A 143,463-nucleotide genomic window follows, 5' to 3' on the forward strand; every position below is an offset into this window, starting at 1 on the left:
TGGGGATGAAACCCAGGTCGGCCGCGTGCAAAACAAACGCCCTACCCGCTGTGCTACGGCTCCAGCCCAATTCTCTTGATTCTGTTTAAAGCTCCCGGGAGATCGAGGGTAAAAGGGCAAGGCTGGGACCAGAAGGTTTCTACTTAAGTCTTGCAAAAAAATAAATAAATAAATAAATAAGACGGGTCGGCTCCCAAGCGCGCTCTCCCTGCTCGAACTACAACTCCCGAGCTGCCCCGCGGCCGGGGCGGGCGTGCGCACGCGCGTCGGCGGCGCAGGGGAACTCCGGCGCCCAGACTGCCCGGTGGAGTTGGGGGAGCTGCGAGCGGGCGGAGCGGGCAACTCCCTGGCCAGGCGGGCAGGCGCGCGGGTGCCGGGACGCGAACGCAGGTCACCCCCGCAGCTCTGCCGAGGAGCTCGGCGGCCCCGGGAGGCGCCCGGCAGGTGAGTCCCAGGCGGCGCTTTCCAGGAAGTCGGTGTGCGGGCGCGGACGGGGAGTCCCACGGGCCCTGGCGGCTGATGGAAAGAGGTCGCGGGCTCCCGGCCGGGGCGGCTCGGCTCTGCTTTCCGCCCCCCTCCCCTGGTCCTGGTCCCGGAGCGGGGAGACCCCATCCATCCCCTCCGCGGGAGCCTCCTCCGGGGAGCCCCGAGCCCGGTGGGCGCGCTCTGGGCGTGGCCCGCGGCGGAGGCGCGCGAGCCCCCGAGTGGCTGGTGAATCACCAGGGGAGGGGGGGCCCCCTCGGCCTCCCCGGGGTCGGGACCCTTCCCCGGCCGCGGGGATGCCCACTCGCGCCCGGCCCTGCACCCCCGGCGAGGCGTCACTCGGGGTGGGGTGGTGGTGGGGACACTCTGCAGGACTCTCTCAAAGGGGCTGAGAAGTTGCAGGGGTCCGGTGGTGGAACCCTCTGGGGAAACACCCTTGCAAAAATAAATAAGTAAATAGAAGCGATCTGGCTTGCCTGGTTTGCTTGCATTCGCCCTTTTGATCTATCGCTTCTTAGAATAAATTTCTGGCTCCCGTGCCGCACAGCTGGACACGGCTGTGTGTGTGTGTGTGTGTGTGTGTGTGTGTGTCTGTCTGTCTGTGTCTGTCTGTGTGTCTGGGGGTGGGTGTTGGTTTTTGAGGACGTGACTGCGTCTTGGGATGTTTGCTTAGCGAAGTTGCATGCAGGGTTTCCTCTGCAGGCCTGCCTTCTGATGACCAGCAAATGGGAAACAGCCGGCAGAGTTCTTTCTTTTCAACGTTAGTTAGCTAAGTCGCATTTCCTACTTGCCCTTGGCTTCTCTTAAAACCAAAAGTCATCTGGTAATGAAAGGCTGCAGTAAAACTTCTCCCAGGAGGTCAGACTTGAACAGGAAACAGTCCGTGGAGGTTTGTGAGTTCCCTGTGGTCTCCCGAGGTTTGGGACATTTCTTGCAGCTCATGTTTCTTTGAGAATCCTTCAGATGAGTTTTCCCCAAGCGTTTATGAATTATTGATTAATCAGCTTGTCAAAAAATATATTAGGTTTAGCAAACTGGCTTTGCCCGGTCTTACTCTTGCTACTGCCAGCATCGTATTTAACCATCTCTTAAGAGTATGTAATCATTTGCTCTAATATTTAGAATCCTATTTCCAATACATTTCCCACGAGGGAAGCAAAGAATGAAAAAGTGAGATGTTGTGTATTAATCTCAGCTTGTTTGCTGTTTAACCGTTGGACTTCTAGTTTTCTTATCTTTAAAAGGAGACTGTAGGGCCTGATAATTCCAAGTTAACTTAAGTTCCAATTATCTACTTTTTTTTTAATTGTATTTTATTCATTCAGGAGATGTTGGTCTCGGGCATCATGCCACATTTTGTGGTTGGGAATGGAGGAACAACAGTGGATACTTAGGGATTTTATTCATCAATTTCCTTTAATATTATTATGGCTGCTTTTATGACATTTTTGTGGTACACTCCTCAAGCCAGATTATTTTGTGATTAGTAATTTCACCTAAGTACAGGCTTCACCCCTTAACAGTGATTGGTTTCATTCTCATCAATGATTGCCCTGGTTTCAGCCAGGCCTGTTTAGATAAGACAGTCTCAGTACAGCTGGGAGGAGTTGAGTGGTGTAGGGTGGGGCTTCTCAAACTGATCATGCAGAAATCACGCAGGATTTCCCTGGCTTGAAATATGGCCCTAGAAACCGCATCCCTGATTTGTAATTGTTGGGAGGCCAGATTTTATTTTTATTATTTAAAAAATCTGGATATTGAGATATATGTAATAGATATACGTGAACCTATATATAGGTTTATACTACTGTTGATGATAATTTCATGCATACGTTATTCCAGTGCAGGCCATTTTTTTTTAAAGACCAAGGTATTAGGTGTTCAGAGTACTTTGAGGGGAAGGGAAGGCTCGAGGACTGTCCCTGGCTCTGTGCCAGGGAGTCACTCCTGGCATTGCTCAGGGAGACCATCAGTATGTAGTGGCCAGGACTGAACCAGGGTCAGATGAATCCAAGCTGAGCAAGTAACCCCCATACTGTTGCCCTGGTTTTTTGTTTTTTGTTTTTCTTTTTGGGTCACACCTGGCAATGCACAGGGGTTGCTCCTGGCTCTGTGCTCATGAATTACGTCTGGCGGTGGTCAGGGGACCATATGGGATGCTGGGAATCGAACCTGGCTGTGCTATCGCTCCAGCCCCATCAGGTGTTCTTAATGATAGAGTTTTGTTTGTTTGGGGGCCACACCTGATGATGCTCAGGGGTTACTCCTGGTTCTGCACTCAGAACTCACTCCTGGCGGGGCTCAGGGGACCATCTAGAATGTCGGGAGTAGGCCATGTGCAAGGCAAACGCCCTGCCAGCTGTGCTATCTATGGCTCCAGCCCCTCTTTTTTTCTTTTCTCCTCTTTTTGTTGTATTTTGCAGCCTCCCCCCTTCCACTGTCAACTACTGCTGTTTGTAGTTGTTACCTTACTTTGAGAAATAAGGAGTAGAAGTGCCAGTAACAAAGTGACAATTGAAAGTGCCTCTGAATTTCTTTCCAAGCAAAGTCTTCAAGGAGTAATATATATATATATATATATATATATATATGTATATATATATATATATATTTTTTTTTGACCTGGGTACAGTGAGATTCAAAGAAATACACCTATGCCCATATCTTGGCTACTTTGAATTCTGGTAACTTTATCCATTGTAACTCGTACTATAATTAGATCCTTTATTTGGTGGGAAATTCCCTCAAAGCCCCTTTCTGTTCTTTATAGCATCCATCCTTTTCCAAAAGTATTCACTTCTGATTCTTAATCTGTGGTTTTCTTCTCTCCTCTCTCTCTTCCCTCCCTCTTGTCTCTCTTCTCTCCTTTCTCTCTCCCTCCCTCCCTCTCTCTTGGAATGCTCAGGGCTTACTTCTGGCTCTAAGCTCAGGGCTCACTACTGGCAGGACTTGGGGACCATGTACAGGGGATTGAACTTGGGTTGGCTGCATGCAAGGCAAGCACCTTACCTATTGGACTCGACTCTCTCCAACTCTTGTTTTTGTTTATTTTGGAGCCACACAGCCCCGGTGGAGCTCAGGAAACTATTGTAGTGCCAGAGGGTGGGGGTGAGGGTCTGGTGAAAGCAAGGCAAATACTTTACCTGCTGTACTAGCTCTCTGCCCTCACTTGGCTTTTGTGAAGCCAGAGATTTATTTTGGACTTCTGTAGACTGAGGGAGGTGTAGCATGTGCTTTTTATGTGTCAGGTTTATTTCACGTAATGTTTTTGGGATTCACCAGTGGTTTTTCTATACTAGTGGTTTGATTTTTTTAATTATTATTATTGCTGGGACTGGAGCGATAGCACAGCGGGTAGGGCGTTTGCCTTGCATGTGACTGACCCGGGTTCGATTCCTCTGTCCCTCTTAGAGAGCCCGGCAAACTACTGAGAGTTTGCCGAGTGACAGCCTGGCAAGCTCCCCATGGCGTATTCGATATGCCAAAAACAGTAGCAACAAGTCTCACAATGGAGATATTACTGGTGCCCACTCGAGCAAATCAAACAACAGGACGACAAGTGGTACAGTGCTACTATTATTATTACTGAATAGTATTCAGTTGTGTAAATATACATATAACTTCAGTTTATTTCTTTTCCTCTTGATAGATATTTGAGTTTTTTCCAGGTTTGGGCTAATATGAATAAGAATGTTGTGAGCAGCATTCTTTTATAAATCTCTTGTGAATTTGTGTTTTCATTTCCTTTGATAAATACCTAGGAGTGGAATTACTGAGTCATTTGGTAGATACATGTTTGTTTTTATTTAAAAACTGCTAAACAGTTTTCTTAAGTGGATTATATATGAATTTTATTCTTGTTTTTTGGTGCGTGGGATCAAACTCGGGGCCTCTTTGTGTGAGTATTGTGCTGTGCCCCAGAACTGCATCTCTAGCCCCTACTCTTTTTTTTTTCCGGGGAAAAGTGGGGGTCACACTGAGCAGTGCTCTGTGGCTAGTCCTGGTTCTTTATTCAGGAGTGACCCCTGGCAGTGCTTGGGGACCCATATATGGTGCCAAGTTACTAACCCAGGTCAGTCATGTGCAAAGCAAGTGCCTTAACCCTTCTACTGTCTCTCCGGCCCCATTTTTAGAAGTTTAGTCATATTTTAGCCCCATTAGAGGATGTAAAATGATACCACGTTGTGGTTTGTTTTGTTTTGTTTTGGAGGGCCACGCCCAGTGGTGCTAAGGGCTCCCCACTCAGGGATCACTCTTGGTGGACATCTGGGATGCCAGGGATTGAACCCTGGACAGGATTTGTGCAAGGCAGACCCCTACCTGTTTACTATCGCTCTGCCCGCTCCCCCCCATTATGGTTTTATGTTGCATTTTTCTCTTTTATGTTTTGTTACGTTTTTGACCATACTCATCAGTCTTGGGAACATATGTGGGACCAGGGATTGAACAGGGTTGGCTGCATACAAGGCATTCTCCCTAACCTAATGTCTTCTGAAGTTTATCAGTGTATTATTTCCTGGGTTCCAGGAAAGGAATCAGTCTCAGGGTTGAAAAGATACTCTATTTTCTTCTAGAATCTTTCATGTTCTAGGTTTTAAATTTAGGTTTGTGATCTACCCCAAATATTTGAATAATGCTGGAAAGTCAGATTGGGTTCCTTCTATCTAGTTGGTCCAGCAGCATAGGTTAAAAAGAAAGCTTCCGGTTTTCCATTAGATTGATGTAATGGAATACCAGCCCACTGATTTGATTTCATAAACTGAGCTGTCTTTTGTAATGTAGTTGTACTTACAATGTCAAAGTCTTAATTAGACCTCAAAAAAGGCATACTGTTATGCACCCATTTTCAGATTTTACATAGACTGAGATTGATCCAGGATGGGTTCCCATGAGGATGTTCCCTGTTGGAAGCATGCTAACAATAAATTTGAATTTATTGTTTGGCCTTACCATTGAGTTACATCCCTCACCCCTTTTATTTGCATTTTAAATAGGAGTCAGTTGGGGGTTGCCCTCATTTCAGTAACAGCTTCACCCTGCCCATGGTCTGGGCGATGTTAGTGGGGGAGACAGAAGGAGACTCAAGCCCAGAGAGATCGATCATCTTGGACTGGAACTTTCCCTGAGCCGGCGATAGAGAGCTTAATCATTCCAATTTATTGGTTGCTCCCCCCAAAACATGTGTCTGGGCCAGAGAGATAAGGCAGGCTGGAGTGAGTGCAGGCTCTCAGGGAGGTCCTGAACCCAGCACCACCAGGAGTGACCCCATATAGCTCCTGAGCACTTCAAGGCTTGGCCAAAACAAAAAATGAGAGAGTGTGAGTGAGTGAGTGAGTGAGTGAGTGTTGTCCCATATGTTCCCATATTGAAGTTTCTTGCTCTAGTTGGTTTCCATCTTTCTACTCTGCTACTCCATGTCTATCTTTCTTTACACCTGGAGGTACTCGGGGACCACTCCCCCCCTTGCTCTGGCCCCAGGCAGTATGGAGCACATGCCCCAATCCCCTGGGCACCTCCCTGTCTTTTGTGCTACACAGTTCCTGAATTTGTCTTGGAACAGGTGTATATACTCGAGCTGGTTATTTTTTTCCTTCCGGGTTTTATTAACCGAATAAAATGATGCCTTTTTTTTTTTTCTCAGAGGACATCATTTTATCCTCAAGATTCAACTGTGATGATTTTCCCTCACTTCCTTCCTGGCTTTGTTCACTACATACATATTTTTACGTTGTGGTGGGCAGGAAAGTATGTGCTCATTTCTCTTTAGACATTGGTGACCGGTGAACTTTGCCACCTGTTAAAAGACAAGATCGCAGCAGAGACCACCAGGGAACAGACCAGTGTGAAGTCTCAAATCCCAAAGCTTAATTAAAATAGAAAAAAATAAGAATTTTTCAGTGGCAGATTTATTTGTGGCAGTGAGGAAGACTGGTTTCTTTCTAAAATTATTTTTTGCAGGAGGGGGTTTGGGTCATACCCAACTGTGCTTGGAGCTTACTCCTGGGTCAGCTCTCAGAGATCACTCCTGGTGGACTGGGACCACCTAGGGTGCCAGGGATGGAGCCCGGTCGGCCTGCGATACTCACCGCCCACTGCGATACGGCCCACTGTACTCACACAGCCGCTCTCTCTCCTTTTTAATATACAGTGCTTTTGGGGAGCCTGGGGGGCACACCCGGCGGTGCTCAGGGCCTACTCCTTGCTCTGCATTCAAGGATCACTCCTGGCAGTACATAGTGGTGCTGGCGATTGAACCCAGGTCAGCTGAGTTCAAGGTAAACACCTTACCAGCTATATTATTTCTCTGGCCCATTGACAGCACTTACTACTATTTTACATTTCCATTTATAAAACTTGTATTGAAAAACAGTTCACCTTTTAAAGCGAATGATCCAGTGACAACCATCATATTAGAATATGTTCTCACCAGAAGGCAGTCCCTCCTCATCCCAATTTCACCCCGCCCCAGCCTTCCTGCCCAGACAGCGGTCCATCTGCTTTCTCTCTATGGATTTGCCCTGTCCAGGCAGTTTACATAAATGGAACAATAAACAGTACCTAGTCTTTAGGTATTTATCATGGATTTGCCTTGTCCGGGCAGTTTGCATAAATGAAACAATACCTGGTCTTTAGGTATTTATTGTGGCTTTGCCCTATCCAGGCAGTTTGCATAAATGGAACAATACCTGGTCTTTAGGTATCTACGCTCTTACCAGTTTATTTTGAGATTTGCTGGAAGACGGTCGGGTTCCTCCACCTGCTCCTTCTTTCCTGACCTGTAAAGATATACACTCCCTCCGGGACACGCTTCACTGCAACACCTACTCCCACAGGAACACAAACATGCAGACTTACAAATGGAGGAGGCAGCTGATACACCGAGATAACCCTTGACACATTCCCAGCTTCCTATCTCGGCATACCTGAGCGGGAGCGCAGCTGCAAGTGCAGATGTACCATGCATCCCTGTGGCGTGAGAGAACCTGGGAGGGCAAGCTGGCTTCGGGCAGGCAAGTTTCTGAGTCCGGGGGCCTGAGACGCACCCTGGAGCTTTCAGTTACGCTTTTTAAGCCAGTGTCCCAGGTGGGCTCTGTCTGCATTTAGTCCAGGTGTGTTTAGACTCGCAGGTGGGGTTGTCAGAGTTCCTTAGCCTTTGGGGCAGGATTGGTTGTTTCATTTTGCTTTGTTTCTGTCTCCGTGTCCTCTGCAGCAGGTTGGGGAGCTGCTCCGCCTGCAGTGCTGGGAGGGAACCTGGGGTGCCCGTATGCAAAGCATGTCCTGCAGCCCTGGAGCCAGCTCCCTGCTGGCCCCATCTCACTAATCACAAAGCTAAAACCGCTAAACCGCAATGTCCCTGTGGAAAATTAGAACTTGCAAATGGGTAGCTCCCCTGGGTGTGGGGTTATTGCTACTTCACACTGCCAGTGGGCTCTGGAGGTCTGGAACGTCTCCACGGCCTGACCCAGCATCGCCCCTGCCCACCCCCCCCCCAGCCAGAATCAGTAAAACCCAGGATTCACTTCAGTTCATAGTGGGCAGTTACTAACCCAAATTGAGAGCGGGGAGGTTGTTAAAAAGTGCCTGCCTGTGTGTTTCCCTCCAGTGTGGGCCCAGGTGCTGGACTTGGCTTGGTTTGGTGAGTGCCCAGGGCTGGGGGAAGCTGGGTGAAAGCCCCCTCCCCACTCTGTGTGCCGTTGGCCCCAAGCTGCCAGCCTGAGTTGCAACCAGCAGAGCTGGAGCTGAGTGCTGAGTGCGCCCTTAGGGCAGCCCAGGCTGCTGATTCCCCACTCCCCCTCCACACCCTCCCTCCACACCCTCCTGCCTCGCCTCGCCCTCATTCTTGTGTTTTAGGTGCAGGGAGGAAGGAGGTGGGGGTGGGGGCCACACCTGGCAGTGCTCAGGGATTGAACCAAGCAGACCGTGTGTGTGTGTGTGTGTGTGTGTGTGGGGAGGGGGGGGGCCACACCTGGCAGTGCTCAGGGATTGAACCAAGCAGACCGTGTGTGTGTGTGTGTGTGTAGGTGGGGGCCACACCTGGCAGTGCTCAGGGATTGAACCAAGCAGACCCTGTGTGTGTGTGTAGGGGGGGAGGGGGCGGCCTCCCCTAGTACCATCTCTCCTCCCTCTGCTTCTACTCCCACCCACCTCACTTGCTGCTCTGCTACAACGTGGGGGCCAGGGAGGAGGTGCCTGGGTCAGCGCCTGGCTCAGCTCTTGGCATGGAGGCTCCGAGGCCGTCCCTCCCACAGCTGCCCGCTTGGGAGCTGGAGCGGATGCTTTGCATGCGGGATCTCTGGTTTCATTCCCCAGCACCACATGCTCGCCAGAGCACCTAGCCCAGAGCATTGCTGCTTATAAATCCTCTGCTTCCTTTCATCCCTCCCTCCTGACCCCCCCCAAAAGAAAAAAATCAGCCCTAAAAATCTCCTTTTGAGTAGGACAGCAGGGAAACCTCAAAAAATTTGTTTTTGTTTGTTTGTGTGTATGGGGGGGGGGCGGATCCCACACCTGGAAGTGCTCAGGACTTACTCTGGGTTCACTCCTAGTGGGGCTCAGGGGACCCTGCGGAGTGCCCAGTATGGAACCCCAGGTTGGTCCCATGCCTATGCCCCATTCATGTACTCTCTCTGGCCCCTAAAAAAATGGTGTAGTGATGACTCCTGAAGGCTGTGAAAGGACGTGTGCATGGGGGAGGGACTTGGGGAGGGTTGAGTGTCAGGGGCCCTGTGAGGTGAGTTGTGCTTGTTCCTTTGTTGTGGCTGTGAAGATTCTCTGTTCCCCTGCCTGGCTTCCTCTCCATCTCTTTTACCAAAGTCTGTGCTTTGATCTCTTTGCTTACTGTATTCTTTTCCTTCCCCCTCTATCTGGCTAAATCTCCCCCTCCCTGACCACCCACCGTGATCTCTCAGAACTTCTGTCACACTAATTGCCTGCCCCATTCTTTTCTCAGTTAATTATACATCACTTTGATTAAAATAAAAAACAAAACAACACTTGCCCTGCATGTCTCTTTTCCCCAAATAAGTGCAGGGAGGCCCTACTGCCTCTGGGGCACAACCCACTGTACTAGCCCACTGGAGGGGCTGATAGTCTGGCGGATGGATCTGAAGGGGACCAGGTGCTCCCTACGACAGGCAGCTGGGGCGGGCGAGGGGGCACTGGGAAAGGCCCTGGCTCCACCCTCAGCCACTAGCCCCCAGGGTCTTCCTTCTCTTTGTGATCCGATTTGAATTTATTTATTTTGGTTTTTTTGAGGTCACAGGCGATGCTCAGGGGTTACTCCTGGTGATGCCCAAGGAACCATATGGGATGCCAGGGATCAAACCATCTTCAGCCACATGCAAGGCAGGCACTCTACCAGCTGCACCATCTCTCTGGTCCGATTTGCATTGCTTTTAAATCCGGTGCATTACAGTATGTGTGCTGAGCCCGCCCTGGGTGCGCCTTCCTCCCCGCTGTAGCCAGCGGCTGCTCCTTGTGATAGTTTGCCCCTCTAGGTCGAGACTGAATGATAACCTGATCTCTGCACTGAGGTTCTGGGAGAAGTGTTGGAGTCCCTCTGTGCGGGGCACTGAGCCCTGGGCCAAACCTCTGTGCGGGAAGGAGTGTTACTGTAACTGTGACAGAAGATTGTATCTCTACTGGTCTGGGATATGGTGGGCCCAGACCAGGGGGCCTTTCCCAGTGGGCTGACTGTGGAGTCAGAGGAAAGTGACCAGGCTTTGTCTCTCTCCATCCTGCACCACATCTAGCAGAGTGACCTCTCAAAGGAGGTGTGGCTTATATTTGGTATTGATTTATACTATGACATGCTGATATTTGCCTTTTCAGATGGATTTTTTTGGTGCCTAAGCAGCTAGACAGCAATGTTTTTTAAACAGCTAAGAGGAAATTCCTGGTAGCAACATAGCCCAGTACTACAACACTTGCCTCGAATATTCGAAGCCCCAGATTTAATGCCCTGCACCACACAAAAATACGTCAGTAAGATTACGAGGATTTTTTGTTTTGTAGTAACAGCTGGTAGCCCGCAGGGCTTACTCCTGACTCAGTGCTCAGGGATCTCACCTGGTGTACTCGCTCTCTGGCTCCTCTCTCCATTTTTTGATAGTTAGAACTTTTCTGGTATTGGAGCCAATTAAATTTATTGGTTTTTAAATTTATTGATTTAAAGATTGTTTTGGAACTTCTGAGTTCAGAAAGAACAGGGGCCTGGGGCCTGGGTGATAGTGTAAAGGGCAGAAAGCCACAGTTCGAGTCCAGTCGGGTCTGAGTAAAGCCAGCTGTTCTTACCACGGAGCCCAACGCTTACAGGCATGTCCTCTTACTATGTTTTTTTTTTTTTTTTTTTTCAATACGTTTTTGTTCTAGGGGCCACAGCCAGTGGTGCTCAGGGCTTACTCCTGGCAGGCTCGAGTCCATCTGGGGTGCCAGGGTCAATGTGAGCAAGGCAGGCACCCGGCCCACTGTGCTGTTGGCCCCCCCTTACTATTTTATTACACATTTAGTGCCTGCCGACCCTCCGATTGTGTGTAGCCAGTGGAGAGTATCGATGTTTGCACACTTGATTATAACACGAGAAAGGAATGTTGATGGAAGGTGGGAAAGCTGCCCCCTGCTTCCTCCTTGGCCATTGCTGTGGCTCCAGTCCTGCCCTGACCCCTTGTCTCGCTCGCCCACTCACTGCGTTTGCCTCTATTGCAGCTGGGGAAGCAGTGAAACGTTTCTTAAAGATGAGTTTTGAAGGCTGGGGAGATAACTCAGAGCACCCAGACATGCTTTTCACATGGGAAGTTCAGTTCCTTCGTCACCTGGTTCCCCCAATCTCTGCCAGGGAGCCAGCAGTTACGAAACCTGTGTTCTATGTCAAGAAGTTTTATTAATGATGAATCGATATATCGACTCCATGAGATTGGCGATATTGTTAGTCTCGTTTTACAGGCAAGAAAAGAGCAGGACAAATGGTTGTTCACAGGGACCGGAGTGATAGCACAGTGGGTAGGGCATTTGCCTTGCACGTGGCTGACCCAGGTTTGAACCCCGGCATCCCACATAGTCCCCAAGCACCACCAGGAGTAATTCTGAGTGGAGAGCAGGAGTAACCCCTGAACACCACTGAGTATTAAAAAAAAGAAAAGAAAGAAAGAAAGAAAGAAAGAAAGAAAGAAAGAAAGAAAGAAAGAAAGAAAGAAAGAAAGAAACCAACCACACACAAAAAGTTTTCACTAATTTGCCCCAGGTTACAGATTGAATTTTTGCAAGAAGATTTATCTCTTTATTTTTATCCCCTCTGCATATGGGGGGAGTGTTGGCAGGGAGGATGGTAACACCCACATCTGCTCAGGGGCTGCTCCCAACTCCGTTCTGGGGAATCACTTGTTGGCAGTGCTCATGGGAGCATGTGGTGCTGGAAATAGATCCTGTACGGCAAGTGCCTTCCACACTGTACTGTCTCTGTCAGACCCATTTAACATGCTTTTAAAGGAAAACTGACGTCCATTCTTTAATTTTACTGTTTCCTGGGCCATACCTGGTGGTGCTCTGAGCATACTTAATGGCTCTGGGCTTAGGGGTCACTCCTGGTGGTGTTCTGGGGGCCAGGTTTGGTGTTGTGGGTCGAACCAGAGCCAGCTGCATGCAAGGCAAGTACCTTACCCCATCACCCTCCACGTGCCCCTCACCTTCCCCCACTGTCTCTCCAGCTCCTCAAAAAGAACTTTGCCTTGGGGCTGGAGCACTTATGTTGCATGTGGGGGCTGACCCATCCTGATTCCTTTTGGTCCCTGAGCTCACCAGAAGTGATTCTTGAGCACAGAGCCAGGAGTAACCCCTGAACATCACTGGGTATTGTTAAAAAAAAAAAAAAAAACAACCAAAAAATGGGGGCTGGAGCAATAGCACAGCGGGTAGGGCATTTGCCTTGCACGCGGCCGACCCGGGTTCGATTCCAGCATCCCATATGGTCCCCTGAACACCACCAGGAGTAATTCCTGAATGCAGAGCCAGGAGTAACCCCTGTGCATCACTGGGTGTGACCCAAAAAGCAAAAAAAAAAAAAAAAAAAGAAGAAAGAAAAAAACCTAAAAAGAGTTGTAATTAAATTGAAAAAAAAAAATTAAAAACAAAAGAACCTTGCCTAGGCAGAGCTTAGGGCTGTCCTGCTGTAGTTAAACCAAGCTTCTTGGCCAATTGCATTGATTTCTAAGACTTACCTTCTTTCATCATTTCTGCTTTTTTTTTTTGGTGGGGAAGGGCACACCCAGCCATGCTCAGGACTTCCTCCTGGCTCCGTGTTCAGGGGCTCTCCTGGCAATTGGGGTTGGGGCACCATGTGGGGTGCCGGGGATGGAACCTGGGGTGGCCCGTGTGAGGAAGCCCCCTGCCCACTGTGCTACACTCCAGCCTTGGTCTGCTTGTCTCGGTTGTCACCACTTTAGTGTTTATTTTCTTTCCAGCATCTCCCACCCTGTTTCCTCCCGTTCTTCCTTTCTCAGAAACGATTCCCGCCAGCCGTGTGGTTTTTATTATTTCAATAGTGTTATCTGGCCTGGGTGTTGTCATTGTGTATTTCTCAGAAGTCTTATTTTAACCATTTTGGTTACTTTACGGAGAATGTTTCTGTTTGAATATCATGAAAGATTTTAGGTTTTGTACAAAAGATTTTTGTCCCTTCTGTCCTGTAAAAAACTTTCTGAAACCCTGTCCCTACTGGACTGTCGGCGACTTGGTCACTTGCAAAAGCTCAATATTGCTTTTTCATTTTTAACAGTTTTATTGAGGCATAATTTGCATGCCACGAGAGCCACCCATTTCAAGTTCAGTAATGTCATGCCAGATGACTTCCTGTCGCCTCTGCCGCACTCCTGGTCTGTGGGAGAAGCCGCAGTGCCCTTTCCCCTGTTGGCTCTCTTCACCCACTTACGTGGGTCGGCGGTTGCTTCTAGTTCCTGTATGATTACTTACTGGTTCCTTTTTTTTTTTTTCCCAGAAATTGCTGTAGCACCTTATCAAGGGCAGGTTCTGGTCCGGAGAGATGACTTGAGACCTGGGGTTCTGGGTTCAGTCGCTGGCACCACATAGTTCCCTGAGCACGGCGCTAGCTACCCCGCACTGAGGGTTGTGGCCCCCAAATTAAGGAAAATTAAGGGGTGGGGAATGGAACTCGGTTCTCTGCAGCAGGCGCACAATGAGGGAGCAACGCATTCCTTGAAGAACTGTTTTGACGACCCATCTGTCCCCTCTCCTGACCCAAGGAAGCAGTTCTCAGCAGTTCACAGACAGATTTCTGAGGACCCTGACCCCTAGTCCACCTATAGCTCTTTGCCTCTGTAGTCGCCACCCACGCCTTGAGACCTCTCCTGAGACCTTTGGCTGGATGGCTGGTTATAGGGCTGTGGCTCTTTAAACACTGGAACTGTCCCTCCATTGTTATTTTCAAGATTCATTGCTGGAGAGAAGCTTGGTTTGGCCCCAGGGCCCTGAAACTGATTAGTTTAGTTCACCTGTAGCCCAGTAGGGCTGAGGTCCGCTGAGGGTACACCTAGTGCCAGGTGTTGGGGCTAAGTGTCCTGGGACTACTGAGCTTTGGTGAGTGTCCTGGGAGAAAGGGGGCAAGCTTTGGAAGGGATGGACTTAAAGCTTGTCTCTGAAGTGGGGCTAGGAGGGGGGGGGAGGGAGAGAGAGGGGATAAGGGGAGAGAGGAGGAGGGGAAGAGGGAGAGGGAGGGAGACTAAAGAAGTGTGTGATTTGGGCCAATGGAGAACTGAAATTGGGACATAGGTAAGGAGGCTTGCATCCCATTGTGGGGCGCAAATAAAGCACAGTGTGTGTGTGGGGAGCTTTGCCTTGCACGCAGCTGACCTGGGTTCAATTCCCAGCATCCCATATGGTCCCCTGAGCACCACCGGAAGTAATTCCTGAGTGCAGAGCCAGGAATAACCTCTGTGCATCTGTGTATCACCGGGTGTGACCCAAAAAGCAAACAAAACAAAAAAAGCACAGTGGGTGCAGTCGGAGATAGGGGATTTGTGAGGGAGAAACGGTTAGAGCAGAGGATGACTGGTTATCCTGAGCTGAAGTAGGTAGGGGAGTTCTGTCCAGAAACGGCACAGGAGAAGCTGTCAGATTATTACACCTGGCAAATGAGACATCTACACGAGGCATGAAATCCTTGGAGCGTGATTTTAAACAATATCATCAGGTGACTGTCGAGCGAGATCGTTCAAGCAGCAAAGGTGTTTGCTGAGAACCTGGGCCGAGCCCTGTCTTCACTCCCTCGCTTTCCGAGGCACTGGAGCCCTCCCAAGGGAGTGGGCAGGGTCCAGGGTCAGGGCTTTCAGGGCCAGCAGAGAACTTCCACAAGGTCTCTTGTTTCTCTGGCTCGAAAGGGAAAAGGAAAAATAACACCCTCCAAACCGTTCCCAGTTCCCCAGAGGTGGTGGGATTGTGGGATTGTGTTTTCCCATTCTTGGGCCACACCTGGCAGTGTCCAGGGCTTATTCCTGACTTTGTGCTCAGGGATCACTCCTGGAGGGGTACAGGGGAGTATGTGCAGTGCCGGGGGTTGAGCCTGAGTCAAGGCTGCGAGCAAGGCAAGTGCCCTACCCACCCTATTACCACTCCAGCCCCCAAAAGTTAAGTGAATTTAGATTTTGAGATTTGGAAGGATTTTAGGAGTCATTTGGTAACTATTTCAGTTTCTCATGCTGGTAGAGGAAAATGAGCCAGGTTCAAGGAGTGGACTTCTGTGCTTAATAGCATCGGGAGGGAACGCCTGAAATTCCGTGGAATAGGACTGATGAATGGAACCTGCTTCCCAAAAGCCTAAATTTCAAATCCATTTTCCTGACTTGTGCTCCTTATTCTGAAGTCTTTTCTGCTATCCTGCTCCCGAGTAAATTTTATTTTTTTAATTTATTATTATTATTATTATTATTTGCTTTTTGGGTCACACCCAGCGATGCTCAGGGTTACTCCTGGCTTTGCACTCAGGAATTACTCCTGGCGGTGCCTGGGGGACCATATGGGATGCCGGGGATCGAACCTGGGTTGGCCGCATGCAAGGCAAACGCGCTACCCGCTGTGCTATCACTCCGGCCCCCCAAGTAAATTTTAGTTATAAAATTTTAATAAAAATAGATACAATAGATACTGTAAAAAAATTTTAAGGCTTGAGACAATATTACAGATGTTAAGGTTTTCTTGCATGTGACTGACCCTAGCTTGATCTCCAGCACCACATAGATGATCCCCTGAGTACTGCCCTGTGTGATCCTTCCATCTCCCAGTAAAGAACAAACAACATTTAAGGGCCAGGGATGTGGCTTAGCACCAGGATACATGCCTTTCACTCTGGGACCTGAGCTTGATTACTGGGCACCACAAGTAAAAATATATGCATATATATTTTAAAGAGAAAATGACAGAAGGATCATGATAAATGAATATGCTGTTCTAATACTTTGTACTATAGGATAGGATGTTTAATTTTGTGATTAAAACTTCTGCATTCGTTCTTATGATTTATGATGTGTTGGGAATTTGTGTTTTCCTAGAAAAGACCTGTAGAAATTTGTTTTATTTGGTCACTTCCCAGAAACGCATTTATTAATATAGTCATTTCACTTTGACTTTTTTTTTTTCCTCCCTGGTTCTTACCAACACTGGCCCATGTTTGACTTTGTTATTTACTCTTTCCCCTTGTTTAATCTCTCCGTTCTGGTTTTTCAAGTCACTTTCCAAACGTATTTCACTTTATTATTTTTAGTGTGTGTTCTTATCTAGCATGATTCAGCTTTAATATTTTTCCTTTCTACTTACACATTGTTCATCTTGGCAGCCATAAAGGCAAGTCGCTGTTTTTTCCCAAGGTTGGGTTCAGTGTTGTTTCCTTAGGACCATGGATGGGTGGAACAGGAAGGAGCAGGTTCATGGACCCCAGCGTAGGGAAGAGGCTTTGGGCTCTGAGGAGGGGCTGCCGCCTGCCCAGTGCTGAGTGGTCTGGGAGGGAGGCTGACCCTGAGCCTTGTGGGCAAGTCCTCAGCCTGCCCAGGAAACAGAAGTGAAGCCTAGTACATCTTAGCCCCTTAAGTCTTGTTCATACCTAGTTTGCTGCCGGGAGCTAAGTGCTGTCAGTTTTCTCCCAAAAAGTTCTTTTCCGGGGAGGAGGGGGGCGGGGTACCTCCCAGGCAGTGATGGGGGCTGGGGAGCTCACAGCTGTTCTTAACCAACCAGGCCAGTGGCTTCTTGTGAGGGCTCAGGGATACAGCGCTACTCAGGGCCTCCAGGGCTGCCTGGCATTGCGGGACAGGGCCCGGTGGCAGGGATCAAATTGGGTAAGGCAAAGGCCTTAGGGTTTTGCCCCCAGCATGTGGTGTGGGAGATCTTACGTGGGCCTCGGGGTTCGAATTCTTAGCTCTAGCCCATACAGCTGTCACTCTGCCCCTCCCAAAGAATTCTCATGGTCCTTCTGGTTGAACTGGAACCATAGCACAGTGGGTAGAGCTAGGGCGTTTGCCTTGCATGCAGCCGACCCGGGTTCGATTCCTCCATCCCTCTCAGAGAGCCTGGCAAGCTACCGAGAGTATCCCACCCACACGGCAGAGCCTGGCAAGCTCACCATGGCATATTCGATATGACAAAAACAGTAACAAGTCTCACAATGGAGACGTTACTGGTGCCTGCTTGAGCAAATCGATGAACAACAGATGACAGTGCAGTGCTACAACAGTGCTACACCTGGTGATGCTCGGGGCTGACTCCATGCTCTATGTTCATGGATCACTCCTGGTGGGGCTCCTGGGACCATATGGGTTGCCTGGGATCAAACAGAGGTAGGGCGCTTGCTCCCCACTGTACTCTCATCCCCCCCTCCTTCTGGGTTTTGTTGTTTTTCCTCTTTTTTTTTTTTTTCTTTTTGGGTCACACCCGGCAATGCATAGGGGTTACTCCTGACTCTGTGCTCAGGAATTACTCCTGGCGGTGCTCAGGGGACAGTATGGGATGCTGGGAATCGAACCCAGGTCGGCCACATGCAAGGCAAATGCCCTACCCGCTGTGCTATTGCTCCAGCCCGGTCTTTCCGTCTTTCCTCGTTGAGTGGGAGAAAATCCTATCAGGGTTCAGTCCGCAGTTTGTGTTGTAAATTCAGAAAGGAGGGGCTTGAGGCAATCAGTCTGGCCAAACTTGAAAGCTTTCTTTTTCATTTAATTTTAGAAATGAAGATTTTGCCATTAAGATGTAAAAACTTGCTACTGTCTTTATCTCTGTTACAATCCAGCCAGCTTATTCTCCCATATAAACAAAGAGAAAAGGAATTTTTTTAAAACAATGAATTTTACTAGAAAGAAAAGAGAGAGATTGTTGATTCAAATCAGTCTGCTCTAGAAGGCTTCAGATACTAGTAGGAAGCTGCGACAAGAGATACTGGAAGAACTCTATTTTAGACCGTTCATGAAACATACACCATGATAAAAATGTTACCTCAATTAAAGAAAAGTAATTTTTAGTCAGTTAAGACAGGTCATGGGCTGGAGCAATAACCCAACGGGTAGGGCGTTTCCCTTGTACAGCCAGCTTGGGTTCAATTCCTCCGTCCCTCTCGGAGAGCACAGTATCGCGCCCGAACGGCAGGGCCTGACAAGTTCCCTGTGGCGTATTCAATATGCCAAAAACAGTAATAACAAGTCTCACAATGGAGACGTTACTGGTGCCGCTCGAGCAAATCGATGAGCAACGGGACGACAGTGACAGTGAAGACAGGTCATAAACACAAAAGCAAAGTGACACCAGGACACGGGAGGGAGCCCAGCTCGGCCCTCCCAGAGGATGGAGATTCCTTGTATCAGTCTACATTTATCTGTTTTCAGAGGGTTTTGTGCATCTCTTAAGTGTTTGTGGGCCTTTGAGGTCCACATCTGTCCGCCGCCAGCCCCTGTCCGTTTCCATCCTTTCAGGTGGAAGAGTTTCTCATGTAAACTAAAACTCCCTTGTTAATGGGGAAAGTACCTTTCATTTTAGACTACTACTATCTGCACTGCTTGGCATGCTGGCAAAGATGGTGCTTTATTTTGCTGTTACAAGTAGCACCAAACAGTTCCAAATACAACAGTAGCTGTGTACTACATGTTTAGTATGTTAGTTTTTATTTTATGATGATTAACTTGGAAGACCTTCACATAAAAACAATCTGACATTCCCCCCCACCTTCTGGGCTCACTTAGGGGATTACACTAGTTCTTCCTGAACCCACTCTCCCGGGCTGGGGTGCGTGTTTTGGACACAGGAGGTGCTGGCTGGAACAGCCTCTAATAAAGACATTTCCCTTCAACCCCACCCCCCCCATTACTGTTTGACGTCTCTCACCTGATTGTGGGGCTCACCAGGGATCAGACACTTGAGGGCCACTGGCAGCCCCATGCAGATGCGGCCTGTGGTGGGCCTTGAATGCACAGCCCCGTGCCTGCAGAGTGGCCCCATACCCTTGAAGCCGCATTCCCGGGTCCCTGTAGAACATGCTTTCAGCCGGACAGACGCACTGCTGTGCCCGCATTGTGGCACACTCGGTCCTAGGTAGCATCGCTAGCGAGAGGGTTCCATGCACCCCAGGTGCCAAAGGAGAGGAGGAAAGAGACACCCCCGTGAGGTGTCTTTTCACTTAGCCCGTCTTTTCTCCTCCACCCTTTGCTCCTCTTTCCAGGGGCCGTCTCCATTGTGACGGGAGCAGGGAGCAGGCTTGGGACCTCATGAATCGTCACGTATGTGATCTGTCAGGCTCTGCTCAAACGCGGAGGCAGTCTGAGGAGAATAAGGTTTCTTTTTGCTGTATCACCAGTCTTGCAGGTTGAGAGCTAGCAACAGTGGGGCAAAACAGAAGTGTACTAAGTGCATCAACGCACGAGAGCAAAATTATCAAAACAGTGTGTCGTGTCAGTAAGTATTTTGTTGGGGGCCACACCAAGCCTAATGCTTGGGAGTCCTTCCTGGCGAGACTTGGGAGGACAATGCCAGGGACTGAACCCCTTCTGATGCACTCAGTCTGCTGAGCTCTCTAGCCCTCAAAAGAAAAATTCCAAGCGTCATTTACACTTTCATTTAACACAGAATCTGCAAATTGCACTGTTACAGGTTTCAAGCTGTTTGTCATACCATTGTGGGTTTGTTTGGGGTATATTTTTGGGGGGAGTCACACCCTGCAGTGCTTAGGGCTTATTCCTGGCTCTGTGCTCAGGAATTGCTCCTGGTGGTGCTTGGGGAACCAAATGGGGTGCCAGGGATCGAGCCTGGGTAGGCTGCATGCAAGGCAAATGCCCTGCCCCTTGTCTGCATGTGTGTACAAACATTGATTTGCAAATGAGGACATTGGTAAAGTTGAAAAAGACTTCCCTCTCTTTTTAAAGGAAAAAATATTAGTAGTTGGAGTCCATTTTTCTCTCAGAATTTCTTTCAGAAGGGGCCTGGTTTATTTTTAAGATTTTGCATATAGTCAGTGCTTACTAACTTGTTGGATTAAGAAAGTTCTTGCGAGAAGAATGAGTCATAGCGACACTTCCTTTGGGAAAGAAAAAGAAACCCCTCAGATTTGGAGTGGAGCCAGCAGTGTGACTGAGGGACTGAGTGCTGATAAGTTGGCTTTAAAGCCCCCCTTCTTTCTCTGTGTTTTTTGTCCAGTGTGACTCCCTGTGACTCTCTTTCTGTTAGCTAGCAGACATAAAGAGCTCAAGAACCATATTACCCCCCAGAAACTTGTTCCGATGATGTCATTTCTATTTTGGGATCTTTTGATTTTTGCAACAACTTCAAGAATAGCTTCAGTATTTCCTAGTCTATTCGTAAGTAGAGAAACAAAACAAAACAACAAAAAGGCCGAAAGATCTTCTGTCCCGAGATGCTGGGTCTGATTAGGGTGCGGCTGTGTGACTTTCATCTTGGTTTTGCTCCAACTTGGTTCCCTCCAGGACCTTCCGTCGTATCTTTGGGGCTGCCCCCGCCACTGGGAGGAACGAGGGGACCCGGAGCTGGTTTGGTGCCTGTGAGGTAGCAGAGTAAGTGGGGTACAGACCTGGAAGCCATAGAGCCTCCCGAATCTTGTCGAAATACTCTTTTTGAAGTGGTGTGAGTAACCTGTGAAATATTTTCTTGTAACCATCACAGAAATGATCTGATTTACCATTGCCCCTGGTGACCTGCTTCCAGTTAAATCTTTCCTTTTTTCTGACCCTAGCAAATTGTGCTGGGCTGTCCGAGGACTTCAGACTTGATTTTCTTCCAGATGCTTTTGGTACCCACAGATCTCATTTTTAAGAATTCGGGATGGCACCAGTAACAGTGGCAGTAAACACGGGGCTACTTCCTTCATACTGGGATTGGTTCGTGTCCACAGAATTTTTATGCCATTTCGCAGACTTCAGTGTTCAGAGCAAGCACTTAGATGTGCCCATATTTGGATGAACTGTCACTTCCAAGAATTCTACAGAAGCCACTATTTTACAAGAAGATGGTGGAGGGAACTTTTATTGTATTGAAATCAGTGAACCAAATGGAAGGATAGATTTAATATCCTATAAAAGTAATGCAGGACCAGGAAGATGGTCTAGGGGTTAATGCACATGCCTCGCAGGCAGCCAACCCCAGTTTGATCCCTGCACTTCACAGTCCCTGGAGCACTGGGGACTGTGGAAATAAGGAGAGAGGATGTTGATTTTATTTATTTTTATTTTTTATTTTTTTGCTTTTCAGGTCACACCTGACAATGCTCAGGGGTTACTCCTGGCTCTACACTCAGGAATTACCCCTGGCGGTGCTCAGGGGTCCATATGGGATGCTGGGAATCAAACCCGGGTCGGCCGCGTGCAAGGCAAATGCCCTACCCGCTGTGCTATCACTCCAGCCCCGATTTTATTTCTTTTTTAACCAAAGCAAATTGAAGCGGGTACTTAAGTTATTGGATAGTGAACCATGTTTAGTTCAAATGATTACATTTACTTAGGAAATCTTAATGTATGTAGTCATCGAAAGTTTTCCTTAGCATGAAAGGATAATGAGACCACGAGCTGGAGAGAGCACGGCAGGGAGAGTGCTTGCCTTGCATGCAGCCCACTGGTTTGATCTCCCGCATCCACATGGTCCACCAAGCACTGCCTGGCGAGAACCCTGAGTACAGAGTCAGGAGTAATCCCTAATCCCTGCCGCTGTTCCTTTACACCCCCTGCACCCCCCCCAATAAAAGGCATAATGAGACTATTGGAATCTGAAAGAAAGGGATAGAGAGGTGAAGCTGAGCCTGGTGGTATATTCTCGTAAGGTGGAGCTGTGCTAGTTAAGCTAGCACCGGGTCTGAAGGACTTAGTTTTTTGTTTGTTTTTGTTTTGGGGCCTCACCCTGTGGTGGTCAGGGCTTTCTCCTGGCTCTGCACTCAAGAATTCCTTCCGATGGGGCTCGGGGGACTTGTATGGGGGTGCTGGGGATAGAACCAGGTTGCTTGCGTGCTGTCCTATCGCTCTGGTTCCCTCACTTAATTTCTTTTTGATGTTCACATTATGTATGTTAAAAATTTATTTTTAGATGTATTTTTCAGCGTTCCTCCTTCCCCGCCCTGCGGTGCCAGGGTGAGGAGTGTGTATGGTGCCAGGCATGTGCTCAGCTGCTGGCGCCACATCTGGGCCCTGGGAGCCAGATTTCTGGTGTAGGGTTTTGGGGAAGCCCTCAAATTCAGGAACTGGCACGCTTCCTAGGGCCACAGTGACATCATCTGGAGAGAAGTGATGATCTGGGCGAGTCTGGTGGGTGGTTGGCTGGCACCCAGGGGCAGTGAGTGAGTTGGTCTCCGGCTGGTTTTCAGAGTGAGGCCGTCCAGGATAGAGTGGCTTGCAAAAGGCAAGTGGTCAGTTGGGTTTTTTTTTTTTTCTCCTTTTTCTCTTTTGCTGACTGCTGCAGCAAAATCAGCTTTTGGAATTTTATTTCTCCACATCAAATAGATATAATCACTTACACAAAGCAAGCCTATATTTTAATTTAAAATATAAATGTAAAATGCCAGGGAGCAAACGCGGGCTTCAGGCGTGCAACATTTGCAGAGCAAATGAGTGGTGGGCGTTAGTGGTTGAGTCTGAGGAGGAGAGAAGGAATAGACCTCTTGGGAAGGCTGGTCGAGTTATTACAACGGCAGGAGGCTCAGAACCCAATCCCAGCCTCCTTGTTCAGCTCTTCCTGTTTTTACTTAAAGAAGATACATTAGAAAAGAAACCCAAGCCATTCGAGCAGTCAAACTCAAGTAGTTTAAAATGTAGAGTTTATTGAATGTTAACTTTCCTTTTAGTTCTCTGCTTCCAAAACGTATGTGCTCTTAATATTTTGTATTTCTTAACAGCTTCCAACCTTACACATGTTAGGTCTAGGGCACAGAGAATACAACAAAGAAAGTGTTGGCCTGGCTTTGCTAGGTTTCATCCCTGACCCCACAGATGGTCCTCTGAGCACCACCCAGATGCATTCCCTTAGCACAGAGCACTGCTGGGGGAATCCAGAAAACTAAAGCAAACAAACAAAAGATCACATCTAGGAAGAAACATTCTCAGCAGTTACTGAGATAAAAGGTTAGTGTTTAAGTAATCTTCAATGACTACAATCACGTTCCAGTTTTTCCAGGTTTCTCTGTTTAAATGATTTTCATAAGCTTACCTTTAGCCTTGAAATTATAGTTATTGCGGGGCTGGAGTGATAGCACAGCGGGTAGGGCGTTTGCCTTGCACACAGCCAACCCGGGTTCGATTCCCAGCATCCCATATGGTCCCCTGAGTAACCCCTGTGCATCACCAGGTGTGACCCAAAAAGAAAAAATAAAAATGATAGTGAATTTTAGTACTCTGTGTGGCATGTCTGGTCACTGCTGGACGATGGAACAAAGAACAAAGCTCCTGCTGGCGTATAGTTCCGATTTCAGTAGCAGGATACAATGAACTGGTGTATGGTGTGTCAGATAATGATGGAGAGTGTGACAGGGAAGTTTGCTGGATGCTGAAGCTGGAGGACCTTGTGCGGCAGCCCCCTTGCCCCCAGATGGGGAGGCCTCCCTAGCCAGCGCACAGTCAAGGCAGTGAAGGAGCCGGAGCAGCTAGCACGCTGACTGAGGTTACAGGTCCGAGGCAGGGGCAAGTCCAAAGGCCCTGAGGCAGGAGTTTGCCCGGTTTGTTGGGGAAAGAGCTAGAAGATCAGCATCAGTTGTGGTCTGAGTGGAGAATGGGTGGAAATGGGTTGGCTCTGGGAAGGATCAGGCAGTGCCCGTGGGACTTTGTGAGGCCAGTTCCCATTTGTTCTGATTGAGATGAGCTGTACTGGGAAGGCTGAGTAGTATTGATGGGGTCTGACACTAGTTACGTTCACCGAAAAAGCCTGCACACAATGTTCCTTGACGCTTTGGAATAGTCAAGAGCTGGAAGCGTTCCAGGTGGCTTTCAACATACGGGGTCAAACTGCGGAACGTGTGAACTGAGGAGCACAGAAAGGAATGATCTTTCTGGGCTGAGGGCGTGTCGGAGGGTGGTAGAGAGAGCATGTACCTTGCTTCCTGAGACCCTGGGTTTGATCCCCGCCACTGCCTACCTCCACACCCCACCATTGTAGCCCACAGTCCACAGTGGTTTAAAAAAAAAAAAAGAAGACAGAAGAAGGGAATGACTTAATGACCTGTAGATACACACAAGAACTTGGTGAAATTCTGGGAATTTATGCTTCTTGGTAAAACCCAGTCCCCCAAAGTTACATATTATCTGTAACATTTTTGAAAGGACTGACTTTTAAAAATGGATGGTAAATCATTGGAGCTTGAGGTCAGAGTAGAAGTGAAGATGGCAAAATTTGGGGATGTGGGGGGTGTATTGTGTCAGGGATCAAATCCAGGGTGTATGTGTGTGTTTGTCTCTCTCTCTCTCTCTCTCACACACACACACACACACACACCATGTGCTCTACCACTGAGCCACATCCCCAGCTCCCTTAAAGGTAGAGGCGAAAGGATTTGTTTTATAGAGCAGATGTGAGTTATGAGAAAAGTCAAAATTAATTCAAGATTTTGAGGCTGGGCCAGAGACATAGCATCCAACCCTGGTTCGATCCCCTGCATTGTATCAGTCCCTGAAGTACCACCAGAAGTGACCCCTGAGCCAGAAGCAAGCCTTGAGCACTGCTGGATATGGCCCCAACACAGAACCAAAAAACAATCAAGATTTGGGGGATCACGTGAAAGAGTGAACATAATATGTCTTGCAAGGCAAAGGCAAGCATGGGGGAGAAAACCGGAACCCTGTTGCGTGTGTTTAGATTCAGTTCCCTGTGAGCCGTCTGAGAGGCGTCACTGCACTGCAGGCCTTTTTAATTGGAATTCAGGAGAGCGAGCCACGTGGGAAATACAAAGCTAAGCTTGGTCAGTGTATGAAATTACCTCGTGAGGGAGGCTGGGAAGGGAAGCTGGAAGACAAGCAAGATGGGGAGGAGAAGCAGGGGAGAGTGAAAGGGCTCATGGGGGGGGGAGGGGAGAGGGCCAGAAGGAAATAACATCCCCTGGTTAAGTGAGGGAGGTGTTTGGGGATGAAAGCCTCATCCATGCTGTTCCCAGCAGGACTCAGTGAGGATGCAGAATTGATGATTGGATTTGGCACTGTTTGGATCACCACTGACAGCATGGAGTGAGAGCAGAGAATGACGTTCAGGTCGGAGAGAGTAAGAGGGATGTGGAGTTAATATTGACTATAGACAAATCCTTAAAGGAGTTTTGCTGTAAAGAGAAGTCAAGAAATAGGGTCAGGCATGGCAGTGATCAGATTTAGCAAATTATTAATAACAAGCAATACAAAATAAACTATTTAGGGTCTGCTATTGGGACAGGCTTGGGTGGTGGTTGGGAAAATGGGAAATAATGGTGGTGAGGTGCTCGCTTCGGCAGCACATATACTAAAATTGGAACGATACAGAGAAGATTAGCATGGCCCCTGCGCAAGGATGACACGCAAATTCGTGAAGCGTTCCATATTTTTAGGCAAGACACTTTCAGTGGAACTGGCTTTTTCCCTCTTGACCGAGAAACTAAAGGTGCTTCCGCTGCCACGGGCATCCCGTTAGAAAGTGACGAAGATAGCAATGATAATGACAATGACATAGAAAACGAAAACTGTATGCACACTAACTAACGAGAGTCCCAGAAGCCATAAAGGAGAGACTTTCCTGCTGGTGGTGTCTATGGAGATGATGGAGTCACCCACCACATTAAACACGAGTCTGAGATGGGAAGTTTCAGATAACCGAATGTAAATCCTTTATCAGATTTTAACTTGTGCAGTACTTGAAGTGAAACACAATGAAAACTTTAACAGAAATTGTCTCTTAATACATTTACAGTCTTGTATTTGCAAGCTAAATATATATAGGAAATCACAAATAAATCCCTTTTAAGTTTAAAAAAAAAAAAATAATGGTGGTGAGAAGGTGTAATGGCGGTGGAATATTAAATGTAATAAATCATCATAAATAACTTTATAAAAATAAAATTAAATTTAAAAAAAGAAAGAAATAGGGTGGGCCAGAGAAAAAGTCTAGCAGGTAAACTTTCCTTCCCTTGCACACGACTGTCTCAGGTTCAATCCCGACACTGCATCTGGTCTTTTCTTTCTTTTATTATTATTATTATTATTATTATTAATTGAATCACTGTGAGATACAGTTACAAACTTCCATGATTAAGTTTCAGTCTTATAGTGGTTGAGCACCCATCCCTCCACCATTGCGTATTTTCCACCACTAATGTTCTCAGTATCCCTCCGGCCACCCCATCCCACCCCCTGCCTCTGTGCAGGCACCTTCCTTCTTACTCTCTACTTTTGGGCATTATGGTTTGCAATACAGATGCTGAGAGGCCATCATGTTTGGTCCTTAGTCTACTTTCAGCACCCATCTCCCATCCTGAGCGATCCCTCCAACCATCATTGACTTAGTGATCCCTTCTCTATCCCAGCTGCCTATAGGCAGGCTTCCAAGCCTTGGATTGATCTTCCTGGCCCTTATCTCTACAGTCCGCAGGTGTTAATCTCATATTACGTAACTTTATATTCCACAAATGAGCATCTGGTCTTCTGAGCATTACCAGGACCGCTAGTGCAGAGCTGGGAGTAAGCCCTGAGCACGGCAGGTGTTTCCCTTCACAGTTCCTGCTGCCACCAGCGTTTCCTTGTTCATTGTGTTTTGTCTGCCACCTTGAAATTAAATTCGAGCCAGAAACTTTTCGTGCCTGTATGCTATTTATACCTGTTGTCTGCAACAGATCTACCCCTTGCACAGGAGAAGTTCAAAACTTCGTCATAGGAGCAGTGGATATATGTGGAAAATAAATATCACCTGGGAATCTTGATCCAGAGGGAACTCTCGGGCCTGTCCGGCAGGTTGTTTCAGTCCCAGGTGGTCCTAGAGGTGGGGCTTGGTATTGTCTGAGGAGGAATTCATGTCTTTGCCCCCTCCCCCCCTCCCCCCCCCCCCCCCCCCCCGCAAATTCACGACCCCAGGCCAACCTAGCTAAGTCTGCCCCAGTGGCAGCAGAGGTTCCTGAGAGATGATGTCAACTTCCTGAAGGCTCAGGTGATGGTTAGCTTTTTTTTTTTCCCCCAGCCATTAAGTTGTGTGGGGGGTTTTGTTTGTTTTTGTACTGTACTGGGGCCATACCTGGTTATACTCAGGGGCAACTGGAACGTGAGCTGCCTAGGGACTAAACTTTAAGGCCTCGCACACGTGAGGCATGTGTGATAACCAGCTGAGCTAGATCCTAGGCCCTGGCAATGAAGTATTTTCAGTTATAGATGTGCATTGTATGTTGTGTATGCCTTGACGGTCCTCACACAATGCTGTTGTGCAGTTAGTAAACTGCAGGCTTCTGGAATTTATATAATATAAATTTTATATTATATACCCTGGGAAACAAAAATTCCTTGTGACCCGTTCTATCATAATGCCTGCTTTTTGGTAGTGGTCTGGAAGCAGACCTGTACAGTCTTCAAGGTGTGCCTGCATTTAATTTCAGTGGTGTGATGAGTGACAATCGTGATTTTATTTTAACTGGGAGAGAAGAGAAACGAGAGCTAGTTGTCTAGCCAGAATGGGTTGAATGGAAGTGAGTAAAGCAGTAGCTGTAAAGAATTAGCAAAAGTATCAAGACTAAGGATCAGTGCCTTTGCAATTGTTTCTCTCGCTCGCTCGCTGTCTGTCTGTCTCTTTTTGTGGGGTCGGGGGCACACCCTCAGGTGCTCAGGGCTTACTCCTGGCTCTGCACTCCGGGATTATTCTCGGTGGGGCTCAGGGGACCACATGGGTGCCTGGGATCAAACCCTGGTCTGTTGTGTGAAAGGCCCTATTTGCTACTGTCTCTGGCCCCTAAACTCTTAGAATTTGAAGACATACCTACAGCCTTTAGGTTTTTTGGGTTTTTTATTTGTTTGTTTTGCTTATGGGGTCACATCTGGCCATGCACAGGGTTACTCCTCCTGGCTCTGCACTCAGGAATTACTCCTGGCGGTGCTCAGAGGACCGTATGGGATGCTGGGAATTGAACCTGGGGTCACCTGCATGCAAGGCAAATGTCCTACCCACTGTGCTATCGCTCCCAGCCCCTCAGCCTTTAGTTTTTTTTGTTTTTGTTTTTTTTTGTTTTTGGGTCACACCCGGTGATGCACAGGGGTTACTCCTGGCTCTTCACTCAGGAATTACTCCTGGCGGTGCTCGGGGGACCATATGGGATGCTGGGATTTGAACCCGGGTCGGCCGCGTGCAAGGCAAACGCCCTACCCGCTGTGCTATCGCTCCAGCCCCAAGCCTTTAGTTTTAATGGCAGCAGAGATAAGAAAATGATTCATCCTTCCTGGAGGCTGAGAGTGAAGGCCAGGGAAAGTCAGGGAAGGTGTGTGTGTGACATTGAAGGTGTATGACATTGCACCTAGTCCTCCAAGAAGGTGTTGGAGGTTGATCAATGACAGATCTAGATAAGAAAGAGCACGGGAATTCTGGAAGAAGACCTGACAAGCAAAGGCATCGCGAGCCCCAGGAGGTTGGGCTGTGTGAGGGGGAGCGGGCGGAGGCCGCTCTGGAGGCCCAGCTGGCACCAACCTGTGAATTGGTCCTGCTGAGGAACCTGCGCCCGATCCTGTAGGTCAGGAGGTGGCAGGCGTTTTCTGTGAAAGATCCGATGGCAAATGCTCTGGTTTCCCACGCCATCTGGCCTCGCTTGCATTCATTCACTCTTGTCATAGTGCACAGAAGCAGCCGCAGACAGTGCGTAAAGGAGTGACTGTGACTGTGTTACAGGAAGGGGACGCAGACGGCGCCTGGTCCTCTGACACTGTGGGCTGCCTGACCGTCTTAGAGGCAATAGGAGTCTCCGGAGGGTTCTGCCACGAGAGCATCATCCTCATGGTGCGAATACTGGAAGTCTTAAAGAGCCTGAGCCTTCTGTGTTGCATTAGACGGTGATGCAGTAGGGGGTCAGCACCCCGTTTACTGAGCGAACATATCTGAGTCATGTCATTCCAGGTTTTCTGTCCTTAACACACTGTTAAGACCTTCCTCTGAAAACTCTGAAACTGGAAAAGAATGGAGATTGTTTCAACAGAGCAGTGTAGTACGTTTGCAAATGTATGTGCTTCTTTTTAGACTTTTTAAAAAAGAGATTAGACTGGAGAGATAGTACAGCAGGTCAGTTACTGACGCTGGGGGATACTGGCCTGGGTTCAATCCCCCATATCCCATATGGTCCCCCAGCCCCTCCAGGATTGATTCCTGCGCATAGAAGCAAGGAGCAAACCGTAGGTATGTTTGTCACCCCCAATTTTTCCTGCCCCCCCCACCCCAAAGACAAAGTATGGATCTGGTGTGAACTTAGGACTTTTCCAAAACTGAATTACTGGGAGCTGGAGTGATAGCACAGTGGGTAGGGCATTGTCTTGCATCCGGGTTCGATTCCCAGCATCCAATATGGTCCCCTGAGCACTGCCAGGAGTAATTCCTGAGTGCATGAGCCAGGAGTTACCCTGTGCATTGCCGGTGTGACCCAAAAAGCAAAAAAAAAAAAAAAAAAAACAACTAAATTATGGGAAGGAGTCCAGGCCCCACCACTTCAGTGCGAGCCCTTGTCAGGCCACTTGAACTCTCCCACTGCCTCCTGTGTCTGATCCCGAGGTTTGGGCTCCTCAGCCCCTCTCCACTTTGTGAAGGTGCATTGTTTGGTTGTCAAAGCTGACTCTGTTTTCAAAATCACTAGAGCCACTAGCAATGTGAACATTTCTTTTGAATTGTTTTGGGGAGCGGGGGTGGAGACCAAAGGAGACCCCCTTGTTTTTTTTTTTTTTTTCTTTTTGGGCCATACCCGGCGATGCACAGGGGTCACTCCTGGCTCTACACTCAGGAACCACTCCTGGCGGTGCTCAGGGGACCATATGGGATGCTGGGATTTGAACCCGGGTTGGCCGCGTGCAAGGCAAATGCCCTATCCGCTATGCTATCACTCCAGCCCCAAAGGAGACCCCCTTGTGATGGGGACTCTCACTTGCAAGTGCTCTACCACCAGCCTTGTCCCTGGCCCAAACTCAGGCACTTGAAATCCCACTATGTGCCTTTGGTAACAGTGACCCAAAGAGAAAATAGGCCTCTGTAGCACTGTAGGACTGCTCTCCTGTTGTTCATCAATTTGCTGAGCGAGCACCAGTAATGTCTCTATTGTGAGACTTGTTACTGTTTTTGGCATATCGAATACGCCACGGTAATAATTTTTTTTTTCTTTTTCAAATAGAAAACTCAGGGACTGCAGAGAGGGAGCTCAATGGAGGGAGCCTGTGTTTTGCGTGCAGTAGGCCTGGGTTCGATTCCTGGCACCGCACAGTTCCCCAGAGCACTGCCAGGAGGAACGCCTGAAGATCTCACCAGGAGTAATCCCTGAACACTGCTGGGTGTGGCCCCAAACCAGAAGCAAGCAAACAAAACCCCCAGAAAACTAGAATTTCAGATGGCAGAGCAAACTGAAATGCCATCTGAAAATTAGTAGGGCCCTGGAAGTTTGCTATCAAAGATGAAGTGCATTCTGCCAATTAAAATAAAATGAGGGGCCGGAGCGATAGGACAGCGGACAGGGCATTTGCCTGCACACTCAGCCCAGTGGTACTGCACCTGTACAGTGGAAGCCTCTGGACTAAGCATAGTCCAGGGAACAGTGGCCAGGTAGGAGGCAGGCAGCAGGCCACGGCAGGTCCCCATCGGCTTTGGGACCCTGCAGTCTGCAAGGAAGAGCAGAAAGAGATGCTTTGCCCCCAGAGATAGGTCTGCTTGACTCTCACCCTAACAGCGGCTCTCTGTCCACTGGCCCTGCTAGGAAGCCGGGTAGTGGTGAGGTGGGAGCAGATTCTCTGCCCAAGCCGCACTTGAGTCGGGGAATTCTGGGGGTTGGGCTGAGGACTGTCCCGCCAGCCCTCCTGGGGGCCTGTTGGACTCTGAGCACCGGAAAATGAGTTAAGGATGAGAATTCAGTCTAAATACAACAAAGCTTCAAACTCTTCTTCTTTTCTAGCTGGACTGACCAAAGAAGTTAACCTCTATTTTAGACACAGAAATGTTGTTTCTGGTGTGGAGGATGGAACCCAGGCCCTCGTACCCGGGAAGCATGTGCCCCACCACAGAGCCACATTCCTGGCCCCAAAGTTTATTTTTTAATGACTATGAAAATACTTTGCTTTTAAAAGGTCTTATATTCGAGTGCGGTGCAAATTATCTTGACTGCTCTTTAAGGATGAGAATTCAGTCCGAACAGTCTTAAAAATTTTTTCTACATTTTTCTAACTTAACTGATTTTCCTAACATTAAAAAAATAGCAAAACAAAAAAAAATGTAAAAGATAAAAATAGCACTAAATAATTGTCCTTGGTATGTATTCATATACTTTTTCCTTTTTTTTTTTTTTTTTTTAAGGAAAGGAGTTTTGCCAATGTGGTCTCTTTAAAACTTTCCTCCTTAAAATTGCCTGCCTCCTTCTTTAAAGTGACATTTTATGGTTCATATATTTGCAGTTGATGCTATCTTTGTGCAGATTCTTTGGTTTGGTTTGGTTTTGGATGACTCTGGCAGTGCTTGGTGGGGAGGGGGAGACCATATAAGGTGCTCGGGCTGGAACCTGGGCCAGCTGCATGCAAGGCAGGCGCCATACCTGCTGTGCCTATTGCTCCAGCCCACAGGTTCTTCTTTTCAGTGAGAAAACACATTCTCCCACACTTAGTGGATCTTAAACCTGGAAGTACAGAATGAAGATCTCTTCACCGTCAACTATAACAGTAGTGATAATTATGGGTTTTGTGTTTGTTTTTTTTAAATAAAAAGCAAAAAGGGGTTGGAGTGATTAGTGGGTAGGGCACTTGCCTTGCATGCAGGTGACCCAGATTCAACCCCCAGCATCCCAGATGGTCTCCCGAGCACCCCAGGAATAATTCCAGAGTGCAGAGCTGGGAGTAACCCTTGAGTTCCACTAAGTGTGGCCTAAAAACAAAAAAAGGGGGGGGGGATCCAGGATAAGCCCTGAACCAGTTGAAGCACTGTATGTACAGCCAGAAACCAAAGGGTCCTCTACACATCATTAAAATGCAGAATAGAGGGCTGGAGCCATAGTACAGCAGGTAGGGCGTTTGTCTTTGTTTTTATTTTTTGCTTTTCTTGGCTATCCTCAGGGATTACTCCTCCTGGCTCTGCACTCAGGAATTACTCCTGGCAGTGCTTGGGGGCCCATATCGGATGCTGGGGGTTGATTCTGGGTCAGCGGCATACAAAGCAAGTGCCCTACCACTAATCTCTCCCACCCCTTTATGCTTTTGGAACCTCGGTCCCCGGCTGTGTGCAAGGCAGATGCACTACTCTCTACTCACTGTACTACCACTCTGGTCCCAGCGTGTTTTGTCTTGTATCTTGTATGAAGGTTCGGTCCCCAGCATCCCCTACAACTCTTGAGTACTGCCAGGAGTAATTTCTGAATGCAGAGCCGGGAGTAAGCCCTGAAGATTGCTGGGTGTGACCCAAAAGGCCAAAAAATAAATAAACACAGAATAGAACTCAGGAGGCAGGGCTGACTCACAGTTGTTCATGCTTTCGTTTTTCTTCCCTAGCTTTAAGAAAGAGTCAAACTCTTCTGACCAAACAGCAAAAATCAAGTGATTTGCCAACACTGGGAATCATGGCACTGCCGTTCCGAAAGGACTTAGAAAAGTACAAAGACCTCGATGAGGACGAGCTCCTCGGGAACCTGTCAGAAACGGAACTGAAACAGCTGGAAACGGTTCTGGATGACCTCGACCCTGAGGTAGGTGACAGCTCAGAAAGGAGAAAGCCTCTCCCAGCCCTTGCAGACGGTTAAACCCTGTGTTGTTTCTTCCTGACCTTCCCTTTCCCCCACATGCTCCTCCTCTGTATCCAGATGAACTTGCTGCTTCCTCTCCAACCCCTCCCGCTGCTGCTTCCTTTATCTCTACTGATAGGCCAGTGCTAAGCTGCTTTCTCTAAGATCCTTATTTTCACACCCCCCCTGAAATGTTCTCTCCTTCCTCCTTCCCTGCTGGCATTTGAAAGGGGTGGGTTTGTTTTTTTTTTCTTTTGGTAAGACAGCTGTCTTTGGGGCCAGTGCAATAGTGGCAGGACATTTGCCTTGCCTGCAAGGACTGGGGTTTGATCCCCGGCAACCCCTATGATCTCCTGAGCAACACCAGGAGTGACCCTTGAGCACAGAGCAAGAATTAAGCCCTGAGCATCGCCAGACAAACAGAAAGACCAGCTCTTTGATGTCTGCCCACCCTCCCTGCCTCTTCAGAGCTTCTCTCTGGGGGTGACCCAGTGTAAGGCTCGTGGCTATCTTGCTCTGATTATCTGCCTTCTGAAAGATGCCACCCACATTGAGTAACTGTCCCTGTGGCGAGCGGGCGAGACCTAGGCAGAGCTGCCTGAACACCCGTGTGTGTTTTCCTGTGCTTGTGGGTGGCACCCCTGCCCCCTTCCCTGCAGCAGTGCTGACCTGGCCCTGTGGTGCTGGGGGTTCACAGGGCCGCCCCTGCAGTGCACGAGGGGCCGTGCAGTGCCAGAGAGAAAATCTGGGGCCTCTCTGGCGTCTCCAGGGTTGTGTTTCTTATGAAAGATGCAGAGTAAGGGGAGAGCCTGACTCTTGACTCCTCCTCCCTAGTGGGGCCGGGGCAGGGCAGGGAGTGGAGCACCTAGAAGTGATAATCCGATTAACCTGAAGGTGGTGATTGTTTGCCCGGCTGAGTTTGTTGTTCTGGGGTGGTCACACCCAAACGTGCTCAGGGGCTGCTCCAAGCTCAGTGCTTGGGGACTGTGTGGTGCTAGGGATTGAAGCAGGGTCTCCCACATGCAAAGCCTGTGCTCCAGTCCATTAAGCCACTCTCTGGCCCTTGGTCGTCTTTACTTTTTTTTGGGGGGAGGGGCAGTCGTCAGTGCTCAGGGAACCTCGTAATAGTGCCAGGGTCACACTTGGGCCTCCTGCGTGCTCCCACATTTCTCCCTGATCCTGTCACTCTGATCCTGGCCGCCTTTTCTTCACCATATTTCTTACCAGGACCCCCTTCCCGTCAGATATTTGAGTTCTAGTGTCTTGACCCAATTCAGGTGCGGTGTGTTTTATAAAAATCATGCTTGTTACTGCCCTGCCTGTCTTTCCTGCTAGAGACGTCAGCTGCTCCTTGGAGAGGAAGACTTCCTCCTCTCGTTCCTGCGGTGGCAGGAGAGCAGGAAAGCCCCCGGCCAGGCGTTTCTCCTCTCAGTGCAGTTGGCACCGGGCCAGCTGCTGCTTTGTGCTGGGGGTGTCCTGCGCGTTGGAGGTTGTTGAGGTGCATCCGGCCGCACCGTCTGAGCCTTTACTCCCTCCCCTCACTGCCTGCCTGCTGGCCTCCCCCAGCAGAAGGCTCCCGGGGGTTTGTTGTGATCGTGCGTGGCAGAATGCTCTGACAGACACGGACACAGTTGTCTCCTTGAAAGATCTTGTTCCTTTGCGTTCCCGGCAGCGGAGACGCATGAGTCACTGGGCCTCACAGGGGAGCAGCGGGCAGGGCCCGGGGACTTCCGGGACTGCCGGGTGCAGCAGGGGAGGCAGGTTAGGACCAGCTTAAGGTGGGAGGGTCTGAGTAATCTCAGCTGGCTGTGGGCCGAGGGGTGGTCTGTAGTTGTCCATTACCTGGCCCCGGATCATTTTGGGCACAGAGAAAGGCGGGTGTCCAGGTTCTGGGTTGGCCGGTCAGGAGCGTGGGAAGTGCACAGGGGTAGGGGCATTTGTTTGCTGTCCCTAGACTGCGAGGGTAGACGCTGCAGATTAATTAGCAAGGTCCCGAAGGTTTTAATATGTCATGGAGTACAGGGGGGAAAAAAAATAACTTGAGTAGGGGCCAGAGAGATAGTACAGTGGGTAGGGCCCTTGCTTTGTATGCAGCGACTTGGGTTCAGTCCCAGCACCACATAAGATCACTGACACCTGCCAGAAGTGATCCCTGAGCACTAGAGCCAGGAGTAAGCCCTGGGTGTGGCCAGAAAACAGACAAACTTGACTTAACACCCTTTCCCAGTTGTAAGACCGTGGCTGTAAACATGGCCTTGTGTCCCCCAGGGCACCAGAGTACCCTTGTCTGGGAATTTTCTTTCTTTTTTTTTTTTTTTTTTGCTTTTTTTGGGTCACACCTGGCAATGCACAGGGGTTACTCCTGGCTCTGCACTCAGGAATCACTCCTGGCGGTGCTCAGGGGACCATGTGGGATGCTGGGAATCGAACCTGGGTCGACCACGTGCAAGGCAAACGCCCTACCCACTGTGCTATTGCTCCAGCCCTGTCTGAGAATTTTCTATCTGGTGGGCGAATTGTCTCCATCTCTATCATTTGGGAGGAACAAAGGCTGGTTCCCTCTCTGCCCGTCGGTCCCTGCTGAGGCCAGTGACCCAGTGACCCAGTGCCGTAAGGCCAGGGACCGAGCGGTTTTGCCTTTTCTTATTTGCTGGTCGGTGGTCTGCTACTGTTGGGGGGAGCTCGAGTTTCAGATGCAGACCCCCCCCCAGCCCTCGTTGCAGAGTATCCACCCCCAGGTACTGTGAGTTGAGACCAGGAGACTGATATTTTTATTGGGGTGTTCCTGGTTGGGTGAAGTTTCTGGAAAGGCAGTGAGGGGCACCACTGCAGCTCGAGAGGCCTCTGGACACAAGGAGAAGTGCGGGTGGGTCATGGCGGGGCCTTGCTAGATTTTTCTGGGCCTGTGTTACTTAAGGCGCCATTTAGTCTGTTTGCCAGCTGAACTGCATTTTTCTCATCGTGTCGCCAAGACAGCTAGCCTTAGGCAAAAAACGTTTTTCATCCAAGGCTTCGAGCAGAGTTTCTTGAACTGACTTGGCCTACCACCCCCCTTTTCAGAAACAAAAATTACTCAGGTCTGTCCCAGAAATCTACCTTCTTTAAGCAGACAAGTAAAAAGCACCCCACCTACCCACCCCAAATTGCACCCAACGCAATTACTACTGTGGACCGTATGGCACCACATATGGTCCTCTACCAGGGGCCACCAGGGCTCACTCCTGAACACAGAGCCAGGAATAGCCCCTGGGCACCACCAAATTAGACCCCCCTCCCCCCGCCTTTCTAGCACCTGGGTTTGGGGGTGGGTATTGTCCACTTTGGGAAACAGTGACTTAGAATATGTTCTTTGACTATCACTATCATCCCATTGCTCATCGATTTGCTCGAGCGGGCACTGATTCGTTCCTGTCGCGTTCAGGTTCAGGGGAATTGAGGCCCATTATTGTTATTGTTTTTGACATATCGAATACACTACGGGTAGTTTGCCAGGTGCTGTCATTCGAGATTTTACATATATATATATATATCTCAGAACTAATGAGAAACCTAAATTTCCATACGATCAAGAAAGCATTCCCAAACCACAGAGATCAGACACTAATGGTGGGAAGGTACAGTATCAGGCACTTTAGCTGTAAAACCCAGTAAAGGTGATCATGTTACTATAACAAAATTCCACCACACGGGAAAAACATGTACTTCTTCAGTGGCCATTATTCTTATTTTTTTTTTTTGCTTTCTGGGTCACACCTGACGATGCACAGGGGTTACTCCTGGCTCTGCACTCAGGAATCACTCCTGGCAGTGCTCAGGGGACCATATGGGATGCTGGAAATTGAACCTGGGTCGGCCGCGTGCAAGGCATACGCCCTACCCGCTGTGCTTTAAATAAAATAAAATAAAACTGGACTAGAGAGATAGTACCACAAGTAGGGCACTTGCCTTACAGGCAGCCAACTCAGGTTCGCTCCCCGGTACCACATACGGTCCCCCACACTGAGAAGCATAAACCCTGAGCTTAGAGCCAGGAGTGAGCCCTGAGCACTGCTGGGTGTGGTGCAAACCCCCTCCTCCTGCCACCAGAAAAACACAAAAAACAATTTTTGAGCCCTCAAAAGATGCTGCCTCAAGATCCAGGCTTAAGTGCCTGTTTCTGTTGCTGGTTTCTGGCTCTGTCCCACCTGTGTCGTTTCTGGAGGCGTTGTGTGCATCGGTGCTCTCGCCGCCCCTGACGGCTGGTTCGTTCTCTCTGGCAGAATGCCCTCCTGCCCGCAGGCTTCCGGCAGAAGAACCAGACGTCCAAGGCGGCCACGGGGCCCTTCGACAGAGACCACCTCCTCTCCTTCCTGGAGAAGGAGGCGTTGGAGCATAAGGACAGGGAAGACTACGTGCCCTACACCGGAGAAAAGAAAGGTGAGCGAGGGTCCACATCGTTCAGGGCGGAGGGGGCCCTGGAGGGAGGAAGGGTCCTGGGGGAGCTCTCGGGCAGCCTTACGATGTTCCTGTCAACTTAAAAGTTAGGTAATTTGAGAACTTCGTGTACCTTTTAAAAAATAAGTTTGACCAAGTGTTTTGGAAAGCTCCGTTAACGCTGTCTTAATGCACAGTAATTTTACATGGCCCTCTGCAATTACACACTGAAACTAAAAGTAGAGGCGAAAATTTTAATTCCCTAGTATATATGCAGGTGAGATGAAACCACTGCTCTGTTCTAATCCCCGTCTTTATAGTGGAACACCATAATTAAGACTGTGTTTTTGAAGGATACTCTATATGCGTCTTTTATTTCTTTTTTTTTTTTTTAAATAATTCATAGTTTAACTTGTCAGTGCTTCATAATCACTATTTTTAGGCAGTATTTCTCGTCCAAGTCTCACCCATCGCAGAGTTTGATCTGGTGTGTCCTCGGTAAGGAATAAATAGAGCTCAGGCTTCTTAGATTCTTACCGTGAAGTAAGTGAAGTAGGGAGGCTTTCAGTACAACGCTATATCGTGCTCCTTAAATGGCGTACGTCGGGTGTCACAGGACTGTGGAGTGACGGCGAAAGTCACAGAGCCGAAGGTCAGCTCTTCCAGGCCCTGTTTTTCCATCAGAATCCTTGGTATTTAGTGCAGGCTTCGTGCTTCCAAGTGTGGTGCATTCTCTTCGGGAAGGAAGCCTTTCTCAAGAGCCTCGGCCACAGCTAATCCTGTCACTTGGCTGACACTGTCCCTTGGCTACAAGGAAGATTGGAGATTCATTTTTTAACATGTGGACCCCTGTAGTAGTTGGAGGATTAGCTTTTAAGAATCACAAGGTCCGCACCAGACTTTTCAGATTTCCCCATCAGTTCATCCCCATCTCATTTGCTCATCTGCTCTTTCTCTGGACCTTCCCCCACCCCTGGCCCCCCCACCCTCATGTCTGGTTGAGAAGCGCTGCTATAGCTACTTGTTACACAGGGGTCTCTGAGGAAAGAACGAAAGCATGAGGGCACATGGGATACAGACAGATGCAGGGAGAGGTTGCTTTTTTGTTATTTTGCTTTTTTGAGGTCACACCCGGCGATGCTCACGGGTTACTCCTGGCTCTGCACTCAGGAATCACTCCTGGCGGTGCTTGAGGGACCATATGGGATGCCGGGAATCGAACCCGGGTTGGTCATCTCGTAGGGATTCTCTCAGCTCTTTGTAAAATCGTTCACAAATCCATCTTTGTTAAGAAACAGAAGTTTATCTTTTGGTGTACTCGTCAGAATCAGAGTGTGTCACCAGTCTAAGCCATTTTTCACGCTTCGATGACTGGTCTCAGAGTTCAGTGCCCAGTGGCAGTACTGGCTCTCAGAGCCAGTCATTGTTACTCAGCTTTCTGAACTCCTTCCAGGCAGTCCGCCCAGGTGCATCACGAGCTCTCACTTTTCACTGCTTCAAAGGATCAGTCAGATGACTACTGACGTTGGGGGTGGCATGGGCCCACACCTGGCAAGTGCTCCGAGTTTATTCCTGGCTCCGTGCTCAGGGATCACCTCTGGTGGGGTGGGGGGACCATAGGGGTGCCAGAGATTGGACTCGGGCCAGCCATGTGCTTACTCATTGTGCTCTGTTTAATCCCCAAATGTCCTACTTTTTTTTTTTTCCCCTTCATACCAAATGTTCTACTTCTGTTGGTGTGTTTTTTAGGGTTTTTTTTGTTTGTTTTGAGGAGGGGGCCACACCCAGCAGTGCTCAGACTGTTCTTAGCTTAGCGGTCAGGGGTGACTCTCAGCAGTGTTTGGGGAACTGTGCTCCGGGCATGTGAGGCATGCACTACAGCCCGCTGGACTCACTCCAATGGGACAAGGCATCTCAGAAGGTGCGCTTAACAAAAACTCTTGCAAGGGCTTTTTTTTTGCTTTTTGGGGGTCACACCTGTCGATGCACAGGGTTTACTCCTGGCTCATGCACTCAGGAATTACTCCTGGTGGTGCCTGGGGGACCATATGGGATGCTGGGAATCGAACCCAGTCGGCCGTGTGCAAGGCAAACGCCCTACCCTGATGTACTATCGCTCCAGCCCCCCAAGGACTATTTTTAAATGCACTATTTATGGGATGGAGTGATAGTACACGGGTAAGGTGTGTTTGCCTTGTACGTGGCCGACCTGAATTTGAACTCCAGGATCCCGTATGGTCCCTGAGCACTGCAGGAGTGATTCCTGAGTGCAGAGCCAGGAGGAACCCCTGAGCATCACTGGGTGTGACCCAAAAAGAGAAAAGAAAAAAGCACTATTTACTCTAGAATCTACAGTATTCTAGAGTAGTAAATTCATCAAAATTTATTATTGTCATGGTAGGGATGGTATCCTGGGATCGGGTATCTTAGCAAAAAAAAAAAGAAAAATTTTAAAGAACAGGGCCTGGGCTGGAGAGATAGTACAGCAGGTAGGGTGCTTGCGGCTGACCTGGGTGCAGTCCCTGGCACCACATATGGTCTCCCAAATCCACCAGGAGAGGTCCCTGAGCACAGTCCCTGCCCTAAATACAGCTGGTTGTAAATGCACACACACACCCCTCCCCGCACACACACACCACCACCACCATACACACACCAAAAAAGAAGAAAGGGTCCAGAGATTAGTACAGCAGGTACGGCACTTGCCTTGCACGCAGCTGACCTGGATTTATTCCCAGCGAAGTATATGGACCCCTGAGCACTCCCAGGAGCGGTTCCTGAGGGCACAGAGCCAGGAGTAAGTACTGCCAGGTGTGGTACCCCCCAAAAAACAAACAAAAAAGAGTATGTCTTTACTCTGGAGTTACAATCAAAACTTAGAGAAACTGAATGTTTAGGAAAATGAAAGCAACATCATTCTAGTATATATCACCTGCGCTTCAAAACACTATTAACTATTAACATCGTGGAAGCATTTTCTCTTTGGACTGAGGCATAGACTAAGGGGGAAGGAGCCGCAGCCCAGTCTGTTGCTTCCTGAGGGTGGTGGAAAGGTAGGTGCCCACGGTGCCCCTCACAGTTGCCCGCCCCCTCCTGTTTCTGACATTCTTGAAGATTCTGCCTCCAAGACACAAGCGCTTTGCCATGAATTAGATGCTTGGAGGCAGAGTTTGTCCTGGTCGTTAATAAGATGCCGTAGCTTCTCTGGCGGCTTCCTGTTTCTGATCTCTAAAGGCTCCTACGGGCGGCCGGAGTGTTCCTTATGCCCCACATGGGCTGGAGCCACGCCACACCCGGGGCCCCGCGGCGCTGACTCACGGCCTCTCCCCGGCTGTGCGCTCCTGCTCTCCTGCCTCTCCGCTGCTCCTCGCTGTCCGTCTTCCCCTCCCAGAGAAAGGAATGCCCTGGGGTTTGCTTCCCACGAATTCTGGCTGCTCCACCCAGGTGGACAGAGCCAGACAGACTGCCCTTCAACAGCTACTTCTCACGGCCTGCCCGTCAGTCACAGTACCCTTAGCTTCCAGAAAACTCACCAAAGTCTCTCTTTAAAAAAAAAAAAAGCGACTTTTCTCCACCTGCTGAGGAACTAATCCCTGAGTACACCAGAAGAATGCAAGCCGCCTGCTTGCCAGCACATTGATCAGCTGCTTTTGAGCAACTAACCAGTCTGCCAAGTTCCAGGTGAAGACTGACTCTGATTTCTCTCCTTGAGACCTGTCAGTTCCAAGGGTCACTCTGGGCAGTGCCCTTCCCAGGCACCGGAGCTGAGGTTACACTGGGCTGTCCTAATTAGTCACTCTGCTGCGGCCAGCGTCACTCTTTCCTGCTGTCTGTATGGAATGCTTGACTCATGGCTCCTCAGGGGTGAGGGGTGAGCCACATGGCACATGTGTAGGCCTTGTTTCCAGGGACACTTCGACGGGATCGCCAGACTCATTCTGGGCACTCCTTTTCCTCTACTATTCCCTTGCATGATTTACATACCATACCTTACGGCTTTGGTTCCAGAGGCAGACTGTGAAGATTTATTATTATTATTATTTAAATAGGATTATTGTGGTCTCTTCATGAAGTGACCATTGCATTATGAAATGAAACGAGCATCTTTATCCCTGGTAATAATAGTTTTTTAATATTACTGAAATCTACTTTGTCCAATCGTAATAGAGTCAGTCTTGCTTTTTTGTGTGTATGACATAAGATAGTTTTTTTTGTTTGTTTGTTTCTTTATGGCTTTTTGGGTCACACCCAGCAATGCTGAAAGTTTCCTCCTGGCTCTGCACTCAGTAATCACTTCTGGCGGTGCTTGGAGGGCCATATTGGGGTCCCAGGGATTGAACCCAGGTCAGCTGCATGCAAGGCAAATGTCCTCCCCGCTGTACGATGGCTCTGGTCCAAGTCTTGCTTTCTTTCAGTTACTGTTATGATGGTTTATTGTTTTAGTCCGTTGTTCACTTTTTTCTTTTTTTCTTATATTTTATATTCCTTGTACTCTTGCTAAGTTTTGTTAACAAAAGTTCCCCCACTCCTTGATGCTGCAGTGACGACGGGGGGGCCTCACGTCCACCTGCTGTGGTTACACGCATGCTTTCAGCTTGCCGGGGTGGGGGCAGGGCAGCAGGTCATACATCAGGCGAGGGGGTGCCCTTCACACTCATGATTCTCACTGTTTTGTACCCATTTGGGTGCATGCATTGGGGTCACATTCTTTTTTCTTTTTGGAAGGGGGAGTCACAGTCTTGGTGGAGGCAGCATGTCATGGTTGTGGTGCTCCCACGCCTGCTGGCCAGGGGGTCCCACTTCCTGACTGGTGCTCACACATTTCCCTTGTTGGGGTGCTCACCAGGGCCCCACTCCTCTCTGAGGTGCGTACACAGGCCTGGCTGTCCTGCATTGGGGCCGGGGGCCACAGAAATCAGAGCTGCCAGGTGAGTGCTCCTGCTCATTATTTGAGCACAGGGGTTTGAACCCATGACCGTGAGCTTGCAGTGTGGACACCCTAAGCCACTGCGGTATTCCTCCAGCCCCACTTTTCTTGTCACTCATTTTTAGTTGAAGTTCTGCCATGATTAATTCTTACGTTGCTTGATTGCTTTGGGGCTACCCGGGGTGGTGCTTAGGTGGGTGATGCTCAGGGGTTACTCCTGGCTCTTCACTCAGGAATCATTCCTGGGGCGCAGGGCATCAAAGGGGATGCCGGGGGTCAAGCCTGGGTTTGCTGCGTGCAAGGCAAGCATCTGCCACTGTGCTGTGTCTCTGGCCCTGCATAGGTTAATTCCTACACATTGTGCTAGCTGTATCTTCCATACTGAGCAAAGGGGTGTGGACCAGTAAAGACCCCAGTACTCAGTTTAACAAGGTTCACAGTTATTTCTGATGGGTTTTGTGACAGTAACGGGGATGTTGGCAAGGTACTCCCCTTTTTTCCACTCTCCTCTTGGCACAAACATGGGTTTGGATAAATGCCATGCATTTAAGCAACTATTATATAAGTTCTTATCTTGGCTTCTATTTCCTTAGTTGCCATTTGTCATTGCAGAAACATTACTGAACTGTTTTAACATTCTTAGCAACCAAAAATCGTAACTCTTATTTTTGTTTGTTTTGTTTCTTTGAGGGGTGGAGGCACTTGGTGTCTCAGACTCACTTGAGTTTGTTTGGGTTTGGGGGTGTTTTTTTTCTGATCTTTACACATTGCTTATTTTCATGTTTTTTTTTTTTTCCTGCGATGTAAATAATTGTAGTTTTACTTAAAAATTCATCTTGAGGGAGCTAGAGCTATAGTACAGTGGGTGGGATGCTTGTTCGCGTGTTTTCAACCCAAGTTTGATCCCTAGCACCACATAGGTCCCCCGAGCACTGCCAGGAGAGATCCCAGAGCATCTCAGAGTGTGGTGCAAAAACAAAAAAACAAAAAACAAAAAAAGAAAAGAAAGAAGAGAAAGAAAAAAAACATTAGGTCATATGTGTATATATACATAACAAGATATTTTTTAATTTTTAAAATTAAATCAACTATGACAAAATGCAAGGTAATTGGGGTTTTGCATTATTAAAAGCTTTATAAAACACCTATGACTTAAAAGCTCTATGTCACAAATCTCGACTTAGAAAATTATCATAAACAGGAGTGCCAGGAAAGTTAGTAAGTTATTTCAGAGATGTATAAAATAGCAGGAAATTCCTAGCCACAACAGAGCTTCCATATGCCCTAGAAAACTTTGTTTTTCTTTGCCTTTTTTTTTTTGCTGATGAGATTCTTTTGGTATTTTTAACTATTAAAAGTTTGCATGTGTTGGGGGAGGGGGCGGCGGGAATCAAATATGAATAGTGCTTCTGTGGAATGTTGATGAGGATTACAAAAAAATAAACATTTTAGACGTTTATGATGCTTTAGATTCCTTGCGCTCTAGAATAAGACCCCTGCAGCTATTTGATAACTTGTGTAGTTTTGTTTAGTAACTGACTGCAGAAGTCTGTTGGTTCTCATCCTTGGCTGGTATGCGTTAGAGTCTTCAGAGAGCTTGTAAAAATATAGATGGCCCCAAAGCGCACACTAAACCAATTAAATTGAAATCTCCAGGGACAGGACTCTAGACATCAGAAAATCTGTAGTTTCCCAGGTGTCCAATGTTAGCCTCCGTTTAGAACTACTTAAAGTCTGTCAGCCTGTTCCCCGAGTAGCCAATATTCAGAACCACTGCCACAGATACTCGGAAATGCAGATGAGATAGAACTCAGGAAAACTTGGAAATGCAGGTGATTGAACTTGGGAAAATGCATTCATTCTCAGTGGTTACAGGCGTGCTCCCTGCATTATAGACCATTTTAAGTACTGTAACAGCTGCTTTGAAATGTTCTTTGGAACCAGGAGGACAGGATTATTGGCTTTGCTTTTCATTATTTTTTGGCTTTTTTGGGTCACACCCGGCAATGCACAGGGGTTACTCCTGGCTCTGCACTCAGGAATTACTCCTGTCGGTGCACAGGGGACCATATGGGATGCTGGGAATCGAACCCGGGTCAGCCTCGTGCAGGGCAAACGCCCCACCCGCTATACTATTGCTCCAGCCCCTGGCTTTGCTTTTCAATAACTATTTCAGTAACTATTATATAAATTCTTATCTTGGCTTCTATTTCCCTAGCTGCCATTTGTCATACAGAAACATTACTGAACCGTTTTAACATTCTTAGCAACCAAAAATCGTAACTCTTGTTTTTGTTTGTTTTGTTTCTTTGAGGGGTGGAGACACTTGGTGTCTCAGACTCACTTGAGTTTGTTTGGGTTTAGGGGTATTTTTTTTCCTGAGCTCTCTACATTGTTTACGACTGTTGTATGAACTAGTAGCAAGAGATTATCTAGTGATTCCCAGAACACCAAGATCTGGCACTAAGAAGATCCTTATTTATGTGTGCCACCATAGAGGTAGGAATGTGGGGAGATAGTCTACTGCTGAAAGTGTGAGGGGCCAGGGACACAGGCCCATGGTGAGGGATACACACAGCGTGCGAGTTCAGAGCCTGGTACCAGTGATCTCTGAGGACCACCAGGCGTGGCCCAGCCCAGCAGGGCTCAAGCAAGTCTGCGTCCCTGGGCCATGGCACTTGTTCATCCCGCTCTGTCCCACCTGGAGCAACCCCCGGGCCCCTGAGCCCTCCTTAGGAGTCTCCCCCAAAAAACAAGAAGTTAGATTTCAGGACCCAGGAATTGGACCTAATTAATTGTAGAGCCTCCTATATATGAATGTGAGATTTTACCACTACTTGTAAAGCCAGAGTATTGCCCTGGAAACTTAGAAACCTGTATCAAAGATGAATTATTATCAGTATTAGTCTTGACATTTCCTATAGCTTCATTTACACATATTTGTGTGTGTGTGTGTGTGTGTGTGTGTGTGTGTGTGTGTGTGTGTGTGAAGGATGGGGGGTTGGGAGATTAGGCCACAGCCAGTGGTGCTCAGGCAGTACTCCTGGCTCTGTGCTCAGAAGTGATCCCAACAGTGCTCAGGCAAGCATATGCAGTGTCGGAGATTGAACCAGGGTCAGCTGAACCCAAGGCCAGTGCCTTACTTCCCTCCTGTATTACCTCTTTAGCTCAATTACCATATTTTAAATAATTTGTGCAGAGTATGTGGTATTTCATTACTAGTATTTCTAGCGTAATTAACAAACTGCTTTGTTTCATAGGAAAGATCTTCGTCCCTAAACAGAAACCTGTGCAGACTTTTGCAGAAGAAAAAGTATCTCTTGATCCAGAATTAGAAGAAGCTTTGACAAGCGCTTCTGATACAGAATTGTGCGACCTTGCAGGTATTTCCGATGAGGGTGCAGGGAGCGGAATGCCAAAACATACCTGTTTCCCTTAGATGCCCACTTGCCTGACAAAGTGCTGTGACGCCGGAACCATATATTTTCTCTTTGTTGTTTTTCGAATGTCTTTACCCTTGGTCTAAGGGCTGGAATGTCAGGAGTGTGTCCATAGCTCCGTCCGCCCCCGGTACCCGGCTCTGCTGCCCCTGTCAGAATCGAAGCTCTTCCCCCTCCCTTCCGTAAGCATTATGGTTCACGGCTTATTTTCTTTGTGTTTTACCAGTTCATTTGCTTTGGGTATTTATATTCCTCATATTAGTGAAACCATCCGGTAATTGTCTTTCCCTTCCTGACTTATTTTACTTAGTAGAAACACTTCAAGTTCCACCCATGTTGTTGCAAAAGACATGGTTTTATGATTTTTTTTTTTTTAGTATCCTAATGGAATATGCATCGCAGTCTCTTTCTGCAGGCCTCCACCAGTAGATGCATAGGTTGGTCCCACATACTGGGAATACGCAGAATTATTGGAGATATTGGAGAATTATTGTTACTGAATTATTAATGTAGAATTATTGGAGAATTATCAAAGATTAGTGGAGATAGCTTTTTTAATTTTTTAATGTTATTTCCATAAGGTTGTTCACAGTAATTGATTACATTCAGTATTTCAGCACCAGTCCCATCACCATTACACCTTCCCACCACTATTATTTTGAATTTTTTCACCACCACTCAAGCCTGCCTTATGGGCAGATGCTAGATAATTTATTTCGTATTGCTTTGTTATGAATAGTATGAAATGTCTGTAAGGGTCTATCTCATGTGATTCAATAAAATTTTAAAAATTTAAATAATTGGGGTCCAGAGACATCTCTTCAGTGAGTTGCTTGGTTCAGAGATTCATTTGTGAGTCTCTGGGTCATGGCTGTTAATGTGCTTAAATGGCACCCGGAGGCAGTTCATGCGTGTGACAGTCAGGCCTCCGGAAGGGCGGGGAGATGGGACGAGAAGGGGCGGCCCAGTCCTGACTCCTTGGGACCTGGCATTTTCAGCCACTGGTCCCGGATTCCTGGGTTTTTCAGCGGATTTATTCTCTAGCTTGGGAGCCCAGGACCCTCCATGACAATCGGCCGTGAGGGTGGTGACAATTGGGTTCTGGAGGTTTGAGTTGCCGGGGTTCCTGGGAGGGCAGAGAGAGGACGCCTGCTCCCGTCTTGAGGCGCCCCGGTGAAGTCAGCCTGGCGCAAGGCCTGGAAACATCTCTGCCTCAAACTGCTCGGTTCTGAGAGTCATTTGTGAGTCAGAGATAGCTTTTTCAAATGTGTTTTTATATCCTTTAGATAAATGCATACAATTATAACTAACATTTCCGGATACACTGGTGGTGGGCATGATGTAGCTGCACCACAGGTATCAAATGATAACATTGATACTATTGAGAACTTTGATATCTTAATTAAAAAACCAATTTTTAAAAATAAATTATTTCTATTTTTTTCTCTTAGCCACCAGATGATGCTTAGCAGAGATTAACTTGAAGGTTTTGCTGGCTCCAGCTATGTCTGAACTCAGGAATTAGGGAACCATAAATTCAGAAAGTAACGGGTTGGGGTAGAATAATAGTTACTGAGAAGAATAAACTGGCAGATGTGGTTTTTCTTGTTTGTGTTTTGGATTTTGAACCACAGCAGGTCACAGTCAGAGCTTATTCCCAGCTCTGCGTTCAGGAATCACTCCTGGTGGTGCCCTGGGGGGTCATATGGAGTGTTGGGGGTTGAGCCTGGGTCACTACATCCATGGCAGACATCCGACTTGCAGTACTATCTCTCCGGCAACCTCTAGGTGGTTTTTGATCACTCTTTTTTTTCCCCCTATAAAATTTGTTTAATCTCAACTTGTAGAAAAATTTCCAAGTGTTGAAGTCATTGATAGAAGGTAACTTTCTTTTTTCTTTATATTTGTAGCCATTCTTGGAATGCACAACTTAATCACGAATACCCAGTTCTGTAGTATTGTGGGCAATAGTAATGGTGTTGACCAAGAACATTTTTCAAGTGAGTACCTGCCGCTGTGAATTGCAAGCCTTTGTTAAATGGATTTTGTTTCCGTCTGTCAATTCAGTATATGCATACTAAACCGGTTTCTGAGAGCTAAGATTCCAGTTGGGATGGGATTACCAGAAGAAACCACTGAAGAGAGAATAGCATGACTTTTTGTTTTGTTTCGTTGATGTGGCAGCAAACGCAATAGAAGCAGCGCTCACCTCACTAGTGAACCCTTCCGGAAACAATGTGAAAAAGCCAGTCCAACTTGCCGCCCGCTGGCATTTCTGTGTGCTTCAAGAAATCCTGCCATGGTGCTAACCCAGAAACCACATTATAAGATCAGAGCAGGAAAAAAAAACCACAGAACCATCCACTCCTGAATCTTGTGGGAGATGTGAGCTATTAAACAACCTAAAGCAGTGTTCCCGCGGGTGTCTCCTCAGCTCTGCTACCCCTCTTTGTTTGTCAGGAAGAAACTGGCCTGGCCTGTAGGATCTCCCCCATTCTGGACTGGGCTAATTGCAGTCTCACGGTTTCATTTTACACCTCCAGGGCTTCATCAGATGAAGTTTTCTATTGTCAAGAAGGCTTCCTGAGGTGATTGAATCCTGTCAGGAAGCAGAGCACCTCTGCTATTGCTCTTGAGGGAGTGTGGAGGATTATCAGTGGGTTCATATGTTGGCAACCTGATCTGTTCGGTTCAAGTTCCCCATAAACATTTCCTGGTGGCTTCAACATCCCACGACTGACTCTACTCTCTCCCTTAGGGCCAAATTTTTTTAAATACACATTCTATAGAGTGGGAAAAGAAACAGTTTGATTGTGTAACCTTTTTTTGGCTGTATAACTTTCCAGCTGAGTAAGAATTCACTTGGTTTTTCCATTCAGTAAGAAAGTGCTTCTCCAGCCCCGGGTCTTCCGTCTTGAACTTCTGTGAGAGGGATCTTCTAGCGGAGCTGTTAGGAAGGAAAACTTCTCTCAGACAGAACCAAAATCTGCCCCTTGGCAATTTAGACCTTCTGAACCCGTCTTTCAGGACTACATAAAGTTGTTCTCATCTTCTCCTTGATATGTATGAAAATAATAAGCATATTTTCTTCAAATACATATTCTAAGCTGTCTAGATATTTCTATTGCCTTTGAGGAAAATCCTCATAAGTTGATCTTCTGAGTGTGTATGTGCGTGTGTGTATGTGCGTAAGTTCACAGAAGTTGGACTTCTGGGTCACATATCCTCTGACTTTGAATCTGTGACATGCTTGCTCTTTCGGCTTTGTTAACAGATGTGGTCAAAGGTGAAAAGATTCTGCCAGTATTTGATGAACCACCAAATCCAACCAATGTTGAAGAGAGTTTAAAGAGAATTAAAGAAAATGACGTGCGTCTTGTCGAAGTTAATTTGAATAATATTAAGGTTGGTATGCTGATAAGCAAATAATAAAGTTGTATTGAATAGCCATCTCTGAGTCACTTGGCTCTAGGACGAAGACTAGGTGGTTTTGATTTCATCTGTTTCTGTCTACATTGGTTTTGGCTTTCAGCAGTGTGCCAACATAGAATCTTTTGGTGCTTTTCTGATTTGCTTTCTAAAAAGTATATAGTGGCTAGAGAAACAGGGCACTTACCTTGCATGCAGCTGACTAGGATTTGATCTCCAGTACCACTTACTGTCTTCCAGGCCCTGCTAGGAGTGACCCCTGAGGGCCAAGCCAGGAGTAAGCCCTGAGTACAGGCTAGTGTTGCCCCCAAATCACCAAAAACAAATAAAAAGAGTATCATATAAAAATATAAACCCCCCTGAAGTGATAGCACATCCAGTAGGGTACTCGCCTTGCATGTGGCCGACCAGGGTATAATTCCTAGCATCCCATATAGCACCACCAGGAGTTTCCTGAGTGCAGAGCCAGGAGTAACCCCTGAGCATCACCAGGTGTGACCCCCAAACCCAACAACAACAACAAAAATTACGTATATATACATATACATATAATCTATATGCAGTACCAGGGTCCAATCTCAGGTCAACCACGTGCAAGGTAAACCACCTTACCAGCTCTGCTTACTTTCTGGCCACAGCTGGTGATGCTCTGGGCTGTGTGGTGGCAGGGATTGTTGAACCCAGGCCTTCCACATGCAAAGCATCACTCAGATGACTCAGCCTGGTGAGCTATCATCTCTTCTGCCCCTTCAGTTATGGATGGGGAGGAAGGCAGGGGGAGAGAGAGTGTTTAATTAGGTTTCTTGGGACTATAGAGATAGTGCAGCAGGTAGGGTGCTTGCTTCTTGTGGTAAAATTCTCCCTAATTAGTATACAGTTTTGTGAGTTTTGACAAATGCAGAGTTATACGAGCACCCCATGGTCAGATGCCAGAACATATCTGACCCTGCTGTCCTCCTCTGCCCACGGCTCTAGCCCCTGACCACCATCGATGGGTCCCCTCATTTTGCCTTCCCCAGAATGTCATTTAAATGGAATTTAGAGTATACTGTCTTTCAAGGCTGACTTTTTCCACTAAGTGTAATGCATCTGAAGTATTTGTGTTGTAGAGCTATAGTTAGTCTAGTTATTTGTCACTTAAGAGGGCCGCAGTCCCAGAAATGCATCTTGAGGCAACCTTGTGTTTGCACAAATGTCCTCGAGTGCAAGTATACAAACCTGACTGGCGTGTCGTGGCAGGTGGGCATAGCAGGGTCACTGTCTGGTACAGGCAGCTTTTTGTTCCTTTGTAGTTTGCCCTGCGTGACCACCGCCACCTGTTTGTCCATTCACACATTGATAAATGGGAGTTACTTCCAATTTGGAATTAACGTTAGAGCTATAATACACTTTCAGATACCAGTGTTTGTGTGGTCACGTTTTCTCTGGAATGGAAAACCTGGCATTCAGGGCACTGGTCGCGCTGATCAGGGTGCTTGTCTAGCACGTGCCCAGTTCACGTGATTCCCAGCACCACGTGGTCTCCGGGTATGGCCTGGAGGCCCAGGAAGCACCTTGGGCCCAGCTGACCAGGACTCACAGTGGGGCTGTCGGCCTCCCAGCATCCCTTGGAAGGTCTGTTTAGTTGCTTGGTTTGGGGCTGCACCCAGTGGTGCTCGGAGCTTATCCCTGGCTCTGGACTCAGGGAACAATATGGGATCCTGGGGATCAGACCCGGGTTGACTGAGTATAAGGCAAGTGCCCCACTCACTATACTATCACTGCCCACCCCCCCCACCCCCCAAACACACTTAAAAATTTTTTTTTATTCAACTTTGTCTTGGGAGTCAGAAAGAAAACATAATTAAGAGGGCATAGGCTAAATAGCAGAAAGTAAGTTCAAAGTTTCTTGGGTTTGGGCCATTGTATAATAGCATCACTATAAATTTCTCATTTTATTTTTGTATTTCCATTTTGTTTTTATTTTGGGGTTTCATTCCAGCTGGAGGTGCTCAAGGGGACTGTTCTGGCTTTGTGCTCAGGAGGGACCCCTACTGGTTCTCAGATCTTTCCATGATCAGATGCAAGGCAAGCACCCCAGAAATGAGGGTCAGAGTCTTAATTTTACATTTATGTGAATTGATGGGTAGAGGGAGGTTCTTTATGAAAATCTAGGATATGTAAGATCTCTGCCTGCTTAGTGGATACGCCTTTCTGGGTAGAGGAGAGAAAAGAAAGCCTTGGGGAAAATGTTCTTAATTCGTTTTTAATCTTATTGTTTTAACCACATACTTATCTATAAATCAGCAATAGTGATCCAAAACTAACCAGGCTGGAGAGAACGGAAATGTTGCTACTGAAGAGAGAGATTGGCTTGCTAGAACTTTTTCACATTTCTGTAATACAATTCCTTTAAACTGCAGGGTGCTGAGAGAGAATGGCCAAGAATATTGTCGTCTGCCTTGTAATCACGCTCCTTACAGACAGCTGTGCGCTCAGAAGAGTTGAGCGTTGACTGCTGACATTGTCAGTAATTTTATGAGAAGAGCTTCTTTCACCTTTTTCTTTTTTTTCCCCTCCGGGTTTTGAGCCATAGCCACGGAGCCCAAGGTTCACTCCTGGCTCTGGCAGAGCTTGGGGAACCACATAGGATGCCAGGACTCGAACCTAAGTTGGCTGCATGCAAGGCCGACACCCTATCACGCTACTGTGGGTGAAAACTCAGCCCGCGCGTCTTTAACCTGAACCACTGGAGAAATCCATGGTAACGTTTTGGGCTAGGTCAGTGGTGCGTGCAAGCATTCTGTGAGCAGAGAAATCAGACAGGTGGACAGGCAGGCGCTGGGCGCTGCCATCCAGGACCTGGCCCCTGGGTGTCTGGGTGATTTCTGAGGACATTGCAAAGCGAGGAAGTATAAATATGCTTGCTTGACATGCTGAATTTCATCGAAACTAAAACGTAACCAACATTTTTGTCTTTCAAGAATATCCCAATTCCAACCCTTAAAGACTTTGCCAAAGCTTTGGAAACCAACACACACGTGAGAGCGTTCAGCCTTGCGGCCACCCGGAGCAACGACCCCGTCGCTGCCGTAAGTAAAGCTCTTCTCGGGACCCTCCCAGCTGGGCCCGGCGCCAGGCTGGGCCGTGCAGCTGTTTAAATTTCATAAACAAGCTCGCTCCCTTTGCCAGTTGATGTTTGACTCCGTATTGAACAGTGCAGCTTTTCTTATGGCCCTTTTTTGTCCGTCCCACCCCCCGCCCATGATATCCTCCTGATGAATTATTTAAAAAAATTTTTTAATGTCGAAGTACTGTAGGAGTACTTAATCAGTACAACCACTGATTAAGCTGACTGAGGTGGGCATGAACTCCATATGGATTATTATTTTTTCAATCTTTCTTTCCTCCCTTTCCTTCCTTGCTGTGGTTTGCTCACATATTTTTACACATCAGTCTGCAGTGTTTGGGGCTAGAGCAGTAACACAGCGGGTAGGGCGTTTGCCTTGCACACGGCCGACCCAGATTTGATTCCCAGCATCCCACATGGTCCCCACGAGCATCCCCAAGAGTTATTCCTGAGTGTAGAGCCAGGAGTTAATCCCTGTGCATCGCCGGGTGTGACCCAAAAAAATCAAGAACAGTCTTCAGTGTTTACACACAAGTTGAGGTTCTCACATATATGCTGGTTGTGGTCACGCTCCCTGACTCTGTCCCTGGTGCATCTTTTACGTACACTAAACTTCATCCTTTTGACTGGGGAGTAGTGTGTATGTGTGTATAGGGGGCGCACACCCGTTGTGGTGATGACACACACCTTGCAGCAGACTGCCGTAGTGGAGCTGCCATGGTTGTGGTTGGCACATGTGGGGCATGAGAAATTTGACTCATGACCACGTGCTTCTAAGGCCAGTGCTCCAAGCCGCTGCACCACTCCTCTGGACCCTCATGTGGTTGTATTTGAGAGGGACAGGGTGCACGCTCAGCTGTGCTTGGGGCCAGTCCTGTTCCTGGGTGCTCAGGAATGTTAGCTTTTGTGTCATCAGTGCCAGCATCAAACCAGAGTTCACATACACCCAGCATCTGCACTGCCGCCAAGCCACATCCTCGCCCTCAGATTTCTGTCCAATGCTATTTAAGTGCCTTTTGAGATCTTCGTGATATTTGTCCTTTATCAATATGTCTTGTTCCATTGGTCAGCTTTGTCTATATTGGGCCAGTGTTGCATTCCTGAAGTAAACCTCACTCGATTGTGGGCTGACCCTTTGATTCTTCTCATTCTTCCTCATCCATCCAGTCTCTGAATCTCGGAATAGCATCAGGTTTCATTCCAGGCTATCTTTTATTCTCTTTTCATTGCATTGTCTCCATATAAACCCCCTACTCGGTGCCCAGCTACTGATTGACAACTTGATATCAGTGTCTTTAGGGGCACCGCAAATCTAAGTCCCAGACCAGACTCCTGACTTCAGCCCGTACCTGGTCTTGCATCCCCTCTCCTGTCTCAGTAAATTCAAATTTATTTACTAAAACATAAAAAGACAGAATCATCCCTGGCTTCCCTTTCTCCCCGCCTGACTTGCCTTAGCTCTATCTTCCTAGAATCTGACTACATCCTTTTCATTCTTTTTTCATTCCTCTCCCCCCACCGCTTTATTTAGACACCGTGGTTTGCAGAGTTGTTCCTGATGCATCTGTTAACTGGCAGTCAGTGTTCGAACTCCAGTCCCACCACCAGTGTGACCGTCCCTCCATCACTGTCCCTATTTCCCAGTCATCCCCAAAGCAGGCACAAAACATTTTATTTTATATTGCTTATCAGAAGTCAATGGCTAACCAAGAAATACTTCAGTAAAAGAATACTTAAGAGAGTTGTTATATTTCACCATGGGGTCATTAAGTCCTTGTCCGACCACTTCTTACCATTCTACAACCACCACCTTGCTCCGGGCCACTGCTTTCTCTTTAGTAATGTGGATTACTGCAGTAACCTTGTACCTGAGCTGCCTCTTCCCACCTTACCCAGACAAATGCCAATTCTTTCTCTAAAAACATAAGTGATCTCATCCCTGTCCTCACAACCATCCAGCAGCAACTGATGTCACCAAGAGCAAAAAATCAAAAAATCTTTTCATGCTGGCGCAGGAGCCATAGCACAGCGGGTAGCGTGTTTGCCTTGCTCGTGGCCGACCCAGGTTCGAATCCCAGCATCCCATATGGTCACCTGAGCAGTGCCAGGAGTAATTCCTGAGTGCAGAGCCAGGAGTAACCCCTGTGCATCGCCGGGTGTGACCCAAAAAGCCAAAAGAAAAAATCTTCCGGTGCTTCATCAGATCTCTCTGAGCAGGCCTCAGACCTTGGATTTGCCCACTCCCGTGCTGCTCTGGGCACAAGGCAGTCCTGGGATGGACTCTGGAACACCCAATGCAGAGCCCGTGCTCTGGGCTCTCCCCCTGGCCCCGTTTACCTATTTCTTCCGTTCTGCTCGAGCCCTGCACCTTGTCATGTATGCTGCCAGCCCCGCTGGCAGGTCCCTGGGCTCTTGAACACTCCTTGGAGTGCTCCCACCAGTGCTCCTGCAAAAGAGAGAAAACAGAAATGTTGATGAGCGTGTTCCTGGTGACGGGTGATGTGCACAATAAGTGTGCTCACATGTTTTCCTTATTTCTAGGCTTTCGCAGACATGCTCAGAGTGAACAAAACTTTGAAGAGCTTAAATTTGGAGTCCAACTTTATTACAGCAACTGGCGTCCTAGCATTAATCGATGCTTTAAGAGATAATGAAACCCTGTCAGAGCTCAAGATTGACAACCAGGTCAGTGTGTGTAGCCCAGCTTCTTAGAGTTCCGTAATCCCCCATTTATTTTTGACTTCCCCAGCGGTGTGCAGGCCTCTCCCAGTGATTCTCAGTCAGCCGGGTCAGGCAGTTCTGTGAAAGAGCCTGAGGAGGTCCTGGGCTCTGGGGGCCCTTTGGACACACCTAGTAATGCTCACGGGCCCAAACCAGGGTCAGCCACCTGAAGGGCAGCACCTCCCCGCCCCTGCACACCCTCTCCGGCCTCCACCTGTATTTTCCTTACATGTGTTGTCAGAATTGAAATATTGTCGACCAGAAACCAGCAGGTGCCTTGGTATCTTGGTCTTGTTCACTAATATTACTCTTTACATTGATTTACGTAGAGACAACAGTTGGGGACAGCTGCAGAATTGGAAATTGCCAAGATGCTTGAGGAGAATACAAACATCCTTAAGTTTGGCTATCAGTTCACACAGCAGGGGCCCCGGACCAGGGCAGCTAATGCCATAACGAAGAACAATGACCTAGGTAAGACGCGCGAGGTCCCAAGTCCGATCTCGGAATTAGAGCCTTCGTGATCCGAAGGAATTCTTTTCTAAAGTGAATTTTTGTTTCCAGGCTACTTTTAGGGGGAGGGGAGCATGGAAGTGTTCCCAGGGTCATTACTCAGGGACCAGCCTCATGAGCAGTCTGCATTTACCCCAGTGACCACTCGATTCCTCTGACACTAATGTCTATGTAGTCCTGTGGGACTGAATTGGAGTTCAGTGTAACAGGGGCTGTGATTATCAGCTCTGTGGGTAAAATTAGCTGCTGTCAGAGTTCCCACCTGAGGGACTGGTTTTCAGCAGCCAGCATTTAAGTGCTTCTTCGAACCAAGATTTTTGTTGTCAATGACAAGTCACCCGTAGGAGTAGTGAAATATTTCAACATCCCAGGAAAGGTGTTTTGTTTAGTTGGGGAGTGAGCAATGCTGGGGCTGCTCCTAGCTCATCCTGGTAACCTCTCTCCAGCCCCATAGGAAAGTTTTTAAAGCAGTCTCTGTCACATCAGCCTGGATAGAAATTCAGTTGTATATTATAAGATGGTGCTGGAGCGATAGCACAGCGGTTGGGTTTTCGCCTTTCACACGGCCGACCCGTGTTTGATTCCTCCGCCCCTCTCGGAGAGCCCGGCAAGCTATCGAGAGTATCGCGCCTGCGCGGCAGACCCTGGCAAGCTACCCGTGCATATTAGATATGCCAAAAACAGTAACAATAAGTCTCTCAATGAGAGATGTTACTGGTGCCCGCTCAAACAAATCGATGAGCAACGGGATGACAGTGATTGATTGATTGATTATAAGATGCAGAAAAACGATCATGTTCGCCCACTTTATGCCCGGTGGTATGGAAGTATTTGTTCTCCAGAGGACAGCTAAGCCCCTGTTGGACTGAGAATATAATTCTTATTATCATTTTGTTTCAACTTGTTATCAAAGATGGACTCATGGGGGCTGGAGTGATAGTACAGCGGGTAGGGCGTTTGCCTTGCACGCGGCCGACCCGGGTTCGATTCCCAGCATCCCATATGGCCCCCTGAGCAGCGCCAGGGGTAATTCCTAAGTGCAGAGCCAGGAGTAACCCCTGTGTACTGCCGGGTATGACCCAAAAAGAAAAAAAAAAAAAGATGGACTCATGTTTGGTCTTCACCATTGGAAATTTTTTTTTCCTAAGACAAATTTAAGTCAATTAAAATTGCGTCACTCTCACCTGGTGAGGCTGTATGGTGCTGGGGATAGACCAGGATTGGCCACATGCAGTGTGAGCACTTTAACCCCTATACTCCCTCTCTGGCTCCAAACTTCTTGCTTTAAAAAAAAAAATTGGGAGGGGGGGGGCCGTGGCAGCACACACTTGATGATGTTCAGGGGACCATTTGGGGTGCTGGGATCAAACCTGGGTCTGCGCATGCAAGGCAAGTGCTCTGCCTGCTGTAATGCAGCTCTCGCCCCACTCCTTGCTTTTGTAAAACAGAAAATTGATGTATTTTGTAGCATTCTTGATTGCAGATGTAGTTTGCTCCTTGTTTTATATTGGTTCCCTACTTCTATTTTTGAAGTCTGTGCATTTTAGAGAAGAATTGTTCAGGACTGATTAAACCTCAGGAATAACTGAAAAGCTTTAAGAATAGAGATTATTGGCTCTAAAAAGGTTTCTTTTTTAATACGTTAAATTTATTGTTACCAACTATGTTCAAAGAGCCTGAGATCCTGTCTCTAGTCGTTCAGTTTACAATTCCCTTAAAAATCATGCCTGTTATAAGATGAGCACAGAAAGTGGTAGAATTTGAACCCAAGCATAATTTTTTTGAATTGAAAACAGATATAAACGTAAGCCAGAAATATTGTCTGATTTTCTTCTAAGATTTCCTGGGTCCTACTCACCAATTTTTGATCTCAGCAGCATGGTGAGCTCTTTGGGCAGATTTCTTTCTTTTTTTTCTTTTTGGTCATACCAGGCGATGCTCAGGGGTTACTCCTGGCTCTGCACTCAGGAATTACTCCTGGCGGTGCTTGGGGGACCATATGGGATGCTGGGAATCGAACCCAAGTTGACTGCGTGCAAGGCAAACGCCCTACCCGCTGTGCTATTACTCCAGCCCCCGGGGGCAGATTTCTTAAGAAAAAGTGCTTGGTGGTAGAATACAGGAGATTTCTGGCAAGGTGGAAGGAAGGTGAGGGGAGGAGCCGTGGGAAAGAAAGCCACAGCACCCCATTGTGAGCCACCGCGGTACGAGATAAGAACAAAAAATGAAACTGTAGGCCAACATCGAGAAATTCATGATTAAAAAAACTGCTCCCAGTTCATCTCTGTGCTTCTGGAACTTGGGCACAAAATGAGATTAAGGCCCCTGCGGTGGGAACAGTGAGAGAAAGTGCAAAGTAGGGAGTAAGGCAGAGGAGGAGAGCTTATCTCCGAGCCAGCAGGGTGCCAGGTCCAGAGTATAGTGCTGTCCGAGGCCCCCAGAAATAAGAGAATGATGTCATCTGAAGTGGTGGGGCGTTGGGGGCGTGAACCAAGCTGACAAGGAGGGCTCAAAAGTTCGTTGGTGAAGAGCGTGGGTCTCTTTGGGTTTCATATACAGGAGATGCTTCAGGATGCTTAAAATAGCCTATTCTTTGTACCATGCGAGAAGAGAGGTTACTCAGGACTGAGGTGGAGGTGGGGGAACCCAAATCAGAATCTGAGGGTACCTTCATGCCACCGTTTCACCCCCGCCTGTGGTCCAGGCCACAATGGGATCCAGTAGAAGTCACGAGAAAGACACCGGGAACGAAACCTGCATCTCTCGGCTTGTCATTATTCTTCCCCACTTTGCACACGGGGCAACGTCAGCTCTCTGGTGTTCTGATTTTGATCATGTCTCTCTCTCCCCCTCTCCCCCTCACCCCTTCTCTCCCTCTCTCCTTCTCTCCCTCTCTCCTTCTCTCCCTCTCTCTTCCTCTCTCTCCCTCGTTTTCTTAGTCTCAACTGTGCCTTGAAATAATTCAACCTTCTTGCCGCCTCTCCAGCTGAGAGCTGTTGGAGCTCCTACAGTTTGGAGGTTCTGTGGTACACTGCATGTTCGTTTGAACTCTTGAGTTTCATCAACTAACCATATAATCCACTTTGATACTTTTTGTTTGCTCACTGTCTTAGAGATCCTGTAACTTTCAAACCCTGCTATGATTCGAAAATGCTATGATTTTCTTGAAAACCTACTCTTCAAAAGAGGGCTCTGGGGCTAGAGCAATAGCACAGCGGATAGGGCATTTGCCTTGCATGCGGCCGACCTGGGTTTGATTCCCAGCATCCCATATGGTCCCCCGAGCACTGCCAGGAGTGATTCCTGAGTGCAGAGCCAGGAGTAACCCCCGAGAGTCACCGGGTGTGACCCAAAAAGCAAAAAAGTAAATACATACATACATACATAAATAAATAAATAAATAAATAAATAAATAAATAAATAAATAAATAAATAGGACTCTGGTTTGTCTTTCAGATGGTTCTCGAAGATTACATACATGCACTGCACATTCATAATATGTTTATTTCCCCTTAGATATGTCCCTTAGCATGATTGCAGGTAAAGGCATCATTAGGGGAGCATAGAAGTGCTTATGGGAACTTGATCTTGCCACCTCCTGGGCTTCATTTTCACATTTGATGCCTGCACAGCTTGGGAGCAGCCCAGCCGGTCCCTGGTCTTCTGTTGGCTTTTTGTTCCCTTGTTAATTAAAATCACGAGCCTGAAGAGTCAGTCTGACATAACACCAGAAAATACAACATAAATATGCCAGTCGTGTAACAGAAAAAGGGGGATTTAAGAGTATGCACTTTGGGGCTGGAGCGATAGTACAGCAGGTAAAGTGCTTACCTTGCAGGTGACCGACCCGGGTTCCATCCCCAGCATCCCCTATGGCCTCCTGAGCACCGCCAGGAGTAATTCCTGAGTGCAGACCCCGGAGTAATCCCTAATCCCTGAGCATCATCAGATGTGGCCCAAAACCAAAAAGAATACGCACATTGCCCTTTTGTTCCTATTAACTGAAAGCTCCGTGGCTTTCCTGGCCCACGAAGTTGGTATAGGGACCACTTTGTTCTGGCACCAGGGGAGACACATGTCACTACCTGAAGACAAGTCGGATCTCAGTGAGGTTAACTCCCCATAAAGCACAAAGGAGTGCTGGGACCAAGACACACTCTTCCTTGCTGCCGGGCCCAAAGCCTGGTGCTCTTCCTCTCTCGGGGGAGCCGCCACAGTGCCCCTGAGCCTGGCTGGCCCTCAGCAGTGCTGCGGGGCCAGTGGGCACAGCCCAGCGGTTCCGGCCACCAGTCCATGGGCAGGCTGGGGGTCCTCTGTGTCCCTGCCTCTCCTCTATCAGCCCAACTAGTTCTTGGGCTCCTTTTGCAGCAGATTTCTGGTGTCGGGTGCACCCTCGCCGTAAGATGAGGGCAGGGATCTCCTTTTCGTTTTAAAGAACAAGTCTCACAATGAAGACGTTACTAGCGCCTGCTGGAGTAAATGGACGAACAACGGGACGACAGTGCTACAGTGCTACTTTTTTTTTTGGAGGGAGCTGGGAGTTTGAGCCACACTGGTAGTATTCAGGGCTTACTCCTGGCTGGCTCGAGGGACTATAAGGGACGCCAAGGATTGAACCCTATTCAGCCGCGTGCAGGCAAATGCCCTACTTGCTATACTACAGCTCCAGCCCCAGGGACCTCCCTTGCTTGATGTCTGTTTTCTCCAAATTCCAAAGTGATGGGTAGGAGATGAGGCAAAGAAACTTCAGAGAATAACTAAAAATCACGTACTTTAAAAATGACAGGCCGACTTCTGGAATGTTCTCCGGCAGACTAAGGAATGCGTTGCTGTGTCTAATCAGAGGAGCAGGCAGTAGTTTGCTCTCAGTGCCCGCTAAGCCCAGCTGCCTGAGTGTCCTCTCAGAACTTAACTCGGTACTTTATTAATCCTAGTACACGAAGATAAAATTTTCTTCTTCGTTGGAGACAGATACAGTGACTTTAAGATGATTGCCAGCCATTTAGTTTAGATTTCTAAGTATGGGTGAGGTGTGGACAGTTTTATTTTGAATCCCCGCAGCTCTAGCCGTGTAGATGACAATGATGGAAGATGTGAGTGGTCTTTGGTGGAGGAGGGGAGGACCTGGGGGAAGATGGTGGGTAATCGCTCCTGGTGGTGCTCAGACCATGTGGTGCCGGCGATGGAATCCAGGAATTAGAATGCAGGAAATGGGACCCAGGCTGCTTCCTACCTGCAGCGCATGTGCTCTGGCTGTGGGTTGGGTTTCCGGGGTGGGGAGTAGAGGGATATTGACCATGGTGCAAGGGATTGAACTAGGCGCAAAGGCAAGCACCTTCACTCCCGCTTTGGTTTTAATAGCCACATGGACTAGAAATGGACATTTCATCTCTGTACAGCTGTAAGACTCCATGTAAACTCGTGTTGCTCACCTCTTTTTTTTTTTCTTTTCTTTTTCTCACAGTTCGCAAGAGACGAGTGGAAGGTGACCACCAGTAGGCCCTCCCTGGCCAGAAGGGGAAAGACTGGAAAGCTGTTTTTAACTGCATTTATTCCTCATTTAAGTTGTTGCCAGTTTCAGGTTATAAAGATAGGAGATGATGATTTTGTAAAGCTTTATTTCTACTTTCAGCTACAATTTTATTTTAGCTTCATTGAGTAGGCTTATGAGTCAGGTTAAATATACAGCTGTGCGGGCTGGAGAGATAGAACAGGGGTAGGACGCTTGCCTTGTACTTGTACATGTCCAATCCTGGTTCAATCCCCAGCACCCCAGATGGTCCCCTGAGCACTGCTGGATGTGAACACACACACACACACACACACACACACACACACACACACACACACACTCCTTTGTAAGAAGCTTCAAAAGTCATGAATGTAGAGAGTTTAATTGAGGACCAATCTTTTTTAAAATGAAAAAGGGACGTTGGGGGTCCAGAGAGATGATACAGGGGTCAGGGCACTTGCCCTGTACACAGCCAGCCCTGGTTCGATCCCAGGCACCACAGATAGTGCCACCCTTTAGCACTGCCAGGGAGTGATCCCTGAGCATTGCCACCCTCAAAGTAAAAAGGGACTTTGCCCATAGCAGACTTGGCCCACACACAGCGTGGACACAGCGCCATGATCTAGAACACAAGAACTGGCCACAGGTCTTCTAAGTCACCGCCCCACTGCGGAGGCCTTCAGCACCTGTTTGCATTGTGCCAGCGGCTGTAGCCAGGATCTGAGCTTGTAATGCACTGAGAGACCCCTCTCTCACATCCTTCACCTCTAATGGGGTGTCAGAAGAGCCCTGTGTGGGCGGGAAAGCTGTTTTCTTCCCCCCCACAAAGGCAGGCCGCAGTGCTCAGTCATTTGGGAGAAAAGAAAGGAACACTCTCGTGCAGCCCCTGGAATCCTGGTGGAATTTAGTCTGGGGAGCGGGCGAGCGAGGCCACCACATATGGCCGCTGGGGGACGAAACCCGCCCTCATCCCAGTGCAACAGGAAAATGACTTCCGAAAGGTTAAGTCCTGTGACCTGTACCCTTTGCTCAGACTTTTAAAAAAAATCTATACTGTTTGTTTTGTTTTGTTTTGTGCTTTTTTGGGTTACACCCAGCGATGCACAGGGGTTACTCCTGGCTCTGCACTCAGGAATTATTCCTAGCGGTGCTCAGGGGACCATATGGGATACTGGGAACTGAACCCAGGTCAGCCGTGTGCAAGGCAAATGCCCTACCCACTGTGCTATCGCTCCAGCCCCTGTGGAGTTTCTCTTATCCAAAGCTGTCCTCTGGCTCAGTGCTAAAGAGAACCGTGTCGGACCAGGGGTGCAACCCTGCTCACTTACAGGAAGGATTTTTGTAGCCCTTTTTGAAATTGGAAACTTGTCTGCCAGAATAGTTCAGCAACAGGCAGTTTCTTAGGGTGGTTTATTACAGCCCTACCCAGCAGGCACAGGCTTCCTCTAAGTGTCAGAGGGTGTGCTGGTATTTTACATCAGTATCCAGTGTTTCAAAGGGTCCGGGAATCATCTCTGCACTGCCTGGCAGGAAAGGCTGATTTTTCAAGTTAGCATAAGCAGTATAACTACCCCCCACTTCCCACTTTTCATTTTTCTTTTTCTTTTTTTTGGCCATCACCAGCAGTGCTCGGGGCTTACTCCTGGTAGGGCTCGGGGAACCGTAGGGGATGCGGGGAATGAACCTGGGCCGGCCATGTGCAGGGCAGGGGCCCACTTTACATATGCCGGCGAGGCCTGTCCTCAGAGCTTCCTTGCAGTGACCTATGTGGAGACCGAGGCCTCACTTTGTAAAACAGCAGTGGGTGGTCCTCAGACCACTAGGGGGTGATAGCGTTTTCACTCAACTGTTGATCAGAGGATGAAGGAGTTGAGTATTTTGTTTGTACCACGCCAGATCTGAGCTATAGTCAGTCACCTGACTACAGAAAATTGTCTGAGTTCCAAGTCATCAAGTGCCTTGGAACGAACAGGAGATGAACTTTTTACATATTGAAAACTGCAAGTCACATTGAAAGAAACAAAGATATTCCAGGAAATGGAAATATTTTTGCTTATGAATTGGAAGAATAAATATTGTTTAAAAAATTGTCTTAAGAATTATGGGAGAAAACTTGTTTACTTTGATCTTTAAAAATCTGGCACCTCTTTTTGGTAGTTTTGAACATTTCTAAAATTTGATAATTGAAAGTTTTTTTTTTTAAACCAAGCATTTTCTAAAACATTTTGTAATCTAATTAAATTTATCAAGTAATTTTGTTTGTATTTTATAACTGTTATTTTAAAAACTTTTTAATTGCCCATTTTATAAAATTTGATGTTCATATTTGTTTTTTCCAATATTTCTACCTGAAATTTTATGGAGTTTGGTGCTATAAATGTGTGGCTAAAGGCTAGAAATCTAAAATAATACGTAAAATACATTCCCTAAGGGTGCCTGTCATTTAAAAGACCAAATAAACATTTTGTGTTAAATAAATTAGATTGTTAAAGATTTCAAGAATTTTTGTGGTCATTACATTGCAGATTTTTGTTCTTTGATAAAATAATTCACATACTTGCTTTGTGCAATAGATACTTTGGAAAAGTTACATGTAAATAGACCTTTGTAAAGTTTGTTCCATGGAAATACCTGTTTTCATTTAGGAGGGGGAAGTCTGCTATAATAAAATTTTTAAAAGAGAATTATTTTGATAAAATGTCATGTTCTGCTGTACATACGCTTAATCCTTATTGCCGCCAAAGATGGAAGAGAGGCCAGAGAGAAAGTACAGCCAGAAGAGTGTTTGCCTTGTACATGGCCGACCCAGGTTCGATCCCCAGCATCCCATACGGTCCCCCAAGCACTGCCAGGAGTGATCCCTGAGTGCAGAGACAGGAGAAATCCCTGAACATCACTGGGTGTGACCCAAAAGAGAAAAAGAGTAAGGACATGTTGATGTCTACCTCGAATTTCTGCATGGAGTAAAAAAATTACCCATTTCTTTTACTCTATTTAACTCCATAGTCAACTCAGAGGCAGGGAAACGTAAATACTACATCACGGCAAATTTCCATGGTCACGGCCAAGTCCAAGTTGAGGCAGCTGACCAGACAGGTGGTGAACTTGCCCACACTAACACCTTCTTTGCTGTCTCATTAGAAACCTAGAACGTTCCCGATACTAAGACAGAGTGGGGGCCTGGGGGGCTGGAGAGCACCAGGCATGCAGGAGGTCCGGGTTCCATCTGGCACCAGATGGTCCCCCAGGCACTGAGCTGGGTGTAAGCCCTGAGAACATCCAGGTGTGGCACCATGGAAAAAAAGCCGCAAGTCAGACGTAGTCCTTTGTTCCCCATTGTTCTTCGGCAGCCCCATGCTGGCTGTTGATCTCTGGCCAGTATTGGGGGCTCTAATAGCTCAGCATTGCACCTGTGTGGCCGCACGCTGGCAAGACCCAGACTGGGGAGAAGGTGCCTTGGGCAGAGTTCTACACTCAGCCTGTTAGCAGGCCCTGGGCAGGCAGCACTGCCCTCTGGAGCGGAGGCTGTGGATTGAGAGGGTCTCTGCCCGTCCGGAGCCCTGCCTGCTTCTCCAGTCCAGGAGAGTGGGGACGTAGAAATTAGCACCACGACAACGGCCACCACCAAAGGGTGCCACCCACAAGATACACCCACGTGGAATAAACGTGGCTTCGCCTCATTGTGGGTGCCTTTGCTGGGTGAGCGTTGAGCCTTTTCCCTTACCCCTCACTGAGCAGATGGCGCCCTCTGCTGACAGCCAAAGAATCTTACACAAGACATGCCTTGTTGAAAGGCCTCTACTGCAAGCAAACGTTTTCCAGGAATAAACTGGGGCCAGGCTCAGTTCAGAGGGCCCGCATTGGAAGGAGCAAGGTCCAGGGCCAATCCCCAGCACTACATGGTCCCCATAGGCACCAACCCGTCAAAAATAAAGTTGATGGGGTTAAGTGCAGTGGGTGGCACACTTGCCTAGCACACAGCTGGCCCAGGTTCAATCCTGAGCATCCCATATGGTGCCCCAAGCACCACCAGGAGTGGTTTCTTTTTTTTTTCCCCTGCTTTTTGGATCACACACACCCAGCGATGCTCAGGGGTTATTCCTGGAGGCACTTGGGGGGCCAAATGGGGTAACAGGGATTGAACCCAGATCAGCCTCGTGCAAGGCAAACGCCCTACATCTATACTATCATTCCGGCCCCAGGAGTGATTCCTGAGTGCAGAACCACAGGAGTAACCCCTGACCATTGCCAGGTGTGGCCCGCAAACCCATAAAAAAGCAAAGCGGGTAGGAGACACAGGAGAGATGATGACAGTAACTGACACACAGGTTATCTCCTAGTCAGAATCCCCCGGGTGATGCTACTGGGAAGGATGGTGCAAGAATAGGCTCTCGGGCAGGCAGAGGTGTCCCAATCTATGGTCTCTTAATTTTTGGACTTTGGGCCCCACACATTGGTACTCAGGGTTTGTTCGTGGTAGAGCTCGAGGAACCATAAACTGCGTTTGAGGCACGCACCTTACCCACTGTACTACCTTCTGAAGGTTTTCGAATTAGGAAAGGGGCCTTTAGGACTTTAATCTATTTAATGTCACTGTTCTCTAAAACCAGGCTTCAGGATGGACATGCCCTAAACACCACTCTCAGGAGGCCCCAACAGCACCAGGGAGTGGGTAAAAGCTATTCATCAGGGAAAGTTTAGTGTGTGCAGAAGAGCAACCCAGAAAAGGTCTAGTTCTCTGGGAGGGGAATTTATAATACACCTGCAGGGGCTGGAGTGATAGCACAGTGGGTAGGGCACACAGCCAACCCGGGTTCAATTCCCAGCATCCCATATGTCCCACAGCACTGCCAGGAGTTAATTCCTGAGTGCAGAGCCAGGAGTAACCCCTGTGCATCGCTGGGCGTGACCAAAAAAGCGAAAAACACCTGCAGGTCCAGAGAGATATAGTACAGGGTCATTAAGGGCCTTCCTGGGTTCAATCCCCAGCACCGCCTATTGTCCCCTGAGCCCCACCATGACTAATCCCTGAGCTCAGGGGCAGAAGTAGGCCCTGAGTACCATCAGGTATAGCATAAACTTCTCCCCATCTCTAGCCCCAATAAAAGAAACCCAACAAATTACAATTTGCTAGTTCAAAACCCCTCCAGAAAAAAAAATAAAAATGTCTATTCCTTTAACTATGGTTCACGTGGTAGGGAAAAGAATATGGTAGGAGGGATGCCAGCTTCAGATGCTAGTCATACAACGTGAAACAGGGCCAGAGCAGTAGTACTCTGGGGAAGGTGCTTGGCCTGATGCGGCAGACCCCGGTTCAATCACTGGCACTTGCGCAGACCCGAGTACCACTGGGAGCACCCACCCCAACCAAAAGAAAAGGAGATGCAAATAAAGGTAAGAAGGCTTTCTGTTTCACACTCACTCCCTTGCACTCACCATCTCTGGAAACCATCATGCTGAGAGGGGCAGGCCAGCTCTGGAATGTAAGACAGGTTGGGCAAAACTATCAGAGATGCAATACAATATTCCTTCTGTTGTTTTGGTTCACACCCGGTGATACCCAAGGATCACTCCCAGCCAGTGGTGCTTGCAAGGACCATGTGGTACCTAGGATCAACCCGGGTCTCCTGCCCAACAAGCACACGCACAACCTCTGAGCTAGCAGTCCAGTGCCCTGGGCAGTGTTTCTGAAACTCCACACAGAAGGGACAGTACAGGGCTTCAGCTTTGGACTCATGGGACTCTGCTTTCTCGCCTACCCCAACCCCAGCCTCATCAGATGTTGACTTTATTAGTATTGACATTGAATGTCTATTTTTGATTTTTGGGGCCACACCCGGCGATGCTCAGGAGGTACTCTTGGCTCTACACTGAGGATTTACTCCTGGCAGGGTTTGGGGGGACCAAAAGCTGTACATGCACTTGATGCCAGGGATGGAACCTGGGATGGCTGCATTGCAAGGCACGCGCCTTTCCCGCTGTATTATGGCTCTGGCTCCCGTCTACTTCTTTTTGCATTAATTTTTATCTCAAACCAGGGCTGGGAGCTGGAGTGATAGCACAGCAGGTCGGCCCAGGTTCAATTCCCATCCCATATGGTCCCCTGAGCACTGCCAGGAGTAATTCCTGAGTGCAGAGCCAGGAGTAATCCCTATGCATTGCCGATGTGACCCAAAAACAACAAAAAATAGGGCCGTACGTGTCACCAGAACTCAGACAAACCCAGGAAGGCAACGACCCTGGAGTATAACCAACACCACAGCTGAGGATTTCGAGCCTCCAGAACCAGGGAGAAGACATTTCTGTGGCTTTAAGCTACCAGTCTGGAAGACTCTAACTGCAGCTCAGCAAACCACTCACAAAGGCTCCCTCGGAGTCCCGCTACTCTGCACCCCAGCAGAATCCTTCCTCATCTCACTGGGCTGCAGGGGGCTCCTGTATGAGGGCTGGGGACGGGGTGAAGAAGAGCAGGAATTCACTGAAATGCAAGGCTGTGCAGAATGTTAACCAAAACAACTGTTTCGGAGAAAAGAACCAAGACTAAGACTTGCTTTAGAAAGTGCTTTATTACAATTAAAATTACAGAAAAGCAAATCGATTCATTTCGATCAAAATAACTATGTTTACATCCTATTTATAAAACAAAACTGTACAATAAAATATATAAAACGTTTTCACATTTTTGTACTTCAGTCATCATCATCTTCTTCTTCATCACTGATCACGTACTTCTTATGTTTTTTATTTGCTTTCTCGTCATCCTCTGCTTTTCTCTTTCCGGAAGGCTCACCTTCCTAAACGAAAACAAACCAAACATTCTCACGTAAAGTCAATAGAAAATATGTCTAGCAAGGGTCACTGTGGGGCTGGAGCGATAGTACAGCGGGGAGGGTACTTGCTTTGAAAGCGGCCGACCTGGATCTGATTCCCAGCATCCCATATGGTCCCCTGAGCACTGCCAGGAATAACCCTTATGCATCGCCGGGTGTGACCCCAAAAAGGAAAAAAAAAAAAAAAAAACAGAAAGGGTCACCGTGAGGCCCAGAGCTGAATGGTGCTCTGAAAACCCCAAATATATTTCTTTTTATTAAACACTAAGGTACTGTTATTTACACAGTGATTCATAGTTGAGCTGCAGGTGAGCAAGGTTCCAACACGGATCCCAGAACCGGAGTCCGCTCCCCTCCACCAGTGTCCCCAGGCCCCCTCCCACCCTAGTGCTTCCTTGGCAGGCCCCAAATAACTCTGAAGAAGCACGTCCACCAGAAGAATGAAAACTTCAGACCCGGTCACGGCAGTTTTAAGCTTGGCATGAACTAGAGGTGCTCAAAAATGAGAAGTAGGAGAGAGCCAAACTAGGAAAGTCAGTATGAGACTCGTGAGGGAGCAGGGGGCAGCTGCGCCAGCTGACCCCCTTCCCGGGCAGGACTCTGACAGGACGGGGCCCACCAGCTTTTTCCTCTACTGCTTTTCAGCACACTACCCTTCATTTGGCAGAGCCTGGCAAGCTACCCGTGGCGTACTCGATATGCCAAAAACAGTAATAACGGTCCTTATGTCCCCTGAAAGAGCCCTCAATACGCCATGGGGCTATGCTAGCACACAACAGGGACAAATGGAGACATTACTGGTGCCCGCTCAAGCAAATCGATGAACAATGGGATGACAGTGATACAGTAATACCCTTCATTAAATAAAATTCAGTGTAAAGGCTCTCCATTTTTTTTCTTTTAGGTTGATTCTGTGGCCACACCCAGTTGTGCTCAGGGCTTACTCCTGGCTCTGCATTCAGGGATCACTCCTGGGGCTCCGGGGAACCTCTGGGGTGCCAGGGATTGAAACCTGGGTCAGCCGTGTGCAAGGCAAGCTCCGGACCTGCTGTACTAGCTCCCTCACCCCATCTCCTCTTGATTCTTAAACATACACCTTGTTAGGGAAGGGTAACTAGAATTTCCTGCTCCACTGCTATAGTTCACCTGCTACACAATTTCCTGTCTGTTACTTCCTATAACCCAATGACTTTAGCACGAGCAAACGTAAACCTCGTTGAACAAGATGACAAAACCGAGCCAAGCATGTGGCAAGGAACAGCCTCAAGATTCAATAACCAGTTGCCCCCTAGTCTCGTGTGCGCCTCTCAGCTGCTCCTGCATCCTGGGGGCAAACGCAGGAGGGAGCTGCCGGCCACAAAATGAAAGAACTGTGCGCAGGGATGGGCCTGCATCCTGCCCGGTAACAGGGCTGGGCCAGGAACTGAGGTAACTTGGGAGGTAGAGGCAATGGCTTGTGGTGGGGGGTGGAGGTCCAGACAGGAAAGTCCCCAGAGGGGCTAGAGCGAGCACAGTGGGCAGGGCGTTTGCCTGGCACGTGGCTGATCCCCAGCATCCCTTAAGGTCCCCCAGCACTGCCAGGAGTGTCCCCCAGCACTCCCAGGTGTGGTTCAAAAGAGAGAGAGAGAAAGAAGAAAAGAAAGGGAAAGAAGGAGAAAAAAAAAGGAAGAAAGAAAGAAAGAAAGAAAGAAAGAAAGAAAGAAAGAAAGAAAGAAAGAAAGAAAGAAAGAAAGAAAGAAAGAAAGAAAGAAAGAAAGAAAGAAAGAAAGAAAGAAAAGGAGAGAGGAAGGAAGGGAGGGAGGGAGGGAGGGAGGGTGGGAGGGAGGGAGGGAGAACCTCCCTTGAAATTTTGTCAGAAGGGCAGAGGAAGTCACAGAAGTCTCGCAGGACGCCGGGAGGAAGGCAGAGGGCAGGTTCTAGGAGGCGGGATTATTCTGTAACCAGGACCACAGCAGGGATGTTGGGGCAGGGCCCTGCCTGTGCTGGAGGCAAGGCAGGGCTGACGACTGGACTCGGGACTCGGACACGCCAGGCCTGGGCTCCAGCCGAGTCTCGGCCCCACTCAGCCCCTGCTCTACGGGAAAGCAGTCTGAAGTCAGCGACAGGACTGTAGCTGCCGTTCAAGACAGCTATCAGAAAGATCACATTTCCAAGTGCCATCCAGGAGGCTGGAGAGACAGGGCGCTGACCTTGACACAGCTCACCCCGGTTCCACCCCTGGCACTGCATGTGGCGCCACTCCTGATTACTGCCAGCAGTGATCCCTGAGCACCACCAGGTGTTCCCACCAAAAACCAGCCATTTGGGGTTAGAGAGATGGCTCGAGGAGCCAGAGCATGTTTCCTGACCTGGATTCCATCCCCGAGCACAGAGCCCTTCCACCCCCACCTTCGAGCTGCAGAAATGACTCCCGGGGTATAAGCCCACCCCAGCCTGAGCAGCTCCCAAGTACCAAGCAGGCCCAAACTGTGGCCCTCCTAGCACGGGCCCCAGGAATCGGTGCCAACAACCGGGAGATGTCAGAACAACAGGGCACAGGCTTTCCCACGGGAGCCCCAGGGCTGACCCCAGCTTCCCACCCCCACCCCAGAGCACTGCCAGGAGCAACTCTGAGCACCACCATGTGTGGCGCAACCACCGCCCCCCTGCCCCCGCAAAAAAATCTCACTGTGAGAACACCAGGAATAAACAAACTCTACTGCATTTCTCAATTTTCATTCACAGTTTCTGCCTGCCAAGAAACAAAACAGCATCTGCTGAGACGAGAAGTCCCGTTTGCCAATGGCTCTCCGCACTGAGTGCATCGCTAAGAGGTTTCCTATCTGATCTGAAGCAATAGTGGTGCCGAGCAATTTAATAGTTTCTGTCTGGTTAGCTTCCCTGGCAGACTGCTCTGAGAATGACCGGGATTAACAGTCATGCAAGAACAGAACGCTGCTTCCCGGGACAAGCGAGCAGAGCAGCCCAACACACAGAAGGCCAAAAAGGATCCAAATGTATTAGAATCATGAACAACAGGAACACAATATTTATTTCCTACAATATGGCAGAACAATCCTTTTGAATAATCATCCCACTGGAAATAACTAACAATGATGGGAAAAGATAAACAAATCAATGTGATGGCAAGAAGAGGAAGTGCAATCAGAGGCCAAAAATTAAGCAGAAGCAGGAGCCCCGGCAGCTGAGCAGAGGCTCACACAGGCGTGGAGCCGGCCTGGGAGCCTGGGGCTCTATGCATTGCAGGGTGCGGAGGGCAGGGGTGAGAGCGGGTGCTGGCGGACCCAGAGCACTGGGACTGGGTCTCGGGCAGAGATGGGCGAGAACCAGCCCAGGCCAAACTCTAAGCCTGTCAGCCAACATTCCCGACAAGGGTCTGTGGGACGCACGGCTCCTCTAGCAAACACTCAACCCTTCCACCTTGGACAGCACAGAAACAGAGATGACCCTCAAAACCTAGGAGGTGGGGCTGGAGAGATACCGCAGCGGGTAAGGCACTGGCCTTGCACACAGCTGACCCAGGTTCGATATGGTCCCAAGCCCCACCAGGAGTGATCCTTGAGCACAGAGCCATGAGTCAGCCCTGAGCACCATTGGGTGCACCCACCACACACACCAAAAAAAATTAAATATTTAGATATAAAAAAAAGGAGAAATGGAAAACACAGCCTCTGAATTATCCACGATGACTCACTTTGAGTTCTCAGATGGATCTTTGCTCAGGGGTCCAAGCTTTCATCTGCCCTGGCCCTCCCACCCGATCCCCATCCCCAGACTCCCCCCCAGGCCCGAGCCCTGCAAGCCCCCTCTCCGTGCCAAGGGAGACGGGCTCTCCAAGCAGTTTCCCAACACCCACCACGCACAGGGGTCAGACCCCCCAGCTCCCCTGCCAGGCCTATCCTGGCACTGCATTTCTCTGGGTTTCAGTGACACCAATGACACAGCTGTATACACATCCCTGGAGCTTGTGAGCCCCTCATTTCTGCATCTCCCGGGTACCAGGGGAAACCTGAAATTGAATAAACAGATTTTTACCTCATCACTGTTGAGTTTCTTGGCCTTGAGGAGTCTCTGAGCCTTATCCTCATCTGAGCCCTCATCGCTGTCTGAAGAATAGATTCTGGCTCTTTCCTCTAGAAGGGAAGGAACCAACACCGTGAGCAGATAGCATCTGACCTTTGCACCTCAGGAAGGCTCCTGACTGACCTGGTTAGCTTTCCAGGTGAGCCGAACACTAGGTAACACCCCCTTAAAGCATCCTCGGTTTCTGTTTGATTTTTTGTTCTCACGTGGTTTACTTTTTGAAGTACACTTTGAGGGCGCTGGAGCAATAGTACAGCGAGCAGTGTGCTTGCCTTGCATGCAACTGACCCAGGTTTGAGCCCCAGTACCCCATAGGGCCTCCAGAGCCCTCCAGGAGAGATCCCTGAGTGCAGAGCGCCAGGAGTAAGCCTTGAGCACCACCAAGTGTGGCCCAAAAAACAAACAAACAAAAAATAAATAAGTGGGTAGGTAGGAAGGGGGTACCAGCTCACCAGAGCAGTCACTGTAAGAAAAGGAGAAAGCTTTAAAAGACGGTCAGGAAAGCAGAAATGGGGGTTTTCCTGTAAGTTGCCACTCACCAGGGACATAAGCAGGAGGCATGGTGGTCACCCACGGTGACCCTCAATGCCTCCCAAACTCAAGCTGGGCAGTATCAGGGCCTCCTCGCGCAGACAAGCACGGCAGAGGGATCCACACGTGGACACTGCCTGCCCTGGGCCAGAGCGACAGCAAGCGCGGAGGTGCCCACCTTGCACGCAGCAGACCCGAGCTTAATCTCTGGCACCCCACATGATTCTCAACCCACTAGGACTAATTCCGAAGTGCAGAGCCGGAAGCTACCGCTGAGCACCACCAGTGTTCCCCGCCCCGCCCCCAAGAAGAAAGAAGCTATCTGTCCAAAGCTAATCTGCGGCAAGAACAAGAACAGTAATTCAGTAATACTGATTTATCCCTCGTGTCTCAAGCTCCGGGGGAGATGCTCTGGGTGCATCCTATCACGTCTCAAAACATCATGTTCTAAGTTCTGTTATTAGTCCATTTTTATAAGTTCCCGACCAGAGAACAAAGTGGGAGTCAGGCAGCTTGTGAAAAGGCATCCGCCTTCAAAGTAGCAGAATTGAGATGAGTATGTGGCAGGGCAGAAGCTGGGCGAGGGACGAGTGGGGCAGGGCTAAAAGTAGAGTAGCACCCGACAACCAGGTAACCCCGGTTCAAGGACTCAGAAGTGACGTGTCTCTGGGCAAGTTACTTGATAGCTCAAAGCCTCATTTTTCTCATTGCGAACAAAGGATGATTAACAGTAACTTGATTGTAACGTGTCTATGAAGATTAAACAGGGTGCATGTCAAGTGTCTGAATGCTCACCTAAGATTCGGTAAAATAAATGTTAACCATAAATTACTGTTACTTGTGGAAGAATAAATCTACAAATGACAACTATTTTATTTTTTGAGGGTGTCACCCCCAGCAGGGCCGCAGGGTTTACTTCTGGTTCCAGGCTCAGGAGTTACCCTTGTTAGTGCCGGGGAACCGTATGTGGTAACAATGAATAAACAGGAGTTTGGTTGCATCCAAAGCAAGTGTCTTACCTCCTGTACTCTCTCCTGACCCATATTTAAATTTTTTGGCAGTGCTCAGGGATTTTCCCAACAGAGCTCAAGGATCAAACATGAGTCCAGATATCTTCCAGGCTCATAACAGAGACTTTAAAAGTAAACAAACACTGGGCCCAGTGACAGTAAAGCAGGTAGGGCACTTGCGGATAGGAACCCACAACCAACCCGGGTTCAATCCCATAGGGTCCCCTGAGCACTGCCATTAGTGACTGCTAACTGCAGAGCTGGGAATAACCCCCGAGCATCGCCACGTGTGGCCCCCAAAGCCAAAAAAGTAGAATTCAAGGAGAACTTTGTGTTCTCCAAGCAACAATGTTTTTGATTCCGAGTTTGTAGTAGAAGAGCAGGTCAGAGTTCTGAGTCTGATACACACTCAAGTGAAAGGAGGGGAAACTGAGGCAGCAGCTGCTTCCTGCCTTTTGAGCACACACAGGGAAGAATCCCCCGTGGACGAGTTCATGAGCTCTTCGAATGCTGCTCTCACCCAGGTCTCTCTGGAACACGGTGCAGCGAGCAGGCCCTCAGATCAGACCAGGGAAAGACCAACACCTGAGCCGGAAGACGACGACAGGCACCTATCCTGCCAGACCCACCTCGAATGCCCCCTTTGTATCGGTTTTTGATTGCAGCCAAGCTGATGGACTCCTCGCCCTCCTCTTCCTCGTCGTAGCGGTCGGGCTCCAGGTAACTGGCACTGAGCCCCCGCTGGTGCTGCTTCTCTCGCATCCGGCGCTGCTGAGACTCCCTGCGGATGGACGCCCTCAAGCGCTCCTCTTCTTTCTGCAAAGGAGCAGAGACACTGTTGGCTTTAATGTGCAGATTAGAGCCACAGCACAGAACGTCAGGCACTGGCCTTGCACATGGCCGACCTAGGTTTGATTCACCTGGGTTCGAATCACCGCCAGGAGTGATTCCCGAGTGCAGTGCCAAGAGGGAGCCCTGATTATTGCCGGGTGTGACCCAAACACAAAAGAAACTAAAACATTTTATATAAAAAGTAGATTAATCTTGGGAGTCAGCAAGAGATTGCACAAAGGTAGACCAGAATTTGATCCCCAGGACCCCAGATAGTTCCCTGAGTCTGACGGGCTTGATCCTTGAGCACAGAGCTAGGAGCAAGTCCTGAGCATGACCAGGTATGGCCCCCCCAAAAACCAGAATTTCAAAAAAGAGGAGGAGAGGGCCAGAGAGGTAGTTAAGGTACTTGTCTTGCATGTGGTCACCCCAGGTTCAATCCCCAGCATCACATATAACCCCTCCCACCACCCCAAGCACAGAGCTAGGAGTAAGTCCTGGGCACTGCTGGGTGTGGCCCCCCTCCTCCCCAACAAAACACAAAACAAAAACCCTAGGATCAAGTGTATACCTTGATCATTTCTGTGCGCTGACACTCAGGGTCACGACCCGCCATGGGCAAGATGCGAATCTTCTGGGTCTTGGAACATCTGTCTGCGAGGGACAGAGTCATCTTCCTATGTGTGGCGCTGTCTGTGGAGTGAGGCCTGCCAGGAAATAAAAAGACGCCTCACTGGTCACCAAATCCTCCTGTGAGTTAGTCACCCCCACAGCATGAGAGCAGGGAGCCAGTGTCCATTTCCTCATCCCCTAGCAGGCCGTGCTCTGACCAGAACTGGTGAGCTGGGGGCTTCATCACTTTCATCTGGGGCGCCTGGGGACATCTGTCCCCCCACACAGAAAGCGCAGAACGGGAAGCTGGAGGGTGAAAGTTCTGCATGGCGCCCCACACCCTCCAGAAGCAGTGACTGGAGCAGCTGCGGCGAGCTACTGGTCAGGGACTGGGCTCCGTCACGTGCAATTCATTTCACTGCTGCAGCTGCACTGAAATTATGGCCAGTCTGCAGATGAGGGGAAGGACGCAACGGCACATTGAGAAAGTTTTACACAACATGGAAGTGGGTCCATCTGATGCCAGTGTCTGGTCACAATTCTCGAAAAGCTAAGCCAGCCCCACCCCCACCTCTCTAAAGTCTGTCCTAAGCACGGAGCATGGTGTGTTGGAATTAAAAAAAACAGGAAGTGAGAGGCAGTACAAGCGGGTAGGGTGTTTGCCTTGTACATGGCAGACCCGGGCTCGATACGGTCCCGGAGCACCGCCAAGAGTAATTCCTGAGTACAGAGCCAGGAAGAAGCATCTCCAGGTGTAGCCCCCAAACAAAACAAAAGAAGAAGACACAAATCCAGGGACCAGGAGATGGCCTCGGAATTAGAAACCCGCTGGCCCTGGGTCCCTGGTGCCAGGAACAGGGCACAGTGGGGTGCAGCCCTGGGAGACCTTATGTAGCATGGGGACCAGCCCAGCAAAACCCTCAAGGCACTGAATCCTGGGACCTGGCCTGAGCTGCCCAGCCAATGGGCGCAGTGTCACCAAGACCAGCCCCCAGGCCCCTGGCGGTCCCTTTGGAAAGATGCAACACCCTCAGAAACCTTACAAACATTTCAGTGCCTACTGGCAAGAGAAGGGGACACACTTCTCAGCTGCCTCCATAGGTGCCGGGGTGGAGGCACACACTCTTGGGGTACCGAACACAGTAGCACAGGCACAGCCCCACACTGCCAGCTACTGTCTCCACTCCTGAAACCAAGGGACACAATAACCGCAAGTGTCCTGGGTCTCCTGGCAGATGGAGCAATCAACTGAGGTTTCAGATGACCTCGCAAGCTCGGCATGTCCTAACTCCTGAGAAACATCAAGTTCGCAAGTGTGTCATGTACACGCGCACACGACACACATACGACACACACGCGACACACACACATACACACACCTCTGAACCCTCAGAGCTGGGGCGCAAGTTCGCAAGTGTGTCATGTACACGCGCACACGACACACATACGACACACACGCGACACACACACATACACACACCTCTGAACCCTCAGAGCTGGGGCGCAAGTTCGCAAGTGTGTCATGTACACGCGCACACGACGCACACGACACACACGACACACACACACACACACCCCCCTTTGAAACCTCAGAGCTGGGGCGCCATGTTGGTTGCAGATGGACTACAGACACCGCGAGGGCTGTCAGTCAGACATTGGGGCAACAGCTAGATGTCACTTTTGATCCCAAAAAGCAAGATGGGGGTGGGGAGGAGAGAGGAGAGGGAGGAGAGGGAGCATCACCTGAAAGTGAGCTTGGTTTTAAAGACAGCTTGTCCCTGCAGACCCGTCCCCTGTCTGATGAAGAGATGGTTGTGGTCGCCCTGCAGCGGAGCTTTGTAAACATCGAACACTTCGTTGCCTAAATGCAGAGACATGCTGCAAAGAAGCACACATTAGCATCCAGCCAGGAAGCGCCTTCTGCCCCTTACCTCGCATGGACTATGCATCAGCAGTCGCTTTCTCTTCCCCACCAGCCCCGGAACAGGGAGGCAGACAGGAATCACAAGACCTCCTGGGGGGCCAGAGCCATAGGGCAGGGGCAGGACACTTCCCTTGCAGACAGCGGACCCGGCTGGTCCCCTGAGCCCCACCAGGAATGGCTTCTGAGTGCAGACCAGGAGGGAGTCCTGAGCATCACCAGATGTGGCCCAGAAACAAAATAAAACAAACACCTCCCCAAGGGATGGGAAATACGTCATGCCCACACCGCCCGGGCCTCCTGCTCTCCCAGGAAGAGCTTTCCTAAGAGATCAGCAGGCAGTGGGCAGGTGGACAGGCAGGGCTGGCCTTTCCACAATAAACAAGGAGGAGAATGACACTGAGGTGTGTGTGTGTGTGTGTTTTTTTTTTTGCCACACCCAGCAGCGTTTGGGGTTTACTCTTGGCTCTGTGCTCAGGAATCACTCCTGAGCAGAGTGCTCAGGAGACCATACAGAGTGCCGGGAATTGAACCCAGGTTGGCTGCATATAAAAGCCTTACCTGCTGTACTATCACTCAGGCCCCGACATCTGGGTCTTACCTTTATTATCTCCACCAGCCTGAACAACTCTGTTTTGTCTCTCTCAGATTTTCTATGCAACGCCAGGGGCAAAGCAACCAACTTTTCTTATGTCCTTTACTAAGAAGTTACCCCCCACCCCAAATAACATTGACTCCAACCCCTGGGCCCTCCTTCACAGGCTGCGGTGCTCTCCTGGAAGACACCTGGGCTCACCTTCCGTCCGACCATTTGACAATCCGTGCGTTGCTTTCTTTAATTTCATTTCCTTCTTCGTCCCGACGTATCCTCCACCTTATGGTATTTTCTACCTATAAGCAGAAGAAGGAGATGGCAGAAGGAGCTTCATGGTTCAACTGTTTAGAACACAAAGTGCCTTAGAATACTATCTTTTTATTAATGTTGAGTGTCTTAAGAGACCCAGAAGGAGAGAAGGAATGGGTACAGGGAGTCCCGGGGAGGGGGAACATTGAAGTCCTCTGGTCTGAACACCAAGAGCTGCTGGATAAATTAGCAACAACAAAGAAGAGATGCGTCAGCAGTTTCTGAGCCCCACGCTGCAGTCTAGAGGAAGCCAGGGCATCTGAGCAGATGGGAACTCTAGGGTGTCCCTGATATTTATCACCAGAGGATGGGAGACAGGCATGAGGCCAAATGAGATAGCAACTGAGAACAGAGACTCCCAACATAAGGCAGATTCTCTCACAGAGTAAATTAAAAAAAAAAAATCTGCCTTTCTCTGCGTGCAGGAGCTGCAGGTTCGATCTGTGGCACCACATGGTCCACCAAGCACCAATCACAGAATAGGTGAGTAGGCTACTAAAGCCCCCTAGTCCCAGCACTGCCAGGTATGATCCCCCAAACAAAGTAATAGTAATAAGAATAAATGCTGGGGCCAGAGCCATAGTACAGCAGTAGAGAATTTGCCTTGCATATACAAGGCTGACTCGGGGTTCAATCCCCAGCATCCCATATGGTCCAAAAGGCAAAAAAAAAAAAAAAAGTAAATTCTGCCTACTGACCAATGGATAATAGTTCATATATTATCAATACATAGTATCATATAAGAAGTTCTTTATATATGAATAAAGGAAAGACAAAATAAAGGGCCAAGGATATAGCTCATTTGCCTTGTATATGTGAAGTCCTGGGGTTTGACAGAAAGAGAAAGAGGGGGAAAGATGGAGGGAAAAGGAATGATGGTGGGAAGAAAGGAAGAGAAGGTTTGTAGAAAATAAGAAAATTCTTTTGGTGGGACCCAACTTCTAGAGAGATAGCACGGCGGGCAGAGTACCTGCCTTGCATGCAGTCAACCTGAGTTCAATCCTCAGTATTCAATATGGCCCTGACCGCCACCAAATGTGACCCCTGAGTGTAAAGCCGAGAGTATGCCCTGAGCTTACTGTGTTGTTGCCCAAAACAAAACAAAACAACTGACTTGCCCAAAAACAAAACAACAAAAATTAAATACTAAACCACAGCAGTACTTACTGAGGGAAATAACTATTTCTTAAAGCTTCAAGAATATAAAAGTGAAAAAAGTGATACTTCTTACAGAGAAAACTTATGCCTTTCTGAAAAGGCTGACAATTCATTTGCTGATAGAGTGGAAACATAAAAAGCTGAGGTCCAACTTAGGATTTCCACATTTTACATTATAAAAGAAAAAAAAGAGTAAAGATTGAATTTTATTACCTTTAATTTTAATCTGGTTCTACCCTCTTCGTCCAGCATTTCCTCATCTTCAAATTCATCTTCATAATATTGAGGATCAAAAGGTCTAAAAATTATTTTTAAGGCAAACCATTAACCATATTTTAGAAGAATACCATTAATGCTAAATAAAACATCTCTATTAATATTCTTTTGAAGGAAAAAATTATTTTAAAATCACTAACAATAAAAATCATGTCAAGTATCTATCTGTATACAAAATATGAAGGAAACATTTGAATTACTGTCCATTCTTCAAATGTGGCATTAATCCATATTGCCTGAAATAAAGTACAGGCAAGACTAGATACTCAAACATTCTTTATTCTTTTCATATGAGGAAAATCCACACATGCTCTAGCTTTATCAATTCATTGGGGAAAGTCTGAGTCATGTAGGAGCTTACATATTACTTGGTGAATGACCACCCACTCTGCTAAATGGTCCAAACACGAGCATTTAGAGAAACTCGTGATTGCCATGGTGGACAACTGCTCCTATTTCACCAAATTCCACCACTTGGTTTCAGCCTTTTCAGGGCTGCACTAGCTGAGACAAAAGTCAAAAAAACCTCAGACAGGGCTGGAGCAATAGCACGACGGGCAGGGTGTTTGCCTTGCACGCGGCCAACCCGGGTTTGATTCCCAGCATCCCATATGGTCCCCTGAGCACCGCCAGGAGTAATTCCTGAGTGCAGAGCCAGGAGTAACCTCTGTGCATCGCCAGGTGTGACCCAAAAAGCAAAAAAAAAAAAAAAACCAAAAAAAAAACCTCAGACATTTACTATGTTAGTTTATTGGCTAAAAGTCTCCTTTGCTAGTGGCCATTTTTTTCTCCTTCATAGAATAAGCTTAATTTCATTTTTTCCAAATTATATCAATATTCCACATTCAGAAACTATTTCCTTACCTGGGTTCTACACTGAGAAAGTTGGGCAGTTTCACAAAATACAAGTCATTTCCTAAATCAGTGTTTACTTTAGGGATTTCCACTTCTATTCTGGTCTCAGGAATTGGCTCCTCCTCTTGCTGGTCCTGGGGCAATCCATTTTCATCCTAGCAAAGGAACCACAGAATTTTACAGCTTAATGGGACCATAAAAATGGTCTTGCTCTCAATACCCATCAGATAAGGGGTTGATATCAATGGTATATAAAGCACTGGTTGAACTCTACAAGAAGAAAACATCCAACCCCATCAAAAAATGGGGCGAAGAAATGAACAGAAACTTTACCAAAGAAGAAATACGAATGGCCAAAAGGCACATGAAAAAGTGCTCTACATCACTAATCATCAGAGAGATGCAGATCAAAACAACCACAAGATACCACCTCACACCACAGAGACTAGCGCACATCCAAAAGAACAAAAGCAACCGCTGTTGGAGAGGATGTGGGGAGAAAGGGACCCTTCTTCACTGCTGGTGGGAATGCCGACTGGTTCAGCCCTTCTGGAAAACAATATGGACGATTCTCAAAAAATTAGAAATTGAGCTCCCATTTGACCCAGCAATAACACTGCTGGGAATATATCCCAGAGAGGCAAAAAAGTATAATCGAAATGGCATATGCACATGTATGTTCATCGCAGCACTGTTTACGATAGCCAGAATCTGGAAAAAACCCGAATGCCCTAGAACGGATGACTGGTTGAGGAAACTTTGGTACATCTATACAATGGAATACTATGCAGCTGTTAGAAAAAAGGAGGTCACAAATTTTTTATTTAAGTGGATCGGCATGAAAAGTTTCATGCTAAGTGAAATGAGTCAGAAAGAGAGAGACAGACATAGAAAGATTGCACTCATCTATGACATATAGAATAACAGAGTGGGAGACTAACACCCAAGAACTGTAGAAACAACTACCAGGAGGTTGACTCCATGGCTAGGAGGCTGGCCTCACATTCTGGGGAAAGGGCAACTCAGAGAAGGGATCACCAACTATAATGTAGTCAAAGGCCATGTGGGAGAAGGGAGTTGCGGGCTGAATGAGGGCTAGAGACTGGGCACAGTGGCCACTCAACACCTTTATTGCAAACCACAATAGCTAATTAGAGGGAGAGAACAGAAGGGAATGCCCTGCCACAGTGACAGGGTGGGGTGGGGGGAGATGGGATTGGGGAGGATGGGAGGGATGCTGGATTTACTGGTGGTGGAGTATGGGCACTGGTGAAGGGATGGGTTCCCGAACTTTGTATGGGGGAAGCATAAGCACAGATGTGTATAAATCCATAACTGTACCCTCATGGTGATTCATTAATTAAAAATAAATAAATTTATTTTTAAAAAAATTATAGGGGATAAATACAATTAGATTGAGTTATTTTAAGGTTCTAATATTGTATTTTTATTGATCAAAGTGATAAGAATATCAATAAGAAATAATCTTGAGTAGGTTAAGTGCTTAATTCAACTTTGAGAAACACTATTCAAAATGAACTCCTTTCAGTATCTGTATTGTAAACCAAAATGTCAGAGAGAAAGAGAGAGAGGGAAAGAGAGAGAGAGAGAGAGAAGAAAAGTACCTTCCATACAGGCAGGAGAAGGGGAGGCCAGCATAGAGAAATTGGTGGTGGGAAATGGACACTGGTGAAGGGGTGAGTGTTGGAACATTGTATGACTGAAATTCGATCATGAACAACTTTGTAGCTGTATATCTCTCTGATTCAATTTTTAAAAATAAATGAATTTTTAAAAATAAAAATAAACAAAATTAAAAAAAAAATGGTCTTGCTCTAAGGGGCCAGAGACAATATAGCAGCAGGTAAGGCACTTGCCTTGCACACTGCCGATTCTGGTTCCACCCCCAGCATCAAACAGTTCCCCAAAGACCAATCTTAAGCTCAGTCAGAGAAGCAGTCCCGTAAAAATTAAAAATGGTCTCAGAGAGCCAGAATGCTCAAAAGCCCATGGTGCTGGGGCTGGATCCTGGCCACCCATATATAAATCTGTCTTCAGCCCTGTGAGCAATCTCTCATCTTGAACAGGGGCCCAGCTCGCTGGTCCCCATACTTACAATAGGCTGCCCTGGAGTGGGCGGCTTATCCTCTCCATCACTCCCCGACGATATATCATCTGCACCTCCAAACAAGTCCATGGTTCCACTAGTGTCTGCAATGGGAAGGGGAAATGCACAGTATCAATACAATACCCTGAAGAAAGCCTTTTTGTTGGTGGTGGAGGAAGGAGTGGTGGGTACACCCAGCAGTGGTCAGGGCGATTCCTAGCTCAGTACTTGGGTTGGTCCCAGTGGTACTTGGCTTCATGGTTTCTTTAAAAATATACTTACAAGGTACTGGAGATACAGTACACCAGGGAGGACACCTGCTTTGCACACAGCTCACTAGGATCAATCCCTGGCATCCCATACAGTCCCCCAAGTGCACCAGGAGTGATTCCTGAGTACGGAGCAGGTGCGAGCGCGCACGCACACACACACGCACACACACACACACACACACGATCCCTGGCATCCCATACAGTCCCCCGAGTACATCAGGAGTGATTCCTGAGTGCGGAGCAGGTGTATGTGTGTGCGCACACACGCACACACACACATACCTCAGGGCTGTAGTTCAGTGACAGATGCCCCCCACCACACACACCCCTCCCCCCAAGGGCTGTAGTGCAGTGACAGATGCCTTGCCTGGCATGTACGTACCACCACAAAGAAAGTAAATAAAAAGACCATTAGACCACCCCACCCCCAGCCCCTAGCTCCAACCAGGTGTGGCCTGATGGCCCCTGGCTCCCAGTGCCATCAGAAGTATCTTTAGAACTAGGGGCCCTGGCACCAGGAGAGGCCAACAATGCACTCACAGCTGGAAGGCCCTCAGTGGCAGGACACGGGCCATGGGATAGATACCCAGGATAAAAACTAAGCAAAAATCTCTAAACATTTTCATTTCTTTTTTTGCTTTTTGGGTCACACCCAGCAATGCACAGGGGCTACTCCTGACTCTGCACTCAGAAATTACTCCTGGTGGTGTTTGGAAGACCGTATGGGATGCTGGGAATCGAACCTGGGTCAGTCGCATGCAAGGCAAATACCCGATGTGCTGCTGCTCCAGCCCCAAGCATTTTCTTCTTACACAGTCCAGCAATCGCATTCCCTGGCAATTACCCAAAAGAGCTGAAAAATCGTTTTTGTTTAAAAATCAACACAGGGATGTGTAACACAATTTTACTTATCAAGACTTGGAAGCTATCAAGGTATTTTTTGCTCTCTGATTAGTGAAAGGATACACAAAGCACATTCAAACAATGAAGTCTTTATTAGTGCTAAGAAAAAATAACTAATTAAGGGGACAGAGCAATAGTACAGTGGGTAGAGTGTTTGTCTTGCAGGCAGCCAACCCGGGTTCTATCCTGGCATATGATCCCCTGAGCACCAGTGCAGAGCCAAGAGTAACCCCTGAGCATCATGGGGTGTGACTCAACTCCCCCCCACACACATACCCAAAAAAAGGGTATTTAAAAAAATTAAAGTAATTAAGTAACAAAAAGATACAAGAAGGAAACACACCATCACTAGGTCAAAGAAGACAAAAGGCAAGATCCCAACTACCTGACATTTTGGAAAAGAAGGTATTACATGGAAACAGAAAAAAAAACAAAGCTGTCCAGGATTGTGAGTACTGGGAGAAAAGAAGATGAAAGGGGATTTTTAGGGTGGCAAAATTACTCTAGACAGTACTATAAAACAACTCTGTATTCTTTTTTTTTTTTGGTGGGGGGACTGAGAGGGGTTGGGCACTCCCAGTGCTCAGGGATTACTCCTGGCTCTGCACTCAGGGATGTCTCCTGGCAGTGGGCAGTGCTCGGGGAACCATCTGGGATGCCTGGGACCAAACCTGGCTCAGTCATGTAAAGGCAAATGCCTTACCTGCTATATTATCATTCTGGTCCCACTCCCTATTGTCCATAACGATGGACACATTTGTCACACACTTGTCCAAACAGAACGCACACCGCCAAACAAACTTCAGCATCTCAGTGATTGTGATGAGCCAATGCAGGCAACAAATGTACACTCTGAGCAGATGCTGGTAACAGGGGAGACTCTGCCTGCTGAGCGCAGAGGGTATAAGACAATTCTAATGACCTAGTCCTAATGTTCGTGCAACTCTAAACAGCTCTTGGAGATCAGGGGGAAGTTGGGCTGAGAAATTAGCTCAAAGGGCTGAAACTCAAGCTTTGCATGTGAGTCCTGGGTTCAATTCTTGGCACTCCATGGTCCCTGTGCACTGCTGGGAGTGACCCCCGCAAGCTGAGCCAGAAATAGTTCCCAAGCAGCAAATTTTTAGGTGTGACCCAAAAAGGGAAAAGAAGAAAAAAGTCAGTAACAAAAAGAGGTGGGAAGAAAATAAGATTGAAAGTTTATCTGGGGCTAGTCGGGCCCGTGCTCGGCTCCGGCCGGCCGGGTTTTCGGCCCGGGCGCCCATGCCCCTGCAGAGCCGGTGGATGTGGAACAAGCGGGAACCAGAGACAGCTTTAGGAATTGGGGTTCCAGCAAGTGCCTGCACCCATGTATGGAGACTGTGAATTAAGCCTTTGCCCCACGCCGGCTAACGGAGGAAAGAACCTTCCTTCTTGGTCTCTCTCCCCTCCGGGAGAAGGCGTGGTGTCCGACATTTTGTGGGTCCGTTGAGAAGGTACGAACTTGGTGGCGCGGGGAAAAAAAAAAAAAAAAATGTGTGCTTTGAACTTGAAACAGCCGCAGGATACAGAGCCAGCCCTAGTCGGGCCCGTGCTCGGCTCCGGCCGGCCGGGTTTTCGGCCCGGGCGCCCATGCCCCTGCAGAGCCGGTGGATGTGGAACAAGCGGGAACCAGAGACAGCTTTAGGAATTGGTTTCTGGCAGAATTTTCCCAGGACTTTATACAGAAATGCAAAACCGCGCGGACGCGGCAGCGTCCGCGCGACTTAACATTTATAATTATCATCATTAATGTGAAAGGGTTCCATTTGAACAGGTCAGACTTGGGGGGGAAACTCCAAATAATAACAGTAAGTTTTTGTTGAAATATTGAAGGTTCTTAATGTAACAGCCACCTCTGGACTATGACCTAAGCAAAAGCCCCACGCTGGCCAACGTGGCGTGGAGTACACCATACGATGAGGCGCAGGAAGGGGGATGAGGGGGAAAAATTAAAAAAAAAAATGGAAAAGGAAAAAGAGAAAAAAAAAGAGAGAGAGAGAGTTATGTCAACTATAGTGAGTTTTGTGTTGAATTATGGAATGTAATCAAGGTAAAGAAAAAATGAAGTGAAATTCATTAGTTATACAGTAGGGGGTAGGGGGTGGGGGCGGGGGGTAAACTGGGGTTTCTGGTGGTGGAATTTGGGCACTGGTGAAGGGATGGGTGTTTGAATATTGTATAACTGACATATAAACCTGAGAACTTTGTAACTTTCCACATGGTGATTTAATAAAAATTAAAAAAAAAAAAAAAAAAAAAAAAAAAAAAAAAAGAAAGTTTATCTGGGGACCGACATGAAAGTACAGTGAGTGGGTAAAGGCTGCTTGCTTGCATGCAGCCGAAGCTGGTTCGATTCCCAGCACCACATACAGTCCCCCAAGCTCTGCCTGGAGTGATCTGGAGCACAAAGCCAGGAATGATCCCTGAGCACTAAGGGTGTAGTCCCAAAATCAAAATCAAAAAAATGTATCTGTACGTAAAAGACACTCCTGGGAGTACGGGGGAACCTCCCAGGCAGTGCTCAGGGAGCCTAAGGGGCTACTCCCATTAATTCTTGACAATCGGGCAAGATGGTTCAATGTTAGGGCCTGAGGAGACGGTGATGCTCCCAGGGCATGTGATGCTGGGGACCACCAGGATCATGCCTGCAGTGCTTGGGAGCTCCAGGGCCACAACCAATGGTGTTCAGGGGACCATGTTGTGCCAGGGATTGAACCAGGGCCAGGTTCATACTAGGTATCAACCTAAAGCACTGTCCGAGGCAGACATGTCATCCTGGAAATAAACCTACTTCATCTAACATTGGGTTTTTAGGAACTCTTTATTAGAAATCATATCTTAGAAAAAAATTAGGGGCTGGAGCTATAGCACGGCAGGTAGGGCGTTTGCCTTGCACACAGCCGACCCAGGTTCGATTCCCAGCATCCCATATGGTCCTCTAAGCACTGCCAGGGGTAATTCCTGAGTGCAGAGCCAGGAGTAAGCCTGTGCATCGCTGAATGTGACCCCAAAAGCCCAAAAAAAACTAAATAAATATATAAATAAATCGGGTTCTTTATTATTAACCTGTTATAAGCTGCCCTCATGGGGTCAGGGAGATAATACAGTGGGTAGGGCGCTTGCCTTACATGTGGCCAACCTGGGTTCAATCCCCAGCACTCTATATGGTCCCCTGAGCTGCACCAGGAGTTATCCCTGAGCACAGAACCTGGAGTAAGCCCTGAGAACTTCCAGGTGTGGCCCAAAACAAAAACAATAAAAATGATAAGCTGCCCTGAGAAGGGGAGAGGGAGGGAGGGAGGGAGGGAGGGAGGGAGGGAGGGAGGGAGGGAGAGAGGGGGAGGGAGAAAGAGAGAGAGAGAGAGAGAGAAAGAGAGAGAGGAGACAAGGGAAGGAGGGAGGGAGAAAAAGGGAGAAGGATAAAGAGAAGGAGGGAGGGAGGGTGAGCGAATTAGCAAGCTCAAAGAGCTGGAGCACAGACTTGCCTGAGGAAGCCCAGGTTCAATCCCAGACACTGCAATCTGCTGAGCACCACTAAGAGTGGTTCTCCAAGCACTGGCAGGTGCGGTCCCAAAACACCTTTACCACCTCCCCGCCCCCCACCAAAACCAAGAAAAGCTGCCTTGGAACTGTCATTGCTGATACCGCAGAATGACTACTGCCACCTCCACCCCAACCAGAGGCCCAGCCTCCTGAGCATAGTGACTAACAAGGACTGAAGTAGATTCTCTGACTTTAAGCATGAGCAGCTTCTCGTATCTGCTTTACTTCCCTTTGCACACCAGGTATAACCACACTCTTGCTTTGAGTCTTGCAATTTGATATAGACTTAGCCCAGGATATTGAATATCTCTAATTAAATGAAGAAGGATAAAAACAGATACACCTACGTAGATAGAGATTACGTGAATATACACATCTAGGTAGCAGAATTACCTTTGGGCACCTCGGTGTCACTGTCCGCGTCTGAATCAGATGCAATTGCGTTCTTGCGCTTTGTTCCTAAAACTTCATCTTCACTATCACTGCCCCTTGCAGATTCTATAAAGAAAAGAATGAGAAGTTCCATATAACTGCAGTCACACAACTTGAAATTTTGTATTTTAAAGGCAACATTGAAGGGCCAGTGAGATAGTACAGCGGGGAAGGCACTTGCCTTGCACATAGCTGACCCAGCACCAATAGCACTGCCAAGAAAGATCCCTGACGACAAGGCCAGGAATAAGCCCTGAGCATTGGTGGGTGTAGCACAAACTCCCACCCCCAAAAAAGTGACACTGGAAAGCCAGAAAATAGTAGAGACTAAGGCTCCTGCCTTGCATGCAACTAACCCTGGTTCGATCCGTGGGACCACATATTCAATCCCTCAAGTAAACCTCCCCCAAATCAACAAAATGAAAGCAACAATGGGGTATAAAGTATTATACCCATACAATGAGAAACTACTCGGCAACAAACAGAAATGAACTATCAAAGCATGTAACAATTGGAGCTGGAGCAACAGTACAATGAGTAAGGCATTTCCCTTGCACATGACCAACCCGGGTTCGATCCCCGGCATCCCATACTGTCCTCTGAGCACCACCAGGAATAATTCCTGAGTGCATAGCCAAGAGTAACTCCTGAGTATCACTGGGTGTGACCCAAAGAGGGGGGGAAAAAGCATGTCATAATTTAGATGGATCTCAAATGCATTTTCCATACTAAGAAAGGAAAAAAAGCTGTCTACAGACAGATACACTATTTGATTCCATATATACAGGTACACTGTAGAAGACAAAATTTAGTGACAGATCAGTACTTTTCAGGGGTCAGGAATAGGGTAGGGCCATGATGCATAAGAGACAGCATCAGCATGAGGGAGTGTTTTCAGATAACAGAAATAAAGTCAATAAAAATAACACTGGATTCTGAAGCAGAAAAATTTGGACTAGAAAAGTACTGCTGAAACCTAAGAGTTCTATGCTAGATATATTTTTTTTAATTTTTGGGTCACACCCGGCAATGCACAGGAGTTACTCCTGGCTCTGCACTCAGGAATTACTCCTGGCGGTGCTCAGGGGACCATATGGGATGCTGGGATTCGAACCCGGGTTGGCCACGTGCAAGGTAAATGCCCTACCCACTGTGCTATCGCTCCAACCCCTATGCTAGATTTTTTACCAAAACCAACCCCCCCCCCCAAAAAAAAAGGTAAAAACAGCTATAATGGAAGAATGTATCATTTCTGGATGCTGTATTTGCCTTAACAACTACAAAAATCAACAGAATCACCATAGCAATAGTTATGAGTCAATCAGTTAATCAAGATGGACTGTATGATTCCTTACCACATTCTAGTTCTATGTTACTCTGCCAACCATTTGGGAAGCTGAGTCTGAGCTAAAAGAATTCTAATAATCTTGGAGCTAGAGGAATGAGACAGTGGGTAGCGTGTCTACCTTGCACGCAGCCAACCCAGGTTTGATCCCATCATCCCATATGGACCCCAGAGTACTGCTAGGAGTTATTCCTGAGTGCAGAGCCAAGTAAGCCCTGAGCACCACCAGTGTGGCCCAAAATACAGAGAAAGAGAAAATAAAAAACAGAAAGAATTCTGACCATCAGGCAAGAGAGAGTGCTCACCAAGCTAGAGCACGTGCCTTCCATGTGCAAAGCTGGATTCAATTCCAGCACCTCATGGTCCTTTAGCACCCACAAGAAATGCCCCTAAACCCACCACCCAAATAAATTTAAATTTAAAAAAAAAGGTTGAGGGCCATAACGACAGTACAGTGGGTAAGGCACTTATCTTGCACATGGCCGGCCCTGGCTTGATCCCCAACATCCCACGTGGTCCCCCAAGCATCGCCAGAAGCAATTCCTGAGTGCAGAGCCAAGAGTAACCTCTGAGCATCACCATGTGTGGCCCAAGAACAAAATAAATAAATGAATAAATAAAAATTGAAAGAGGGCTGGAAAGGAGGGACAGAATTCTTTCAAACAGGTTGATGACGGAATGACAGAGGGACGTCAGCAGTGTGTCTGGAGACCGCTAGGAGCGCAGTTCAAGACCCATCGGTATTCTACCTGATTTGTGCTCCTGCTCCTCTTCGTCGTCTGAATGTCTGGCTTCTTCATCTGAGGCCTGGGGCCTTTCATCATCGGAATTTTGCATTTTCTCCTCAGTAGACATGTGTGGCTGGTCTTCGTCCTCAGAATTCTGTTTCTCCTCGTCGTTATCAGAAGCTGCTGGCTGCTCGTCGTCAGAGTTGGCCTTCTCCTCTTCCGACAGCTGCTGTCTCTCGTCGTCCGAAAGCTGAGGCCTCTCCTCATCGTCTGTGTTCTGCATCTTCTCATCGTCGTCTGAGTTCGGGAGTTTATCTTCGTCGGAGGCTTGTGCCGGCTCATCGTCATCGAAATGTTGCATCTTCTCGTCGTCTGACTGGTCGCTTTTGTCTTCTCGGCCCCACTTTTCATCGTCAGACTGTGCTTTCTCAGAACCTTCGCCTTCCGAGTGATGGCTCTCCCCGTCTGATCGGTGGCCTTCATCCTCATCGTTGTTCTGGCCTTCGGACCCGCTGTGCTGATCAACATCTGAGGGGTCGTTATCTTCCCGGTCGGAACACTCTGATGCTTCTGACCTGTTGTCTGACCTTTCCGAGCGGTTATCACTGCCGCCACTATGCTGAGACGCCCCCTCCTCCTCACTGTCCTCTCCAAACAGTTCTTTATTACTTGGTTTTCCTTCTCCCCGGTCCTCCGGATCACTTTCACTTCCAGAAGCATTACTGCCGGAAGCAACGTTCTCTTGATCCGAATCCGAGTCAGATCCAGAATCAGAATCTAAGAGATCACAGAAGCACAAAAGGTCAGCAAAAAAGGCAAGTTAAAGAATAACAAAAGTTGATGCCAACCCAGAAGCAATAATTTTTTTTTTAACATCAAAAACTGGGAGAAGAGGGGAAGGGGGCGAGAGAAAATATCAAACACTGTTAGAATCATTTTCTCAGTAAGCTGGAAACGAACTAAAAATTGCAGCAAATAGGAGCAAAGTTAATCAAGAAGGGAGAGCAGGGGGCTGGAGAGATAGTACGATGGGTAGCATGCTTGCCTTACACGCTGCTGACTATGTTCTGACCCCATATGGTCTCTCAAGCAGCACCATGTATAATTCCTGAGTGCAGAGCCACTGAGTGTGGCCCAAACAAACACACACACACAAAAAAAAACCAACAAATATATAACATAAAACAAAAACCCTAGGTTCCCTACCCTTCCCCCTGGGTCCTGACAGCCTCCATGCCCTGCATCCCACAATCCAAATCTCAGACCCTCTGCTTGCTCACTCAGCCTTCCAGGCCCACGCCCACACCCTGAGCCCATGACTCCGCTTGCCTTTGCTTGTGCCCTGAAGCAAGGCCGCGTAAGCTACATACACTACACCTCCCGTCTCCAGGTAAGGACATGCAGGGAAGGAAAAGAGCAACACTCAGTCTAATCCCAGGGACTCACAGTGGGGCACCTAAAAATTCACCCTCGGAGCACAGAAAACACAATGGAGAAGACACTGGTCCACCAAGCTGAACGAGTGAAAATGAAAGCACAGAAGGTTCTACCAGGACCAACCAGCTCTGTACCCTCTGATGACTTTAGAACTACCTTGGGGAGGATATTTAATGAGTTCAGAGATGACGAGGCAGGTAGTCAGCAGGTGGTTAGCAAAGCACAAGTACAAGCAGAAGAAAGCAGAGAGGGCTGATGCAATAGTACAGCTACGTGGCCGAGTCAGGTAGATCCCCAGCATCCCATATGGTCCTCGAGTCCTGCCAGGAGTGATCCCTGAGTGCAGAGCCAGGAGTAAGTTCTGAGCACTGCCTGGTATGGCACATGCGCGCGCACACACACATACACAAAATCTCAGCAAGATAAAAGAAGGAATTTACAAAGGAACTGTCATAAGACTCAGAGCAGATCTATAAATGAGACTACAAGTCAAATGAGAATGGTGGGACATATCAAACAAAAACTAAATGAAATGAACACCTCACCAAGAATATCCAGCTAGATTATCACTCAGATCTGATGGACCAATACACAGCTTCACGGACAAGCAGCAGCTTGGGGAATTAATACCCTTGAAACCAGTTTTGCGAGAAGCATTAAAGAAGTTTCTTTAAAAGACCAAACAAAACTTACAAACAAGCATAATTTACAAAAAAACGATGGCATTAACATCCTCCATTCCAACAGACTCTTTCAATAGCAACACCTGAACTCACCAATCAAGAAGACAAGAGTGGTAGAATGGATCAGAAAATGTAATCAAACGTCCTGCGACCTACAAGAGACACATCTAAGCAGCCAGGGTAAATGAGCTCAAAGTCAAGACTGGGAAACAATCTTACAGGCAAACAACTCCTTTACAAAAGGCTGGTGATCCAAAATAGCTCAGTTGGGATCAATCCCCAGCACCAAATATGGTCCCCAAGCCCCACTACAGTGATACCTGAGTACAGAGCCAGGAGTAAACCCTGAGCACCACACGTGTGCCCCAACACCATTCCCCCACCAGAAAAAGCCCAGGGTGGCTGTACTTCTATCAGACAACACAGACTTCACATTTCAAGAGACTATAAAGGACTAGTGATGGTCATTTCGAAAAGCATTGATATTTAAGAAGTGTGCACTGGAGAAATAGTAGGCACGGGCAGGGCGCTTGCCTTGCACACAGCGGACTGAGGTTTGAACCCCAGCAACAAATATGGTCCCCTGAGCCCACAAGGAGTGATGATCCCTAAGCACAAAGCCAAAGTAAGCCTCATCAGGTGTGCCCCCCCACCAAAAAAGTTCAAACTCTTAAAACATATATGCACCTAATGATGGGCCATCAAATACTTAAAACAATAATAGATGTGCCGCCCGCATCTCCCCTCTGGAGACGTATACTGGGCCTCTCTCTACCTTTGGAGAAACCCAGGTTCTCCTTGAGCGCATTACTCTCTTTCCCTCCTTCCCCTTTCTAAAACCCTACAAATAAAATGTTTTTACTCAAAAAAAAAAAAATTAAAAAAAAAAACCTGAAGGAAGGTATTATTAATACAAACACCTCAAAAGGTCCTCTAAGCACTGCCAAAAGTAATTCTTCAGCACAGAGCCTGGAGTAAGCCCTGACACAGTCAGGAGTAAGGCTCCAGCACTGCCAGGTGTGATTCAAAAACCAGAAAAAGAAAATTAAACTCGAAACATGCAGAAGAAATAATATTAGAGCAGAGACAAATTAATAAAAACAGTAATAAGAGACAGGTAAACCAAAAGTTTGACAAACCATCAGCTAGACAGACCAAAGAAACACAAAAAAATCACGTAACAAATTAGGAATAAAGATGGTCTCCACACTACAGACTGCATTACTACAGACTTTACAGATATAATAAAGATTAAGAGAATCCACTACTGGGGCTGGATTGATAGCACAGCGGGTAGGGCGTTTGCTCTGCACAACCCGGGTTTGATTCCCAGCATCCCATAAGGTCCCCAAGCACTGCCAGGAGTAATTCCTGAGCATTTGGGTGTGACCCAAAAAGCAAAAAAAAAAAAAAAAAAAAAAGAGTCCACTACAGTGTGTATCCGCACTCCCAACTGCCTGGTGTGTCCAGTTATGACCTCTGGACCTAGGGACCAAACCATCTTCCCAGCATAAAGCTCCCAGCTCCCAAGCACTGCTGGGAAACAACATAAACCAAGACACTCACACAAACAACTGTATACAAGCAAATTAGGAAATTTAAATGAAATTAATTACTTCCTTTAGAAACACATAATGGACGAGAATGAAGTCAAGGTAAAGCAGACCTGTAACAAGCAGTTAGTTGATTGGGTTTTTTCGGGTTTTGTTTTGGGAGCCACCCCAGGTACTGCTCAGGGTACCCTGTGTGGTGGCAAGTCCAACATGCACAAGGCATGTCTTAACCCCTGTCCTATCTCCCTGGACTATAACATTAGTTACATTTGACGGACTGAGGTTTTGCATGAAGGATTCCCCAGGACTGCATGATCCTCTAAGAGCACTGTCAGGAGTTGCCCCCGCACTGAGCCATACTCTCTCTAGGAGCACATTCTCCCTGAACCGTCTCTTGCTCACCCAGTCAGAAGCTCTCCAAAGTGCTTCCTTTGGGGCCCTTTAGAGAGGTTTCATTACCCAGCCTGCCTGCCTACCTGATTGAATTATTGGCAACAGATCTCAATTCCCAGGCCCCTCCTCCCACAAGGTGAGAAGATGAAAACAGATCTTCTCCTCTAATCACACGGCTGCCCCCCATCTTCAGGAGCTTCCAGAAATGTTACCTTCATTAACATAAAGAGAATCACCTGCAGGGAAGCAGAGAGAAGGTACAATGCATGAATGGGTAGAATGGGTAGAACGGAATGGGTAGAATGGGTAGAACAGAATGGGTAGGATGCAGCCTTGCACAGGGCTGACCGCCATTAGGTTCTTGGCAACACATATAGCACCCCTAACCCCATCACTCCCTAAGCAGTGCCAGGAGTTAAGCCCTGAGAACCACCACCAACAACAACAAAAAAAAACCACCTTTAACATTTCTACGAGAGCGATGCCAAGGCTTTTGGGAAGGCACTTCTGAAACAAAGTGAAAAAGACCTAGAGGCTGTAAAGATGGCTCACAGGGCTGGAGAACATACTTTGCTTCTGTCAGTCCAGTACCACCTGGTCCATCGTCCCGACCTACCCCCACCCCTGACCTCCAGCACCATTGGGAGCCATCGTAGGACCACTGAGCTAGCAGGAACCCCTCCCCCCAAAAAATAACACACACATTTATACATGAACAATATACTTTGAGCCTAGGTAGGAATTCTGCCTCTCTATATTTTTGTTCAGCGACACCCCCTCCGGGCATAAGCCATTGTTTCGCTAAGAGAATGCCCAGGGTGATAATGATGTACACTAGGCATGACAGCAAGGACCTACCCTTCACGTTCCTCCTAGGACCAAGAGCACCCTCCAAAGACAGACTGGGAGGCAAATCCTGCAGCGCCCTACTATCTGGTGGTCAGACAGAGAAAGGCTTACTAGGATGACTGTGCAAGGCCAGAACAGCGAGCAGCTCCATCACATCCCCGGATGGACGTTGGCAATGGGAAAGCGCTGAGGCTGCAATTTCTATTGCCTCTGCACATCCAATTCCTTAAGAAATATGAGGTAAGCATTGGAGTAAGCGGAGAGGTGGGTACTGGCAATATAGGAAGTATGGAGACCGTATTTTCCTCATTTTGATGCAGAAAACAGACTCCATATATATACATATATATGTATGTGTGTGTGTGTGTATGCACATATATAGCTTTTTGTGTTACACCCAGCAGTGCTCAGGGGTTACTCCTGTCTCTGCACTCGGGAATTACTCCTGGCAATGCTTGGGGGACCATATGGGATGCCAGGGACTGAACTCGGGTTGGCCGAGTGCAAGGCAAACACCCTACCCGCTGTACTATCACTTCAGCCCAAGACCCCATATATCTTTTAAACTTATTTTATAAAGTAGCTCACAATATTTGATTACATTTAATATTCAAACAGGACTGGAGCGATAGCACAGCGGGTAGGGTATCTGCCTTGCACGCGGTCAACCTGGTTCGATTCCTCCGCCCCTCTCGGAGAGCCCGGCAAGCTACCGAGAGTATCCTGCCCACACAGCAGAGCCTGGCAAGCTACCCGTGGCGTATTTGATATGCCAAAACAGTAACAAAAAGTCTCACAATGGAGACGTTACTGGTGCCCGCTCGAGCATATCGATGAACAATGGGACGACAGTGCTACAGTGCTAATATTCAAACCAATCCCACCACCATTACACCTTCCCACCACATTTCAGATGTTTTCATTCCAAATCCCAAACCCTGCTCCAAAGCAGAACCAAAATAATATATTTTATATTGTTGGTTATGAAAAAACACTGAAAATGCTAAAACCACTGAAAAAGGTTCCTTAGAGGAAAGAGTGTGAAGCTTGTTGTATTTAACCCAGGGGCCATTAAGCCCTTCTATAAGAGATCGTTAACATGATGTTAAAGGTTGAGCCTTGTGTGCTTACATATTTCCCTCTAAGATTGGTTGCCTCCTTCTTTGAACCCCATCCAATGTGGTGCGATACTCTTGGAGTATGGGTAGGGTGTGTGGTATGAAGTGTCTGAGTGGTCCAGGAATAGGTTCACTTGTGGGTGAGGCTCGGCCCGAGCATGTGGACATCAGCTGTGAGTATGGCAGTGACTGAGTTCTGTAGGTTTTTGGTTGCCGGGGCTGAGTCCCTTGGGGCAGGGAGGGGTCTCACCCACCTCCCTCCAGGGCGCCCCGAGTGAAACAGCCTGTCGTGGGAGACTCATATTTTAAACAGGCTCACTTCAAGCAAGCTAAGACACCAGAGAGAAGGGGTGGATGAGTCTGGGCGAGAGAACCATGGAGTGCACTGGGATGTCCTTGACATGGTCAGCATCTCACTTGGTAACCTTGGTAACTTTATAACGACTGCCAAAAGTGCTCATGTCCTTGAGGTGGTCCAGACCCCACACCTCAGGGCTTACTCCTGGCTCAGGGCTCAGGAGTCCACAGAGTGTGCAGGATAGAAGCCAGGTCCCTCGCATGCCACTGAAGCACCCTACCTGCTGTGTTAGAGCCCCGGCCCTGAAATTCTACTTCTGGACTCTCCTGCCAGCTGCCTGCAAATGTCCCATTCCCCTGTCAGATCAGATGTTCTACGAAACAGCCTTTTTTTTTTTTTAATTATTGAATCACCATGAGATAGTTACACGCTTTCATACTGGGGTTACCATCACACAATGATCAAACACCCATCCCTCCACCAGTGCACATTCCCCACCACAAATATCCCTGGTATACCCCCCTTTCCCACCCTCCCTCTGCCTCCATGGCAGACAATATTCCCCATATTTTGTCTCTACTTTTGGGCATTATAGCTTGCAAGAGACACTGAGAAGTCATCATGTTTGGTCCATTCTCTGCTTTCGGCATGCATCTCCCATCCCAACTGGTTCCTCCAGCCATCATTTTCTTAGTGACCCCTTCTCTATTCCATCTGCCTTCCCCTCTCCGCTCATGAAGCAGGCTTCCAGCTATGGGGACGAAACAGCTTTTGCCTTTGTCCTGAACCCAGTTCTGCAGTCTGAGCCGGACTGGATCAGCTAGAGTAATGTAACAGTGCTTCCCCACTTCTCAAGGTCTGCTGTTCGGTTTTCACTGGGTTTTGATGAGATCCGCAATAATTTTATGTCCAACAGCCACCAAAGTAGCCAGAAGATACCATGGACCCTACGAAGTAAGTGTGAAAGGGACTCCCTCACATAGAAGGTGAATGAGACAGAGCAAGTAAAAACAAAGGGAAACAGGGGCTGGAGTGATAGTACAGCGGGTAGGGTTTGCCTTGCACGAGGCTGACTCGGGTTCTATTCCCAGCATCCCATATGGTCCCCCAAGCACCACCAGGAGTAATTCCTGAGTGCAGAGCCAGGAGTAACCCCTGTACATCGCCGGGTGTGACCCAAAAAGCCAAAAAAAAAGAAAAAACAAAAACAAAGGAGCACCAAAGACATGAGCCCAGTGTGTGGAACAGTGACAGGGCTTTGTACTCCACTCTCGGCCTACTAACAGCAGGGTCGTTAGTAACGCTAACAAAAACTACTTCTGGAGTCATCACTCCCTAATCAGGGGGCCTCTAATTCCTGAGCCCCCGCCCCAGCGAAGCCTTCACCCTAGATTTCCACCTGGAACGCTACTGTGCCGTGAAAAGGATGGAGAAGCCGGAGTGGGAGGGGAAACGGCACCACGACCCTGCACCTCGCTGCAAGGTGGAAAGCGCCATCCTTTGAGCCGGGAGGGCGGCAGGAATTCTGAGCGTGGGTCGGGCGCCTGCTCACGACTGACAGCCGCGACAGCGGCTCTCCAAGTCCAGCAGGACACCCACATCTGGGTCGGGAGTTCCGCGCGCCACACACATTCACTCATTCACTCATTCATTCCCAAACACAAATTTCCTCCGTCCTGCGCCCTAATATCAGAGACTTAAGGAAATGCAGTTTTGGGAGGTTTTTTGGTTTTTTTTTTCTTTGCACCGGTGAGTCTCCCAGAAGGCACGGCCACGGCCTCGCCCAAGTGCCCAGTGCCCAGCGGCTGTCTCTCACCCACCCCGGCCTCTGGCCCCTCTTACCCCGACACCTCAAACTCCCCATGGCGCCACGCTCGGGCTTCGCTCAATGGGTGTCCGGGGCCCCTCGCGAAAGGCGCCCCGCGGGCTCCCATAGTCCCATCACTTCATGTCCGTTCATCACAGACGGCCCGGTGCCGGGGCACCGCAGGGCCCCAACGTTCCGCGCCCGAGACCCCCGAGACCCCCGAGAGCCCCCGCAGCCACTCGCCGCAGGAGAAGCACCTCGCGGAGGCGCGGGCGGCGCTTCACCTCAGCGCGCCGCAACCCCCACGGCCCCGCCCCGCGCCGGGACTCCCGCCCGCCGCCGACGCCCCGCGGCGCAGCCCTCCCGCCAGGCCCGGCCCGCCGCACCTTTGCGCTCCGCATCGCTGTCCACATCGCTGCCGAAGAGATCCTCCATGTCCGCCATGGCCGCGCACGTCCGCCGCGGCCTCGGCAGGGGGCGGCTCCGCGGCCAGCTTTACGGCTCGGAAGCGAACCGCGCGACACTGTCGCAAAGACTCTCCCCACCACCACCACCACACACGTACCGGCTCTTTCTGCTTTCTACGACCGCGCCTGGTTCGTCCACGCCTAGGCAGACAAACCCCGCCCCCTTTGTCCATTCTTTGTTTTCATTCGCTAGCGTTCCCAGCCGGGGCGGGGCGTCTCCGATTCGTGCCTGGGCTGGAGGCTCTTTCTGCTTTCTACGACCGCGCCCGGTTCGTCCACGCCTAGGCAGACAAACCCCGCCCCCTTTGTTCATTCTTTGTTTTCATTCGCTAGCGTTCCCAGCCGGGGCGGGGCGTCTCCAATTCGTGCCTCTGCTGGAGGCCCGAGTTTGGGGCTACGGGAGCTTTCTCACCCTCTTAAGCCTGTTATGAGAACCCCCTGGCACGCACGCACGCACGCATGCACGCACGCGCACACACACACACCCCTAACTCCTAAAAAAATTCCGTGTGCACACACACACTCACACACACCCGACTCTCTCACCCTCTTAAACCTGTTATATGAAGACGCTGACATTTACCACTGTTAAGTGATTAAAGCGGAAAACTTGACCCTCCCGGGTGGAACAAGCCCATTTACGCCAGTGTTTTTTTCAATCGTGTGGCTATTTTCTTTCTAAAACAAAAGCAGAGGTGTGAATTGCACCGTTTTGAAACTGTAACTATGTCTGGCTTTAAAGACTTTAGCTGAATTCTAAAACCTACGTCCACTTCCGTTGAGAAATGTTTGGGTTGAAACATATGGAGAAAACTAAGCTGCAATGGGAAAGGGAAGATTCTGCTTCTGAAAGGGTCTTCTGGGCACACTGACAACCACAGCATTAGAGCAGAGCAATGCATCGCAAACCTCCTAAATGTTCCAGCCGGATCCATGTGTGGTCCTGAAATAAGTCCTTCCCGAAGCAATACGTTCTTTACAACTAAGTTTTAGTCTGATTTCTTCTATCTTACCATATGCTATTCCTTTTTGCTAGTTACAATATTTGTGCAGGCAGGCAGTGCACCCACTTAATTTCTTTGAGAATTTATGGATTTATTTTTGCCTGCCGCTAAAACGGATATTATTCAGAGTGTTCCCGTGGCTTATTTATTTTGGATGTGAAAATCAGAAATGGCTAGATAGGGTTGGTTAGAATTAGTGCAAGTACATAAAGCCCTTCCTTGCCTTGCTCATGGAAGGACCAGGCAGACCCAGATTCTATCCCCAATGTGCTTATGGTCTCCCAAGCCTGTCCACAAGGAACCCCAAAGTACAGAGCTGGGAACGGGGCCAGAGCACCACATGGTGTGGGCCTAAACCCAGAAAAAAGAAATAGTGAGGTAAACCCTCTTCTATAAAAATGCAAATAGAGTGATTCTCACAGAAGGACTTCTGTTTTGAAATCTTTTTTTTTGTTTGTTTTTAATATGCATGCCCTAGCTTGGATGGAACCAGAGGGTACCGTGTTAAGTGATTTAAGAGGGAGAAAGATGAATACCAGGTGATGTCTGTTGTCTGCGGTATGTAGAGAAACAAAAGCAACAGAATGGACAATATCTTTATGATGACAAGCTATTTTGGCTTTGGATTACAAAACTGAGATTACCAACCAGTAGGAGAGTGAGTAGGGGAAAGAGGTAACTAGAATGGAAACTCCATGGGCCAGGAGAGCTTCCATAGGGCCCTTGCCTTGCCTGCAACTGATCCGAGTTCAACCCCAGCATCCCCATATGGTCTTTCCCTCCACCCCAAATCCCCCCAGAAATGATCCCTGTCAAATAACTGGGAGTAACCCCTGAGCACCACCTGGTGTGGCAAAAAAAAAAAAAATAGAAAAGGGTCCTGGACACTTCGATGGTAGTGATAACTGAACGAATGCAAATTAAAACTATAAACCTTTTTGAAAAAACAGAAACTCTCCCAAACAGTTTCTATGAAGCACACATCTCCCTAATACCAAAAGCAAACAAAGACACCACTAAGAAAGAAAATTATAGACCAATATCCCTGATGAACACCGATGCGAAGATCCTCAACAAAATATTAGCAAATAGGATCCAATAACTCACCAAAAAGATCATACACCGTGACCAAGTGGGATTCATCCCAGGGTTGCAAGGATGGTTTAACATTCGGAAATCAATCAACATAATCCATCATATCAACAAAAGTAAAGATAAAAACCATATGATCATATCAATAGATGCAGAGAAAGCATTTGACAAGATCCAACATCCGTTCATGATGAAAGCCCTCACCAAAATGAGTTTTGGAGGAACTTTCCTCAAGATAGTCGAAGCCATCTACCACAAGCCTACGGCAAGCATTATCCTCGATGGGGAAAAACTAAGGGCCTTTCCTCTAAGATCAGACACAAGACAAGGATGCCCACTCACCACTTCTCTTCAACATAGTACTAGAAGTACTTGCGATAGCTGTTAGACAAGAAAAAGAGATTAAGGGCATCCATATAGGAAAGGAAGAAATCAAACTCTCACTATTTGCAGACGATATGATACTATATCTAGAGAAGCCTAAAACCTCTAATAAGAAACTCTTAGAAACAATAGACTTATACAGTAAAGTTGCAGGCTACAAAATCAATACCCAAAAATCCATGGCCTTCCTATATGCAAACAATGAGGCAGAGGAAAGGGACATGAAAAAAGCAATCCCATTCACAATCGTGCCCCAGAAAATCAAGTACCTCGGAATCAGCTTAACCAAGGAAGTAAAAGACCTCTACAAAGAAAACTATAAAACGATACTCCATGAAACAAAAGAGGACATAAGGAAATGGAAACATATACCCTGCTGATGGATAGGGATAATCAATATTGTCAAAATGGCAATACTCCCCAAAGCATTATACAGATTCAACGCGATCCCTATAAGGATACCCATGACATTCTTCAAAGAAACGGATCAAGCAATCCTAAATTCATATGGAACAACAAACGCCCACGGATAGCTAAAACAATTCTTCAGAAAAAGATGATGGGAGGCATCACCCTCCCCAACCTCAAACTTTACTACAAAGTGGTAACAATTAAAACAGCATGGTACTGGAACAAAGGCAGAGCTGCAAACCAATGGAACAGGGTGGAATATCCCTACACACAACCCCAAATGTATGATCATCTAATCTTTTATAAGGGAGCAAGAGATGTGAAGTGGAGCAAGGAAAGCCTCTTTAACAAATGGTGCTGGCACAACTGGACAACCACATGCAAAAGAATGGGCTTAGACCTTGACCTGACACCATGCACAAAAGTCAGATCAAAATGGATTAAAGACCTCAACATTAGACCACAAACCATAAGGTACATTGAAGACAAGGTCGGCAAAACCCTCCACGATATTGAAGATAAAGGTATCTTCAAAGATGACATGCAACTGGCCAACCAAGTGGAAACAGAGATAAACAAATGGGACTACATTAAACTAAAAAGCTTCTGCACCGCAAAAGATACAGTGACCAGAATACAAAAACAATCTACAGAATGGGAAAGGATATTTACCCAATATCCATCAGATAAGGGGTTGATATCAAGGGTATATAAAGCACTGGTTGAACTCTACAAGAAGAAAACATCCAACCCCATCAGAAAATGGGGCGAAGAAATGAACAGAGATTTTCCCAAGGAAGAGATATGAATGGCCAAAAGGCACATGAAAAAGTGCTCTACATAACTAATCATCAGGGAGATGCAGATCAAAACAACCATGAGATACCACCTCACACCACAGAGACTGGCACACATCCAAAAGAACAAAAGCAAGTGCTGTTGGAGAGGATGTGGGGAGAAAGGGACCCTTCTACACTGTTTACAATAGCCAGACTCTGGAAAAAACCCGAGTGCCCTAGAACAGATGACTGGTTGAAGAAACTTTGGTATATCTATTATTCATAGACATACCAAATATATATATATATTATATATATATATCATAGTATTCCATTGGGAATACTATGCAGCTGTTAGAAAAAATGAGATCATGAACTTTGCATATAAGTGGATCAGCATGGAAAGTATCATGCTAAGTGAAATGAGTCAGAAAGAGAGAGACAGACATAGAAAGATTGCACTCATCTGTGGAATATAGAATAACAGAGTGGGAGACTAACACCCAAGAATAGTAGAAATAAGTACCAGGAGGTTGTCTCCATGGCTTGGAAGCTGGCCTCACATTCTGGGGCGAGGGCAGCTCAGATAGAGAAGGGAACACCAAGTAAAATGTGGTTGGAAGCCACACGGGGGAAGGGTGATGCGTGCTGAATATAGACTAGAGACTGAACACAATGGCCACTCAACACCCCTATTGCAAACCACAACACCTAAGTAGAGAGAGAGAACAAAAGGGAATACCCTGCCACAGTGGCAGGGTAGGGTGGGGGGAGATGGGATTGGGGAGGTGTGAGGGATGCTGAGTTCATTGGTGGTGGAGAATGGGCACTGGTGAAGGGATGGGTTCTCGAAAATTGTATGAGGGAAACATGAGCACAAAAATGTATAAATCTGTAACTGTACCCTCACAGTGATTCACTAATTAAAAAATAAATAAATAATAATAAAAAACTATAAGCCATTACACTATTATATATGCATATGGTCCCCTGGGCCCCACCAGAAGCGAGTCCTGAGTGCGGAGCAAGAATAAGCCCTAAGTACGCCTAGGTGTGGCTCAAAAGTCCACCTTCCTTCCCCCTTTCCTCCTTCCTCCACCAGCTCTCAGGTCTTGGGCCCAGGACATTCTTCTTCTGGGCGAGCATAGTCCTTCCTCACCAGAGCCCCAGCTTGGTTGTCTGTAGCCCTTAGGAGATCTATTTAAAATTAAATGCTGATCCGTATATCTTATAGCCTACTTCTCCCTCTGAGAGAACCTGGCAAGCTACCGAGAGTTTCCTGCCCTCAAGGGAGAGCCTGGCAAGCTCCCTGGGTGTATTCATATGCCAAAACCAGTAACAATGCTGGGTCTCATTCCCCTGACCCTGAAAGAGCCTCCAATGTGGTACCCTTGAGAAGGACGAATAATGAGAGGCTTCTAAAATATCAGGGCTGGGATGAATGGAGACGGTACTGAGACCGCTCGAGAAATTTGACGATCAACGGGATGATGATGATGATGATGATGGTGATGATGATGATGATGATGATGATAATCCATAGGGACCTTTCCTGGAATCTCAGGAAGTTTGGGGTAGGGGCGCCCCAACATCTTAATGTTTTTATTTGACTTTATTTAAGCTCTCGTGCTGTCAGGGCTTCAGAAGGGTAAAGGGAATGCTCTGCCACAGGCTGCCTTCCCAGCCCGGGGGAGTTTGTGTGCTTCATTCAGTCCCCAGTAAAATCTGTGTTGTTTGTTTTTGTTTGGGGCTGGTGCTGGGAAGATACCGGCCCAGAGCTGGGGGAACCACATGATGCCGGGGATGGAACTGGGGGCTCCTGCATGCAGAGCCCATGCCCCAGCTTCTGGCACCATCTCCCTGGCCCTGCCCAGGAACTGTCTGCTCAGGAGTCTGTGCGGGAGCCCAGGCAGGTGATCATTTAAGAATCTTGCAGTCGCAGCCCCTCAGGCTGACAGATGCCTGTCCCTGCTGCCACCATCCCTCCAGACTTCCCCACAGAGCAGAAATGGCCTTGCTGTCTGTGGAGGCTTCTGTCCTGAAAGGATCCCGTAGGAACACAGCCCAGTGGTAACGCCCTTACCCGAAAACATCTGCCTCACCCCATCTGCTGGCCAGGCCGTTCAGGGCCCAAAGCTCCAGTTGAGGAGGCGGGAGCCCCTGTTTGGGGTGGGGGTTCCTTCTGCTCTTTCCGAGGTCCCACCTCACAGCCCCCCATGATCCTTCTCAGCTTTCCCTTCTCAGCTCTGATGCTTGCAGGGTCGTTTTTGTGAAATGTCTTGCTTATGGATTATACCAGTCCAGTCAGCACACGGACTAGAGTGATAGCACAGCGGGTAAGGCATTTGCCTTGCACGCGGCCGGCCGGGGTTCGATTCCTCCATCCCTCTCAGAGAGCCTGGCAAGCTACTGAGAGTGTCCCACCTGCACCGCAGAGCCTGGCAAGCTACTTGTGGCGAATTTGATATGCCAATAACAGTAACAACAGATGTGATCCTAAGCAGCCACACACGAGTGGCCCCTCCGTTCCTGAATGCCCATGATCCCGGAGGCCAACTAACTACTTTTGGCACCCAGCGGCTTCTTGCAGAAATGCCTCTAGACTGAACTAAGCTATGGCCCCATGCAGCCCTGGGAGGGGAAAGGTTTTTCTCTCTCCGCCTTTCCTTTCCCCAGTGGCGGCGTAGCGACCTCTATCTTATAAGGCCCACTAAACAGAGGTACAAACTTGCAATGATGCGACTTCTAGCAGAAGTTTCTCTGGACTTAATTACTAAAATACCAGAAATCCAAAACCACGTGGCCGCTATTGCGGCCGTGCGACCCCTATGCTCTCCATTCTCAACAAGGGAAAAAAAAATATCAAATGATGCCTTTTTGCAGGTCTGATTGTTGGAGGAAAATTCCAAATAATAATAGTGAGTTTTCTGTTGGAATATTGAAAGTAATCAAAGCAAAGAAAAAGTAAAGTGAAAATCATCAGCCACACTGGCGGGGGGCGGGGGTGGGATGGGAGGTATACTGGGGTTCTTGGTGGTGGAATATGTACACTGGTGAAGGGATGGGTGTTTGATCGTTGTATGACTGGGAGTTAAGCATGAAAGCTTTGTAACTTTCCACATGGTGATTAAAAAAAAAATTTCTTTTAAAGTAACAAGTCTTCACAATGGAGACGTTACTGGTGCCTGCTCAAGCAAATCGATGAACAATGGGACGACAGTGCTAGAGTGCTTTTAATTACAATAAAAATTAAATAAAAATAGAATAAAAATGTGTAGCTTTTGTTAAAGTGTTATCTGATTGTGCCAATATAAAGGATCTAAGATTATACAAGATGCAGTGGGCCTTGCCATAAACTATGTAAGAAAGAGAAGTTCATCCTACAGCATTTGTGTTTTACTAACTTAATTTTTGAGTGTCAAAGTTAACTCATAATCTCAAAGTCATAATCTCTTTTTTTGCTCTCAGGCTTACAGAACTTTACATGTGTGGTTGAATAAAAACAACTTCAAAGTAATTTTACTTGGTCTTCATTTTGGGGAGTTTGTCTATCCCCATATCCCTCTTTAATATTATTCTGTCTTCAAAAGGTAAAAATAAATCTTTAGAACAGTGACCTTTGAGATTAAAGTCACTAAAAAAGAAACCAAGATTCCACTAGGTAGGTTATATACTAAAACTCATCTAAAACCAGGGCCAGAGAGATGGTATAGCTGGTAAGGCATTTGCCTTGCAGGCACACCACCCAGGTTCAATCTCCACACCCAGCCAGGAGTGATTCATGAGATCAGAACCAGGAGTAAGAACCTGGAGTAACATCGCACACCAGATGTGGCCCCCAAAACAATAAAAAAAAAATTAAAAATATATAAATAAACATGTAACACCAGAACCTGGGAGATAGCAGGAAATGACTAGAGCACATGGCCGGCAAGCCCTAAGTTTGATCCCCAGCACTGCATACTCCCCAGCTCCTGTCACCATTAGTGTGACCCCAGTGGCCCTCAGCACTCCCATGCCCAAGGGGCAACTGCATAGCTGGGCCCAAGCACTAAAGCCATCAGTCCATACTGCCAGACCAAGTATCACAGGGAGTGGCCTCAGGATCCCTAGCACGGCTGGGAACCCTTCCCGCAAATAAATAAAATAAGACAGATACGATATATCACATTCGAGTCACAAAACAGGAGTATGTGTTGTTTTGTTTTGTTGAGAGGGGGGCGTACACTCAACCATCCAACCAAACCTTAGCAGCATTGTGCTATGACAGTCATGTGCTGTCCCCTGGCTTCTGTGAGACAGAAATTTAGGAAAGGCTCTGCTGGGGACATGCCCCCTGCGTCTTTCCTAGAGGCCACCCGGCTCTGGTTTCCAGCAGTTGTTTTAGGCCTCGGGTCTCTCTTCTTCACAGCATGGTTCAGAGTGGTTGACAGTTAAGAAGATCTCATTCTCCGCCCGAAGGGATAGTATGATGGGTAGGGCACTTGCATTGCACGTGGCCGACGGATGTTCAATCCCTGGCATCCCATATGGCCCCTTAAGCCCCACCAAGAGTAATTTCTGAGTGTAGAGCCAGGAGTAACCGCTAAGCATCGCTGGCTGTGCTCCCTGCTTCTCCAAAAAAGATCTCATTCTTGTTCCTGTACTCAGTGTTTGCTTGGTTAGAGTTCTAGATGGAATCACTTTCCTTCAGGATTTGCTTTCCAACATAGTATATGTGTTCGTTTAGTTTTTCTTCATTTTTTTTTAGTTTTTCTTCATTTTAATTGCCTTGATTTTCTGTTTACTTAGTCAACTTCATGTTTTCCCTGTATTATAAGAAAAATATCTACTTTAAATACTCGTGTAGGAGGTGTGGTGCCGCCTAGCAGGTCAACCTGTACTTGTAGAGTGAGTGCATCAGCAGCCTGATGGTGCCTTCAGGCGTCCCAATACCCCCAAATTGCCGCTGTGCCTTTGGCTGGACCCCAACAACTTGGGACCAAGTTTACCAAGAAATTAAACAGCCAAAAGTTAGATATGTGGGAGCCCCACCCACAAACCACCTCTAGCCCAGCTATTCAAGCTCAATTAACAATTTAGCATCTGCCTGAGGGGCAGGCTGTGTTGGTGGTGAGAAGGTACAATGGTGGTGGTCAATTGTCTTGAAACAGTGCATGTAAACAATTATTGTGAACTACTTTATGAAAAATTTAAAAAATTAAGTACCCATAAATATCAGATAGAGATATGTATATAAAACTGAAAGGATATGCTTATAAATGCATTGGTGTATTTCTTTATTGTCTCATTCTCTTTCAAAAGGCAATTTTTTTCTTTTTCTTATTTTTTTTTTGCAGGGGGAGGTCACAACTGATGGCGTTCAGGGCTTATTCCTGACTCTGTATTCCGGGATCATTGGCAGAGCTCAGGGGACATTATGTGGTGCCAGTGACGGAACCAGAATTAGCATTGTGCAAGAGAAGCTGGCACCCTACCCACTATACTATCGTCCCGGACTCCTCTTTAAAAACTGTTTACTCTGTTGGGGCTGGAGCAACAGCACAGCGGGTAGGGCATTTGCCTTGCATGAGGTCGACCTGGATTTGATTCCCAGCATCCCATATGGTCCCCTGAGCACCGCCAGGGTGATTCCTGAGTGCAGAGCCAGGAGTAACCCTTGTGCATCGCTGGGTGTGACCCAAAAATAAATAAATAAATAAATAAATAAATAAATAAAATAGTTTACTCTGTTAAAATTATAAAAAGCTATTTGAATATAAAATTAATTATTCATTGGAAGAATTGTTCTGTTATCATGAAGACAGAAATATACATGTCATAATAAAATGTAAGCTATATTTCAAAATGATATCATATAAAAAAAAACCCTTTCCCATAAACCCACTTCTTCTCACAAACATTAATCTACTTCACTTTTTTGGGGGGGAGGTGGGGGCACACCCAGCAATGCTCAGGAGTTACTCCTAGCTCTGCCCTCAGGAATCACTCCTGGCAGTGATGAGGGGACTGTATGAGGTTTCGGGGAACAAACCCAAGTCAGCCACAACCAAGGCAAGCACCTAACCTGCTGTACTATTGCTCCACCTCTCTATCTCACTTTTGTAAGTTTCAAATGTCAACTCCAGAGATCCCCTGCAAATACTTTGCATAGAGGCAAATATGAACTTGGAAAATCTTCCAATATACTTCCTAAGAAAAGTTACAGTCGTTTTAAGAGAAAGGAACAGGGCAATGAATGATGTTTTAAGGGGCTGAGTGCATGCTTTGCATGTGGTAAACCTGTGTTGAAACCTGGCACTACACGGTTCTCTGAGCACCAAGTTAGACGTGGCCCCTGAATACTGCAGGTGTGAATTTCAATACTGTATTCAATATTAATAAAAAAATATTTTTATTCTTTTTTGTTTTGTTTTTGCTTTTTTTGGGTCATACCTGGTGATGCTCAGGGGTTACTCCTGGCTCTGCACAGGAATTACTCCTGGCAGTGCTCGGGGGACCACATGGGATGCTGGGAATCGAACCTGGGTCGGCCACGTGCAAGGCAAATGCCCTACCCGCTGTGCTTTCACTCCAGTCCCAATATTTTTATTTTTAAAAATAACAGAAGATAGACAAATTACTTCTTAGGGGGCTGGAAAGACTATACAGCTGTTAAGGCACTTGCTTAGCACTATCAGGATTAATCTTTGAGCACATCCTGGTCTGGCCCCCAAACAAAAACTATTTCTTAGGTTCAAAGCACAGTTGTTTTTTTGAAAACTTTTTCTCTTGAATATACCAGTAAGTTTATATTCAAGTTTATATTGGACATTTACCAATGTCCTTGAGTAGGAAGAATTTAAGTTCTACTCTGAAACCTAAGTTACCAAGGGGCTATGTCCTTTTTGTGAGGACTGGGCGAAGGGGGAGGAGCTTTACATAGTATTACAATTTTATTCGGTGGTGCTGGGGGCACCACGCAGTACCAGGAGTGAATTTGGACCTTGACAATCCAGGCCTGTTCTCACCCTTTGAGCAATCTCCCTGGCCTTAATTTTTTTTCTTTTCTTTTCTTCTTCTTCAGGACTGGAGCGATAGAACAGCGGGTAAGACATTTGCCTTGCACACAGCCCACCTGGGTTCAATACCTCCATTTCTCTCGGAGAGCCCGGCAAGCTATTGAGAGTATCCCACCCGCACAGCAGAGCCTGGCAAGCTACCCATGATGTATTCGATATGCAAAAACAGTCACAACAAGTCTCACAATGGAAACGTTACTGGTGCCCGCTTGAGCAAATTAACGAACAACGGGACGACAGCACTACAGTGCTACTTCTTCTTTTTCAGTGCCAGGATTAAACCCGAGCCTCACCTCCTCCCATCTCCCTAGTTGACCAGTAGTTTGGCGGTTACACCACAAATCTCATCAATGGCCATGATCCAAAGACTCAGGAATAAAGCTCCTGGAAGGGAGCAACATAGAACGACATGCCTCAGAGATGCTCCAGACCCCACGCTAGGCTGTCTTAACCAGGGCAACTCAGAGTGGGAGCAGGTAAGTTTCCTTCCCCACCCCAACAAAGCTCCAGCAGCTAAAAGCCTCCAGAACTCAATTGCTGCCATGCTCACAGCCGCTCTCCTCAGGCTCAGATGAGCCTCACCCATGAGTGAATCTGCTGTACAATCGTATTTTAAATTTTAGAATTCCTGGACCTCTTGTACTCTGCACTACTGATGTACCAAGAGTAGCACACAACATTTGATGGGGTTTAAAGTAGAAGGCAACCAATCTCATGGGGGAAAAACATATATGTATACATATGTATGTCCTCATAAAAAATATATGTATATAAGCATACAAGGCTCAACCTTTAACAAACATGTTAGTAATCTCTTATTACGACAGGCTTAGTAGCTACAGGATGAAATACAACAATCTTCACACACTTTCCTCTAAGGAAACCTTATTGCATCATTTTTAGTGGCTTATTCAGATCAAGCAATTCAAAATTAATTGTTTCGGTTCTGCTTTTGGGGGGCACGGTTTTGGATTTGGGGTGGAAACATTAGAAATATGGTGGTGGGAAGGTGGGATTGGTGTTTGAATATTAAGAGTCATGAATTATTGTGAACAACTTTATAAAAAATAAAATAAACCCAGGCCTCACACATTTGAGACATACATTTTGCTGTGAGCCACATCCATGGTGTGTGTGTGTGTGTGTGTGTGTGTGTGTGTGTGTGTGTGTGTGTGTGTGTGTGTGTGTGTGTGTCCTGGGGATGAAATTCAGAGCACATGGCATGTGCTCTGCCATTGAGATTGCCCTGGCAGGGAGCTGTCCTTAGAAGACTGCAGCCCGCTGGTGAGGTCAGTACTCTTCCTCCACGCTAGAGGAGCTAGAACTCCAGCCACGGGGGAAGGATTAGAAGGAACAAAGAGGACACAGCCGGGAGGGGACAGGGAGGAGAGGGATTTGCAGCACAGAAACCTAAAAGGCTGGAAATGAGGAGACAAAGGGAACAGGGAGACAGACTGAGTCAGAGAAGAACTCTGGGTTGACAGATTCCTCTGCCCACCAATATTTTTATAAATCAAACAGAAGCAATGAAGCATATTCAGCTTAAGGCTGGGTGAGTATCACAAGGCTTGCACACAGCCAAGATGGGTTCAGGTCCCCTGAGCACCACCAGGGGTCATTCCTGAGCACAGAGCCAGGAATAGGCCCTGAGAAGCACTGCGTTTAGCCCAGCCTCCACCCCTGAAGTGGACCAAGAAAGATAAGACAGGGATTAAGGAGCTTGTCTCGAATTCAACAGACACTGATTTGATCCCCAGCCCCGTGTATGGTCCCCAGAGCACCGTCAGGAGTGATTGCCAGGCACAGAGCCGGGAATAAAGTCAGAGCATCACTGGGCGTGGCCTAAAATTTCTCAACAACAATACACACAGAAACAACCTGGCAATTTTTATTTTACTGTAAAACCAGTCTCTTCTTAGGTTTCTTTCATCAAGGACTTGTTTTAAAATCAATCAGCACAGAAGCAGGGAGCTGCCGGGGTGCAGGCTGTAGATGGTCCTCAGCATTTTTGTTTTTGTTTTTTTTCTATGATCTAAAGAATGACAAAAGGAGTTCATTTGTATTTCATTCTTGCAGTAGCCAAAAACATTGTGGCATCAAAACCCTTAATGAAGGCCAGAGCGAAAGTACAGCGGGCAGGGCATTTGCCTTGCAGCTGACTTAGGTTCCATCCCTAATACTACATATGATCCCTTGAACCCACCCTGAATGATTCCTGGACGCAGAACCAAGAGTTAGCCCTGAGCACCTCCAGGTATGGCCCCATCCCCACCACAAAGAAACAAAAACAAAACAAAAGGAAATAAAATCCCTAATGGTAGTATGACAAAAGGCCACCAGATGGTGATGGTATGCCCTGTGAGGTGGAATTCATCTGCAAGTGAGAGGCACATTTATTCCCCACCCTTCATTGCACTGCAACCCTTGGTGACCTCAATTCTTTTTTCATTTTTTTTTTTTTGCTTTTCCTTTTTGTTATTTGGGCCACCCCGTCTTTTTTGGGTTTGGGGCCACATCTGGTGGGGCTCAGGGATTAATCCTGCCTCTGCATTTGGGATTTAAGCCTGGCAAGCTCCCCATGGCGTATTCGATATACCAAAAACAGTAACAACAAGTCTCACAATGGAAACGTTAATGGTGCCCGCTCGAGCAAATCCGTGAACAACGGGATGACAGTGCTACCGTGCTACATTTGGGAATCATTCCTAGCATGTGCAGGGAACCATATGGATGCCAGGGATCATACCACCGTCAGCCGCATGCAAGGCAAGTGCCCCTCCTGCTGTACCGTGACTCTGCCCCCATGTAACTTCAGTTGTGCGATCAGCCTAAGGGTTTGTTTTCACAGGACATTGTCTATCTTTTAACTTTGTTCCTTTATATGCCATTTATGCACAAGATAGCCCGAATTTGGTTATTCTCCAGTTCCATTCATGTTGTTGGGAAGAGAAAGCTTTCATCTTCGAAATGACTGAGCAGTAATCCATTGTATATAAAGCAAATCTTTCCTTGCACTGTTTTGTTGGTGCTCGGGGCTCACTCCAACAGGGGGTCAGGTCTCCTGCTTGCAAAGCCAGGGCTTAGATTGTTGAACCACATCCTTACCCACTCATTGTCTTTGGGCACTTGAGATGTTTCCAGATCTTGACGATTTGTAAACAGCATGGCAATAAACGTAAGTAAATGTCTTTTTGAGTTAGTGGTTTTAAATACTCGTGTCATCCAGCTAAATTGTAAATGGGTGTTCTCTTGACTAAACATTTCTGTCTAGAAATTTATCCTAGAAAATAAATATTGAGCAGATTTGTAGTGGGTGTGTATATAAAGTGTTCACTAGAACCTTGTAAAGCCAGAAAATGGAACCAATCAAAGCACCCATCAATGAAGATTTAACTACATTGCAATGTACCCAAATAATGAAAAAGTCATTCTTTATTATTATTTTTTAAGCTTTTTGGGTCACACCCGGCAATGCACAGGGGTTACTCCTGGTTCATGCACTCAGAAATTACTCCTGGTGGTGCTCGGGGGACCATATGGGATGCTGGGAATTGAACCCGGCTCGGCCGCATGCAAGGCAAACGCTCTACCCGCTCTGCTATGCTCCAGCCCCTCTTTTTTTATGTCTAATTTATATGTAACATTGATTTCAAGTGTACAGTTTGCGGAGTTTTTTGTTTGTTGGGGGGGGGGGGCACATTTACTGGTGCTTAGGGCTGATTCCCTGGCTCTGTGTTCAGGGATCACTCTCTTGGCCAGCTCAGGGGATCTGATGTGGTACCAGAAACTGAACCCAGGTCGGCCACATGCAAGGTGAGCACCCTCCCCGCTATACTATCTATATTTTGGGTAAAAATCATTACAATAAGATTAGTCATTAATCAGCAACTTTTATTTGGGGTGGGTAGGGCCACACCTGGTGGTACTTTGGTGCTAGTCCTGATTTATAAAAGATCTTAGGTCCTTAGGAAGGACCCTCAGGCAGTTCTCAGGCAACCATATGTGATGCCACATTTCCGACCAGGTCAGCTACACACAAAGTAAATTCCTTAACCCTTGAATTATCTCTCCTGCCCTTCTTGTATATTTAAAAGTTACTGAAGGAATAAATCTTTTTTTGGTGTGTGGGCTATATCCTACTGTGCTCAGGGCTTACTCCTGACTCTGCGCAGGAATCAGTTCTGGCGTCCTCAGGGGACATCGTCTGGAGTGCCTGAAATTGAAGCTGGGCCAGCTGTGTGTAAGCAAGTGTCCTACCCACTGTAGTATTGCTCCAGCCCCCTGGAGCATGCACTTTTTGGGGGGATTGGGGTGTTGGGCCACACCTGGCTGTGCTTAGGGCTTAATTTAGACTCTTCTCAGGGGCTACTCCTGGCAATGCTCAGAGGACCACATGCAAATGCCTTACCCCCTCTACTCTCTCTCTCTCTCTCTCTCTCTCTCTCTCTCTCTCTCTCTCTCTCTCTCTCTCTCTCTCTCTGACCCATAATTTGCATGAGGGAGGCCAGGGTTCAATCCCCAGCACTACATGGTCCCTCGAGCAGGAGGAGCTCCCTAGTACCCGAGTAGTCCTTGAGTATAGCCAGGTATGATCCAAAAACAAACACCCCCACCCCCCAAAAAAGGGGGAAGAGGGGGCTGGAGTGATAGCACAGTGGGTAGGGTGTTTGCCTTGCATGCAGTCGACCTGGGTTCGATTCCCAGCATTCCATATGGTCCCCTGAGCACTGCTAAGAGTGGTTCCTGAGTGCAGAGCCAGGAGTAACGCCTGTGCATCGCTAGGTGTGACCCAAAAAGCAAAAATATAAAGGGGGTGAGAGAAATTTGTTTTTATCAATCAACATCTTATGAAAAAAGTGAGATATGTATACATTTTTCTTCTTAATAGAAAGGTCTCCCAGTTTCTGAATGTGTCAATTATTGCCATAGACCCTCCTTTAAAGTTTCCCAGATTATGATAATAGCCTTGAGCTGCTCTCACTATATTTCCATTCTCCTGGCAGAACAGTCCATACTGTAATTAGAATGGGTTAGGGAAAGCTTCATGCTTGTTGCCAAAAGATTAATTTAGCTTTCATTTTCATTTTGTTCCACAGCCTTAATGGCAGGTTGCAAAAGGATATTTACAGCATGATCCCATTTATGTAATAACTATATAAACATATTATTAAAGGGGGGGCAGGGAAGTGAGGGGAATGCCTGGAAGAATATAAACAAAACTGTTAGCAAACTTTTTCTCAGGGAGTGAGCAGTGGCATTATGGGGACATTCTATTCTAATTCTCAGTGTCTCTAAAATTGTTTAAGAAAAGTTTCGCATGGGGGGCTTGAGCGATGATAACACGGCAGGAAGGGCATTTGCCTTGCATGCGGTCAACCCAGATTCTATTCCCAGCATCCTATATGGTCCCCAGAGCCCACCAGGAGTGATTACTGAGTACAGGGTACAGCCCGGTGGGCCCCAAAAACAAAGAAAGAAAGATAGAGCAAGCTTAGCCCAAGGATGTGACGCAGTGATACAATGCCTGCTAGCATCTCTGAGGCGGAGAATTCAGTCCCCAGCACTGCCTTATAGGCCCAGTGCTCTGTGATGATAGCCAGAGAACTACATGGCCCCAGACATGATAACACTGACAAAAGGGAAGGCGAAAAAGAAAAATACCTAGGTTACTTTTATAATATGAAAATGCACTTTTCTGAGTTCCTATAGAACTTTGGTACTTTCCTTTTCCCATGCCTAGCAGTATGCACCTTACTCCTGGTTCTGTGCTCAAGGATCACTCGTATGTGGTGCGGGGAATCCAGTCCAGGCTGACAGCACACCAGGCAAGTGCCCTCGCCTCTGGACTAGCTTCCAGCCTCCGCCTTTCCACTTTAATCAGACATTCGGCTACAGGGCCATGAAAGCTGTTTCTCCATCGCTTTATTCTGAGTGGTGTTTCTAGTCATTCTATTTTATACCCCTCCTAAGCAAATGGAGAATATGAAACATTCTTTTCTTTTTGTTTTGGGGGCCACACCTGGTGGTGCTCAGGACTTGCTCCTGGCTGTACACTCAGGAATCACTCCTAACAGGGCCCTGGGGACCACGTGGGATACCAGGAATCGAACCTGGTCAGCCACATGCAAGGCAAGCGCCTTACCTGCTGCATGTACTATGGCTCCAACCCCTCTTTTCCGTATTAAGTTTTGCACCACACTGTGGATGGAGCCCAGAACTGCACTTGGGCACACACTCAGCCCTTGAGTCCCTGTTGGCTGCCTAGGGACTGTTTTCTTAGACACCAAAAATACATCAGGAAGAAAACAAAGACTGAAATAGGAAGGTTTATTTCTTTGTTTCTGTTTTCATTCTGGGGCCATACCTGTTTTCCCCCACCACATTTTGGTGCTCAGGACTTACTCCTGGCTCTGAGCTCAGGAATCACGCCTGGCAGGCTCAAGAGACCTTTTGGGGCGATCAAACCTGGGTCTGCAGCATGAAGGGCAAGAACCCTACCCACTGTACTATTGCTCCAGCACTCAAGTAGGAGTTTTATATTATTGTGTGTGGATGTCTATATATCAAAATATACATATATGTACACATAGGTATATAGAGTATATGTGAGAGAGAGAATGAATGGGAGAGAAAGCAAAGAATGGAAACAATAACAGGAGCATGCAGAAGGCTGGAGATTTGGCTCAGTGGTAGAGCACTTACTTGTTTGAGGCCTTGGGTTCCATCCCTAGCACCATCCAAAAAAGAAGAGAGCAAAGAAATACTTCAGATACAGAGTACTTCATTATTCATCCATGAAGGAATCGACAGAGGAACCCAGGTATGCAGGACCCGTGGCTGAGATCTCCAAGCCTGCTCGGATCAGGACTGGGCTTCCTCCACCCAGGACCCCAGTTTTCCAATAGCTTGGCAGTCACACCCATAAACTGCCCCCAGCAGCCGTGTAATCTCATCAACGACCAAGACCCAGAGACTATAAAATAAGGCTCCTGGAAGAGAGCGATGCAGTATTTCCTGGACGCGGCCGCGGGACCTCTTATACTCTAACACACTAGTGTACCTAAAGTAGCACACATGTGTTTGGTTTTAACATACTTGCTTATATTCTTCTATGTATAGACTTAAATGGCCCCAGAATTAAATACAACCTTCACACACTTCCATATGGTGGGAAGATGCTTATTGGTTGGGTGGGTATTTGAACTACTTTATGAAAATAAAATATAAAAATCATAAAATTAAAAAAAATGGTGATAGAGTACTGTATTAAGCTGGAGAGATAGTTCAGCAGGCTGGAGCACATGAATTGTATGAAACAGCCCTGGGGTCAATCCCAGCACCACATGAGCAACGCCACAAGCTCTGAGTAGGGAGTAGTCCAGAGTACGGCCAGGTGTGGTACAAATACATACACAATACTGTATTAATTCTTCTGTGGCTGTTCTAACAAATAGCCACAAACAGTGATATAAAGTGATCTGAATCTTAGTGATCTAAAGAAGAGAAATCAGAGGGTTTTTAAAATTTTATTATTATTATTATTTTTACAATTCTGTAGCACTGTTGTCCCATTGTTCATCGATTTGCTCAAGTGGGCACCAGTAATGTCTCCATTGTGAGACTTGTTGTTACTGTTTTTGGCATATTGAATATGCCACAGGTGGCTTGCCAGGCTCTGCCATGCAGGCGAGATACTCTCGGTAGCTTGCCAGGCTTCAGAGGCCTAAAATTCCTGTTTTCCTGAGTTGAATAAAGGCAGTCGAGGGCTGGGCATCTTCCAGAGACAGCAGGGAAAATCTGTGGTTGCCTTCCTGGGCATCTGGTGGCTGCCAGAGCTTCTTGGCTTGTGGCCACATCACTCTAGTGTGTGCCGTCACCATCAGAGTGCTTTCTCTCCCGTGTGTCAAGTATCCCTCTGCCTTTCTGTCCCTAGGACACATGCAATCGTGTGTGTGTGTGTGTGTGTGTGTGTGTGTGTGTGTGTGTGTTTGAGTGGGGGTACACCTTGTGATGCTCAGGGCTTACTCCTGGCTCTGTGCTCAGGAATTATTCCTGGCTGGGCTCAGGGATCAGACCTGGGTCAGCCACAGACAAGGCAAGCACCCCCCACACACACACCCACTGTACTATCTCTCGGGCTCCCACATGCAATTTCTGATAGCTATAAGGTCAAGTGGATAAATAACAAAATAGCATGCAAAGAGAGAATAATGAGATAAAAGCGTACTCAATATAGGGCTCAGAGAGTCAGAAATCTGTAGGCACTCTCCTGGCCTCTAAGAATATGGGTGAGAGCTTCTATATGTAAAGAAAGGCAGGGTTTTGCACAAAGAAATGGTTAAGTTTATGCAAAATTAAAAAAAAAAACATTACAGACTTAGTCACCCCTGGCAAAGCTTTTTCTCCTGGTGGTTAGATACCACCACAGGACTGGGATACTGACTTACAGGCTGCTCTGAGTGTCTGCATGGATATCTTTGCTAGGAACCTTGGGCTCACTTCCAGAATCATTTGTTTACTAGTTGAACAGCGAGAGGCTCCTATTCCTTGTGTCCTTGTGTTTTTATTCCTGGTACCTGTGGATGTAACTCATAAGGCTCCATCCTGAGCATCATCAGGTATGCCCCACCCAAACACACACACACACACACACACACACACACACACAATTGCATTGAGGTCCTTCCGAATAGTTTAGAACGTTCTCTTTCAGAATCCGCAATCACACCTACAAATCCCGCACCCCCTTTTTTCCTGCTACATGAGGTAACATGTATTTTTAGTGTTAGGATATTAACATCTTATTGGGAATGGGGTGGGGGGCAAAATTTAACCTACCACAGCTATTTGTTGATGATATTAATCTCATTAATGGCCAAGATCCAGACTATAAAACAAAGCTCCCAGAAGAGAGCTATGCAGAATCTCCTGCCCTGGCACCAGTCTGTCTTCACTGGGACCCCCTCGGAGGGGGGCAGGTTGAGTTTCCCTTCCCACCCCAAGCAGAGCCCTGGCAGCCAAAAACCTCCAGAACCCAGCCACAGCCATGCTCAAGGTCACTCTCCACACACTCAGATGAGCCTCATCCATGAAGGAACTGACGGAGGAACCTGGGTATGTGGGACCCGTGGCTGAGATCTCCAATCCTGCTCAGGTTGGGACTGGGCTTCCTCTACCCAGATCCCCAGTTTTCCAGTAGCTTGGCAGTCACACCCACAATCTCTGCCCCCCCCGCCCCCACGCCATGTAATCTCATCAACGGCCAAGATCCAGAGACTATAAAACAAAGCTCCTGGAAGAGAGCAATGAAATTTTTCCTGGAGTGCGCAGCTGCATTTGAGGCCATGTGATCTCTTAATTTTTTTATATTTTTACTTTTTTTCCCCACATGGCAGAGCCTGGCAACCTACCCACGACATATTTGATATGCCAAAAACACTAACAATGACGTGCTCTTTATGTTCCTGGAGCAAACAGATGCCATCGGGCTACACTAGCATGCAACAGGGACAGATGAAGATGTTACTGGCACCCGCTCAAGCAAATTGATGAACAGTGGGATGACAGTGATACAGTGATAGCTATTTGTCAGCAAGGGTTCTGTTGGTATGTGCAGGAAAGCCTCTTTATGGATGCCAAGCCTCTTTCTCCACTACATCCTTCTAGTGTCTTTTCGTTGTTTTGTTTAGGGCTACACCAGCAATACTCAGAGGTTACTCCTGGCTTTGCATTCAGGAGTCACTCCTGGAAGTGCTCAAGGGACCATGTGGGGAGCCAGAGATTGAACCCAGGTCAGCCACATGTACGGCAAGTGCTATACGATCTTTGTTGCTTGTGGCCTGCATTTTCTATAACTCATTATCTATAACTTCCCTACTTTGGAACAGATTGTGAGAATCCAGGTTAAAGCTTTCTCAAATGGAGGAAGTTGGGGAAGGAATGGAAAGGACACATTAACCCTACTGTTAAAAATAGGGGCTGGAATGATAGCACAGCGGGTAGGGTGTTTGCCTCGCACACAGCCGACCTGGGTTGGATTCCCAGCATCCCATATGGTCCCCCAAGCACCGCCAGGAGTAATTCTTGAGTGCATGAGCCAGGAGTAACCCCTGTGCATCACCGAGTATGACCCCAAAAAAGAAAAAAAAAAGATAGTAATATTAAAAAAAAAGAGAGGAGAAAAGGAGTGAATTAGTTTCTTACAGTATTACAGTAATTTCTAAGTGGAATGAGGAATTAGGAGCTTCTCTCTAGATAAAAATATAAATTTAATCATTTTGGGGGAAGCTTCACTCACTGGGTCTTACCTAGTGGTGCTCAGGAGCTGTTCTTGGCTCAGTGCTCAGGAGTTTCTCCCAGTGGTGCTCGGGGGAGCATGTGGTGGAGGAACTTCAACCGAGGCCTCCCTTATGCAAATCACATGCTCCAGCCTTCTAAGCTGTCTCTATTCTATGAGTTTATTATTTAATTTATTTTTTAATTTTAGGTACTATTTGCCTTGCATGCGGCTGACCCAGGTTCTATTCCCCTGTCCCTCTTGGAGAGCCTGGCAAGCCACCGAGAGTACCCCGCCCATATGGCAGAGCCTGGCAAGCTCCCCGTGGTGTATTCAATATGCCAAAAACAGTAACAAGTCTCACAGTGGAGACATTACTGGTGCCCGCTCGAGCAAATCGATGAGCAACAGGACAACAACGCTACAGTGCTATTATGATTTATAATACTGTTATTGATAGGATTTCATGCATAATCTCTTCCAATACTCACTTTCTACCAGTGTCCACTTCCCTCCACATTGTCTATTTGTTTGTTTGGGCTATGCCTAGCTGTGCTCGGGGCTTACTCCTGGCTCAGGGATCACTCCTGGTGGGCTTGCAGGGGACCATGTAGGAGAGTAGGGATCAAATCTGGGTCAGCTGCATGCAAGACAAGCCCTCTACCCACTGTATTATCTACTCCAGCCCATGAATTTATCCTTTATGCAATGTTATGCAAGTATTCTAGAGGAAAAGTCAATACTTACTTTTAAAAAATGTTACTCTGAAAAAAAATGTTACTCTGGATTTTGGGTCACACCCAGCAGTATTTAGGGTTTGCTCCTAGTTCTGTGCTCAAGAATCACTCCTGGATACGTTAGGTGGTGTTAAGAATTGAATGAGGGGCCATAATGGTAGTATAGCAGGTAGGGCATTTGCCTTGCACACCGCTGACTCAGGTTTGACCCCCAGCACCTCCTATGGTCCCCTGAGCACCACCAGGAATAATTTCTGAGTGCAGAGCTAGGAGTAACCCCTGAGTATTGCCAGTGTGACCCAAAAAGCAAAAACAGAAAAAAGAAGAGAAAAGTAATTGAAGGGGGGGCATATGCAAAGCAAAGACCTTACTCCCTTTTGTATCTTCCCAACCCAAGAAATGTCAGTGTTTCATTACTTCACTTATTAGAATAGGTACTGAGGAGATAGCTCAAATGATAGAACACCCACCTACAAAATCAGAGGCCTTACATTCTATCCCTGATATTCAGGGTCCCTGAGCACTGCCAAAAGTAGCCTCTATAAAAGTTAGAAGGACTGAAGATATAATACAGTAGGTAGTGCACTGTTCGTGCATGTGGCTGACCCGAGTTTGATCCCTGGCACCCCATATGGTCTTCTGAGCCCACCAGGAGTGATCCCTGAGAACAAAGCCAGAAGTAAGCCCTTAAGCATCCCTGGGTATGGCCCCAAAACAAAAACAAAACAAGAACAGTTCAAATGGTCTACCATTTATTAGTATACTAATTATGCAGGAAATCATTAATTTCTACAAATATGAATTTGCTTTGAGAATAGACTTTCTCTCAGTATACTAATGCAACTTATTGAATCATGTTGTAAAAAGATCAATACCTTTACTTTCCTGTTCTTCAGATGATAAAGTAAATGTCTTCCTCTTCAGTGAAATGGAAAAACATGGTCTTGTGCCAAAAAGGACTACTAGGAAGTTAATTTTGAAGAGTGTAACACATAAGAAAAAATAAATATAAAAATTAGAAACCTTAGAGCTGGAACAATAGTACAGCAGAGAGAGCACTTGCCTTCTATGCAGCCAACCAGGGTTTTGAGTTCCCAAACCACACATGTTCCCCCACAGCACACAAGGAGTGATCCCTGAGTGCAGAGCCGAGTGAACTCTGAGAACAGCTCGATTTGGACCCAAAACTTACATGTACATATGTCAGTTCAGTCCTGAACAGGATCCTCTTACTTTAAAAAGGAGCTCACTGACCAAATCTGAATGAGGTGTGAATGTTAGATGTAATACTGTCACTGATCACTGTTATCCCTTGAGCAGGCACCAATAACGTCTCCATCATGAGACTTGTTTGTTACTGTTTTTGTCATGTTGAATATGCCATGGGTAGCTTGCCAGGCTCTGTTGTCCGGCCGAGATACTCTCAGTAGCTTGCCGGGCTCTCTGAGAGGGGAGGAGGAATCGAACCCAGGTCAGCTGCGTGCAAGGCGAACACCCTACCCACTGTGTTATTGCTCCAGCCCAAGATGTAACACAGCAGTATTAAATTCCTAGTTTTGATTCCTGCAGTTGTCTAGCTGACTATCCTCATTAGTAATAAATGCTGGGCATTGGGAAGATAGTACAGTGCATAAGGCACTAGCCTTGCATGTGGCCAAATCGAGTTCAGTCCCCAGCATTCCATACAGTCCACCAAGCACCACCAGGAGTAACTCCTGAGCATCGCCGGGTGTGTCCTCCAAACAAACAAACAAACAAACTCAGAAAGAAATACTAAAGTATTTTTGGGGTGAGTGTGATAGGGCGTTTTCTCAATTTAGATTCTGCAGGAAGAAGACTGAGTCAGAGTCTGGTGTCCAGGATGTTTGTTAGGAAATGCCTTTGGGATGGACACCTGGGGAAGGAAAGGGAAGGAAACGGGTTTGAGCAGAAAAAAAAGCAAGCAGCCTCGTCAACTTCCAAGTGACCCCTCAAGGAACTCTGGACCTGAAATGGCCCTTCAGCATTGTGCTCTGCTGGGCGGGAATGGCTGGGCTTGGATTGGTCTCTGGATGTGCTGCCCTCGAAAGAACAGCTAGGGTGGGGCTGGAGTGACAGCACAGCGGGTAGGGCGTTTGCTTGCACGTGGCCGACCAGGGTTCAAATCCCAGCATTCCATAGGGTCCCCTGAGCACCATCAGGGGTAATTCCTGAGTGCATGAGCCAGAGTGACCCCTGTCCCCTGTGCATCACCAGGTGTGACCCCAAAAAAAAAAAACAGCTAGGGAAGGCTGGAGCGATAGCACAGCGGGTAGGGCGTTTGCTTGCACGTGGCCGACCAGGGTTCGATTCCCAGCATCCCATGTGGTCCCCTGAGCACCGCCAGGAGTGACTCCTGAGTGCATGAGCCAGGAGTAAACCCTGTGCAATGCTGGGTGTGACCCCAAAAAGAAAAAAACAAAGAACAGCTGGGGAAAGGCAGCTGTCTGTAGCTCTGAAACCACCAGCTAACAGTCCTTCAAGCAGCTGGGCCCTGTTCTCACGCCCAGGATCTCAGTTCTTCCCCTGCTGCCCTCAGAGCCACCCCTTCACATAGACTGAGAACGGCTTCTCTAGGTTCACACCCAGGGAAGCTTTGAGAGGGGGATTTGTGGGAGAAACTACAGACCCGTCTACTGCAGCTGTTTCAGGGGCTGCAATGGAAACATAGAACCAAGACGCATCAGTTTCCTAAATCGCTCTCCTCAACTACCACTTCTCTAAGCCTCAGTGACATAGCAAAGGCCGTGATCTAGATGATCTTTTTGGGGAGCTCTGAGTTCTTGCTCACCATGTTCTTCTGCTGCCAAGGTTTCTGCATTTACCACTGCAACAGGACAAAGAGCGGAAACATCCCAGTAGATTATCTATGAAACGAGGGTCACAGTGAGAGTACAGCAGATAGGGTGTTTGCCTTGTACACTGTTATTTTGGATTCCATCCCCAGCATCCCATATGGTCCCCTAGAGTGCTGCCAGGAGTGATCCCTGAGTGCAGAGCCAGGAATCACCCCTGAGCATCGCTGGGTGTGGCCCCCAAACAAAAACAACAACAAGATATTCCTCTCTACCTTTATTGTACTATAGCAGGTCTAATACCTTCTGCTCCTTTATTATTTTCAGTTTGGGGTCACGCCTACTAGTGCTTGGGCTACTCCCAGCTCAGTGCTCAGGGGAGTAGTGGTATTCCCAGTGGTTCTCAGTGGACCATGCAGTTCCAAGGGGACTGGAGTGCGGGGCTCTCATGTGCTAAGTATGTGCTTCAGGTTTCCAAGCTAGCTTCCTGGCCTGGTGATGCTCTGTACCACTGAATAGTCCATTCAATGACTATAGCCCATTTCTTCTGTTTGATCAGTAGGGGACGGACATTAGACTTACACTTTGGGGTTATTACGAATAGCACTGTAGCTCTGTCCAAACTGTAGCACTCTCCTTCCGTTGCTCATGGATTTGCTTGAGTGGGCACCAGTAACGTCTCCATTGTGAGACTTGTTACTGTTTTTGGCATATCGAATACGCCACGGGTAGCTTGCCAGGCTCTGCCGTGTGGGCGGGATACTCTCGGTAACTTGCCGGGCTTTCCAAGAGGGAAAGAGGAATTGAACCTGGATTGGCCACGTGCAAGGCAAACGCCCTACCCGCTGTGCTATCGCTCCAGCCAATATGAATAAACTTCTATTAATATATGCATATAAAATTTTATATGGAGGCATTAAAAAATTTTATCTAGGCCTAGTCAACTTCACCTGGAGGAAAAATTACTGGGTTAAATAGTAACTTCATGTTTTACTTTGTCAGCTATTGTCACACTGTTTTTCGAAGAGACTGCATCATTTTATACCTCATCAACAATTTATGAAATTTCCAGTTGCCCCACATCCTCACAGCTGTTATTTCCCTCTTGAGGGGGATTCTAGTCGCATCTGTTGTGGCTTTGATTTTCATTTCCTTAATGACCACTAATATTCATCATATTTTCCTATGCTTGTAATCTATTTGTCAATGTTTTTGAGAAAAATGTTTGTTTAAAGCCCATTTTTATTTTAATTAAATTTATTTTGGGTGTTGGCTTTTTTTTTAATTTGACTGAGCTCAGGAATTACTGACTCTCAGCTCAGGGATCATTCTTGGTGGTTTTCAGGGAACAATATGAGGTGCCAGGAAAGGAACCTGGGTCAGCTGTCTGCAAGGCAAGTGCCCTACCTGCTCTACACTCTCTCTCTCTCTGGACCCTTATTTTACTAAAAAAAACCCTGAGACTGGAGTGATAGTACAAGGGGGGTAGGACATTTGCCTTGCAAGTAGCCAACCCAGATTCAATCCGTGGCATCTAATATGGTCCCCCAAGCCAACCAGGAATGATCCCTGAGTGCAGAACCAGGAGTAAAACTCTGAGCAGTGCCAGGTGTGGCCCCAAAACAAAAATATGAAATAAATAAAAAATGTTACTGTTATTTGTACTTGGAGCCACAACTGGCACTGCTCAGAAGCTACTCCCAGCTCTGTGCAGGGACCATGTGGTGTCAGGATCAAAGCCAGGCCTCCCGCCTTCTTCAGCCTGTTGAGCTAGCTCTAGTCTCTGTTTATTTTTATTTATTTATTTATTTATTTTGGTTTTGGGGTCACACCTGGCAATGCACAGGGGTTACTCCTGGCTCTGCACTCAGGAGTCACCCCTGGCGGTGCTCAGGGGACCATATGGGATGCTGGGAATTGAACCCGGGTGGGCCGGTTGCAAGGCAAACACTCTACCCGCTGTGCTATTCCTCCAGCCCCTCTGTTTATTTTTAAATGGAATCATTTGTGTTAATATCATTGAGTGAAGAGTTTTTCAAGTATATGCTGGATAGGGCTGGAGTGATAGCACAGTGGGTAGGGTGTTTGCCTTGCACGCGGCCGATCCCGGTTTGATTCCCCGCATCCCATATGGTTCCCTGAGCACCGCCAGGGGTGGTTCCTGAGTGCAGAGCCAGGAGTGACCCCTGTGCATCGCCAGGTGTGACCCAAAAAGCAATATGTGTATATATATATATATATATATATATATATATATATATGATAGTAGAACTGAGGTAGGAGTGGCAGTGTGAAAACCTGCTGTAAGAAAGACAAAAGAGGGGACCAGGGTGATAGTACAGTGGGTAGGTGTTTGCCTTGCACAAGACTGACCCAGGTTCTACCCTGGCATCCATTTCGTCCCCCCAAGCACTGCCAGGAGTAATTCCTGAGTGCAGAGCCAGGAGTAAGCCCTGCAGGTGTGGCAAAAAAAAAAAAAAAAAAAACACCCCACAAAAAAAAAAAAAGACAAAAAAATGACTGGAGGGAGAGATAGGAAGTAAAGTACTTGCCTTGCATCCAGCCCACCTGAGTTCAATTTCTAGCACCTCATAAGGTTCCCTCCAGCAACCCCTTGGTGGGAGAATCGCTCCTGAGCACAGAGCCAGAAATAGTCCCTGAGCACTGCCAGGTATGGCCCAAGTCCCCCACCTCCAGCAAAAGAAGGAAAAGGAAAAGGAAAGAGGAGGGGAGGGGAAGGAATGGGATCGGGATGGGGGAGGGGAGGAATCGCAACATTGACTAAAGAGAGAAGCCCAGAGACCAGAACTAGACAGCTCTGAGAACTACCAACTTCCTGATAGGGGAAAGTTGGAGCATGCTCAAAGAACAGAACCTCTGACCCTATTTCACTTTTATTTTTTCCCTTATTAAGCCCAAAGTATATATAATTTGGGGCCTGAGAGATAGTATAGCAGGTAGGGCGCTTGCCTTGCAAATAGCCTACCAGGGTTCAATCCCTGGAGTCCCATAAGCTCTCCTGAGCACCAGAGTAATTCCTGAGTGCAAAGCCAGGAGTAACTCCTGAGCATCGCCAGGTGTGGTCCAAAACAAGACAAACAAAAACCCAAGTGTTTTACATGCCTTCCACCTGCATAATGAGTTAAGTCTATAAGTGATGGGTAAGCAAACATTGTATACACCTGCACAGCCTCAGTCCTGCTCAAATCCTGCAACTTGTGCCCAGTGCTTCATGCATTTTTCTGCTCCTATGTTACTCCCTCCTCAGAAGCCTTTGCTCCATGGGGCCAGAGAATCCAGTGTGTGAAGCAGCAGCAGACGCTCTTGCCTCGGCCTCCCATGAGAACTCCCACTCACAAGCCTTCAGTCCATACTCATACTTCAATCAGTTTTTTTTTTTCTTTTTGGGTCACACCTGGCGATGCACAGGGGTTACTCCTGGCTCTAAACTCAGGAATTACTCCTGGCGGTGCTCAGGGCATCATATGGGATGCTGGGGATCACACCCGGGTTGACCGCGTGCAAGGCAAACGCCCTACTCACTGTACTATCGCTCCAACCCCACTTCAATCAGTCTTTCTGCCTGTATCTACACACTATCTTGTCTTTGAATGCTGTCCTTGAATAAGAATCATGGGGCTGGAGAGAGAGTATAGCGGGTAAGGCACTTGCCTTGCACTCAATCAACTGGGGTTTGACCCCCCAGCATCCCCATAGGGTCCTGCAAACACCTAGTAAGCCCCAAGCACAGCTGGGAGTGGCCTCAAAATAAAATAAACAAAAAGAAGTCAGCCTGCAAGTGGAGGGCATTGTCCTATCTCTTCCTGTATTCAAAAGGGCTCAAAAAGCAATATAGAATTATTAGTGCCTGATGGAATTGGGTGTGCTTCAGTTGCACTGTTGTGGGAGTGGCTCAATAAACCTTAAGCTCCCTGCGGGAGCAGCAAGAACATCATCATCATCATCATCCCGTTGATCGTCAATTTTCTCGAGTAGTCTCATTAACATCTCCATTCGTCCCAGCCCTGATATTTTAGAAGCCTCTCATTATTCGTCCTTCTCAAGGGTGCCGCATTGGAGGCTCTTTCAGGGTCAGGGGAATGAGACCCAGCATTGTTACTGGTTTTGGCATATGAATACGCTCAGGGAGCTTGCCAGGCTCTCCCACGAGGGCAGGAAACTCTCTGTAGCTTGCCAGGTTCTCTGAGAGAACTAGGCCATAAGATGTCTCTCAGCCGAGAACGCTTGGTTTTATATTCTCTGGATGTTGGCCATTAATGGGATTACACTGGGCCGGGGGCAGTTTCTGGGTGTGACGGCCTAGCTACTGGAATAATGGGGGATATGGGCGGAAAAGGCCCAGTCCCCGTTCTAGCAGGCTTGGAGATCTCAGCCACGGGTCCCACACACCTGGGTTCCTCTGCTGGTTCCTTCATGCATGAGGCTCGTCCAAACGTGTTGAGAGGAGCCTTGAGCATGGCTGTAACTGTGACAACCCAGTGTTATCCAACAGTCTTATTCCAGCTGAAGTTCTGGAATCAGCTGATCTCAGGGTGGGGGCAGTTCATTCCCACACCAACCAAGCATGGAAGTGTGGCCTGATGGTCACTTGAGGGGCACAGCAGCATAATTGCGGGGTCCTCATTTATCTCTGTGGCTGCCCTGTTTCCAGTAACAGATCCTTCACATATTGGCAACTCCTTTCTTATTCTGAAGGTTGCCTTTTCACTTTTGAGGTACTATTGCTTGAAGCACAAGAGCTTTTAAATTTGATGAGGTCCAGATTATTTATTGATTGACCTCATGACCTCTGGTTTTGGTATCACAAAGTAGTCATAGTGTAATCTAAAGTCACAAAATTTCTCACTTTTTTTTTTTTGCTTTTTTTGGGTCACACCCATGATGCACAGGGGTCACTCCTGGCTCATGCACTCAGGAATTACTCCTGGTGGTGCTCGGGGGACCATATGGGATGCTGGGAATCGAACCCGGGTGCCACATGCAAGGCAAACGCCCAAACTGCTGTGCTATTGCTCCAGCCCCACCTCACATATTTTTTGAGACTTTTAAAGAGTGAGTTCTTATAGTTACATCTAGATTTAATTTTGAGTTTTTATGTATTTTAAAATTAATTTTGTGTGGATTCAGTTTCATTCCTTTGCATGAATTGTCCCAGCATCATTTGCTGGAAAAGCTATTCTTGGGGCAGAGAAAAGGGGCAGGGGTTGAGCTGTTTGCCTTGCAGGCAGCTGGCCAGGTTCAATCGATGGTATTCCATATGGTCCCCAAGTCCTGCCAGGAGTGATCCCTGAGTGCAGAGGCAGGCGCAAGCCCTAAGTATCACCAGATGTGGCCCCAGAATAATTTTTTTTTAAATCAAGAGATAGGAGAATGCCTTCCACTTGCATGTCGACTTCTTTTTATTTTATTTTGGGGCCACACCAGCTGTGCTTGGGGCTTACTAGATGTTTGCAGGACCCTGAGGGGGTGCCAGAGATCAGACCCTGGTCGACTGAGTGTCCATGGATATATAGGTTTATTTCTGAACTCTTAATTTCCTTCTATTGAACTGTATACTTGTCCTATCACGCTGTTTTATTACTGTAGCTTCGTGGAATGTCTTGTAGTTGGACATTGAGTCCCCTCACAAAAGAAAAATCAAACTCAGAGAAAGAGATTAGCATTCGGGACAGTTGATGGGGACTTAGGGAGAGCCTTGGATCTGTGTGTGTGGTGGGGGAGGACTGTGCAGAAAGGAAAGTAGAGCAGAAAGGTTGACTGTCTCAGTTACGCCCATATGGGATGTACCTGACATCATCAGGAACAATCTCCATAGTGGACTGAGCCACTGTTCTTTGTTTGTTTCTTTTTGTTTGGGGGTCATACCTATGATGCTCAGGGGTTACTCCTGGCTCTACACTAAGTGATCACTCCTGCTATAGCTATATAAAACACCAGGGATTAAGCCTAAGTCTGCTGTGTGCAGGGCAGACCCCACTCTGCTGTACTATACTCCAGCCCTGACCTCTCCGTTCTTGCCTTCATCCATCATTAGATGTGGCCAGAGAGGCACATCTGCAGCCAAAGCAAACCTGGAGGAAGTTGCAGCTGACTCTCACGCAGACCCACAGCTGGGCAGCAACCCTTTCCGGAAAGGTCTCTGGCCAACTCAGTTCCCTGTCCTCTACACTCACCAGACCAGCCACTTACTCTCAAAGTGATCAGGTAAAACAGAAGTTCATTATGTTATGTGTGCAACTCCTCATATTTCTGAAATAGCTTTTAAATAAATAACCCAAAATATACAGGTATAAATTGTATGTGACTAAGGAAACACCTAAAATAGAAGTTTCTGGGGGCTGGGGGGTGTGGCTCGGTGGTAAAGCTCATGCCCTACATGCATACTTGGATATGATCCCTAGAACCTCAAATTAAAAACCAGGGGCCAAGAGAGAGTACCACAAATAGGGCACTTGCCTTGCATGCAGCCAACCTGGGTTCAATCCCCAGCAACTGCATATGGTCCTCTGAGCCCCACTAGGAGTGATCCCTGAGTGCAGAGCCAAGGAATTAAGTCCAGAGCACTGCTGGTTGTGGCCCCAAAATGTAGCACTGCATTGTAGCACTGTCGTCCTGTTCATCAATTTGCTCGAGCAGGCACCAGTAATGTCTCCACTGTGAGATTTGTTACTGTTTTTGTCATATCGAATATGCCACGGGGAGCTTGCCAGGCTCTTCTGTGTGGACGGGATACTCTCAGTAGCTTGCCGGGCTCACCAAGAGGGATGGAGGAATTGAACCCGGGTCAGTCGTGTCCAAGGCAAATGTCCTACCCGCTGTGCTATTGCTCCAGTTCAGAAATAAATCAGAAATGTTTTAAAAAATCAAATTAGGGGGGCTGGATCGATAGCACATCGGGTAGAGAGTTTGCCTTGCATGTGGCCAACCCGGGTTCGATTTCCAGCATCCCATATGGTCCCCTGAGCACCGCCAGGGGTGATTCCTGAGTGCATGAGCCAGGAGTAACCCTTGTGCATTGCCGGGTGTGACCCAAAAAGCAAAATAAATAAATAAATAAATAAAACCAAATAGGAACTAGGAGATATAGGATGGGGGTTACTGAAATCAGAGTAGACCCCCAGTCCAACCCCCAGTGCCACATGGCCTCTGAGCACCCCTTAGGTGTAGCCTGAGAGTCCAGCCTCCTCTTCCAGAACTGCAGGCCTGGGCAGCACAACATTCTCGGTCCTCACACTGAGCCACTGGCCTCACCGGCCGAGTCTTCCTGCGAGTGGGGCCTAGACCCCCTGAGCAGTGCTCGGGACACAACACTGCCTGCCCCCCAAAAAAAGCAGTACACAGATCACTTTTTGTTGATAAAAAAAGGGGGAAATAAACCATTTTTTAAAATGGGGAATATCTCAATAGGCTGGGCACATGTTTTGCATATGGGAGGCTTGGGTTCAATCCCCAAGCACCTCATGGTCCCCTGGGATTAGCTCTTAAGAGGAAGGAAGGAAGGAAGGAAGGGAGGGAGGGAGGGAGGAAGGAAGGAAGGAAGGAAGGAAGGAAGGAAGGAAGGAAGGAAGGAAGGAAGGAAGGAAGGAAGGAAGGAGGGAAGGAAGGAAGGAAGGAAGGGAGGGAGGGAGGGAGGGAGGGAGGGAGGGTACTAGAGAGTACAGTGGGTAGGGTGCTTGCTGGCACATTGCTGACTCAGGTTCAATTCCTGGCACCCCATATGGTCCCTTCAGCCTGCCAGGAGTAATTCCTGAGCACATAACCAGGAGTAAGCCCTGAGCACCGCCAGGTATGGCCCAAAATTGAAAGAAAAAAAAAGAATGAGAGAGAAAGGAAGAAAGAAAAAAAGAAAGAAAGCGAGTGAGCAAGAAAGAAAGAGGGAGAAAGAGAAAATGGTATCGAAATAGGAAAATTCATTTGAATGAGTAAAACCTGGATCACCAGGAGAGTCAGTGGGAGTGAAGACTGAAAGGCAAGTCGAGGCTTCATCCTGGCTGACACACATGCCAGAGAACAGGGCAGGGACCGAAAATGCCGCCTCAGCAGAGCCAGGTTGGCCTTTCATTCCGTCTCACCTCTGAGGAAGGAGCAGGGTCTCGTGGTAAATGAAGTAGTGGCGTAGCGCACGGCTCCTGTTTCCTTCTTCCATTTGGTCCTCTCCTCTCCCAGGCCATCACGAATCTTGGAATGCAGAGATGTGCTTGAGCTCAGCTTCCCCATACTGGGATGAAGATTATTTTTAGGCTTTAGTCTCTGAGTCACAGAGGGAGGAGGGAAAGAACCATTTTAATCTCTTCCCTTTCCCTCTTTCATAACCCGGTGTACAGCTACAGCATTTCACAAATCTGCCTTTCTCCCTTTCCCTCTAGGATGCTTTGCCTTTTGTTTTGCCTTTGGAAACCGTTCTCCGTAAATCTTCAGCAGAGGGTTCAGAAAATGGAAGCAAGTTCTCATTGCTAGAATGGACCACAGGCATTTAGCGGCTGGAATGTAAGTAAATCTATTTTTTATTATTATAGTACTGGTTATTGAAGTTTGAAAAGTTGTATAGTTATTTCTCGTCCCTTTCTTACTTTCTCCATAGCTGTACCTCACTCTGAACTTTCCCATCTCTCTTCTACATGGAGAAGATTCTCTCTCTCTCTCTCTCTCTCTCTCTCTCTCTCTCTCTCTCTCTCTCTCATATTTTTCCACTGCTTGTGTAAGAAGATACAGAAATTATGTTCTCCCTTTACAGGTACATGCTTAAGTATTTCTCATGATTCATTCATTGCCCACATTTTTTTTTTGAGGAATAAATAAGCATGAAATAGTGAATGCTATGCTTGGGGACAGGAGGGAAAACAGGTTTATATTAGATATTAAATACAGAAAACCCCTACCCAACTACATCTTCTAAGAATGTGGGGAGAAAGTTTGTCTGGGATAAAATGGACATGAAAAGGATACCTGTGGGTCTGACTAAGTGTAAGAGGAGAGAGCTGGATCGGTGTCAGGAAACCACTGTTGGAACAGGCAACTCTCCAGACGAGGAGATGAATAACACCTATCTTCTGCAGGCGTTACACGTTTTCAGAACGCTTTCACACATGTTCTCTCATGGAATCCCTGCAACAAGTCTGCAAGGGAGTTGAGAGGGTGTTGTTTATACCAGGTTATTATTATAATAATTATAATAATTATTATTCTCTTTGGAGGATTTGGGGCCACATCTGGCTGTGCTCAGGGCTTACATCTGGCTCTGTGCTCAGGAATCATTCCTGCTGGAGCTCTCGGGATCGCATGTGGTGAGGGGATTGAAATAGGCTCGGTGACACGCAAGGCAAGCACTTTACCCACTGTACCATCTCTCTCGCCCTATTTATACCAGTTTAAAGATGAGATTAGGAGCCTGAGCGATAATACAGCAGGTAGGGCGTTTGCCTTGCATGTGGCTGACTCGGGTTCAATCCCCAGCATCTCATATGGTCCCCCAAGCACTGCCAGGAGTAATTCCTGAGTGCAGAGCCAGGAGTAACCCCTGAGCATTGCTGGTGTGACGAGAAACTTTATTTATTTATTTATTTATTTTTAAGTAAACAGATTTTATTTATTTAGAGGTTTCTGACGGAAGGAGGAAGGGATAAGTGGGAGAGAGAATGGTAAGAATAATGCGCTCAAGAGAGAATGCAGACTTCTCCAAGGGTGGAGAGAGCTCTACACACATCCTAGCACTGGACACGAAAGCATGAAAGTACACATCTCAAGGGGGGAGATGTGGGCGACACATGTGCTTGGGCACCACATGTGCTCGGCCACATGGGCACATGGGCTCAGGCACCATATGCGCCCCCCAAATTTTTTTAAAAATTAAAATTAAGGGCTGGAGCGATAGCACAGCGGGTAGGGCGTTTGTCTTGCACGCGGCTGACCTGGGTTCGATTCCCAGCATCCCATATGATTCCCTGAGCACCGCCAGGAGTGGCTCCTGAGTGCAGAGCCAGGAGTAACCCCTGTGCATTGCCAGGTGTGACCCAAAAAGCAAAAAAAAAAAAAAAAAAAATTAAAAAGATGAGATTCAATGGTTTTCCTGGAGTTGAACTAAAAGAAGGCAGGATTGAGATGAGCACCCAAGTCTGATTACTGTCAATGAAGGGAAGGGCACCAGGTGCATCCTCCTGACTTCAGAGTGGAGCTGCCACAGAGTGGGCACAGACTGTCTTAGTTAAAGGTTTCAGGGCCTGGGACTTCATGGAGAGATAGTACAGCAGGTAAGTCACTTGCCTTACATCCCTGGCATCCTATATGGTCCCCTGAAACCCCCAGGTGAGATTCCTGAGTGCAGAGCCAGGAGTAACCCCTGAGCATCGCCGGTGTAGCCCCAAAACAAAAGTTTCCAAGCCTGCCTTAAGGGAGGCTCATGTAAGAGTGTCACTGGCTCAGATATCTTGAGTAGAAAAACGCCAAGCATATGCCTCTAAATGGAAGATAAATTGTACAAATGAGTGGAAAGACACTCAGGAAATGAGTTTCCTCCTGTTCTGACTTTGGATAATGCATTTAGGTTTATTAAGCTGAAATATACTTGAAAGAGGATGAGCTTGGAGTAATGTTTTATTTCAAAAAGGCTAGCCGCCAGTTTTGTGGACTATGCACTCAGGTCACACAACAATGATAGGTATGACGCTCTATGCTATGAAAGTACAAAACAAAACAGAAAACATTTCTTGTCCTATATGCCACAAAATGGTAAGGAAGCTCTGCCTGGGATCATTTATCTCATTCGGCTTCCAGAGAATGAATGATAACAGATAGGGGCAACTAAAATGAGTCCGAAGTAAGTCCTGAGCACTGATGGGTGTGTCCCCCCCCCACAACACAAATAGCACAAGTGACCAGAGGGGGTATTCAAGTGGTAAAGCATGCGACTAGCTAATGGAGGGCCTGAGTTCCACATGGCCCCTAGGCATTTCTGGGGGTCCCAATAGAATGTCCTGGGTCTACCATGTCTGAGTTGTTTTTTTCTCCTCCTCCTCCTCCTCCTTCTCCTCCTCCTCCTCCTCCTCCTCCTCCTTGTTCTTTTTTTTTTTTTTTTGCTACAGCAGGTGGTACTCAATGCTTACACCTGGCTCTGCACTCAGACATGACTCCTGTGCGGTGCTGTGGATTGAACCTGGGTCAGCCCCTAAGCCCGAGTTCTGAACCACCAGGCCCTCACTCTAAGGTCCAGGCATGTCTGGGAGTGGATCTGGGACGACCTTAGGGAGGTCCTATAAAAATAGCGCTGGCGCCAGAGAGAAAGTACAGCAGCTTAGTGCTCACCTTGCACGTGGCTGACCCAGGTTTGATCCTAGCATTGCATGAGGTCACTTAATCTCTGAGCACAGAGTCAGGAGTAATCCCTGAATACTGCCAGGTGTGACCCCCAAAGCAAAACAAAAAGTAGCATTACATAAATGGTTATTTGCAGTGGGTAAAGTCTTATTCACTTTTCTGAAATTTGTGTCATAAAGGCAATCATACTATTCAATAATGCCATTTTCAACAAATGTATACTAAGAGACCACTAGATTCAGGCATTATATGAATCAATAGAAATTACAAAGAACATGATAGCTTGGTTCAAAGCTGGGGAGATGGCACAGCTTTATTTATTTATTTATTTATTTTGCTTTTTGGGTCATACCCGGCGATGCACAGGGGTTACTCCTGGCTCATACACTCAGGAATTACTCCTGGCAGCGCTCGATGGATCATATGGGATGCTGGGAATCGAACCTGGGTCTGTTGCATGCAAGGCAAATGCCCTACCCACTGTGCTATCGCTCCAACCCAAGATGGCACAGCTTTAAATCGAGGGTACCAGGAGAGATCCCTGAGTAGGGATCCCAGAGCCAGGAGTAAGCCCTGAGCACAAACATACAGTCAAACTTGACTCATCTTCACGATCCAATAAAACCAGAGTAGAGTTTTTAAAAACTTTTACCCTTGCTAGGAACTAAACCCTGGGTCTCTTCTGCTACCCAACAGGAGGAACTCAGGAGTTACTCCTGGACAGTGCTCTGGGGACCAGGTGTTCCAGTGATAAAACTCAGGGCTCCTATATGCAAAGCATGAATTCTTTCCAGGCCCCCGACCGAATAAAGATGTAGTCAAACTCGGCACAAATACCCTTCTGTTCCCGACAGACTGGCCTAGATTCAAGGGCACACAGAGTTTGTAGAGTTGGGTTGGTGTATATGTTGCTTGCCAGGGACTAGCCAAGTTCGGCAGATTCTTCAGGATGCTGATCCAAAGGCCTGGGCCCTGCCCAGCACTCAGGATCCAGTCAAGTTGCCCTGAGTAACCGACTCGTGATCGCTTCTTTTGTCCACTGGGATCTGACAGTCACTACCCTCCTCCATGGCCTCAGTTCCTCTGGAGCCAGGCAAGTACAAACAGTCCCTGCATGGATGGTGGAGTTAAACTCCCACCAGTTGATCTCTCACTTGGCTCAGTTCGCACTGAGAATGTGTTTTCCCCAGAGAAACAAAGGGACAGATACTTTGTTAGGTTCTCAGGCCCGCTCTTAGCGGTGGTGTCAGCCCTGATGCAGAGAGAATAGGAGAGGCAAGCAATGACCCCCACCACTGTTTCCATGGGAAAATGTGTCCCAGCGGCCGAATAAGGCCTTTCTTCCTCCCCCACTTCCTTCCCCAGTCCCAGGAAGGAAGCCTGCATGCGTATTTACTACCGGAAATGTAGCTGCAGCGTGGGCGGGCAGGCATGGGGTGTAACAGCCCTGGACTCCACCCGGAGACGGCAGGGGGACCCCCTCCCACTCCAAGCTAGCTACCTCATTTCTGGCATGCCTTGTTCAGAAGTAGAAGAAAATGTGGCGAAAAGCACTAAGACATAATATTCCCCACCTCCCTGAACACACACACACACACACACACACACACACACACACACACATCCCTCACACTTATTCTGATCTTCCTTTCCTGGTATGTTATTTTTAACTGATTATTTAATTTGGTTCCAAGAAATCAAAATTAAGACTAATAGGCATGAATTTTGTTGTTCAAAATGTGCAGTGCCCATTTAAAAAAAAATTAGGCAATGTGATTTACAAGCTTTTATTATTTCTTTTTTTGCATCGTGCCCAGCAGTGCTCTGGGTTTACTCCTGCTTCTACCAGCTTCCTGGTGGGACTCAGGAAACCGTATGTGGTGCCAGGGATAGAACCCAGGTCAGCGTCAAAGCAAGTGCCCTACCGATTGTACTATATCTCCAGCCCCCACAGAACTTTTAAAGCAAATCTTCCAGGCATTTGCTGTGAAGTGTTTAATACAAATTTAACAGCATTTAACTCGTAAATAACAAAAAAAAACACACAATAATACACAATTTATAATGAAAGGACAGTATTTCAACCATCCTGTGCAGAGCACAGGGCTTACTCTTGGCTTTGTGCTCTGGCATTATTACTCCTGGCAGTACTCAGAGAAACTTATGTAGTGCTGAGGATTTGAACCAGAGTCAGCAGGACACAAGGCAAATGCTTAACCCCTATGCTGTCTTTCTAGCCCATTGTGTCACTTTTTTTTTTTTTGGAGGGGTGGGAGAGGGAGTATAAAGCAAAATTTCCATTTTGTGTATTAATCCTACGTATCTATTTTTTTTCTTACCAGCGCAGTGAAATAATACAGAAAACCGACTCAATAGCCACCATTTCATTATTGATACATATGCTACCACACACTCTACTTTCACCTAGGAGTAAAAAGGATAGGGCCAGAGCAATTGCACAGCAGGTATGGTGCTTGCCTTGCATGCTAACAGCCAGGGCTTGAACTCTGGCATCCCATATGGTCCCCCAGACACCACCAAGAGTGATCCCTGACCATCACCAGGTCTAGCCCCAATACAAAACAAATGATCTCACACACACACACACACACACACACACACGAAGAGTAAGACAAAAATGAAAGGGAATATTTTTAACATAGGTGGTTGACTAATACAGGGAAGTAACAGAAGTGAAAAAAGGACACGATAATGCTCCTCGTCCTTTGTGTTCTTAGAATACCATTTCCTTCTTTCTGTTCTCAAAGCAAGTTCTAGCGTAGTGGAAAGCACGGCCTTTCGAAATTACTAGCACCCCACTTACTCCACAGTACTTATAATAAGCCTTGTACTGACTTGCTTAGTTTTGTATTTCTTTTTTTAAGATTTGAGGCCACACCCGGCTTTGCTCAGGGCTTACTCCTGGCTCTTTGCTCAGAGGTTACTCTGGATGGGGCCCACAAGAGAATTTTGATTGATCTGGGTCAGCGGCATGTAAGGCAAAAGCATTTCCCATTGTACAATCTTCCTGGCCCCGTTACTTGCTTTGTTTTGTTTGAACAGCAATGAGCAGCGGGTCCAGGAGAATTTTGAGATCAAGAAGCTCTTTAGATACAGTGTGACTATATCAAATGTGAATAAGTGCGCTGGCAAGAGTGACACCTTGTGCCTATCTACTGTTCACATGTCTGTGTTATTATCCTACTCAACTGCATTAGAAACCACATTAATACAGAAAATAAATATGTTTTGGGTTCTCACCTGACAGTGCTCAGGGGTTACTCATGGCTCTGCACTCAGGAATCACTCCTAGCATGCTAGGGGGACCAAATGGAGTGCTCAGGGTTGAATCCTGGTGGAAGGCATGCAAGGCAAGCCCCGTAACCTGCTGTACTCTCACGCCAGCCCCAGAAAAAGCAAGTTTAAGGGAAATGTGCATTGCAAGATGGGACTAGTAGAGTGCTGAGGGGTGTTGAGAGTAGAAGTAGAGTGTTAAGACCCAGCATGAGGTCTTTCTGAATGTGGGGCTCTGAGTAATGCCCTGGGATGGTGGATGTGAGGAATGAAGTAGGAGAAGACTGGGGTGGGGGCCTTCCCAGGGCTAGAGCTGCCCAGGGTGGCAGATAGATCTTAGGCCTCCTGGGACCATTTTCCTTCTAGGAGCCACATTCTAGTACTGCTGGAGGCAGTGTCGCTACACTCAACAGATGGGGAGGGGGTGATAATATTTTCAGGAACGGGTGTTTCAGTGGTAGTGACTAGCAACTGGCAAAATTGATGCCAAATAGATGAGATGAGATTGTGGCAGGCAGACTTATTAAATAATATTAAATGATAATGTTAACTAAACGGATAAACAAGAAACTAAAACCTTTGAATGAGGAACAGAAATACATTTATCCTCACACAGAAACCCTTGATACGTCTATCCTGAGAAGAGGTTTTTTTGTTTCATTTTGTTTTGTTTTGTTTTGTTTTTTGCCTCACCCAGCAATGCTCAGGGCTTACTCCTGGCTCTGTGCTCAGGGATCACTTCCTGCAGGACTTGGGGAACTATCTCGGGTACTAGGGATTGAACCTAGGTCTGCTGCTTGCAAGGCAAGCACCCTGCCCTCTGCACTATCTCTCCAGCCCGGGAGATGATGGGCTTTTTCAAAAAGAAAGAAAAATGCAGTGCAAATTCAGCAAAAAGTTAAGCAGTGATTGGTGCTGGGATATGCAAATTCAGCCCCCAATCAAAGTAAAGATTGCTTAAAGCTTCAATCTCTCAATGGTTCTTTTGTTTGAGTCCGAAAGTGGCAAGGGGCTGGAATGGAATCAGTGCCTTGCACTGCACCAGTCCCATAGTTCGATCCCTCACACTGCCTGGTCTTCTGAGCAATGCCTGGTTGATCTGGGACAACACTGGGGGCTCTATTCTCCATCCCCCCTCAGCCCTTACTAGCAAAGGAAAACAAAAGTCTAAAGTGGCCAGTCAGCTTTGTCTCGGTACCTTCCTGGAGGTGAACGTGTCTGAGTCTGTCCGAGTCCAGGGCCTCCTACTCAACAGCCTCCTAACTTTATTGTGACCCAAACTCAAATGGCTCCACTTAGTTCCTTGTCATTTGATAAACTTGAGCACTCAGAATGACCAATGTCAATAACTCTCTGGGCACGAACTTAGTTATAGATTAGCCAGTCTCCTTTCCCCCACGGACTGCGGCACTGTTGGAGCTGAAATGGGAGGGAAATGGCTTTGAATAGTGACAGCTGCTTTGTGTCCACCACTCAAAATATTTATCATTCCCTATGGCTGTGCTGGGGGACTCTTGCTTGTTCCTTTAGGTTTGGTTGTTTGGTTTGGGGCTGTATTGGCTGTGTGCAAGGCTTCCTCTCGTTCCTGGCTCACTCCTGGCAGTGCTTAGGGGACCGTAGGCGGTGCCAGGCGGGAATCTAATGCATTCAAGGCAAGCGTTTACCGGGTTCCAGCCCTTGTCTCTTCTTTCCTTGTCTTTGCAGTGGCCATGTGGCCGGGGACCAGGTTGTGCTGAATAAGTGAGGATGGTAATAGTAGACCTCCTTGTCTCAAGCAATTCAATTTTCAAACAAGGGGACTCTCTCCAGAATTGAGAAGCGTCTGTTCTCAGGCTAACAATATTAAGGGATCTCAATAGAAGGAAAGCGAGAGTGCAAGTAAGAAAACCCTTGGGGGCAGAGAGAGAGAGAGAGAGAGAGAGAAACAGAGAAACAGAGAGAGAGAGACAGAGACAGACAGAGAGACAGAGACAGAGAGACACAGAGAGAGACACAGAGAGAGATAGAGACAGAGAGAGATTTGCAAAGCAGGTGTGATGGCTGAAAGGATGGCAGTGCAGAGTTTGTATGTGTGGGGCCCTGAGCTCAGTATCTCATGGTTCCCCATGGACTCCCCAGAACTGCTCTATGTACCAACCCTTTACACCCTAAGCACAGCTTGGGAAATCTTCCCCCACAAAAAATGTCCTCGTAATTATTTGATTTTATTAAAAGTATCCCGGTAGGTATTTTCTAGTATATTTAAGTGTTAAATGAGATGTTATCTAACAAATGTTTTTTCACAAAGCAACTTCATTACAAGGAAAGCCAAGTTTTGTCTAAAACCTGCATATAGCTTATTACAGCTCTTCTACAAAATCCCATTTATTACAGCCTAAGAGAATGATACCATATTCATAAAGTGTTTACCAGACACAGGCTCCTTGGCAGGAACTTGATAAATGATGCTATTTCCATTTTTCTGAGGGGTAAGATCTTCCTTGTCCCATCAAGGACGATGAAGAAGTCCTTGGTTTTCTTCCTATTGCAAAAAAAAAAAAGTACTCAGTAGCAAGGGAGACATCCATGGGCCATCTCAAAGGGCAGTCTCTGCATGCTGGCAACCTGGCAAGTTTCCCTGAGTGCGCCAGGGCCACCGCCACCTACATACCACGAGAAGCCCTTGAACACTTCTGGGATTTCCCCTAAAAAGGAAAATGCACAGAAAGCATCCAAGTGATTGGCCCTTCCTAGAACTTTATCTACAGCTTTGAAGGACTTTGATGGAAAGCATGTTCTTCATCGCCTATCCTCCTTCTCACAATCGTTATCCTTAAACCCCAGTTCCTCCTCATTTGCTGTTGGTATGAATTTGCCCACTTCCGTATGTCACGCCTAACAAGATATCCTTGTAGTACTTTGGTCACTTGATGTGTATAATTTTGAGTTGCTCTGTGCATGGTTCTGTTCTAAAGTTGAACTGTTTGGTAACCACATGTGACCTTCTTCCATCTCTCCTTCCATAAACCAACATCTTTTCTGTGGCACTGCTCAGGGGATTATATGTGGTGCTGGGGATTGAACCTGGGTCAGTGGCATGCAAAGCAAGTACCTTACCTGCAGTGCTCTCTCCACACCCCCCTCCACCTTATGTTTATATTCTTAAGTTATATTAAGTGATTGCTTTCTTAGAGATGGCTTAGAGAACAAGCTCTAATTTGGTTTGTAAACTTCCACCCAAAGAATTCATTGCCAATTATATTAGATTCTCCTTGCCTGTGGTACGTTATGTTCTATAAAGTCATTCTTGGGCCAGAGCAATAGTTCAGCAGGGAGGGAGCTTGCCTTATATGGGGCCAACATGGTTCTATTCCCAGTTTTCATATAGTCTCGAGTAAAGCCACGAGTAATCCCTGAGCACCGCTGGGTGTGACCCCCAAACCAAAAAACAAATAAACAAAAAAACAAGATTCATAAATTTAGTGATCTGATGGGCTCTATGAAACAATTTACTAACTGGGCAGCATTCATATAGCAAGGATAAAGATAATGCAGGAGTTGTCCAAAATGGAAGATTTCTATAATCTGAAAGAGAATGGAGACCAGAGCAATAGTACAGAGGGTAGTGTGTGTCCTGCATGCAGCCAATCTGGGTTCAATCTCCAGTACCACATATGGTCTCAAGTCCTGCCAGGAGTGATCCCTGAGTGCAAAGCCGGGAATAAACTTTGAGCACCAATAGGTGATGCCCCACCTCTCCCCTCCCCACTCGCCAAAAATACAAAGAAAGAAAGAGAATGAGATAAGGTCATCAGCAAAATGAGAGATTGTAGGTGCAGGCAGCTTTCCTTAGGTGTAGGCAGGGAGGGTTTGTCTTGCAGATAATCTCACTAGGAATCTACAGATTGGTTTGAAATACTTTTGGGAGAGGTTGCAAGTTATCAAACCTGAGTGGAGCCTGGCAAAATCAACCCCACTTGGGGCCTGCTCTTTTTCATTTGTGTTTCAGTTTTTTGTTTTGGCACCACATCCGATGTGTTCTGGGCTTACTCCAGGCTCTGTGCTCAGGGATCACTCCTACTGGTGCTCTGAGGTTGATCACATGCAAGCCAAAACTTACATAGGTCCAGGGTCAGGGGTGAAGAGCCGGGAACAAGTGAGATAATACAGCAGATTAGGTGCTGCCTTGTACCCTTACATACAGTCCACCTGGGTCCCATCTCCCAGTACCCCATATGGTCTCCTGGACCCAAATGCTTACGTGAGACCCAAAAACATATGTGGGCCTGGTTTTATGGTTGCCTTCCCACTAACGTCCATAACTGATCTCTTTCTTTCCAAATTGCACTCTGCCTTAGTTAAAATATTTTTTTTCTTTTTGGGCCACACCCAGTGATGCTCAGAGGTTACTCCTGGTTTTGCACTCAGGAATTACTCCTGGTGATGCTTGGGAGACCATATGGGAAGCCGGGGATCGAACCTGGATTGGCCGTGTGCAAGGCAAACAGCCTACCCACTGTACTATTGCTCTGTACGATTAGTTGAATTATTTAAAAGTCTTCTGAACCCATGAAAAACCGTAAGTAGTTCATTGTTTTCTGGGCTTCTCCCATTAAACATTGGACCCCAAAGGGGTATGGAATGATTTTCTTTGCACCCTACAAAGCCTCAAAAAGTAATGCCTGGTTTGATAAGTGATAAAGTAGCCTTGCTGAGATAGGGGCTATTTACCCTGTTGAAAACTAAGTCTGTTGTTCAGATAAATGGGCTTTGAGGAAGTTCCTGAAATGGCAATAGAGTTCTTTGTCACACCATCTTGTTAAAAATAGTAGAAAAAAAAAACAAACACAGGGGCAAGGTTTTATCCCTGGCACCACAGGGATGAGTGAGCATGGTCTTGGAGCGATCCCCAAGCACTGCCAAGTGTGCCACACTCCCCTCCCAAAAATAAAAGAAAAAATACTCAAAATGGAGAAATTCATAGGGGTTCTAGGGCACATTATCATTATTTGCTTGTTTTTAATGCCACGCCTGGCTGTGCTCAGGGATCACTCCTGGCAGTGCTAAGGGGACTGTATGGGGTACCAGGGATTGAACCCTGGTCAGCTGAGTGCAAGGCAAGCACATTACCCCCTGTATTATTTCTACAGCCCCATTTGTAATTTTAATCTATCTGGAGTTCCCAGATCTGCGCCAGTGAGGTAATATAAATAAGGCACTTCCCACCACTGCTTTCCCAGGAGAGATAGTGGCTTTATGGGAAAAAATGGTTTCTCTTTCAAATACTCTTATCCCGTCCTCTTCTGCTTACATAAACATTCCTGACTGTACCTTTATAGTTGGTAGATGAGATGCTACCTAAATTCATGAATCATTTAATAAAATCAATCAGATCTCTTAATTTGTGAGTTTTCCACAATCTTCTAGGGCCAGAAGAATTCAAGCCATTAAAATCATGTTTATGCAGGTCAAATTGTAAAGTCAGTTAATGTACTTCTTCTTAGTTGTTAATCCTGTTTTTATGTGGCTATAGGGTTTCACCTCTAAGTACTTTTTAAACTGCGTGTTAGGATCCATTAGTGAGTAGTATTATTTAAAAAAAAAAAAACACCTGGGGCATGAGAGTACAGGGCCCCTTTCTGAAAGGTAACTTTTGTCAACGATTATTTTTGAGGTGGCAGTTTGGCACCCCTTCAAAAGGATTCCTGGAGCTGGAAAGATAGTACAGTGGGTGGGGTTCAATCCCCAGAACCCATATGGTCCCCTCAACTGGCCAGGGGTGATTCCTGATCCCTAAGCACAGAGCCAGGAGGAGTAAACCCTGAACACTGCTGGATGTGGTCCCCAACTTTCTTCCCCCCCAAAAAAGCCCCCAGAAAACAAAAACTGGGGGTGGGGATTTCCTTTCTTAATCCTGCTCTTCAGAAGAACTTTTCAGAAGAGCTTTCTTAAAGATCACTGAGTGCCTGGAGCAATAGCACAGCAGGTAGGACGTTTGCCTTGCATGTGGTCAACCCAGGTTCAGTTTCCAGCATCCCATATGGTCCCCTGAGCACCGCCAGGAGTAATTCCTGAGTGCAGAGCCAGAAGTAATTCCTGAGTAGTGCAGAGCCAGGAGTAACCCCTGTGCATCGTGGGGTATGACACAAAAAGCAAAAAAAAAAAAAGATCACTTGAATCTTGGAACTAAGGTGCCCTTGACCTTCGGCTCTAAGATGCTGCTGCTTTTCTGTCAACATAGTGATCTCTATTCTGGGCCACACTCCATCAAGATGCTAATAGAGAAGTCTTGGAGGTCAGGCATCAGCTATATAATAAGAACTTTGAGCAGAGGCACAAATGCTTGTTATTAAATTCCTTTCCCCATTTCCAGATCAAACACTAAGGTGGTGGTTG

At 47.4% G+C, this 143,463-nt stretch overlaps 2 protein-coding genes and 1 non-coding gene across 4 annotated transcripts; 2 read left to right on the top strand and 1 right to left on the bottom strand.

Annotated features, from left to right (window-relative positions):
- The first annotated feature begins 292 nt into the window (after positions 1–292).
- TMOD3 (tropomodulin 3) lies at positions 293–63,618 on the top strand. Of its 2 annotated transcripts, none has more exons than XM_004611765.3 (10): positions 293–444; positions 32,649–32,842; positions 37,138–37,294; positions 45,479–45,601; positions 47,569–47,658; positions 48,933–49,063; positions 52,051–52,158; positions 54,738–54,881; positions 55,247–55,391; positions 60,895–63,618. In XM_004611765.3, exons 2-10 carry the CDS (start codon positions 32,717–32,719, stop codon positions 60,927–60,929), a joined length of 1,059 nt encoding a protein of 352 aa, XP_004611822.1. In that variant the 5' UTR covers positions 293–444; positions 32,649–32,716; the 3' UTR covers positions 60,930–63,618. The 2 variants fall into 2 exon arrangements, with proteins under 2 accessions (XP_004611822.1, XP_054989196.1); XM_055133221.1 differs by lacking the exon at positions 60,895–63,618 and adding an exon at positions 58,370–58,790 and having other exon boundaries at positions 315–444.
- LOC129403780 (U6 spliceosomal RNA) lies at positions 25,405–25,511 on the top strand. The gene has a single exon (XR_008629441.1). It is a non-coding gene; the product is annotated as a U6 spliceosomal RNA (small nuclear RNA).
- A 3,871-nt stretch (positions 63,619–67,489) lies between the features above and the next one.
- LEO1 (LEO1 homolog, Paf1/RNA polymerase II complex component) lies at positions 67,490–97,994 on the bottom strand. Its single transcript, XM_055133784.1, has 12 exons — positions 97,826–97,994; positions 89,323–90,078; positions 87,190–87,294; positions 82,070–82,164; positions 79,963–80,108; positions 79,036–79,120; positions 77,557–77,651; positions 76,583–76,717; positions 74,799–74,934; positions 74,026–74,212; positions 71,808–71,905; positions 67,490–67,736 (listed from the first exon to the last, which is right to left on the bottom strand). Exons 1-12 carry the CDS (start codon positions 97,881–97,883, stop codon positions 67,632–67,634), a joined length of 2,001 nt encoding a protein of 666 aa, XP_054989759.1. The 5' UTR covers positions 97,884–97,994; the 3' UTR covers positions 67,490–67,631.
- Positions 97,995–143,463: the final 45,469 nt, after the last annotated feature.

This window comes from Sorex araneus, chromosome 3 (assembly GCF_027595985.1).
Source record: "Sorex araneus isolate mSorAra2 chromosome 3, mSorAra2.pri, whole genome shotgun sequence".
In the NCBI taxonomy this organism is placed as follows: domain Eukaryota; kingdom Metazoa; phylum Chordata; class Mammalia; order Eulipotyphla; family Soricidae; genus Sorex; species Sorex araneus.

What these genes read in the sequence shown, in the direction of transcription:
- TMOD3 (XM_004611765.3), top strand. Translation starts at nt 32,717, where the DNA reads ATGGCACTGCCGTTCCGAAAGGACTTAGAAAAGTACAAAGACCTCGAT. An exon ending in TGGATGACCTCGACCCTGAG is followed by an intron (nt 32,843 to 37,137) that starts GTAGGTGACAGC and finishes TCTCTCTGGCAG; the next exon opens with AATGCCCTCCTGCCCGCAGG. An exon ending in AGAATTGTGCGACCTTGCAG is followed by an intron (nt 45,602 to 47,568) that starts GTATTTCCGATG and finishes TTATATTTGTAG; the next exon opens with CCATTCTTGGAATGCACAAC.
- LEO1 (XM_055133784.1), bottom strand. Translation starts at nt 97,883, where the DNA reads ATGGCGGACATGGAGGATCTCTTCGGCAGCGATGTGGACAGCGATGCG. An exon ending in AAAACCAAGCTCACTTTCAG is followed by an intron (nt 74,935 to 76,582) that starts GTGATGCTCCCT and finishes ATTTCCTGGCAG; the next exon opens with GCCTCACTCCACAGACAGCG. An exon ending in AGAAACTCAACAGTGATGAG is followed by an intron (nt 67,737 to 71,807) that starts GTAAAAATCTGT and finishes GTTTTCGTTTAG; the next exon opens with GAAGGTGAGCCTTCCGGAAA.